The following is a 100948-nucleotide window of genomic DNA, read 5'->3' as shown; positions in this document are numbered from 1 at the left end:
TGTGTAACTTTTCTTTTCGCAATGTGTAGCCAGCTGGGTGTCAGCGTGCGGGCTCGCATACACCCCGCTGCGGAGACAGCTCTGGGATCTTTCACCTTGGGTTAAGTGAACAGCCCGTAGAATAGGATGCCTTGCTTTACGTTATCTTTGGAAAAGCATGTCAAATCTGCCTCGGTCAGCTTTTATGCATAGGGTTATCCCACAAGTCCAAACAGCAGACGTCTTCAGCAGCCACCCAATTAAGAAAAAGCTTTCATATTGGGAGACCCCTCCCTACCCTAAAGAATAAAATGGATTGAATGCTTTAGTTGCTTGTGTATCACTTACGCCCTCTGGTATCCCAACCATTGGTTTAATTAGAAGCTGCCACTTAGTACTGGTTTGTACTGAAATGATAAAGTAGTTTCCCATTAAGAATTACTATTTGAACTTCCAATTCTGACCTGTTTGCTTAAATGCATGTTTGGCCCAATTTTGGCTCATGGTAAACTAGCTTAGTCTTGTGGGTTGCCCTCAACCCTTTAGATATATTAGCCTTCTTAGGTTGATTTATTCAAGTCGAAACAGCTTCTGCCTAACCCGAACCCTTGTGAAGATATATAAGAATGCTGTTTACATCTTTGAGCCACGTGTCCAGATTTTGAGTTCTTGCTTAGGTCCCGATCAAAAGAATCTAGGTTCCACCCAATTCTCTTGGCCATCCCGAATGTTGAATGCTGTTGGAGTTTTAATTAACAAAAAAAAAATTAATTTTTTTATTTTCTAAATTTTAGTTGTTTTAAATATTTTAAAATATTTTTTGTGACGCCTTTTTTTAAAAAAATGCGACTCTTCGAAAGAGAACATTGGTTTCCGAAAAGATTCGGTATTTTCGAAACATTCGAATAGGTATTCTAACCATTTGTTTACGATAAAGGATAACACTGGTTTACTGATACTAAATCATGTATCTGAGAACTATCTTGCTGAAGGATGATACCATTAGATCATGATGCTTCAATTGTTGGTCTTCATTTGGATCAATATGCCATGAAACGTGCGGCGAATCACCCGGTAAACAATCCTTCAAGTTGTCTATACCCCCAAATTAGCATGCAATCCTTTATGATGACGGCGATGTTCATCCCTCTAATGGAAATATAGGCATCGGAGTCTGGACTCTCTCATTTTAAGAAGACATGTAACACGTCATCTCGTTTAATAAGTCTTAACTGCCCATGAATCCAAAAGTAGAAGAAGTAAGGGGTACACAAGTAACTTCTCCATCCCTGTTTAATGACTCTCTTGTCATATTTTGGATTCAAGGAGCAAGGTTTGGCCTTTTCCGCTTATCTTTACATGTGTTCGTCTGTTCCTGAGGCATTCCTCTTTCCTTTCTCGCTTGAAGGCTCTCTCACTTGGTTGGCTCAAGTGGTTCATGGATATTGATCTCTTGTGGGCTCTTGGGGGAGAATTTCAGGTCTTCAGACTGAAATCTCCATGGCAGTTGATCGAAGTCTCAGGAGATCAGATGTGCTGCTCTTCTGGTTCCTCCTCTGCCTCTTTCTGCTCCCCTTGGCTCAGCCAGGAGATCAGCTGAAGATCTCCATGGCTTCTTTCCCCACCCGGCGGCTTCTCTCCCCTCCTGCATCCCAATCCATGAAGCCGCATCCGCAGGACGGCGTCTCGACTTCCCAATTTGAAGACAGCAAGCATGAAGTCCCCAGCGGCCCAAACCCCGTCTCCAATAGGTAGCTCATCGTCGCCATGATCGTTAATACTCGCTTGTCACTAGAAAACAAGTATGTTAATTACCTTTTTGATCACTTGTATTATGGTCGCTAATGAGACTTTACGTGTGTTTGTGTGTGTAATAGTTAGCGTCTCCTTCTTCATCCAACGATGTATACATAAATAATCGGCATACATCCTTTTCTTCTTTCACCGAGAGAGACCTCGTAAGTGCAAAAACCATAAGTCCTTACGATTTTTCTTCTGCACATATTCTGTCTAGAGAGCCATCAGCAGGTCAAGCCTTAAGTTGATAGAAAAAACTAGTTTGAGGGCAAGCAGTGAAACTATAAGAGACCTTCATAAACTCAACATTTTGGTTTCTGGGCATCTTGAGCGATGTAAGCTGTAATCGAGAAAAGGGACTCTTGATGTAAAGTAATCGCCATAGGCTTGGCATCTAGCTAAGCTTATCTCTATAATAAACCAAGTCTAAGCGGGCAGATAGAATCATATTGATGCCTAAGACCACATAATTTTCTCAGAAGAGCAGAATATGCTGCTTGATGTGAGGTTATTTTGGAAAAGGCATGCAGAGGGGGAGAAGTGAAGAAAAAGTGGCTTCCCATGGCCGGTAGTTTTGCAGCATGGGGGTGCCCATCCCTTCTGCATTTGCTTACGTAGGGCCCTACGCTGGCCAACATTGTCCAGGGGTGTCAGATCTGAGCAGCACGACTTCTAGCGAACACTGGGTTTGCTTTTGTCTTCTAGGACATGGGATCCAAGGCACCTGACAGCCATAATTAAGGCTATCATTTGGCAATTATTCATGTATGGAAATTCACAGAACTAAAGACTGATCTACTGGTTTTGTGTTCTTGTTCATGGGAACATGATATGCCAGTTTGATGCGTGGAGCTAACGGCGCATTGTCTTGCTTTCAACAGCCAGATTATATGTTTTAAGGCACAGCCACTTTGGGACAGTATCATTTACCACCGAGTCTCCCAAAATGTTAAAACTTCTATAGACCTGTAAAGAACTTGGAATATGCACAACATTAGCAGTGATGGATAAAGCAAACCTCCATGGATTCTGAACAAGTATTACTTACAGTAAGGTTAGTTGGCGATTTTAGTTGGAAGGTGACCATCCCTTACTCTGCAACATTAGTTCTTCAATGTTAGATGCGAATGATAAGAACATCCTCAAAGCTCGGTAAGCAAGCAAAATGCAGCATGACAGCCAGCTAGTGATCAAGAGAGCTATAATTATAAGTTGGTCTTTAATTGCTCATCCAAATTGACATGGTTAAATTTGTAGCAAGTAAATTTGCTTATTGAAAAAGAATTGCATTGCCAATCAGAGGATGGAAAAAAATCAGGATCGCTACAGATAGACCAAGTCGAAACTAATTAGTTACTGCTAAAGAGTCTGAAAAGTATATGAAAATATTTTGGCCTTCCGAACTTTCAGCACTCTTCTGATGTCCCCCCAGGAAACTTTTAATTGCAAATTTGCTGGGGATTAAGAGAATCACATTATTTGCAGTATATGAGATAAGAAGGGCAATTTATTAGTCTCTGCAATGTTAGACGAGTATGTCAGGATTTTCTGTGGTGAAGATGGGAATAAAAGGAGCCACGCCAGGCTCCTAAGCAAGAGTAAGAGGCATCATCGTCTGATAACTCTGGTTTACATCCATTTACTATTCTCCATATTGTTGGGAGCGCTAAGTAACCACGAAAAGAATTTAACAAAGATCAAATCATTTGCTATCAATGAAGATCCCACCATGGTTTTCCCCAATAGAAATTTTCATGTCTTCAGATGACCACAATGGGCATACTGTCGAATGAAGCTTTTGCCCTCTTCAGTAAGATATGAGAAAGATTCAACAAAATTCAGAGTTCTCCTCCTATATTTGGATGCTAAGTTTAGTTGCTGTTTATCTCTTAAATGTGAAGAGACCACCTTGTGAAGCAGAAAACTGTCTATGGAGAACAAACAAGGCCACTAGAGAATTAGAGTTCTATTTCAGCTAAATCCTTCAGGTACTTTCATTCTGATGCAGTAAACTTAGTGTGCTTTCCCTTGATACGAATAGGCGAGAGGATATAACAATTTTTCACTTTTTTTTTTGAAAAAATATATTTAGATTGAAAAAGATACAAAATCAACTTTGATCTGAAATAAAAGGAAAAGCTGAAAAGCAAAAGAAGGTATTGGATATTATTTTGGGCTAGGCTAGCTTGCACTGGTCATTAAATATAATTTTAGACCCGGTCTTGATTCAAACACCTTCACATGATTTCATGGACAAACTGATTGCAAAGATAACACCAGCGTCTTGAACAAAGAGGGTCAAGCTGCCGCATTCCTTCTTTGAAGAATGATCAGAATAATCTGAAAATGGCAACTGTTTGAATGCTTTATACACTAAAGATCCTGGCAGCATGCTTTGGTAATCTAACAAGAACAAAGGAGTTGCTCGAAAGGTAGTGTTGTTGCATTTGTTTCTAAGCAAACAACTACTTTAAACTTCATTTTTCCGCAGCATTTTTTTCTAATTGAAATAGCTCTTTCAAGGGCAAATTTGTACTCATCAAGGAGTTTATCCAGGACTTTCAGAATTGAATTTATGATCTGGAGAACTACTAAGGAAAAATGCCATCCATAATTAGCTGTGTGGTACAACACTGCTAGTGAGTAGTGGGAATTTTACTTCATCACCAAACCATGTTATGGATTTTCCTCTCTCTTCTTTTTGCCCCATAAATTGCTCTCAATACATGCGTTGCGATTTCAACAAAGAAGAAAGTGAAAGAGCATAGCTCACAGTGTCAAGTGCCAAATGTAAGCCAACCCTAATACAAGATGTCAACAAAGCTTCTTGCTACTCTAGAAGTGACTGATAGCTTGATCTTTGCAAGTTAACTTTTGTGCATGCATTTGATGCAGGAAGGGTTTGGAGCACTGCAATTATTGCAAATGTTTGCAATACTTTAAAACAAGAACGATAATGAAATGTTTGCCTGCTGCAAGCCTGCAGAGTCCAGGGAGTGCCTTCTGCAGTTCTCATTGAGGCAATCTTGTAGGCTTACATGACATATTTCTTGACAGAAGGTTGCATCTTTCGAAATGTTCCCACACCTGTTTCATATAAACTTCATTAGTTTCTTTAACCCTATTTTCCATCGAAACGTCAAAAGTTATTGAAATGGATGGCAGATCGGAACTTACAAATTCATATGTCACCTTTTGCTCAATTGACGCGGGACTATGACAATTTTCCTCACCTAATCTTGTAATATTTTCATCGTGAGTTGGCTCGGTCCTACTAAACTCTCATCGATATGCAAGTTCCACTGGATCCTTGTATCAGGGCTGTGATTCATACTAGATCTGGCTCCGATACCACTTCTCTCACCAGGGCTGTTATAACGGTTGCAACTGTCAATTAATTTAGAATTATCTGGAAAATACTTTTAAATATTATTTACTAAAATGCCACTGTCGGTGCGGAGGCCCACTTTGCATATTTGGAGGCGGAGGCCCAGTCGAAGACCGGCGGTGGATGGTTGGTTTTTGGCGGGCGACGACGTGCCCCTCTCTTTCGCGGTTTCGCCTGCGAGCCCAACTCGTACCTTCTTCTTCTCACTGGAAGAATTAGGGTCTCTCCTCCTCGGATCGATGGCTCGCAGATTGAATCTTTCTTATTCTCACCAGAAGAATTCGGGTTCTCCTCTTGGGATCGATCTCTCACAGATTGAATCGTTTCAGGGGCTTCTCTAAGGGTTCCTTCCGACATGTTCATTCAGGTACTTCTCCGATCCATCCCCATTCTCAGCTCATTCTCTTCTTGATTCAATTCGTTCACGAGTTTAATTTCCAATAGAGATACAATTTTTTCGTCGGATTTAGTTATCGTATTTTCCTACAACGGTGGGATGAATCTTTAAATTCTTCCATCGTCGGAAGAAAGTTCTCACGATCTTGTAGCTGCTTGGAACCCTCTTCTTGATTTCCTTTTTCCCCTCTTTCCTCAAATAATGTATTGTTATTCGAATTTCTGGGTGGAAACCCTGCCATCTCGATCTAGGTGCTGAACACAGAAGCATGGGTTTATCTCCGAAACATCTCGATCCAGTTGTGAATCTGGTGTTTGAAGACTAAATTTTGCTAAATACGGGGCTATTCTTTTCTGGTATTTTTATTCAAGTATTTCCAATCCCATCTACAACGTAGCTCATTTATCTTCTGATTTCTTATGAATATATTTTCCAATAGAGAAACGATTTTCCTTGGGGCGATCATACTTTTTTAAGGAAAAAAACCTTGGGCCGGATTACTTTTTAAAATTGCATTTTTTATGCAAATAAATTTTGTATCTTTGAAGAAAGTTTACCTTTTTTTTCATGGAATGATCTTGATTGTTTTTCTTTTCTTTTCCCTCTTTCTTTAAATGTTGGCTTATTCTTTGAATATCTATATGGGACCATAAAACTCCTGAGAACCAAATTTCACTGAATTCTGCTGTTACTTGTAATGGGTCATGCAGGTTTAATCCGAAATTATTCTGCGAATATCCTTTGTACCTTTAGATGGCTGGGTATTGAGTATGTGCTAATGGTTAAAAGCCATCTGGTATGGCTTTTGTTGTTGGATTTTGTTTTCAAAAACTTTAGTTGTTTAAAATTATTTTTAAATCTTTAGAGCGTCTGGTAGCAAAGATTTATTGCTTTTAGAAAAGATTGCAAATAAAAGCCAGAAACAGCATTAGTTTTGTTCAAAACCAATCAATCTCTATGTCTTATTGGTATTTCACTAATTAATAGATAATCGAAATACCAAAAACAACAAATATACCAAATAGGCCTGTAGATATGAAGATATCTATTGTTAGACTAAATTATATAATATCTCTTTACAAAGTTATATATTCAGTTCCGATTCTGCTGCCTTATTTTCCCAAGCTTGTTATTGTCATTGCCTCCAAGGAATCATTTTGGTCAGCCTTAAACAAGAAAACTAGCCCCTGCCATGCGGGAGACAAGGAATGTCTTATTCTGAGTAGATAGTTATGACAGATTTATTTTGTTCTTTAGGTAGATAATGATGATAATGAAAGCTTTACCAAGATTCGGCTTTTTGGCCCAATGGGGAGGATAGTAGCTTGTGCAAATCAAAGTATCCATTTTGAGTTCAAATTCTATTTTGACTTTTGATTGAGATAGTAGCTTTTAAGGGTTTGTTTGGTTCGGGGTAATATGGCGTGAGAATATAAATTCCATGTCAGATTGTCATGTTTGGTACAAAAAAAAGATGAGAAAGATGGTAAAATAAATGACGAATTCCATATTTGTTTTACTGAAAGAGAAGGTAAAACAAACACTATTAGGGGGTGGTATTTGTTTTAGATTTTTTGCATACACACCCTCCTCAATATTGAAATTTGCATGAATATCCTTCCAAAATTGATATTTGCATGTATACTCTCATCAATCACTTGTTTTATATATATACCTTTTTTTTCTTTGTATATGTACCCATGCTGTATAACACCGTTAAAAAGTTAATAGTTTAAAATTGAAATGATAAAAATATCTTTAATGGATAAACATGCAAAAAGAAACGTTAATAAGGGTATATATGCAAATAGCAATTTTGGAGGATATTCATGCAATTTCATATATTTAGGAGGATATACATGCAAAAAAATTCTTGGATTTTTGCATAAATACTCTTTAAAATATTAAAATTTGCATTAATGCCCTCCAAATTAATATTTATGTGCATGCCCTCACAAAATACTATTTTTTTATGAATACTTTTGACATAGCGATTCAGCTAGCGTAATTAGCCAAAATCATATTTATTTAAATTAAAAAATAATTAAAATTATGAAAGTATCTTTTTATTTTTCAAGTTGGTAATAAGTTAACAGGTCTCACTAGAAACTAAACTACCGCCTTTGAAAAATTTTTGGATCTCTCTCGACCCTCTCTTTTACTTCTCTGTCTAAAATCAAAACCATTCCCTCGACTTTTTTCTCCATCATAGATAGTTCGTCATTGTATCCTTTTTTACATAAAGATGGCTAGGTCATGTTTTAGCTTTCTGAATTATTTAAAAAAAATTATTGTGAGATATTTGCAATATTTATCTTTTAGTATATGAGATTTGCAATGTTTATTTTTTAGAGTCAAAAAATTTTTCATGTGCAAGCTAGTAGCTGATTTAAAATTAATGTGACAAGATGGGCCCCATATGCTAGATCTTTTTTTCTTCTAAAAAATTGAAGCTCCAAAAAAAGTAGCTTAAGGTACACAACATAAGGTGTGGCTTTCTACCATATGGCTGCGGAGGTTGTTAATAAGTCTGAAGGATTCGAAGTCTCTCAATAATTTTGCTTAGGGATGACTGATATTGTTCTTCCACCCATGACTATAGTAGTGGCAAGAAAGCTTGATCATTGTAAACTATCGTATGTTTTTAAGAGATTCTAATTCTTTTCTATATTTTAATACATGCCCTCATATATGCATTTATAGCAATAAATATTATAAGCTATATTTCGATAAAATAAGATATAGTGGTTGTTATAAATGAAGAAGAATAAAATAGAATAATCCCATAATTAGTGAAAGAACTTTCATAACTCTTTTTGTTATCTAATTGTCGAATCAATCTTTTCTTAAGTAATATTTTTTAAAAAATATTGAGGAATAAGCACTGGACAAATCCGAGTATTAAAATAGGTTGAAATCGAAAAAATAAAATTAGATTTTTTTTGCATATAAAGCCTCCTAAATATGTGTAATTATATGAATAATACCCTTGTAAAGTGTTATTTGCATATATATATCCCTATCAATGTTTCTTATTGCATATCTACCTATTAAGTCTAATTTTAAATCACTAATTTCTTAACGATGTTAGATGATGTGGGCACCTTTGCAAAAAAAAATAAAGGATATACACACAAAACAAGTATTTTATAAGGATATACAAATAAATATTAATTTTAGAAGAGAATTTATGCAAATTTTAATATTTAGGAGGATATGTATGCAATTCTTTTTGTTTATACCAAATTATCGAGTGAAGGTAATACAAAGCTTTTTGCGTACATATTTTTTAGATATTGAAATTTGTATGAATATCTTTCCAAAATTAATATTTACATATATATCCTTATAAAATACTTGCTTTGCGTGTATATCCTTTATCTTGGAAAGCCCACTAACTAATCCTTGCTTTGCATATCTTGAAGTCCGTCATGATTCACATGAGCCAATCTAGCATGCCATAAATGAGCAATACTATGCTTAAGAGTCCGATCCATATAAAAATTACCTATAGACATAATACAAAGGTTGTTCACTTTCCTACCTTGATTAATAAGCTTTTTTGTCCATGATTCATGAAATGGAAATCAAATTTTTCTTCATGCCCGACACATGATAAACATTATTCACATAAACAGAAGAACTGTTGATGAGATGAGAGAAAAATCACCAATATTTTTGATAGGATAAAATAAATTACTGACAATTGCAATAGCATCAGATAATCATATAAAAAATCAAATATCTCTCTATGATCAATTAGATGATTAGAACATTCAGAATCAACAATCCAATCATGAATAAAATTAATATCTGGACATGAGAAGAAATAAAACATATGCATGCTGTCTATCAAAACAACTGGAATCAACAGGAATCAACAATAGTAGTAATAAGAGCCCAACTACGAGTTTTCTTCTCTTCCCTATGTCTGAAGTAGAAGATGCAACATTAGATTATTTGAGCTTTACTATGCCATCTTGAATTTTGTAGCCAAATTTTTGACACCTACGATAATATCTCTTGAATTTATAATTTTTTATTAGGATTTTTGTCTTCCTCATATTCTCCAACCGGCCTTTTTTTCTAAATTTTTAAATGCATTGTTCCACTTCTTATGTTTATTTTTACTACCAAAAATAAGACTTATTCATTTTGAGAAAATATAGTGAAATCATGCATTTGAGTATTAAGTGCTTCTTGATTAACAAAGATATTTTAGAACTCTACTAATATAGGTTCTTTAGCCCGTCCAGAAATAGCAAGCATATAACCACTATACTCTTTATTCAAACCACGAATTAACAGACTATATTGTTTATTTTCATCATAACAAGAATTTAGATCGAGCATATCAAGCTTATTAAATAATTTCTTTCCTGTAAGAAAATATTGAAAGATTGTAAGGTTTGAGAGCATTAGTCTCGTTCTTTAAAAATTAAGGCCGAGCCTCGGTAGACTTTCAGTGGGGAACAGTAAAAATATTCTATGCTATTTTATATCTTGAATATATTGGTGATTTTCTTCACTCATATTGGTTATAAGAATATATATAACATATCTAGCTTTGTTCTTCCACTTTTTTCTTGCTTTTACATTGTCATGAGTTTCTGGTGGCTTCGCGATATTTATCCCATTCACAATCTCCTATAAATCTTGCCTAATCAAATAATATTTGATGCAGGCCTTCCAATACACATAATTGGTGTTATTCAATTTTGATACCAATGCTAGAGATGGTGATATCTTGAGCCATATTGATTCATTTCTTGAATCATCAAATCAGAGTCCACACACTATCACCATCGTACAATAAAATACTGGAAGCTTTTCAACTATGCCAAGGTATGAACACACGAACAATTGATCTCCAAGCTTATAGCTCTGATACCATATAAAATGATGCACTATTTGGAGTAGATCAAATATGCCGGCCCAAGATCCAAAATAAACACCAAAGAAAGAAATAATAGAAAAAAAGATGCTAGAAGAAAAGAATAGGAGATAAAAAATATTTTATTAAAAATTAAGTCACATAAGAAGGCCTTTTCTCACATCTCATTAAAGAGGTTATCTCTTACTCTCCTCCTCTTTCTTTTTTTTTTTTTCTTTTTTTATACCACACCAAAGAAGATGCCTAAGGTTCTTTTAAATAAAGCATTATATGAGTGAGTTGTTTGATTTCTATCTAAATTCAAAACTAACAACTATTAAAAAATAAAAATAATTATTTAAAAAAATAGAATAACAAATATTTATTCTAAATGTAATAATTAAAGATAATAAAATTAGAAAAAAATTTAGTATAATCTAGCAATAATTCTCAACGGTCTTCCTCGTTGGGAAGTCTTTGCTAAAGGTTCATATGCAACTACCAGTCAGTCATAAACAATCTAATATTATGGAGATTCCAATCCCTGGTGGTGGGGTCTACAGCTGTTTTGATTGTTGGCATGGTCACGTCCTTTTGTCTCTTGCACCATGTTATAGACAACCTTTGTTTATTGCAGATCTCAGTAGTTTACGGTTAATCCTTCGATCGCTCCAACCACCGACGCTGTTATCGAGGGAGAGGGAAAAGACCAGCCGTTGAACGCCGCTGGCGGCACCCACCGCGAGCGAGCGAGCGAGCGAGCATGTGACGTGCTGCGCCTGCCAGGCTTTCTCCCCCGCGGGAATTTTCATCAGTTGTCTTTTCATATTCTTTTGCCAGAGGCTTCACGGATCGGCTTATATTGTGCTACTTTGAGGCACTTAATTGAGGCCGGTTGGTTGTTGATGTCGATAACAGCCAACGGCAAATTCTTGATGTACCGTGCAGTATGTTTTTACTAGTATTTTTGGTCTCTTTGACCATGCATTCATCACCCTCGCGGGGCAAGAATTCTGCATGCTAAGTCCTGCATGGTGCAGGAGGCGATTTGACATAGACAAGCATCGGATTGATGTGGGCGGTCCACTTGTCATCCCATAGAGAAGGTGGAGGATAGGAATAGTTGGCCAATTATTCTCGCTGATGATTGCAGGAATAGGTGGAGGACGACTGCTAGATTTGTAATCCATTTTTTTTTAAAAAAAAAAAAATCGGCTAAATTAAACCAATATAGAATGAATATAATTGTGGAAATCAGAAAAAGAAAATCCAAAAATTAAGCTGGAAGAACTACCATAGTCTCCTTAGCACGGTGCCGGTATCATTGGTAATCGTCGAATGAAAGATCATTGGTAATCCACCCCACCCCCTGCAGCGCCCAAGGCGGAAGCTTTTTCTCTCCCGCGGAGTGAGGTCTACGGCGTTCTGATTGGCGGCATGGTCACGTCCCCTTGTCTCTTACCACATTTTTTACACAGCTTGCATCCCACCTCTTCTTACTAATCTATTATTTTATTTCCTACGGATCTTATCAGTCTACAATTAATCCTCCTATTGTCAACTCTAAACATGCGCCAAGTACCTCCCTCCACTCTTACCGGGGGAGAGGGGAAAACCAGGAGTTATATTGACCCCGGTAATGTTTGACCCGCTGGCCCCCACCGTGAGCGAGCGAGCATGTGATGCGCTGTCAGGCTCTGCCCCCGCGGGGTGGTGGTGCTCGGTGGTGACTGGACCGCTCGTTCTCGGGTGTTCGAGCCACGACGTGGTTGTCTCTTCGCGCGGGGGAAGAAAAAAAAAAAAAAAAAGACAACGCCTCCCCTTGCGCCCGTCTTCCCATCTGCACAGATGTCAAAGCGGGCGGTGGACTATACGACGGTCGCCGGGCGCGAAGGAAGGCGTGTCCTTCTTTCGCGCGAGGGATATACCTTCCTCCAGCTCCTCCTACGGTATAGGGAAGAGCCGAAGAAATCAACCCGATCCCGTGGGCGCTGGCGGCTGAACATGATACGGAGAGAGACTCTCTCGCTCTCCATTTTCTCCTGCTTGAATCATAATTTTTTTATACATATAATAATATACCAATTAGAACAGTATATTATCGTCATACTGACGTCTAGATTCAAAAAATAAAATTAAAAAAAAAGTCATACTGCTATGTACCAATTATGTGACATATTTTACCAATCGAATTAATTTCGATGTAGTTAACTGTAGCCACCGTGGAGAGGGGAAGAAGCCCAAGCCAGTTTTGCTAGCAATTTAATTACTAGTTGTTATGGGGGAATTGAGCCGCCATGCCCCACGTGATCGGCACGCGTATCCAGGAAAGCTACAGCTGCCCTATGATCCAGCACTCCGACCCCGAGTCGGACCTCCTCGGCTCCGCAGCCCGACCCCGGGTCGGCTGCCCTATGATCCAGCACTCCGACTCCGAGTCGGACCTCCTCGGCTCCGCAGCCCGACCCCGGGTCGGCTGCCCTATGATCCAGCACTCCGACCCCGAGTCGGACCTCCTCGGCTCCGCAGCCCGACCCCGGGTCGGCTGCCCTATGATCCAGCACTCCGACCCCGAGTCGGACCTCCTCGGCTTCGCAGCCCGACCCCGGGTCGGCTGCCCTATGATCCAGCACTCCGACTCCGAGTCGGACCTCCTCGGCTCCGCAGCCCGACCCCGGGTCGGCTGCCCTATGATCCAGCACTCCGACTCCGAGTCGGACCTCCTCGGCTCCGCAGCCCGACCCCGGGTCGGCTGCCCTATGATCCAGCACTCCGACCCCGAGTCGGACCTCCTCGGCTTCGCAGCCCGACCCCGGGTCGGCTGCCCTATGATCCAGCATTCCGACCCCGAGTCGGAGATCTTTTGATAACGACAGGCTATTCTCCAGAGGCACGCCGCGGCCTCCTGCTCCACTACTCCCTGCAACGGCTGTACCCGATGCTGCCCACGATCTCCTGTATCAACCGTACAAAGCGGAGCTCCACTACGCCCTGCCATGACCGTACCCAGCGCTGCTCCACGACGCCCCGTAACGGCCATGTCAGTGGCCATTCTATCGTGCCCCACGACGACAAACCCCCCTGAGAGACCTCCCAGCCAGGTATATATGCGGCTGGGGGGAGAAGGGGGGGTAAGCAATACCTCCCAGAGCACTCTCTCCCACTTGTGATTATCATCTCTCCTCCTCCAATCTCCTCTGACTTGACCGTCGGAGGGCCATCACCACCCTGGTGGTGGTGCAAGGCTTGTTTGCAGGTTCCTTGGCGGAAGGTGGAGCGCAACCAGCACCAACCAAGACAACTCAGGCGGAACCCCCGTTCACACCGTCGTGTCAATCGTTCTCGGTTTGGACCACCAGCAACAGTTGGCGCTAGAGGAAGGGCCGAATCTCAGAACGATCGTAATGGCACGGCGAGGTGGTCGCGGAGCTTCCAATGCTTCCGGTCGCGGAGCCTCTCGCGCCTCTGGCCGGGAGGCTGCTGCGTCCCCAACACACTCTCAGCAGCATTCCACCGCTTCTCCTCCCATTCAGACGGTCGAACCTGCTCAGTTCGACCAGCTAGCCCAGCAGGTTCGCACCCTCGCGGAGGCAGTGCAGAATCTGCAGGGTGTGATCTCTCGGGTGCCGCAGCGGGCTCAGGAGCCGCTGCTCCCCGAGCACTCGCCTCTTCCTCACAACCCGCGCTCCTTCCTCTCCCATGGAGAGGAGCGCCGGCGCGGGGAGGATTCTCGAGTGCGGTCCATTCTGCCAGGACCTTCTCATCGGAGCTGCGCGGGGTACGAGAGGCGGACCCGGGCGCGTTCTCAGACACCCCAGTCCTCGAGGGGCCCGCACTCCAGTCGGTCCCCCTCGCGCCGCTCCTTGTCTCCCACCCACCGGTCGCGCTCCCTGGACCGGCGGATGGACGATCTCCACAGACAGCTCCAGGTCCTGAAGGGCCACTCCAAAGATCCCTTCGCCGACTTGGAAATCTCCTCCCAGCCGGCGCTTGCCTCAAGGATCCTGCGAACCCTAAACCCGCCGGGGTTCAAAATGCCGGCGATCGAACCCTACGACGGGGCGGCGGACCCACGGGACCACGTGGAGAGTTTCAGGACTCTTATGCTCCTCCATGGAGCATCGGATCCTCTCCTCTGCAAAGCCTTCCCGGCGACCCTCCGCGGCCCGGCAAGGGCGTGGTTCGCCGGCCTGGAGGCTAATTCCATCCAGTCCTTCCACCAGTTCACCCGTCTCTTCATCAGCCATTTCGCCGTCAGTAGCCGGCGAAGACTGGTCTCCGACTCCCTCTTCGATGTCCGGCAGAACGAGGGAGAGAGCCTGCGGGATTATCTCACCCGCTTCAACAAGGCAACACTGGAAGTCCGGAATTTGAGCCAGGAGGTGGCTCTCTCAGCCCTGAAGCGAGGCTTCCGGAAGGGCAGACTCACCTTCTCCCTGGACAAACGCCTGCCGCGGAGCTTCCCGGAGCTGTTGTCTCGGGCAAACCAGTATGCAGACGCCGAGGAGGCAGCCTCCCACCGGAACAAGGAGGCCGCCGAGGCCCCTCTAAAGCCCGGGAAGAAAAGGCGAAAAGAGGCACCCCAGAGGAGGAGCCCGACGCCTCAACGCCGGCGCAGAAGCCCGTCACCAGCAAGGAACCACGGCGCCACACGCCCTCGTTCTCCGCACCGACGCTTCAACCGGTACACCCCACTCCTGGCCCCCCGGGCCCAGATCCTCATGGAGGTCAAGGGGCGGGAAAACCTCCCGGTCCCGAGGCAGATGAAGAAGATCCCTGGGAGGAAGCCTTCTCGGGCGTACTGTGAGTACCACCGAGACCACGGCCACGATACCGAAGACTGCTTCCAGCTTCGGGACGAGATCGAGGCTCTCATTCGCCGAGGGCGTCTCGGTCGATATGTAAACGACCGACGTCCCCCCGCAGACCCGCGTCCAGCCGACCCGGCCCCTCAGGAGCCTCGGGAGCAGAATCGACCCGTTGCGGGAGTGATCCACACCATCACTGGGGGCTGCTCTCGGCCCGTGAGGAACGCAGGGGGCTCGGCGGAAGTATCAGGAGTGGCCGTCGCGAAGAGGCAGCGGGTCGGAAATGTAATCACTTTTTGTGATGAAGATGTAAAGGGGGTTCAGACTCCCCACGATGACGCCATGGTGATCTCTCTCACTATGGCGGACTATGATGTAAGGCGTGTTCTTGTGGATAGTGGAAGCTCAGCTGATATTTTGTATTACGAGGCCTTCCAAAAGATGGGCTTTTCCCGACAATTGTTGCACAAAACATCCACCCCCCTCATAGGATTCACTGGAGACGCTATCTCGGCCGAAGGTGTCATCGAGCTGCCTGTGACTGCGGGCATTGCACCCGCAGAAGCCACGGTGCGGCTCGGGTTCTTGGTCGTCCGTGTCCCCTCGGCCTACAACGCTATCCTCGGACGACCCGGACTGAACGCCCTTCGCGCGGTGGTTTCTACCTACCATTTGCTCATGCGGTTCCCCACAGCGGCCGGGATTGGAGAGGTCCGAGGTGACCAGCCGACCGCACGGCAGTGTTTCCTAGCAACTCTCAAAGGGAAGAAGCCCATGGAGGCCCTAAGCGTCGAGTCACTTGACGCCAGAGACGAAGTGGCCTTGCGGCACGGGGAGCCGGCCGAGGGCGTAATCGAAGTTCCCCTCGAAGAAGGCCGCCCGGACCGCACGGTCCGGGTCGGTGCCAACCTCGACTTGGAAGCTCGGCTCCGGTTAGTGGAATTCCTCCGAGCCAATGCAGATGTGTTTGCCTGGTCGGCGGCCGATGTACCTGGGATCGACCCGGAGGTCGTTTCTCACGCCCTCAACGTCGACCCGACCCACCGACCAGTAAAGCAAAAGAAGAGACACTGTGCCCCGGATCGGATCCGGGTGGTCGACCAGGAGGTAGACAAACTCTTGGAGGCAGGTTTCATAAGAGAGGTGAGCTACCCCGAGTGGCTGGCAAACGTCGTACTTGTCCGGAAGGCGAGCGGGAAGTGGAGGATGTGCGTCGACTACACCGACCTGAACAAGGCGTGCCCCAAGGATAGCTTTCCGCTTCCACGGATAGACCAACTGGTCGACGCGACTTCCGGATATCAGCTACTGTCTTTTATGGACGCCTTCTCCGGCTACAACCAAATAATGATGGCTCCACAGGACGAGGAGAAAACTGCCTTCATAACAGACCGGGGGCTGTACTGTTACAAGGTAATGCCCTTCGGTCTGAAGAACGCTGGCGCCACTTACCAGCGCCTCGTCAATAAAATCTTCAAGGAGCAGATCGGCCGGAATATGGAGGTGTACGTGGACGATATGCTGGTAAAAAGCCGCCATGCAGACCAGCACATTGCAGATCTGGAGGAGACTTTCACCACCTTGCGAAAGTTTCGCATGAAGCTAAACCCAGCGAAGTGCGCTTTTGGTGCTTCGGCCGGGAGGTTCCTCGGTTTCATTGTCAACCAGCGCGGGATCGAGGCCAACCCGGACAAGATCAAAGCCATCCAAGATATGTCCCCTCCGACCAAAGTGAAGGAGGTTCAGGAGCTCGCTGGAAGGGTCGCCGCGCTCGGACGATTTGTGGCAAAGTCGGCCGAACGCTGCCAACCATTCTTCAAGGTGTTGAAGCGCCCAAAAGACTTCCTCTGGACGGCCGAATGTCATGCGGCGTTCGACCAGCTCAAGGAGTACATGGCGTCTCCTCCCCTGCTGTCCAAGCCGCAAGAGGGGGAGATGCTCTACCTTTACCTGGCGGTCTCCCCAACCGCAGTCAGCGCAGTACTGGTTCGGGAAGAGGCAAGACTTCAGAAGCCTGTATACTACATCAGCCGAGTCCTCCGGGATGCCGAGACGCGGTACCACGAAGGCTGAGAAGATCGCCTTCGCGCTGCTGACTGCGACCAGGAGGCTTCGCCCCTATTTCCAGGCTCATTCTGTCACCCTTTTGACCGATCAACCACTGCGGCAGATTCTCAGCAATCCAGAGAATGCGGGACGGCTGGTGAAGTGGGCAGTAGAACTTGGTGAGTTCGACATCCGCTACCAGCCCCGACCAGCCATCAAGGCCCAGGTGCTCGCGGACTTTCTCGCTGAGTGCACTGTGCAGGAGGCGGAACCTAAGCCGCCGGAGACACCCAGCCTCGATCTCCCGATCTGGACGCTCCACATTGACGGGTCGTCGAACCCTGAAGGTGGAGGGGCTGGGCTGGTCCTCACCAATCCCGATGGAGTGATAGCCGAGTATGCCTTGAGGTTCGGATTTCCAGTGACCAACAATGAGGCGGAGTACGAGGCCCTAGTCGCGGGACTCAAACTCGCCAAGGAGCTCGGCATCCGGCGTCTGAAAGTCTTCACCGACTCCCAGCTGGTGGTCGGGCAGGTTCGAGGGGAGTTCGAGGCGCGGAGCCCGACCATGCAGAGCTACGTCCGGAAGGTGCAAACACTCATTCCCGACCTCGGCAGTGTTGACATTCAGCAGGTCCCGAGGAGCGAAAATGCCAGGGCCGACAGGTTGTCCCGCCTAGTGGACGCAGACGCGCACAACTTATCGAGGGCAATCTACCTGGAGACCCTAGATGCCCCGAGCATTGACGGGGCTGGAGCGGTGATGGCAATTGATCCGGAGCCGTCTTGGATGGACCCGCTCGTCGCCTACCTCGCCGAAGGAATCCTCCCTGAAGACGAAGATCAGGCCCGGCGGCTTGTAAAGAAGTCCGCCCACTACGTACTTTATGAAGGGAGGCTGTATCGGACCTCGTTTACCGCCCCCCTCTTAAGGTGCCTCCGCCCCGCGGAAGCGGCCTACGCCCTCGGCGAAGTCCACGAAGGCATCTGCGGATCGCACTTGGGGGCTAGGTCCTTGGCGCATAAGATCATGAGGCAAGGCTACTATTGGCCGACCTTGTTGGAGGACTCGAAGGACCACGTGCGGAAATGCGACGCCTGCCAGCGCCACGCCAACGTCCAGAGAGTCCCCTCTGTCCCCTTGGCGCCAATCACCGCGCCCTGGCCCTTCGCACAGTGGGGAATGGATATCCTCGGACCATTCCCCGTCGCTTCGGCCCAGCGGAAATTTTTGATTGTCGCCATCGACTACTTCACCAAGTGGGTGGAGGCAGAGCCACTGGCCACCATCACGGAGGCACAAGTCCGGAAGTTCGTAAAGAAGAACATCATTGTCCGATTTGGAGTACCTCGGGTCCTCATCTCGGATAACGGTCGACAGTTTGATAACAAGCACTTCCGGGACTTCTGCGAGGAATTCGGGATCGAGCATCGGTTCACATCCGTGTCGCATCCCCAAACCAACGGCGAGGCCGAGGTCACAAATCGGACAATCCTCCAAGGTATCAAAGCGCGGATCGGCCGGACGGGGCAAGCTTGGGTCGAGGAACTCGAGAATGTCCTTTGGGCGTATCGGACCACACAACGGACTCCTACTGGAGAGACGCCTTTCAGCCTAACCTATGGCACGGAAGCCGTTGCCCCCGTGGAGCTCGGACTCCCCTCGCCTCGGGTGGCCGCGCACCGACCCGAGGCCAATTCAGAGCAACTCCGAGGGAACTTGGATCTCTTGGAAGAGGCAAGGGAAATGGCTCAGGTACGGATGGCAATGTATCAGCAGAGGGTGGCCCGATATTACAACTCCAAAGTCCGACCGAAGCTTTTCAGAATTGGAGATCTGGTGCTGAGGCGAGCTAAGGCATCTCAACCTACGGAAGGTGGGAAGCTAGCGCCAAATTGGGAAGGCCCGTATAAAGTTCGTTGGGTAAACCGACCTGGCTCCTACCAGTCGGAAGCCCCGACCGGTCGCCTCGGCTTGCACCAGCCTTGGCCGACCAACGAGCGGAATTTCCCTGAGGCTTGACAGCCCTCAGATGCCTGGCTAACCCGATGATCATCCCGGGAGCAGACTAGCCGGAAGCCCCGACCGGTCGCCTCGGCTTGCGCCAGCCTTGGCCGACCAACGAGTGGAATCTCCCGAGGCTCGGCCCTCAGATGCCTGGCTAACCCGATGATCATCCCGGGAGCAGACTAGCCGGAAGCCCCGACCGGTCGCCTCGGCTTGCGCCAGCCTTGGCCGACCAACGAGCGGAATTTCCCTGAGGCTTGACAACCCTCAGATGCCTGGCTAACCCGATGATCATCCCGGGAGCAGACTAGCCGGAAGCCCCGACCGGTCGCCTCGGCTTGCGCCAGCCTAGGCCGACCAACGAGTGGAATCTCCCGAGGCTCGGCCCTCGGATGCCTAGCTAACCCGATGATCATCCCGGGAGCAGACTAGCCGGAAGCCCCGACCGGTCGCCTCGGCTTGCGCCAGCCTTGGCCGACCAACGAGCGGAATTTCCCTGAGGCTTGACAACCCTCAGATGCCTGGCTAACCCGATGATCATCCCGGGAGCAGACTAGCCGGAAGCCCCGACCGGTCGCCTCGGCTTGCGCCAGCCTAGGCCGACCAACGAGTGGAATCTCCCGAGGCTCGGCCCTCAGATGCCTGGCTAACCCGATGATCATCCCGGGAGCAGACTAGCCGGAAGCCCCGACCGGTCGCCTCGGCTTGCGCCAGCCTTGGCCGACCAACGAGCGGAATTTTCCTGAGGCTTGACAACCCTCAGATGCCTGGCTAACCCGATGATCATCCCGGGAGCAGACTAGCCGGAAGCCCCGACCGGTCGCCTCGGCTTGCGCCAGCCTAGGCCGACCAACGAGTGGAATCTCCCGAGGCTCGGCCCTCAGATGCCTGGCTAACCCGATGATCATCCCGGGAGCAGACTAGCCGGAAGCCCCGACCGGTCGCCTCGGCTTGCGCCAGCCTTGGCCGACCAACGAGCGGAATTTCCCTGAGGCTTGACAACCCTCAGATGCCTGGCTAACCCGATGATCATCCCGGGAGCAGACTAGCCGGAAGCCCCGACCGGTCGCCTCGGCTTGCGCCAGCCTAGGCCGACCAACGAGTGGAATCTCCCGAGGCTCGGCCCTCGGATGCCTGGCTAACCCGATGATCATCCCGGGAGCAGACTAGCCGGAAGCCCCGACCGGTCGCCTCGGCTTGCGCCAGCCTTGGCCGACCAACGAGCGGAATTTCCCTGAGGCTTGACAACCCTCAGATGCCTGGCTAACCCGATGATCATCCCGGGAGCAGACTAGCCGGAAGCCCCGACCGGTCGCTTCGGCTTGCGCCAGCCTTGGCCGACCAGCGAGCGGAAGAATTTCCTGAGGCCTAACCCTCGGATGCCTGGCTTAGCGCCGGAAGAATTTCCTGAGGACTAACCCTCGGATGCCTGGCCTAGCGCCGGAAGAGTTGCCTGAGGCCTAACCCTCGGATGCCTGGCTCAGCGCCGGAAGAGTTTCCTGAGGCCTAACCCTCGGATGCCTGGCTTAGCGCCGGAAGAATTTCCTGAGGCCTAACCCTCGGATGCCTGGCTTAGCGCCGGAAGAGTTTCCTGAGGCCTAACCCTCGGATGCCTGGCCTAGCGCCGGAAGAATTTCCTGAGGACTAACCCTCGGATGCCTGGCCTAGCGCCGGAAGAGTTGCCTGAGGCCTAACCCTCGGATGCCTGGCTCAGCGCCGGAAGAGTTTCCTGAGGCCTAACCCTCGGATGCCTGGCTTAGCGCCGGAAGAATTTCCTGAGGCCTAACCCTCGGATGCCTGGCTTAGCGCCGGAAGAGTTTCCTGAGGCCTAACCCTCGGATGCCTGGCCTAGCGCCGGAAGAGTTTCCTGAGGCCTAACCCTCGGATGCCTGGCTCAGCGCCGGAAGAGTTTCCTGAGGCCTAACCCTCGGATGCCTGGCTTAGCGCCGGAAGAATTTCCTGAGGCCTAACCCTCGGATGCCTGGCTTAGCGCCGGAAGAATTTCCTGAGGCCTAACCCTCGGATGCCTGGCTTAGCGCCGGAAGAGTTTCCTGAGGTTTAACCCTCGGATGCCTGGCCTAGCGCCGGAAGAACTTCGGGAATCAAAAGTCAGCAAGAAGCAACCAAGAGCTAAAAAAAAAAAAAAAGAGGACGAGGGCGAGATGAAGAAATATTCAACGTGCATTAATTTTCAGGGCCGAGGCCCATACAATTGGGCAAAACGCCGACATACAAAAATAAAAAAGACAATGAAAGGTACAAGAGGTCAGCTTGGAGGAACTCCCGGGTCGGGAACGCCGGGCTCGTCCGCGGGAGGTAGGGAAGCAGCAGGAGAACCAGCAGGCGATGGCGCCGGAGAGGAGTCCAGGAGGGAGATCTTGCTCAGGTCAACTTCGGGATACTTAGCCGACACCCTTGCCAGGCCCTCCTCGAAGCCCAAGGTGAAGGCTTCGGCCCCCGCGTCCGACGCGTCATGGACAAACTCGTCAGACTGGCGATAGGTCCGCACTGCCTCCGACATATCATGGGCGAACTCGGCGGACTGGCGATAAGCCTCTACCGCCTGACGCCCGATTTCCGCCCTCTTCTCGGCCAGCTCCGCCTCAGCTCGCTCCATAATCTGAGCCTTGGCCTCCAAGACCTTCGCCACAATCCGGCCTTCGGCCTCAGAGGAGACCCTCAGCAGATCAGCCTGAGCCTCTTTATGCTTCGCCTCGGTAGCAACCCGAGCGGCCTCGGCTTCCTTCAGGCGCGAACGGAGCTCTTGGACGTCCGTGCATGACTTCTCCAGGGCCGACTCCAGTTCGCCTAGTTTGGCTTCAAAAGAGCGGATTCGGTCGCAGGCGTTGTCGGCAGACCGCTGGGCCTTCTCCCACCGCTCTCGATAGTCCGCGATCTTCCGGGACTGCTTTTCAGCCCGTTCCTCCGCCTTCTTGACCCTGCTTTCGAGGCCCGAGGCGGCTTTGAGTTGCTCCCGAGCCTCTGACAGTTGCTCCTCCAGGGCGGCGAAGCCGAGTGCCCGCTCTTCGGCCTCCTGGAGCCTCGCCTCGAGGTCCCCGGTCGTCCTGCCTGCCGCAGCCCGGCCTCCCTCTTCCATTGCTTTCAGCCGGTCCTCGGCCTTCGCCAAAAGCCCCGCCTGTTCCTTGTAGCACTCCTCCAGACGGATCATGTACTGGGCGAGCTAAGAAATAGAAAAAATAAGGGAGTCAGGCGGAGAACAACAGAGCCAATAAATGGTGAAAGACGGCCAGAAGAACACTCACCGACATGAGACAGACGCAGCTGGCGGCCCCAACGTCAGAGACATCCAACTCCCGGACCCGCCGACGGTCCTTCTCCAGCAACACTGTTTCGATGAGATTTCGGGCGCCATCGGTAGTGAAGGCAGACCCCGATTTCTCCCCGGAGCCGGATGGTGGTTCTACAGCCTTACCCTTATCCATCGCCTGGGGAAGAGTCCGGCTGATCGCGCTCGGGGCGGGGGTCGCCCCAGGAATTGATAGGGTCCCGCTCGGCCGGGGCCTCGGCGCGTCCCTCCTCGAGTCATCAGGAGCCGACCGAGTCGAAGGCCGGGTCGGGGACCGATCACGTCCGACCCGTCCGTCTTGAGCAGGCTCAGGTGGCACCTCCGGAGTAGCGGCAACCTTACCACCGGAGGGCTGATACAGCGTCAGCTGCCGGTCGGTGCCCACGACATCTCCCTGACCGGTGGGCCCGGACTCGTCGGTCGGCATCGGAGGTATCTCCTTACGGGACTTCTTCGCCGGTGGGGCCCCGCTCGGAAGAGCTCGTTTCCTCCTCCGGACTGCTTCCAGCAGGGACGCCCTACCAACAGCCTTCGACTTCACCGACCGCATGACGTCGTCGACCTCTGCAAGAAGGACGGGATGGTCAGGGACTGAGAAACCGAAAGGAAGAAGGAACGAAAGAGAAGAAAAGAGCTAAAGAAACGATGGCGGACTCACGGTCGGTGGGGACCGAGCTCAAACCGACGTTCACCAAGGTATCCTCAGAAATAAGGCGGCCCACCGGGGGAAGCTGGCCCTCGGCGACCAACCCCTTCAAGGCGGCGACGCCCTCGGATTCCTCCCTCGACAACTTCGACAGGCCAATTGGGGACTTCACCGGCGTCCCCCAGATTGCCCTGATTTCCCAGGAGGGGTCTGCATCAACGAAAAAGAAGCGCTCCTTCCAGTGGTGAATGGAGGTAGGACCCTCCTTGACAAGGCCGCACCCTCGCCGCGCTGCGAAGCACCACCACCCTTTGTCCTGGGGGTGGCCGCTCAGGCCGTAGAGCTCCCAGAAAACGTTCAAGGTGGCGGGAATCGCATGCAAGCGACAGAGAACCTGGAAGACCGTCAGAGCACGCCACGAGTTCGGCACCAGTTGCGTCGGTGCCATTCCTAAACCCCGGAGCACCTGTAAGACTAGGTCTGAAGGGGGAAAGCGGAACCCGGCCTGGAGGATGCCCTCATTGATGGCGATCTTCCCTCGAGGAGGATGAGACATCCTCTCCTCAGGCCCTGGGAGCGTGACATTGCAGGCCTCGGGAAGGTGGTACCGAGCCACAAATCCGTCTAAGTCCTCGGCGACCAGTTTTGACTTGATGCTATCTGCTCCCACTTCGCCCATCCCTAATGGCCAATCTACGGTCAGGACGGGGTCAAGAAGGAGGGAAAGGCCGGAACGACTGGGGTGCACTAGTACAAAAAGAAAAAGTATGAAGAGCTCAAAGTAGAAGAGTGGGAAACTCACTTGAAGAGGAGGAAGAACGGCTCCGAGAGCGTCAAAGGAAAAGCAAGCGAACGTTTCGGCGGCAACAATGGTAGCGCAAAGGAGAAACTCGAAAATGTCCGTAAAGAAGAAGACGGACGGGGGAGGGCCCCCGATTAAATAGGCGAAAGGGCAAGTGACACCTCGATGACGCCAGAAGACGCCTGGCCGCCGAAGGGTCGCTCGCACCCCAAAGGCGAATCGACACCATTAAGGAAGGATGTCCGCCGAAATCCTCAGGTTGCCAGGTCAGCAGCAACCGCCATACGCCATAAAGAAGGCGGGAAGCTTGAAGCACGCGCGCCTCTCCGAAGGATGGCGGCAATCTCGAAGCATCACTCCCTTCACCTGTTCCCCTTCTGGTTCCAGGCTCGGAAGTGGGGGGCTACTGTTATGGGGGAATTGAGCCGCCATGCCCCACGTGATCGGCACGCGTATCCAGGAAAGCTACAGCTGCCCTATGATCCAGCACTCCGACCCCGAGTCGGACCTCCTCGGCTCCGCAGCCCGACCCCGGGTCGGCTGCCCTATGATCCAGCACTCCGACTCCGAGTCGGACCTCCTCGGCTCCGCAGCCCGACCCCGGGTCGGCTGCCCTATGATCCAGCACTCCGACCCCGAGTCGGACCTCCTCGGCTTCGCAGCCCGACCCCGGGTCGGCTGCCCTATGATCCAGCACTCCGACTCCGAGTCGGACCTCCTCGGCTCCGCAGCCCGACCCCGGGTCGGCTGCCCTATGATCCAGCACTCCGACTCCGAGTCGGACCTCCTCGGCTCCGCAGCCCGACCCCGGGTCGGCTGCCCTATGATCCAGCACTCCGACCCCGAGTCGGACCTCCTCGGCTTCGCAGCCCGACCCCGGGTCGGCTGCCCTATGATCCAGCATTCCGACCCCGAGTCGGAGATCTTTTGATAACGACAGGCTATTCTCCAGAGGCACGCCGCGGCCTCCTGCTCCACTACTCCCTGCAACGGCTGTACCCGATGCTGCCCACGATCTCCTGTATCAACCGTACAAAGCGGAGCTCCACTACGCCCTGCCATGACCGTACCCAGCGCTGCTCCACGACGCCCCGTAACGGCCATGTCAGTGGCCATTCTATCGTGCCCCACGACGACAAACCCCCCTGAGAGACCTCCCAGCCAGGTATATATGCGGCTGGGGGGAGAAGGGGGGGGGTAAGCAATACCTCCCAGAGCACTCTCTCCCACTTGTGATTATCATCTCTCCTCCTCCAATCTCCTCTGACTTGACCGTCGGAGGGCCATCACCACCCTGGTGGTGGTGCAAGGCTTGTTTGCAGGTTCCTTGGCGGAAGGTGGAGCGCAACCAGCACCAACCAAGACAACTCAGGCGGAACCCCGTTCACACCGTCGTGTCAATCGTTCTCGGTTTGGACCACCAGCAACACTAGTAATATTAGTAGTGATTCTACTGCACTGGATAGCTACCTAACCTACCTTTTATGCTTCCACATATAGGATGCCATGTTTGTGGGTCGTTTCCTTTTTGTATGTCCCTCCACGCACACACACAATGTGACAAGATTCCTTGATCCAGAAAGTGCCTAAATTTTTTTTTTAATAATCACACTAGAGTTTTTGTATGAAATGGTACAGCCCCCATCTCACAGGTTCTTACTTATATTTTGATGCTTCAGGACGCCCTGGCAATGCATAGTGAGACGCCCGTTTACCAATATATATATATATATATAATTATATATTAAACATTTAACTGGAGCAACGTATAATCCTTTTATCAAAAAGGCCAAAAAAAAAAAAAAACAATAACTGACAATTCTCATTCAATTATGTCTCTTAATGTAAATATCTCGTTCTGAAAATATTTCCGGTTGCTCCCCGTCTTCCCAAAAAATCTCGGATCTCTCGCTGATAAAAAGATGGAAGGGAGCGAGCGACTGCGACGGTGGAAATTAGTCGCGGTCGCCTAAATTTCGCGGGCCCCACCGCCTCTTCATTCCAACTGGCACTCCCAAAACCCCGAGGCACGCGTCCCACCCCCCTCCGGAACCAACTCGATTCCCCGAGAGCCGTTTCCCAGACGCTCTTTTCTACAAAAAGGACTCTCTCGTCGCTCCTCATCAGTCATCTCCTTCCCCCTTCCAAAAACCTAACCCAACCGCTCCATGGAGAACTACTCCTACCCCTCCTACCCGGACTCCGGCGACTGCTCCCCTCGATCCCGCGAGATCGAGTGCGAGAACTCCGTCTCCTGGGACGAGCCCCCACCGCCGTCCGCCGCCGCCCGCATCAAGCTTATGATTAGCTACGGCGGCCGCATCCAGCCCCGTCCCCACGACAACCAGCTATCCTATGTCGGCGGCGACTCCAAGATCCTCACCATCGACCGCTCCATCCGCTTCCCCGCCCTCCTCTCCAAGCTCGCCTCCCTCGCCAACCTCGACGACCACCTCTGTTTCAAGTACCAGCTCCCCGGCGAGGACCTCGACGCCCTCATCTCCGTCACCAACGATGAGGATCTCGACCACATGATGCTCGAGTACGACCGCCTCCACCGCTCCGCCGCTAAACCCACCGCCCGCCTCCGCGTCTTCCTCTTCCCCCTCAATCCCCCGCCCCCCTCCGCCGCCCTTCTCGACCCCAAGCCCGACCGCCAGTGGTTCGTCGATGCCCTCAACTCCGTCCCCGTCCCCCCGCCCCTCGACACGGTCGCCGCCTCTCCCCCGCCCCCCACGACTGCGGTCAAGGCGGCGTTGCCGAGTCCCGATTTCCTCTTCGGCCTCGACAAGGGCTCGGTGCCGCCACCGGCCGTTAAGGTCAAAGATCCGGCCCCGGAGCAGCTCCCGGTTCTTGAAAATGTCCAGGTGGAGGTCCCACCTAGGCCCGATCTCGGGAAGGAGGATCAGAGGCAGATCGGAGGCGGGGAGACGACGCCGGCGGAGATCCAGAGGCAGATCCAGGAGCTCCAGCGCCTCCAGATCGCGGAGAACCAGCAGCAGCAGGCGGCCATCCAGCGGAACAGCAGCGAAGAAACCCTAGCTAGGGTTTACCCCGCGGAGTACTACCACCCGAGAGCCCAGGAGAAGGCACCACCGGCCCCGCCGCCTGTGACGACGCAGGTCCCGGCGGCGTACTGGCCGGAGCAGCGCGGCGTGGCGGCAGCCGGACGGTACTCCTCGGTCGCCGGCGGGGACCAGCCGGTCTACCTGATCTCTAGGGCACCGGGCGTCTACCCAGGGGCCGCGGCGGCGGGGCAGGGGTATTACGCGGCGCCGGTGCCGAGGGTCGTGCCGACGGACGTCTACCGCGACGCGGCGGCGCCTACTCCGGCGGCGGTCTATGCGGTGCCGCCCCAGGCGTCGGCCAAGGTGGTGGGGCAGTACGCTCCGGAGGGAGCGCGGGTTCCGGCGCAGGGTGTGGTGGACTCGACAGCCTATCAGGTGATGTACGATAGCGCGGGGCGGGCGGTTTACTACACGAACGCGGTCCCCACGTATCAGACGGTCACGAGTGTGGCTCATACCCCGGAGGTGAAGCCGGTGAAGCCATCGCCGGCTTCTTAGAGCGAGCGAGCCAAAGACCAAGGACGACGATCTGATGATCTCTGTCCCTTTTTTTTTTCCTTTAATTTTTCCACGCTGCTGCTTATGTTTTCGTTGTTCCTCTAGTTTGTGCGCTTGTTTAGGTGTTCTCTAATGACATCACCGTGGGTGTTTTTTTTTTTTTTTGGTACAAATCACCGTGGTTTTTCGTGGATGTAAATACGTATATATGCATATAATATAATGGGAATGTTACTAGAATATGTCCTGCCGCTGATGTGACCCAATTTGTGCTTGGAATTCAAAGGTCATAATTGATTTTTTTTTTTTTTTTTGGGTGTTCGCACGATCGACTCCTTCTTTTAAGACTTTTAGAAATGGATATTTGTAGGATTATACTCTGATCGTATTGTATGTAGGTCTTTTACGTGCTAAGAATTTGCGGGTGCTCAATTCAATTCTTTAAGCAGGTCTAATGTTGTCATTCTCGTAACTGCTACTAATGTTGTCGCCGTCTCTCCACGCTACCACCATTATTTTTGTCCGTTTGTTTAGGCCACTGCCACATCTTCGCTGCATGTCCTCCGTCACTATTATTATTTAAAAAATAATTAATTAAATCTAAACAAAAATATAATATAAATTTTTATTTTTTATTTTTTAAAATAAAAAAATACAAATGGCCTTTAAGATTTTTTGAATGATACAAAAACTAAGATACCATTGCAGAGATGATTGTAGCTGCGGCATGACCTGAACATATTTTAAGTTATTCTCCTAAGTATGAAGCATTGCATTAAAAATTATTGGCCAAGATCAAAATAATAAGCTCAACTAACAATAAAATGTTTATTTAATTTGAAACCGTTGAAAACATAGCAGCGATTGCCATCTTTTTAAGACTCTGGAGGTGATTGTACATGTGGAAAAAAAAATGTGCAAGCTGCAAACATAGAGAAGAGTTATAGTAAACATTAACTTACATGATTACTGATGTGAATTTTAAAAGATCCTCAGGTTCCTTTTTACATGAAACATAATGATCATTAGCAGTTCCAGTAGCAATGTGATCTCAACATGTTATCATGCATGGAGAGATTCCTAGGCTAAGATAGGTGTGCATAAGTGTTCAGATGAAGATTAACTTACTCAGAAAAATTGTACGGGATGAATATGTACTCCACTATTAAAATTGAAGGACTAGTAATCCACATAATCTTGAGAAATATAATGACCTAAAACAATAGTAATATATTGTGAGGACCTGTGTGGGTGTGTGTTTAGTCCTACATCGGTTATTCGCTGAGTAAATTTTGGGTACTTATATAGGATCAAGAAATCCAAATAATATCTTTTGACTAAACATTTTGGATGAAGTCTTAAATTGTTACAAATGATAATAAAACAGACGAGGCCCATGACTCATTTAGATTAAAGGACGCTACAGCACAAGCTGATCGTGATGCTTGTAATTAAATTTAAATGAATTTGGACTCTTAGTCTAACGAGAACGTCAGGATTTAAACAAAGGGAGCATGTGAGGATCCAAAAAAAATAAGAAAAAAATGCTCTATGAAAAAAAAAGAGAAAAACTTGGAGCAGTTGGAGGTTGACGGATCTTTGACATATCTATGGTATATGCTGAGCTTCGAGCTGCATGAGAGGGGCTCATCTATCAAAGGCACATGGTGGGAGTGGATTACATTATTCTTGAGGGCGACTCGGTCACAATCATTGACTGGATCCGGAGCCGGAGACAGGAAGCCGACTCTAGTCTACTTCTCCATGATATTTGCAGACTTTTAGCTGAGGGTGCTACCCTAAAGACAACACACGTATATAGGGAGGCAAACAACGCTGTTGGTTGGGTAGAAATAATTGACAATTGTCAAATAGAACCTAAATGTATTTAAATAAATCAGTAGTAATGCAAAAAAATAGATGAAACAACAAACAATGCCAAGGTCTTAAAATTGGGTTGGGGTGTGGGAACTCGTAAATTGACAAACAACCATCTGGGCGACTGAATAAAATTTTGTTCTAACTACATACAGTTTTTTGTTGCATGTAATCCTCGAGGTGTGCTGATGTTGCATAAAATTCTAAGTTAGAGACCTTCATACCATTAAGGATCTTTTAAATAATTTTCTATATGCATCAGAAGCCATTTATGCGGGCGACGTCGAGGAGATGAATGAATCTCCATCACGCGCGGCTGCTAAAGCTCGGCCTGGATCGGGATCCTGTCACGGCCACCCAGCTCCTCACCGCGTATGCTAGCCTCCCTTCCCCGGACTCGCTAACCTACGCCCTCCGCCTCTTCGCCCAGGTCCCCTCCCGCTCCCGCGACCCCGTCCTCTGGACCGCTCTCCTCTCCGCCTTCGCCCGCTCCACCCGCCCCGCCGCCGCCCTCCGCCTCTTCTCCCGCCTCCCTTCCCTTCGCTCCAACCCCTTCGCCTTCGCCTCCGCCGCCCGCGCCGCCGCCTACTCCGACCCCCGCCTCGCCCGCGCCCTCCACGCCCAGGCCATACAGCATGGTTTCCACTCCAACGTCGTCGTCGCCACCTCCATCCTCCGCTTGTACTCTAAGATCAACGATGTGGACTCGTCTTGTAAGGTGTTCGGTGGAATGCCTCAGAGAAATGTAATTACTTGGAATTCCATGATCGCTGGTTATACCTCTGCCGGAATGGGTGTCCGAGCGTTGGATCTGTTCTACAGAATGAGATGTACCGAATCTGGGTTGGATGTTGATGAATTCACAGTGGCTAGCGGTTTGACTGCCTGTGCTGCGTTTAGCGATCTGAGATCAGGCACACAGATTCACGGCTTCCTCATCACGCTAGGGCATGAGACAGATACTGCAGTAATAAATGCTTTGGCTAACATGTATTTTAGATGCGGGGAAGTGGAGTGTGCTGAGAGAGCGATGCAGGGGAGAGAAGAGTTTGTAGAGTCTAAGCTTATGATGATCAAAGGTTATGTCTTTAATAAGAGGTATTATCATGCCACTAAGAGCATTCTTGGTCATGGTGGTGGTTTTATGGAACTTGTCATGGTGGATCATAGTGTTATTGTTTCCATGCTTAAAGTGTGTGCCGGTCTTGGATTGCTTAAAACTGGGAGGCAAGTTCATGGTCTTCTCGTTGCTTCGGGTCTTTACGAAAATTGCTGTTCTTCTGATGGCAATGATGCTATTCTTGGGAGTGCTTTGATTGACATGTATTGCAAGTGCTCTAGCATCACAGAAGCTCAACATGTTTTCAGTAGTATGGGGGAAAGGCATGTGCCACACTGGAACTCAATGATCACAGGATGCATATATAATGGTTTGATCAATGAAGCACATCAGCTCTTTAATGCTATGCCTGATAAAAATGTGATCTCATGGACAGCTATGATCTCGGGATATGTACAGCATGGATTACCAAGCGAGGGGCTAAGGTTACTGGCAAGATTGTATGGTGAAAGTGGGTCGATTCGAGGGAACTGCTTCACCTTGGCAAAATCTCTAGATGCTTGTAGCTGTCTAGCAGCACTACATTCCGGCAAAGAGATCCATGCTCAGGCACTAAGAACAATGGCTGGGGATGGAGATGATCATGTGGTCATCAAAACTGCTCTTATTGACATGTATTCAAAGTCAGGCAATTTGAACTATGCAAGGAGAATATTTGATAGAATGGAAATTAAGAATGTAGTATCTTGGACATCGATGATCACTGGTTATGCTGTGCATGGTTTAGGTTTACAAGCTATTGGAGTTTTCGAGCAGATGATAAGAATGGGTTTTGAACCAAATGAGGTTACTTTCATAGCTGTTTTGAGTGCTTGCAGCCATTGCAGTCTAGTTGAGCAAGGCATAAACTACTTCAACTTGATGACGGAGAGGTATGGCATCGCTCCGAGAGTTGATCACTACACTTGCTTGGTTGATATGTTAGGACGAGCTGGCAAGCTTGCAGAAGCTTGGAAGTTGGTAGAAGATGTAAAAGATGCTGAAACAAACTGTAACAAAGACAGAGGCATGGAGAGTGGTGAGGGTGCTTCTATTTGGGGCGCCTTGCTTGGGGGATGTGGGTTGCATGGTAATGTGGAGATTGGAAGTGAGGTGGCTAGAAAGATGCTTGAGAGAAAGCAGCAGATTTCTGATACATATGTTGCATTGTCTAATGTTTATGCAGCTGCTGAGATGTGGGATGAAGTTTACAGAGTTAGAGAAGACTGGAGAAAGCAAGGTGTTTCGAGAGAGGCTGGACATAGCCAAATCCAAATTGGGGCTCTTATATAGGTTTTGAAGGGCTCAAAATTGACAGTTGGTAGTGCAGATGCTGATGCGAATCTCTGTGAAGGTTGGAAAAAATTGACTTATAATTCTGTCACAACCATATCGTTATTGTGATCAGGTTAGAGTGTAACATCCTCTATGACCATATCTTCTTGTTAAAGCTTAGGTCCTTGACATCTGAAAATCACTTCTCATTTCTCCAGCATACGCATAATTTACTTGCTTTATTGAACCCATGCAGGGCTACTACTTTTTGTTAACATATGGCATATAACTGTCAAGAGGTTTTTTAATTCTATCATCTCATATACCTTATCCTAGATTCGTAACCAAATCTGAGAACACAGTAGATGGTAGTGGTTGTTTGTAGGGGGCAATTGTTAGCAGCAATTATGTCTTTAAAATGCTAGGTTGTGGGAGCTAGAATAATTTCAATAATCTAGTTGTTCCCTGTTATCAATTTTAGTATTGCAATATAAATGTCACAAAATTAAAAAGAACAATCTTTTTCAAAGAAAGATTTCATGATTGCACTAGGTAGTGTAAAATGATGCCGCCATGGAAGTAGGAACAATGTTCTCGTCCATACGGCATCCGAGCTGGAAGGTTCTTGAAGTTAGGGTGCTTTCCACAGCCAAGGAATGCTCTTGCTCTGAACTAATTGGAAAATTTAAGTCTCCACTTCTGATCCTTATGTTGAGTTCCTTCAATTTGCTTGGTAATGGTATGACATGATTTAAATGATATGCAGCATTTATTGCTTAGAGGTGTGGATGAAATTTGTAAGACTGTGGAGTCATATTCTGCACATTTCTGTGTGGAAAAATGCACCTAATGCACATTGACTGCCATACTCATAGTGCTATGACATGAAAGAAATATACATGGTAGTGGTCCTTTTTCGTGTGTTTTTTCTCATCCCATTTTCCAAATGCAAACTTAAAATAGGTATTTGTGTTGCTTTTCTCTTATGATAGTAGTTGGCTCAATTAAGCAACATATTTCATAGAGTTCTATTCTGATGTTCAGGTTGTCATAAAACATGTCATATACAGATTGTGCTGGGTCATTGTATTATTCCATAATTGAGATCAGCTCTGGCAGCTCATCATTCTTCTAATCGTAAGTAGTTATTTGTAAGTTTAGCACCAGGTATTTTCATATGGTTGATTGCTGCTGACATGCTTATTTTCATCTAAAGTTAATCAAAATTTGTATTATTCAATTTATATCTGTGCATCAAAGAGATTATAAATTGATATAGGTTGATGCACAAAATACAGGCTGGCGCATATGGTACAGTGACATGCATCCTTGTATCATTTTCATGACCTGCTTGCATGACATGCATCATTGGTTACGATACTGTGCGGACTGTTTCTTTAGTCCTTTATGACTTGTCTGATAATGGCATAGTATACATATATGATGCAAACCATAATTGTTTTGAAAATGAGGATTACATTGGTAAGGCTTGAAAGCTTGCTTTTGGTATCTTTTTAAGCCCTGAATATATGTGAAAGGAAAATTACAATATACGAAGCTAAGCTCCAAAAGGCTCGTTGGTTATGGTTATGGTATAATATTTCAAGTACAGGCCTTCTTAAATTTAATATTAAATATCATCGCTCGCTTTTTGCAAACAAGAATAATTTTGATATTCTCTCTTCCTATTACTTGCATTCTTCGTCGTTAGATAATTTAAAATTTGTTGACTTTAATATCATTGGGTAACTTAGGTGAGCTACTCTACTGGCAAGGAACTCAGCAGGTGGAAGGATCTTTTGAAGCATTACCTCAAAACTATTGATGAAGAGGTATTTCTGGGTAGATTTTGTAATTAGCATCCTTTTAATTATTACTCTTCTGTCATTGCTACAGTTTGGAGTACTGAACCGAAGATCAATGTTGGTTGCATTTTGTTTTATACAGTAGCTTTATTTGATTGCTTATTAGTAAGCTGTATTAAAGCATACTTTCTACCACCCAACTATATCACTGGTATTGATCACAACCTCAATATTGGATCTTCTCTATAACTTTATTTTTTTTGGCTCAACAATCTTCTCCATAAGTTTGATTCTGTATTTAAGTCATGACTACATCATTTTTCTCTTTGAGAGTGTTGATTGGGAGCCTCTCCTCCTCCTCTCATTTCTTGAGCATCCGCTAGCATCTGTGCGTATTCCAAATTAGATCATGGAAAGGGGCTTGGACAGGTGCATCAAAGTGTATGTCATCATGGCTAGCTCCAAAGTTCACAAGCCGATAGGCGCATGGTCCTTTGGTTAGATATGGCTGGTTATGCATGTCTTCTTTAGTAGATTGCAAATTCATCTCAGATTGGCAAAGATTTATGGTACTGATTGCCAATGGAGGCGCTATGTATATGGCTAGATTTGTCTTGTAAGATGGTATACAGATGGCTTATGCAATATGCATGTAATCATGGCAGCTATAAGGAATCACTTCAACCCAAGCTTCCCTTCTAGTCTACTAATTTCTCCCAAGCAAATCATTTGGCCATCCACCCTTCTATCATGTTAGTTCAGTTAAGTTTTTGTAACCTCAATTGTCTGGTTGAATCAATGTTGGCATAACTATGAAATATTCCTCATTTGGTGATGCTAACTCCTACAACAGCTTAGGCGATGGTTGCCCTTGCTCATGCACATGGATGCCCAAACAGTACGACAGAGTCCATTATGTTATCATCATCCATCCTTTTGTTGCATCTTAGATGGACATACATTTGCGGATGATTTTGTTTTATTCATGCATTTGCTTCTTTATTTGTGATTATGGAAGGAGTGTCTTCTTCTCAATGTCCTATTATTTTTCATATAAATTAGAAATAGATGGTCAGTTCATAAGCAACCACTTTATGATTGCTGACATTTTAACGTATATCATAACATTATAATTAATGAACGTATACATACTCAAGTAAAATTTTCCACCTGCATCAATAACCAAAAATATTTTTTAGATGTCATATTTCTTGTCTTGAAATTTGATGTGATGATGACACATCAGTGGTTTTTGCTCTCGCTTTAAATGCATTACTCACAGCTTTCGGTGACATCACCTACCCTGTAGTTATTGCAGTTAAATTGCCATTACTAAATGTGCTGGTAAGCGAACCTGTCTCAACCTGGACCCATTTAGCCTGCCTGATTCACCCTGGACCCGACCCATCTAACCGGAACCGTTGGATTTGCAGGTTGAGTATGTGTAAAAATGTCCCCAACCTGCCAGCTGGTTGGGTCAGGTTTGGATCAAAGCCTCTGAAGCAGTCGGGTCAGAACAGTTGAAGCCTTTAGCTGGGTACTTGGGTAAAAGTAGATACATAACCAAAAAATTTAAGCATACTGGATAATATGAACCATTTGAAATGTGTTGCTATTGGGTAGTTGTTACTTGTCACAAGAAACAGGCGGTTCTTAATGTATGCCCAATGTACAGTTTAAAGCAGCCCAAAAAAGTGCAAAATGAACCTTCAAAACTTGTTCATTTTTGGGTGCCTAAACAATAAAAAGCCCCAAAATCAAATGTGCCTGAGACTTTGGCAGATCAGCTTGTTAGGTCTTTGGCTAAGCCTGGTTGACTTGGGTTGGGTGTGACCCCTATGGACGATATAAGGCATTGGCCTGACCTGAACACAAGGCAAGCCAACCCATTGCCACTCCTAGTTATTGCAATTTCTGATGAGCAGATGTTTTCTTTGAATATCAAAAATCAAATTATAGTTGTTTTTGATAATTGTTGTTCCCTCATTTTCATTATGTCTGTGCTCTGTTTAGTTAAGCAAGCCTCACACCATGTCTCACTGTGTACTTTAAATCTTAGAACAAATTAGACACTAGCAGGCCAATTGGTGGATCAGTGCTTGTTCGTGTTTGCAGATGTGCTTTATCCTCATCAGCCATTCCCTCATTTCATAGGATCATAAGGTATTGAGCAATAATTTTTGTGTCCTGTATCTCTCCTTCACAGGTGCTGTTGCAGTTTGTCATGTCAGAAGCAGTTTGTCAAAAAATTTCTCAAGATGCCACAGCACCAATCATTGTTACCATGATGGTGGTGCTAATGTCTTCATCAATAATATTCTTCCATTCCTTGGCATAAGACAAGTTGATAAAATAGAAGCAACAGGATTGTTGGTTGACATGTAATTGGTTTCTGATGTTGTAATATCCTTCCATAGTCTTCATTTTCTGCTATCATAAGATATCCATTCATATTATATGCTTTTTCTGCCAGCTCTCTCTGCTCTCACAGTCAATGAATTTTGATGGATCTGTAAATCTGGTGCAATGGCTAAGAAAGGCTTCGGAAGATGATGAAGATGACTGAGGTGGCGGCTTTGTGCGTCCAAAACATTAGTGCAGGATCCCATCAATTTAGTATGGTTATTTGTGTCCCTACTGTGGGAATGGTTAGTTGTACGCTAGTTGTAAGCCAAGGAGTAAATTGGAGTGCGTGTCCCTTCCTTTTTTAAGATAAGGGGGGTCAAATTAAGTTGTGCAATTTCTTTGCAGTGAGTATAAAAAGCATCAGAGTAGAAGAAATTAGTGGATGTCATGAAATAGCTAATTATACCATTCTGTAATTTCATTTTCTTTGCTGTGGAACTACAACCTTAAGCAACACCCTCCCCCTTCTCATTTCTTCGGTGATGGATTTTGCAGGTTGTGCTCATGATCGGATTAATCTTTTAAGTTGCAGAGTGGAAATATGCTAGAGGCGATACATTCTGTATTCCTTTGATTTTCTTTCAATTATTAATTGGAGCAGCAGTAGATGACGGATATCAGATGTCCCAAGACTAAAGGAATTTTACAGGAGGAAGAACCCCAAAAAGTGATGATCAGAATACAAGTTTGCTGATGGATGGCATGATTTTTTTTTTATTTATTTAAACTTGTTATTATTGTTGCCATCCGTTTCATTGACTTAATTCTAAGTTGCTGTTGTCATCATCATTATTGTCAATTTTGTGTTCTAAGGTGGGCCATTGCCTCAGTGCAGCTTATTAGTGCAAATTGACACAAATTGTCAATTTTGCGTATTGTGTGAACATCAGAGGTGCAGCCTAGGGTTTCGCCACACGCTGGAAAGCTTGCGTTTGGCGGATTCTGGCAATTCCTGAAGATGTTAAGAGTGCTTCAAATAAAATGAAGTTGCATTGTTGATCACACTTTTATACACAGATGATGCAAAGTGCTTGGATGATGGACATTTTGAGAGTATAACGCTGATGAGCGATTATTTATTTTTGAATATTACTTTTCAGAAACCTATCTTGCTATTTAAAGAAAGGAAATCTATATCATTAGTGGAGCCAGGCTCTATATTACTATGATGAACCTGCATCAAGGAGTGTATATCCGACTATATGCAAATCCACTAAATCTGCCATTCACTTCTGAGTCATCGAAGCTACTTTCATATTTCGAATCGATATTTAGATCATAATGAAGTAACTTTGTCAAGATGTATCGTCACAACTTGGTCTATAATATAGTTTGGATACTCTTTTGGTGAAGCTCTTCTGTTATCTTTCAAGCTTCTACTTAGAGATGTCGACATCTTATCTTTCTAGTTGTTGATGGATCCATAGATTAATTATTTTTCTATCCCAATCGTACAATTTGATTTCTCTATGGTCGTTCATTTAAGAGATGGACGATTATTGTTTATTATAGAAATTCTATGGCATGCCTCAATCCGATGACACGCCACCTATCAAGGTGGCACGGCACTATGTCAAAGGCGGTAGGAGTTGCATATTTCGCATGAAAAAAAAAAATTCATCTTTCTTCGCACGTGTCCACCAACGAATGATGCAAATGTTGCTTTGAGAGCCGTGCAAGTTGAAGAACGAGGGCGTTTGGGCGCCGCGAAAGAACATCATTCGTTCGACGCGAACACATGATACATACAATCCCTTTTTCTCTGTACGGAAAGCGAGAACCAGAAGGGGGGGAAAAAAAGCCGATCGAACTAAGCGAAAGCGAGAGATGGAAACGGGTGGCGGCGATATCTCCAGCCTGCCGGAAGAGTGCCTCTCGCACGTAATCTCCCAGACGTCGCCGCTCGATTCGTGCCGGTCGTCGGCGGTCTCCACCACCTTCTGCTCAGCCGCCTCTTCCGACACCGTGTGGGAGCACTTCCTGCCGTCCGATTACAAGTCGATCCTTTCTAGGGCCGTCCATCCGGTGGAGTACGCGTCCAAGAGGGAGCTCTTTTTCCGCCTCTGCGATCCCATCCTCATAGACGACGGCAAAATAGTACTTTATTGCCATTGCTCCGACTCTTCCCTCCACCCTTTTTCCGTTCCTAATCCTGATTTGTGCCCGAATTTAGGGCTTTTTTTTAATGGTATTCATCGGTCATTTTTTTTTCTATCAAAAAATTATAGAAATCTGTGGAATAAATATAATTGGGGTTGGCGTGCCGCGATTTGGTTTAGCCTGGATGTGTTCTTAGATCTGCACCATCAATTTGATGGGCTTCAGCTGCTATGAACCGGTAGATTGATGGATTCTTTCTTTGCCCTTTGTGGAACCCAGTAGTATTCTCTTGGAGCCAAGCCATTGGTGTGATGTGACGGATTGTTTGCCTTTCGCGTGGTTCTTTTTCTTTTTCGTCCCTTTTTTCCTTCTTTGTTACAGCCTTTGCCAACGATCGTGGGAATGCCCAAATTGATAGCTTTTCTCAAAACTTAATTTTGGTTTGCAGAGTTTCTCACTGGAGAAATCGAGCGGTGCGAAGTGCTACATGCTGTCTGCCAGACAGCTGTTTATTGTATGGGGGGATACTCCCCATTATTGGAGGTGGCTTTCTCTACCCGATTCCAGGTTTGTGCCTTCTTTCTCCGATCCTTTTTTATTCATTGGTTAGTTCATTGGCTATTCCTATCATTTGTACCAACTTAATGTATTATTGGATCTTTTTTTTTTCTTTCTTTCTCCAGGTTGGTTGTTTGTTTGTTTGCTTGGTAGATAACTTATAAATTGTGTCTGAGCTTGATGGTCATTGGAATAACCATTTGGTCTGCCTCATTTGTTGCTATATTTTCCCAATCTTGGAGTCAATTATAATTTGGTAGTGCGTGAAGCTAAACTGACAAGTGCGAGGTGTTAATAATAAAGTACTCCCCTTTCATTTTAACTTGAATCTTTTATGCACAAAGATTTAGTGGTTTGAATCCCTTTTTTTTGTTATGTATTTTTTGTTCATAAATAAGATTAGAGTGATTAGAGAACTGCAGATTGGTCGGAATTATACCTTTCTAATGTAATATTATGATATATGTGACTAAAAAAAAGAACAACCTTTCTCTTTTGTTATAAAAGTACAAGTGGCACCTCCAATTCAATCAGAAAAAGGAGAGAGAAAAGTTCTAGTGGTGTCTCCACATTAACGCCATTTGATTGCTAGGATAACAAACGGCCAGTCCTCTTTTTGATTGGAGTCTAGATCTGATTCAACTAGATATGGACTAATGTCCCTTGATGGCTGGTAACTAAAGTATAGTGAAGTTGTAGAGGTAATCATACACCTAGTCTATTTCATAAATATGCAAGAATTGATGTACTAGCTGAGGTGAATAATTTTACTATGTGCCACTGAGAATGAGGATGCATCTCAAGCCCAATTGTATGAGCACTTGATAGAACAACTAAGGGATAACTGACTAAATTGGGCATCCTATCGGCATTCCTTTTCAGGTTCATTGGGCCTGCACACCAGCAAAGCCTGTAGGTCTTCTTCCTTGTGAAGGGATGATCTGCCCAGCTAGGGAGCAGACTTCACCATACAGCAGTGTTATCAGGGCTTGCTGCTTTAAAAATCATAACTGTTATGGTCTCAGACGAGCTATTTGGCATGGTTGGTAACTAAGAATTGCTCTTGACCTATTTAGGCTATACCACCAGTCCTTTCAAACAACTTGCTCTCCAATCCAACTTGAGCTCGCATCTACTTTCAATTGCAGAGATGCAATTGAAATCCCCTCAATATCTGTGCAATTTGCACGTGTTGCTGCTTTAACCAAATTTTGTGTTGGAACTTGTTCGGATGTTACAACAAGTTATCGTTACTATGCTTTCCATTTTTAATTTTTCTGAGAACATAGTAATTTAATGGTCTTGATCATATCTTGTTCTGTTCTCCATACTGTTGTACCTTTGCCTGTTGCTACCCTGGTGTCCGTTGTACATCTTAGATGAGAGCACAGGGTGAATAGATGGGCTAATGTTGGAAACTTTGCACTAGGTGTCGGTAAACTTTGCACCGGCAAACTTTTATAGGAAGCTTGAATATACAGCAACTTCCTGTCCTAAATCTTGGACTATGAGCGACCTACCATTTCGATTATTTTCATGGAATAAGACGGTCTTTCTTCCAAAATTAATATGTAAGTTCTGCAACAGCCAGCTTCTGGGCATGAAGAACTAGGCAATTTGTAAATCAGCTTACACATTAGAGAGCGGAGTGAATGGAATGCTTTTCATGGAACAGATTTACAATGTGTTTTACAATTAGTTTATTGAAAACTCTCAACACATACTGGTACTGTCAAAAAAATATGACTCTGCTTCTCTTGTTTAGCCTTAAAGAATTTGGTACTTCCTTAATGTCAGCTTTGCCTTTTGCTCCTGAACTGCCAGTACTGTTCTTTTGTGACAACATGTAGGATTTCGCCCTAGTGGTACCAAGAATAAACAAACCTTTTCTTTTCTGTACTGTTGAAATTGTTCAAATCATCTTTTACTATTGGATATTATCATGCTGCATTCCTGACCAGGAAGTGACTTTCTCCTCTAAAAGGTTTTCGGAGGTTGCTCAGCTGTTAATAGTTTGGTGGTTGGAGATTCGAGGCAAAATTGAAAGCAGAGAGCTTACTCCTGAAACAACTTATGCCGCCTATCTCATCTTCAAAGTAGATCAGGCCGCATCACAAGGTCTTGGCTTTCCAAATCAGGAAACAACAGTGAAACTGGGAGCCCAGGTGTCCAAAAATACTGTGAAAATAAGCCCTGATGATGCTGAGACACAGAGGAACAGACATATGTTTAGGCGTTTCCTGAACTGGCGTGGCATGATGGTGCTTCCACTAGCTCAAGATGCAGAGGAAAACAGCAATGCAGCTAGAGCCCCTCGGGCAAGGGCCGATGGCTGGATGGAGATGGAGATGGGGGAATTTTACAATGATAAGGGTGAGGATGGGGAAGTGGAAATGAGTTTGATGGAAGTGGAAGGAGGGAATTGCAAGTCTGGACTCATCATCCAGGGTATTGAGATAAGGCCTAAAAAGTAGGCAAAAGAGCTTTTATGTGACGACGTTTGGATTGTCATTGTACAGGTATTTGAGTTCTAAGCTGAAGTAGATGAGTAATTATAAATAAACCAAAAATATGGTATGCTTTCTATAGCTTTGCATGTGAACAGGTAAGTGATGGAAACTTTTTGATTCCTTTTACCTTATTAAATGTCTTCTGGTCATTACAGTGGAGAAGAGATGATTTCTGTTTTCTTTTTTAAATTTCTCACTATGCGAGGGCATCGATAAATTAACCCTCGTCTAACAAGGTCAGAGATGTTTATTCTGTTTAATTAGGCCAACTTGCAGATTGGTTAGAAACTGGGTTGCATCAGGTTGGATAATTCGAAAGATTCTAATTAAACCTATGTTGAACTGCTAGAGCTCCAAGCTTTTTAACATTGATGTATCCATGTATAAATTTAAGTTAGTTGTGACATCAAATTTTACTTTAGCAGGGAGAGCTAGGACTGAATGGTTGCACCCTTGCTCTATTCTCCATTTAAAGGGGTTGTGTTTTAAAATCTTGGGGTATTTCCTTGAGTATATTGATTGGGGATTGTTCTTACTTGAAATGGTTGGTGAAACTCCAAGAATCATTCTCCCAGATGTCTTGTTTTTTTTAAAAAAGCTTATGTGAAGCTTGAAATTCAGGGTCTTGCAAATAATTAAAAGGCTCAATTAAGAACTCAGAATTAGTTTTTCCAGAACATATTTTATGTGAAAACTCCGCAATGTGGAGAAGTCTTTTGCATTTATGGTTGTTCTTTTGAGCCTTGCAGGGCAGGAAGACAAGTCTTCGGGCATAAATGATGGTGCTGCGGTAATTCAAACGTACACCCATGAGATTTGAAATTTTTTAAATTTTACCATCCTTCTCCTGCAAGGGAGTTCAAACGATTTGGATAGGACTCTAATATTTTTTTTCTCAATAACGTGTCATGTTTGGATGTATTCGTACATATAATATATGAATTATCTGCTTTAGTAAAATAATAATAATAATAATAAAAGTGTCGTGCAACATAATTGTGATGGGAAACGCCGCGCAAATTTAATTTTGATTCGTATGGTGCAATTTTTTTTGGTGTGCTTGACGCCTAATCAAAACATAATTGACCTCAAATGCTTTTTAACGAATAGACCAGCCGGGGCCGGACAAATTAAATCTTTTTCTTTCCGGGCCCGGTCCCGGGCGACCTCATCAGGTCAAATGGCCCGCGAGGATATAAAAAGACGGACCTCGGATCACTTCCCGCCCTCTCTATCCAATTCGCTTCTGGAAAATTTCAAATCCGTCGCAGCACCCTGATTCTCACAGTTGTCGCAATATTAGCGAACTAGTCCAGCCGGTCCATGACGTCCATCATCAGTCCCGATCAGACGGCTATCGTGAATACGAGCATCGTGTACTCGATCGGCTGGGGGAGGTTTCTTTTTCTCTTGGATATACGATAATTGGATGAGGGAATGGAAGAAGGGAAGGTTAGAGAAGGAGGCAAGAGCAACTCAGAGGAGCAGCTCCATTCCTTGTAAATTATGGGTGCTGGGCTTCTTCTGTGGTGCCTGCAACGCCTATTTATTTCTGGTCGCACTAACTTGTTTTTAGATCAGTGCAGTTTGGATTGGTTTTTTCGAGTTGATCAGGAGCAGCTTCTCAGAATCCAAGCATGATAGATTCTGGTGAGGGCCGTCTATGAGCCTAATTAATTAATTGGTTTCTTGCTTTATAATGATATCCTCTTTTTTCTTCCTATATGAACATTATAATTTGAATTTGAATAACCAACAGGGCTCTTTTTTTAAAAAAAATATTTCGTTAATGAAATCTATAGTTCTGGTATGAATTGTGATTAGTTTAGACAGTTGAAATTTCAAAGCAAATTATCAGAGGAAAGCCTGGAATGTTGATTCTGCAGGCCTTGTTATCTAGAGAGCACATTTGATAGTTTTAGGTTTATTTTGTGTTTTTTTTTGTTTGTGATTATGGATGCTGGTGAAAGTGTGAACTACAATTCTGTACCAAATGTTCCTCAAAAAATTTACGTTTATGTACCAAAAGAAAAGGGAACTTTAGAGGATTCTCAACGAACTGAAACATTGAGCAATGAAGAGAGGGTCCTGATGCTGTACTCGGCTTGGAGTTCTATACTGGATGGATCAAAAGATGGCGAGGGTAAAATATTTGTTGGAGGACTGCAGAGATCAAATGTGCCTCGAGCTCCTCATTTAGAGAACTGCAGATCAAGTGTGGAAGCAAATGAGCATTTTGACAACCATGGTGAAAATGGAGGTTTTCCTCCTTTGGACGCTGTGGAGAGGATTGTTAGGATTAGATTTACTTCAGCCAGACATTGTCGAAAGGTCCATACCAGACGCATGTTGCACGCAGGGCAAAGTTTGAAAGTGCTCATCCTCCTTGGGTATGTGTTTTTGTTAATCGTCTTATTTAATATTCGTAGCATTTTTCAAAAAGTGTTGTCTATTTGTGCACTGATTTATTGAATGCTTTCTGCATTGGCTTACATGAATTTAGTACGAAAGAAAGAAACATTCTGATGCTCATGCTTTTCTTTGAGATTCGGTGTAAGATTGATTTGCCCCATCTTTATATTTTTTTTTACCTTGGAATTCATATATAGAAGAATGCATCAATCTCTTTATGCAAGCATGACATATATCTTATGTTACTTCTATTCACTTGCGTTTATCTCTCACAGTTGATTCTCGTTGCAACTTGTTTAGTTACAAATACTTGTAGCAGAGATATTTTACAAATCCATTCGGGCCCTTGGACGGGCATAAAAGATATTCTGTGGATAAAATTCCTCCAAACCAATTCCAAGAGAGGTGTCAGGAAGAGGAATATGATGAAAAAATAGGGCATATGTATCTGTTTTAAAGGGTGATTTATACATACTCTTTTTTTCAAGATTCATCAATCCTTAATCGGCCCCGTAATTGAAATTCTCATTCTCCACACTGTTTGCATTTCTCTCATCGCCTCCTATATTACATTAATCCTGTGGATAACTTGAGTGGCCAAACAAGCTCCTATTGTTTTGAGAGTGCAATACTTGTTACACCATTGATAGATTGTGATAATGAAACATGAACTTGAAATATTCAGAATAAATTTGTGAACTAGTTTGGTGAGAAAGAAACTAAATTGAAAATGCAACGGATACCATGGCATAAGAGATAAAATTTGAACTACTCGTCTCTCCAGTCTCCACTAGATGCATAAATAAAAGAAGAGTACAGATAAGATTCTAATTAATTGGTGGGAAATGAACATATAATTTGCTTGCTAGTGTATTCCATAATTTGTCTACTTTCATTCGCCTCCTCTTAAGAAAGGAGGCAAATGAAAGTAGGCATTCACTTACTTTTGGTAGAGCTGTCCTGATCCTCCACATCTATTCTCAAACTTATTTGATTTTTCATTGTGTGCAATATTTCAGATCGTAGGATCTGATGAAGACAACTTCTCGCTTACTAGGCAAGTACAGAGAGATATATGGATTCACCAGCACCCAAAAAACTGCAAAGATCCTGACCTGCAGTTTCTAGTTGCTGACTGGGAGAGGCTACCAGGATTTGGAATGGGGGCCCAAATAGCTGGAATGGCAGGGCTGCTTGCCATTGCAGTCAATGAGAGACTGATTCTTGTTACAAATTACTACAATTGAGCAGATCACAGTGGCTGTCAAGGTGGCATTTCTATTTATGAAAAAAGAGATGCTTTATCTTTTACTTGCTTAATTCTGAAGTCTGGAGTTAAAATACTGTTTTTTTTTATATCAGAATCTAGCTAATTTAAAAATCTTATCCCTGTCTTCATCTTTACTTGAATTAAAAACTTCTCTCTACAAAATAAGTGAATTGACATGAAATAATAGATGTTGCTTGACAGGTCCATCACGGTCCCCTTGGTCTTGCTACTTTTTCCCGGAGACATCTCTTGAGTGTCAAAGACGTGCCTTTGACCTCATGAGGAGTCAGGAAGCTTGGAAAAATGGATTTATAACAGTGAAGGAAAACTACACATCAAAGGAAATATGGGCTGGAAGTATACCAAGGTATAATATTACTCGGATTGATTTCTATTACTTCGTAATGAAAGATTGAATTATATTGACTTGATTTTTTTCTTCTTAAAACGAGAAATGACATGCTTTGAGAATTAATTTTCACATACAGAATATGGGGTGATCCATGGAGTTATTTGCAACCCACAACTGAGATAGGTGGAGATTTACTTTTGCATCATTGTAAAATGGATAGGAGGCGGTGAAGAGCACAGTTACTGAAGATCTAGATCTGTTCTTTTTATATGATAAAGTTTGTTGCAATAAAGGATAATCTTGTACTCTCTTAAGATCTTGGATGATTTTTCTTTTTTTCTTGGTACATCATGGGGAAGAACTTCCCAGTAATAAGTTTCAATATCATTGTTTTCTAATATATCAGTTACCTAGTCCATATCTTCGATTTTCATATTATCAAATCCACCAAGTGACCTTTGCTCCTTGAGATCTCAGCACGCTTGTCATCGCTAAAGTTTCAAGCAGTGTGGGGATCGTCAATGTGGATGGTCATAAATGTGGCAATCTTCTATTCACTGAATACTCTGTCAATAGGTTCCCAATGTTTTCCCAGATTTGCTGTGAATTTACTGCATATGCAGTATGAGGTGATGTATGACTCATTGCGTACACAAAGCTTCCACCAATCTAAACATCTCGAATAAATTTTCTTGTTTCCTGTATTAGGTATCAAAACAATATTCTGATTTCTGACCATACAGCATGCACTTGCTTTACCAGCAACATGATCTACTGATTTGGGAATCTTGTCAACATAATTAGATGACATTATTATTTGTTTTGAGCTCGTGGTTTAGATTTCCTAAATCTTTCTGTAAGGCATGAGGCAGCTTAATCTAATGCCAGATTGGGTTATAGCAAACAGTACCATCAGGGAAAACCTATGTAGTGTCATAGCACATTATACTAAACCCCTGCAAGTTAAAAGGGATTGGAAGTTGTGGCATTATTTGGAGAACTGCAATGTGTGCTATCAGTTCGCAACCATCAAAAATCATTATGAGTTAGAGAAAATACATACAGATTACTGTGAGATGGCATAAATGAAAAAAGAAAGGGCTTATGGAGTTGAGATTAAATTGGATTTTGCTGGTGAGGATGTGCACCAACACCTACATATATATGTATATATATGCATATGTATGTGTATGTATGTACGTATATATGTGTGTGTGTGTGTGTGTGTGTACACACAAACATACATACATATTTTTTTTCTTTATTTTGTGCCCTGTCAGGATCGGTAGGATTCCTAATAAACTGTGCTTGTGCTTGCCTTTTTTTGGAAAAAAATCTAAAACAAGATTCTTAAAATGCCTTTGCCTCTAAAGAGGACCTGAAATTTATATCCTTTGTATGCTAGAGATATTGGCCTAATATATATATATATATATATCTAGGTCTCTCTAAAAAGAAGTCAAGGCTACTGAAGTTCACTGAGACCTTGAATCATGGCGAAGGCAGATCTTGAACCCCAGACAATAATACCCAACCCAAGTGACTTTACCAACTAAATTCGTTGGCATATATATGCTTCTCTTTTATAAATGGAAAATTTAAAGATATGCATAATGTTGCTGCTAGTCAATTAAGTCGCTGAGATAATATTTTAGATGTAGCAGTTTGATTGTTATTATTCTTGTTATTCATCTCTGAATTTCAATGTTTGTGTATTAAAAGATGGCATTCTTTGTCTGCACTTAATGATTAAGGGGGCCATGCTGTTTACTTTCAGTTGCTTGGTTTATTTCTTAGTATCCTTTTCTCTTATCCTCTTCAATTCTCTTCTTTCTTCTACAGTGGAAATGGTGTTATCTGAGAATAAAACTCTAGACACTGCATGTTGTTTACCAATTGTTTCCTTTTATTTCCTGCTCTGATCTCTGGCACCTTCAACTATCCAATTCCAATAATTCCTGAATCTCCTGTTAAAAAAAATATCTCTGAATTTTACTATATTTACATTTTTTTTTTCATTCTTAGGCTGTTTGATATTTATTGAGTTTTCAAAGTGAATATATATGCAATCTACTAAACTTGGCTCAGCATAAAGCATTTGGTTTGCAAGCATCTAAAATGGTTGTTGGAACTCCTCCTGCCACTTGACCAAAGGTGCAATGGTTATAATCCTTTGCATTTGTAGGTTTCCCTTTCTACATGATTTTAGTACATTGTTATTTTGTTTTAGTTGTCTAGCAAAGCTTGAAGCTTGCATTTGAAATGTTGCAATTACCTTTGTTCAGATAGAATACTGACTATCTAGTATGATTAAGTAAATCTCTGTACTGCACTTAGATTGTTTGAAAATTTGTGAAAGTTGAAATTTATGTCAAACCAAGGAACATGAAAATTTGTTTTTCCACTTTAAAGGAAATAAATGGGCCAGTAGGAGAATGGTCGTTAAAAACAAATGAAAATAATTTATTGATGGCTTAAACATTCACATGTTATAGGGGGAAGTGGGTCAGATATATAAATCAAACATTTGGCATGGGCACTTAAGTATGTGCAAGTCAAAGAATAGAGATAAATGATTGAATTCTGTATTAATGACTTAAAGTATTCAACTCCGAGAATGCTCCAAGGTGTTCTATGTTTTTAGTCATATAATGGCCAAAGAGGGGGTAAGCTTCTGAACATGGAAGCACATGGTTATCGTTTTTAGTATTATTAGCACATCTTGTTCACTTTTTGGAGTCAAAAGTAAGAGAAATGACACGTTTTACTTGATTAAAGAGAGTGTTGAGCTTACATTTTGCCTCTGAAAGAAGTTTAACTTCCTCGACTAAACCTTTACAATAATCATCCAGGGTATGGGTTGGTGAGTGTATGCTTAAATGCCAACCAGATGGCTTTTCTAAACTATAGCGGTATCACTTATCTGTATGATCAGAGAGATTAGTTCATCAAAAGATGAATGTAATGTGTAAAATGCAAGTTCAGTTTTATGTATCTATTATTCAAGTTTATCCAATATCTCCTCTGATACATAAAATATTTACAAGCTTTTGTTTGTGTTTATTCATTCCCTAGTTTCTCTGTACGGGAAATGCGAATCCATAATGCTAAGTTCTCAGTATGGATCAAGATTTTTGCAATCTTTCTTCTATTCTTACCCATTAATGGAAGCCTCATGGCTGGATGGCTTGAGTTTTACCCTTGACAGGATCAAGTGACCCTATGTATAAGATTTCCTCGACCGTCCAAGATATGTTCAGAGAGGTTGTTTTATCTGCTATCATTCATTTTATTGCTTTGATTGTATATTGAGACCATCATATGGATTGAATTGAAGAATCTGGTGCAACTTCATGAACACTTATCGAGGTGTGATAATATCATTCTTCTTGTTTATTCACTAGGGATCCTATGATGGACGTAATACACACACAATACTCGAACTTCTGTTATCTGAGAGACATAAATAACAGACATAAGATTTAGTTTTTTCAGGTATAAGAGAAATGACTATGATAATTCTATATTTCAGGTAGTCAATAACAGATCTCAGGCTGACATTGAGCAGTTTGTGTGGTCTAACCATAAACCGTGATTTCCAAGGCCACCTCTAAGTATGCAAGGATGGGAGACAAATCTTGCGAAATGAAGGTTGTTGGATTTGAAAACTGCATGCAACTGGCAGACCGCATCCAAGAGTGCTTTCCAGACCTTAATAGCATATGGCTTTCCACAACCATGCAGGCATCTTATTCTCACTCGACCTCTGTAAACCTTCGTGCTTATTCACATGAATTTCTGAATTGATAAGAGAAGACTATATCCTCATTGGAACTTTTACTACGCAAATGTAACGCGCCAAGTTGGGAATATGACAATGGCCACATATGAGGCAAGTCTTGGCAGAGAAACCAGCACAAATTATCCCCTCGTTAATTTTATAACAGCAACTGAAGCAGATTTCTTCATTGGTGCCTTGTGATCAACATGGTGTTACCTCATAGAGGGCATGCGGAGCACTGGAGGGAAAGTTATGGCTGGTTGTCTGAGTGTCAACAAGGATCGGTTTTGGTAGCTCAAGCAAATTAAGAATGTGGATACGTAAAGTGTATGATATCTTTGGTTCCTTTTCTTTTGTTGTGAATAGAACTTTTCTTTTTGGTCCACATCATTTGCTATTGTACAGAAAGAGCAGACTATGGAGCTTAGTAAAATCTATAAATATGTTGAGACTTCTCATGAATCTACTTCATGCGTTCCTTCTCTTTCTTTTGCTCTATCAAAGCATGGCAAATCGGAAAGTCAAATTTTATGATTCTGTGGCTCCTATGAACAAGGGTGAGTCACAATTCTATAGTTGATGGTTATGCTCATCTCTAGAACTAATTTATTTTTCATAGGGTTCTGATTAGGTTTAAAAAAGAACTGATAATTAGTGTAAAACACTTGTTAAACTCAGACCAGGCGGCTGTTGGCTGCAAAACCATTACCTTCTCGATGAGTGCTCCCAACGTTGGATGGGCCCATGCTGAGTGGCTTCATGGTGGCTTAAATACTATGGAAGCACTCAAGGGAGGTTCCACTAGAGTCGTAGTAGTGGTCATGAAATCACTGCATTTCAGCTTGTTCCCCACTCAAGGGAGTGGCCTTAGGTGATCGCATCCTTCCATGGTGGAAGCCCTTTAATTCCAGAGGCAAGTAGGAGAGGTAGTGCTTTCCAGCCTATGAGTTCAGGCCAAATTGAGAAGAAGAGAAATTCCTCGGATTTGGCATTGCTCAGGGACCGGCAAATTCTGGCCTCGGCCACCCCTGCCACTGACTTCGACCATGATGCCCCATGATCTAGGCTTACGACTCAAATACGAATACCAAATGAACCTTCTGACGCTTTGAAGGTTGCCTTTATAATGCAACTGTTGGAGTAGATGCCCGCACAGGGACAGTAGAGTTGGTGTTTTCCGGCAAAGCTAACTGTGTCATTCGTTTGCTTGCTTCAGATTCAGGTTCGTAACTTGCGAGTTGGACAAATCCAGGAGAAACTTCTTGTCGTTGATAGAATTGAATAATTGTGTGTTTTAAATTTCTTTTTTTCTGATATGCAGGATTGCTTATGGTCAATCATCCAATTTGTCAAGCCATTTGATTTCTCAATTGAACAGTCAAGATTGTGAAAAACCTATCAGTTCTTGGCATCATTATTGGTTGCCAAACCAGAAACCTAAACTCGTAGAGAAAATAAGAAAAGGAATTCAAGAGAAGCATCTAATGAAAACTTAATAAATTACAATGAGCTTGGAAAGAATAGAGGGCTGGAGTCGTGCAACGTGACATACATGCTCCCCATGCTGCCGAGGCAAATTGGCCAGGCCTCGACTTTTCCCACAGTACTAACTTTGCACCCTTCATAAAATGGGTGAAAGCCGGCGGCATATAATGTTGGATTATTAGTCTTTATGTGGCCCGCTGCATATTTTAGTTGGATAATTTTGGGTGGTAGGTAACTACCCACTATCTCTATTTATGCCTAAGATAGTTTTCTTGATGGAAGAAAAATGACGAGCTTTTAGTTATCTGATAAGGTCCCTAGCTTAGCCTATTTTAAGCCTATGATATCCATCGGTCTTATGGCTTTTACGGAGGCATAGATTAGAAAACTCCTTCTTGAAGCCTTTTGTGGATAGACTCTAATCAAATACTTAAACAATTATAGCTAGAGGTATGTATCACTAATATTATTGCTGCATAAAATTATTTTGCATGAGATAATTTCTGACATTGTGGTATCAAAGCCATTATCTAGCTTTATTGTTTAGTATTTATATCTAAATCGTATGTGATCTTGATATTACATGGTTAGTTTTATATGTCATACTTGTATGTTTATTCTGGCATAGCAGAAATTTTACAAAGAATGTTGTGGGAATTTACTGACCATGTCATAGAGAAACATTTTAGATGTTATTTTTGTCTAAATTCTTAACACATTATTTGCAGTCTGGAGAAATGATGGTGCTTGTGTTTAATAAGGAAGATGCCTATTAATCAATCAAAATAATTGAGGACATGCCAGCTTTTAGGTAACAGGGTTCACGAAATAGACCCGTATGTGTGCCATGTGAGTGAAATTTTTTTTTTTTAAAAAAATTCCTGACTGTTGAATTAAATGATTGAACCAAAGTAGATTGAGTTAATTCTTTTGTGGTTTAGTGTGGTTCACTTGGAATTGGTCAAACCGGATTTAATTAATTAGTCCAATCACTACAAGAAACTTGGACATTAGCGACGCTTTTTTTGGCTATTAGCGTCGGTAAAGCGTCGCCTATGCTACAGTGGAAAAAATATTTCCCGACGCTTTTAAAAGCGTCGCTAATTCCAAAGCGTCGCTCTTTCACGACGCTTTAAAGCGTCGCGAACTCCCGACGCTTTAAAGCGTCGCGAATTCCCATTTGCCAAAAAAATTACCATTTGCGGTCTGCATCTTCTCCTCCATTCAGAAATACAAACAACCTCCCCGATCAGTACCTTTATTCCATCCGCGCAGTGTGGTTGGGTTTGGCTATATAAACAGTTTTTTTTTTTTCAGATCTACCGATGTGGGACTAAGATGAGGTGATTTTTTGGCTTCTGACGACGCTTTTAACGACGCTTTTAAGCGGCGTTATTTAACAACGCTAAAACGCGTCGTTAAAAGTTGCGACGACGCTTTTAAGCGTCGGCAAATGTTGACGGAAAAAGTTTTTTGCCGACGCTTGGAATAAGCGTCGGCAAATAAGAGTCGGTAATGTTCTTTTTTTGTGTAGTGAATTTATGACTTCATTATGGTTTAATTTGTGCCTTTTTGCATAATACCTGATTAATTTCATCTGATTAAACTGAGATAGACACGTTATTGATTTAATTTGACTGTCGTTCGTGTGAACCAATCTGGCTTGGGTTCATCCAAACCATAAAGGATCAATCTGTACAAGTAAAGAACACAGGGACCTGTGAATAATTTCTGCGGATCTGTTTATAAATATTATTTTACTGTTAAGGACGGTAGGGACCTACATATAACAGCATGTTTGTTTTGCACATTACATGATTAATTTGTTTATTTTATTTTATCAATATCTGGACAGGTTGATAATTTATTTATAATATAACATTTTGAGATATCATAATCTTATGAGTAGCCATAGTATCTTAAGTCATTATGATATATAATGAATTTAGTCACATATAGATAAGTAATTATTTAATAGCATGGTCACTCGACTCTCCAGGGAGGTAGCCATTTTGGTGCAACTTACAGCGACGCTTAAAAAGCGTCGTCGATTCTAAAGATGTACCGATGCTTTTTAAAAGCGTCAGTAAAATTTGGCGCTGATCAAAACTATCCCGACGCTTTTTCCTAGCGTCGGAAAATCTACCTTTTTCTGTAGTGGTAAATCCTAAACCTTCCTATGCGTAGAGGTTGCAAACCTGCATAGAATTTATTTAATTCTTCATTAATAACAGAAGCAAACACAAACACCAAAATGAAATATTCCATACCTGTCGGCCTAAAAAAATTCCGATTTTGATGTCTAGTTTACTGTCCTATTCCAATTAATGCACCAAAATGGCTACCTCCCTGAAGAGTCGGGTGACCATGCTATTAATGCACCAAGCGTCGGTAAAATTTGGCGCTTATCAAAACTATCCCGACGCTTACATTTATGTGCTATGAATCTTATTTTAATGAAGCTCCTAATAATACTACTTGGTGGATTGATTTAGCTACTACAATTCGCATTGCTAATAATGTACAGGATTTTCAAAACTGGAGGAAACCAGTAGAAAGTGAAAAAGGCATCTATTCAAAAAACTATATGCATTCACATATAGAAGCAGTGGGGACTTATAGATTAGTTTTAAAATCTGGTTTTCAATTAGACCTTGTAAACATCTTTTATGTTTCATTATTTTTGAAATTTGGTTTCTATTTCAAGATTGACTTGTATGAGATTTGAATTTAATTTTCATAGTTTAGTTATGAATCTTTTAAAAGACAAAAAAATTGTTGGTTTTGAAATTTTAGTTGATAATTTATTTAAATTTGAATTAGACCTCACTTGTGAGTTTAGTCTTTTAACCCTGCACGGCAATAAAGTTGGCGTTAAGTGTGATATTATTAATGAATGCTCCTCTAAGCTTTGGCATAGGAGATTGGGACAAATCTCCATAAAAAGAACTGAAAAGTTAGTAAACAATGGAGTCCTAAAGATTTTTGACTTTACGGACTTTGGTACTTGTGTAGACTGCATAAAGAAAAAAACAAACCAACAAGACCACTAAAGGTGCCAAAAGGAGTACTAAGCTTCTAGAGATCATGCACACAGATATCTGTGGACCATTTCCTACCCTATGTCTAAATGGTCAGAAATATTTTATTTCACTTAGTGATGACTATTCAAGATATATGTATCTCTATCTCCTATTTGATAAAGCAAAAGCATTTGATGCATTTGAGATTTTCAAAGTAGAGGTAGAGAAACAAAAGAAAAAGAAAATTATAATTATAATATTAGATATGGGTGGAGAATATTATGGAAGGTACGTAGAAAAGAGACAAATGCTAGGTCCATTTGCAAAGTTTTTTGAAGAATAGGGCATTATTGTCCAATACTCAATGCCAGATACACTACAACAAAATGGTATTGCGGAAAGAAGGAACCACACACTTATTGGCATAGTTAGAAGCATTGCAAGCAATTCGAGTTTACCTTTATCCTTATAGAGTGAAGCCTTAAAAACTATAGTATATATCTTAAATAGGGTTTCATCTAAGATTGTTCCTACAACACCTTTTGAAATATAGAATAGATGGAAACCAAGTTTAAGATATTTACACATATGGGGTTGTCTAGTTGAAGTGAGAGTTTATAATCCACAACTAAAAAAACTGGATGCAAGAATAATAAGTAATTTTTTATTGGCCATGCAATTAATTTCAAAGGATAATTTCAAAGTAATCCTTTAGATGGTTACCATTGTAGCATAAAGCAAATTATTATTGCATCATCCATTATGGAGACAAAATTCATCGCATGCTATGAAGCAACATCACAAGCACTATGGTTAAAGAATTTTATATCTGGCCTAAAGGTTGTCGATTCTATTGTTAGGCCATTGTAGATTTTTTGTGAAATTTCGGCTGTAGTTTTTTCTCTAAAAATAATAAAAGTGGAAGCTGAAGTAAGCACATCGATATAAAGTATTTAATTGTCAGAAAAATATTAAGAAGCAAAAAGTAGTTATTAAGCACATAAATATTGAGTTAATGATCGCTGACCTCACTAAAGGTTTGCCGGCTAAGTTGTTCAGGGATCATGTATGTCATATGAAACTTGTTGGCTCATTTTGAATTATTGCTTTTAATTACCTAATTATTATGTATATCTGTAAACATATTTGGTTAATTAATGACATGATGTCCATTGTGCACATTAAGTAATTCGTCATTTACAAGGTCATGATCTATTTTGATCAATAAAGTTGGACTGAATGATTTATAAGAAGATCATTTATAAAGTATCATGAGGTACTCAATTAAAAAGTATCATACATTGTAATACATGGAAGGAACTGCTAACCTAGAGCGAATGACAGAATTACTATTTGAATAATAGTTACATAACTGGCTGATTAGTTGAGTGACAATAAAGTGATTGTGACCATACTATTATGTTAAGGATTGTCTGACTACGTCATGTGGGCCAAGTGAGAGAATGTTAAATTAGTCTTTATGTAGGCCCACGTACATGGTTTAGTTGGATAACTTTGGATGATAGATAACTATTTACTATCTCTAGTTATGCCTAAGGTAGTTTTTTCGATGGAAGGAAACTAACGAGATTTTAGTTATCTCATAAGGGTCCCAATCTTGCCTATTTTAAGCCTGTGATATCCTTCAGTTTTATGGCTTTTACGGAGGCATAGGTTAGAAGACTCCTTCTTCAAGTCTCTTGTGGATAGACTCTAATCAAATACTTGAATAATTATGGTTGAAAGTACGTATCACTAATATTATCGTTGCATAAAATTATTTTGTATGAGATACTTTCTCACATAGAATTCAAGGGGTCAGCATCATGTTGAAGAGGACATCATTCTTTCCCGTATCATCAGCTAATCCGAACAGTAGAAATGTTCGTGGATCATTTGGAAGGAAGCAAGGGAGAGCAGACAACCTAGTAATGGGCATAAAGCTCTTGTCCAACTCACTCGACTACCCACTATTACAAGAGCACAGCATGTCACTCTGGGCGTGCAAGTTGAATACTTCTATATCTGCTCAAGGAAACTGTTGTGCTTGCTAGTAGTGTAAAGATGGGGTTCTCTACATGATAAATATAATTGCATAGAGACAAATTTAAAACCTGGGCAGTGAATAGTGATATATGGCGCCTTTGCATTTTCCTGATTGGTTGCCATTGAGAAAATCTAGATGAATTTTTTCTATGATCACTTATGCTGCCTTGAGCTGTGGAGCTATTGCAGTCTTTCATCCACTTTGAACTTTCCTGCAGCTTCTTCCTTTTAGCTACAATAGAATGTACAAAGCAGTATATTTGACAAATGACGTCCTATTGCCTGGCCTTGAGTTCCCATGAACGACATCAACTTCTTGTCATGCCTACTGTAAGGGGTACTCCCCTTCTAGTTTCAAAAGGATGAACTTAACTTCCAGTGGCGTATATCCTTAAAAATTATAAAATGGTAAAAGCAAAATAGAGGAGGTGGTGTTGGGCATCGGATCACCCTGATTATGTCATCACTAATCATACTATTAATGAGGGATTAAAGATAATATAATCAAATAGATAGTTATGCACAACGGCAAGATTTCCCACTCAACAAGTATCTCTGCATGAAATCAGATCAAATGCATATCCTAGACATCAAGGCATGTCATCGCACTAATATCGATTAAATTTACACACCACTAAAGATCTGCTTGCTTAATTTAGGCTAGCTGATTTGTGCTTATGGAGATGACTTGCCACGTATAAACCCACCTACTAATTAACGATTATCGCCAAATGCTGCAAAGCTGCATCATGTCTCTATGATCTTCTCTTTAGGTTTTCTCATGCTCTACAGCATGAACCTTCTCCTAAAAAAGAAACATATGTTACTTGATATGGTCACATGGTGGACAGACATGCATGTGCACCGATAACTAGAACACGGCGATACATCGGATGTTAGCTGAAGGCTATGCCGTCCCTAATGTTTTGATGCCAATATACCTTAATTATTTTTTTTTTAAGGAAGCTTAATTTTATCGGCTCATTGCACACAGTCATTCTGAAATGATGTCTTGAAGTTCAAAGCCACTAAATATACATGCATACATACATGCGTACATGCATATGGACATATGCATATATGTGTGTGTGTGTGTGTGTGTGTAAATGGCAGAATGTATAGTCATTAAGACATTGAGCAACGTATATAAATTGAATGCAAGCAAAGGTAACATCGACATTTATATGATTCGGATCAACATTAGAGAAAGGTGATTTGTCGACTTTATATCTTAATCACATCTAAAGGCATAAGGATGAAAGGATTTGGATGAAACCAAAGCCACCAATTTTATGTTTGGCAGATAGGATTTGCATCAATGCGTGTTTGTTGTATCATTTCTGAAGAAACGTACCAAAGTTGTATCCAAGCTTAGCATTGGCAATAGAATCATCTGGTAAACCTGACAGAAGGATGGTTCTTAATTAAGAGCACGAAAAGATGGTTCTTACGAACTTCATTCGGTTAAGCATAACAAATTAGCAATATCAAATTACAAACAGGCTGGCTGATAGTTCTTGTGTATGCCAAAAGGGAATCTTCACGTACGTGCACTAATGAACAATGTTTTGTTAAGAAGAGAATACAACCCTGCAACAAGAATGTAGTGCAATATTAACCAACCCACTTTCTATCCAAAGAACGCTAAAAGCCTCATGATCATACCTGGATTGCAATATGAGAACTTGTTTGGATCAAACAAGCAAAAGAAATTGCTCAACTGAACAATAGCCTAGCATCATTAAACAATCATATAAAAATGGATTACACTCCACTAATCTTGTATTATAATAGCCAAGAGACACAGAGTCAAGATAGGCCTTATCTGCAGCAAGCCACACCAAGAAATGGTGTGATAGAGCAAATAGGCTACAAGGAAGTCATAGTGGAGCTTTTCTAAAAGCAGTAGTAGCCAATGAGCGATGGCTTATGAAAAGGATGACCGATTTCCATCCTGTACAAAAAAACTATTTACAGTGGACATTCATCAGAGGGCAACAAGGGAATGTTTTCTTAGGTTCCCTGAGAAAAGGAGTTGTGAGCCAGTATCTTACCTCTTTTGTAGAATCTTTCACATTTTATGATATATGATCTCGTTTCAAAGCTTTCGATGTTTAGCCTATTACCCTTAAACCGTCCCTAAAACTCGAAGCTTCTCCATTGGAGGCCATAAGCTTTCCTGAACCACGGTCCACAGCTTTGGTGCCCCACACCGTGTCCAGCTAGCTACTGGATTCGAGATCCCACTGACGCACAGAGCATCCCCTTAATCCATTGGTGATTAGAGCGTTTGATGTAGTGGCGGCAGAGGCGTACACGTAGGCGTTGTCACTTAACTGGCCTTTTCACGTCACTTCGACACAATTAAGAATGGCGACCAGGAAAGCTTTGCGTTAGTTTAATATAAAAGGCAGCAGATAACGCATGCTTTGGCGTAGTGGGAGAGGTGAGGCTGAATCAGCCATTAGTTCTCGAATTTCACAAATGGAATCCTCGTAATTACTAGAGCCCTGTTGCGACGATTCTTGTGGGCTGTGCAGGAGGAAAAGAAAACAAAAGAAAATAAAAAAAAGTAGTGCACTGCGGACAAAAAATATTATTCAGCCATACCTTAGTTTGATGAAGGTTTCCACTGATAGTACTAGAGGGACCTTGCAGCGCATGTTCAGCGTGCTATATATGAACCTGCTTTCACGAGTCACGTACTCCTTTTCTTTTTGTCAAACAGAATGATGATCACTAAATAGAGTGGCTACTGATCGATAGATTGTTAGAACATGTGATTCACGATTAGAGCAAGGTAGAACCACTAGCCCAAGACTTAATTTATGACTATGCACTAAATATGGCTACTAATGATCGTTATCGAGAATATTTTAGGCAGGACCCAGTTACGTTAATTGTGATCGGTTCCAATATCGGAAGCCTTTTTTTAAAAAGGCACTTGTGCAAGCATGCGGAACGTTTCTAATGTTGGGTGCTGAGTCTAGTTTCATGCCCTTTCAAATATAAAATTATTGGTTGCACCAGTTCCACTAGCTCAACAATGGACCACTCTAACCACATAGGAATACGGATCCAACCAATAGTTTCTTCTTTCAAACTAAGTGATGATTAGAGACGTGACCCATGCATCTATCTTACAACCTTGGGACCTTCGAAGTTTCTTGCACGGGTGCATGTGATCGACAGAGGTTATCAACTTGATGTTAGTGTGGTACAGCTAGAGTGTAAGATTCATGTGAAGAGCTTGATGCAGAATCTAATACGTTGGGTGACATAAGATGTAATTTGTATGGTTTTCGTTGTGAAATTTATTTGGATGGACCTGCTTGGACTGGGATGACCCTACCACTTCATTAGAATAAATCTCAGCTCTTTCTCCACCCCTAGCTATAGGTAAATAAAACTGGACTAATCTGCTCTAATGGCCAATAAGCTATTGTTTTAGTAGAAGGTGGGACCCACATGCATTTCTCGCAAAACCTATTCTCTTTACCAATGTGTGACCTCTCCATATAATAAAGTCATATTGAAGATGAATGCTATATATTCAGCAACTTGTGGGCTGATATCTGCACAGGTATGGACCAAAGGCATGGACCAAAGGCTTGTGCATGGAGTGAAGCTCATGAGGATTTTCTTTTTTTTTGAGAGAGAGAGAGACAGAGAGAAGGTTATGAAGATTTCCCAAAATATAAAATGCAAAAAGAGACATCAAAGATCCAAGACAAGAGTTTAGTCGCAAAAAACTTTCACATAATTTGTTAGTAGGAAGAGGCCATTTATCCTTTCAAACATAGTGATTGCCAAGTCATGTTTATCAACTTTTAGCTAGTTTTTGTTTTCTCAACCACTCGTCTTCTAGTAATTGCCTACATTTAAGTGGATTGCAAAATCAACATCTTCATAGTTACGCAATAGTCTATTTCTTTGATAGTTTAAAAGTGATTGTCCTTCACTTTAAAACTCTATCTTTCGCAAAAAAATATTATAATTTTCAACTAATACGCTCGATAACTTATACCCAAATGAAATCCATAAAACATGACTGACGCTGAATGGAAGATACAATCGCAATTCCTATTAAAAGTTTCATAGTGAGACATGGATAGGATATATAATCAATCCAATAAAAATTATCCTACAAATAAAATTAACATACAAATCAAGATTCTCACCTAGAGGAAGAAGATAGTATCCAATGGCACACACCCTGTGCCATGTACATGACTCATCAATGAGCATGCCTTGAAGATTCTCTTCCATGCCTTGTGCATTGTGCATTTTGCTCCTTGCCCACCAAATAGTCATGATCAGGTGCATAAATCATCTAGTTGGCAAATCATATGGTGTCTGTCGCACACATCTTTCCCCGTTAACTAAATCTTATTAGCAAATTTTATACATGCACCTTGCTCCTTCAACACATTTTTAACATATTCATTAGAACCAAAGTGTTACTGGGAATTTATGCACTTTTATTTAAGATCAAGACTGTATTATCATCAGCTTATTAAATATAATATAAATGCTGCTCTACAAAATTATGCATCAGACCTCTTACACTTTCTTCTTTAAATGGACAAATCTCTCTTGAGTTTCCTTCTACCAGAATTAGTTTCACACAGATTAAGATTGTTGATACGTACAACTCTTTTTTGGCATAACATTTCCTTTTATCTATCTTAATGAAAATTTATTTTTTTTGTTTAAAAAATGCGCATATAACATTACGAAAGGTGTCTCGCGAGTCCGTTTGAGGAGTTCCGGACGCCTTTTCCATCAAAAAAAAAACAAGAAAAAGAAAAAATCCGGTCGCCGCCCTATTTATCAAAACTTTCATTAAGACATAAACTATACTTATTTCCAAATAACACAGTGGCATCACGGCCATCCCTCTCCTCACCGCTGCTCTCGGTCTCGCTCTCTATATATAACACCCTCCACCCCTCTTGCCCTCTCCGTCTCCTCTTAAACCCCATCTCTCTCTCACTCTCTCTCGATCGGAGCAAGCCGTCGATTTTGAGAGGGGGAAGAGAGAGAGAGATTGGAAAAAGAAATGGTGAAGTTTTCGAGGGAGCTGGAGGCCCAGCTGATCCCGGAGTGGAAGGACGCTTTCGTCAACTATCGCCAGCTCAAGAAATACGTCAAGAAGATCAAGCTCTCCCTCCTCCGCTCCTCCCCGCCCCCCTCCGAAGGCGGCGCCGCCGCCGCCCACCACCGCTACGGCTTCTCTCTTCTTGATCCCCTCCGCGCCCTCGGCGCCCGCTTCTCCGCCCTCCGCGATCAGCCCCTCGAGGTACCAGATCCGGTGATCCATTCGTCTCTGCTTCCGCGAATAGAGTTTCGATGTTTTTTCCAATTTTTTTTGAAATAAAGCATGATTTTTCTTTATTTTTTTTGTATATTTCTTTCTTCCTAACGAACATTCTCGAGATTTCGTCAAATTTTTCAGTTATTTTCGGGGATTTATTTTTATTTTCGATTTTTCAAGATTCGGCAAAATGTCGAAAGGGTCCGTCGGGCGAGTGAAGTCCGTCGGAACGGCCAGGAAGCGCGAGAGCGCGGCGAGCTCCGACGTCTTCTGCGGGACGCGGCCTCGCTGTTTCGTTTCATTTCCCGCTCTATCTTCTGCGTTTCAGTTTAGAAAACCGGTCAAAGCTGTCCAGTTAGAAATATTTTTATTACTTTCGTTCGTACCAAACTTTTTTATATATATAAAAAAAAAAAAAAACTCTATTGCTAATGAAACAGCTGACCCGAAATCTTATTCCCGTTATCATTTATTTTGGCACTTATTTATCTAATTAATCACTTAATGTTTTTGTAGGCGGATGAGGAAAATTTGTACGAGATAGAACTCGTTCGATCAAGAGATGATGAGGTAATTATTAATATTATTTTAGTACTTTTTATTTGAACATTAATATTTTTAAAAAATTTAAATATACATAATTGAATGAATAAAGGTGAAGGAGTTTCTCGAGAAATTGGACGAGGAGCTCGATAAGGTGGAGAATTTCTACAGGACGAAAGAGAACGAGTTTTGCGAGCGAGGCGAGATTTTAGAAAAGCAGCTCCAGATCCTTGTGGACCTGAAGCAGATCCTCCACGAGCGCCGCCGCCGCCGCCGCCGTAGCTCCTCCTCTCCGAGTCCGACCTCCATTGCCGGGAGCCTCAATTCTCCCTCCTCCTTCTCCGGTGGGATTTGTCGTCGCTCGTCGTGATCGCCATCCATTTAAATAGGCCTGGATGGCTTATGGTTTCTGATTTGGTGGTGTTGGCAGAGAGCGCCGGAGAGACAGATCCGTCGTTGGAGGGGTCGCTGGTGGCGGACGAGGTGATTGCGGCGCTGGAGAGAAATGGGGTGAGCTTCATCGGGTCTGCGCGGACCAAGGCGAAGAAGGGTGAGAAGCCGAGGGCGGGTGCGATGAGGATCGACATCCCGGCGACGACCCCGGGGCGAACGATCTTGGCTGTCACCTCAATCATCTGGGAGGACCTCGTGAACGGCGCCAGAAGGGATGGATCGGGCGGCGGAGATCACATCAACCGGAAAAAGATCCAGTGCGCCGAGAAAATGATCCGGGGGGCCTTTGTGGAGCTCTACCGAGGCCTGGGACTCCTCAAGACTTACAGGTTCGTACACAAGAAAGGCCGATTCGCGCAACCGGCTCATTACTACGTCCCCGAGGGATAAATTGGTCATTTTACTCTCTGCATGCATGGAGCGTGACCTGACGTGGTACCATGCGTGCTTGAACATTTTCCCTTTCGCATTCTTTGTTGTTAGTTTATATAATTTTTTATCATTGTTATTTTTATTTATTTTCTCACGGCCGTTTTGATTCTCTTCTTACGGTTTCGCTATTTTGTGGCAGCTCGTTGAACATGACGGCCTTCGGGAAGATACTGAAGAAATTCGGCAAGGTAAGGACATGGCAGTCCGCCGCAACGGAAAATGATGACACCTATTAGAATCAATCATGAAAAAAAACTCGATTCATAATTTTGACGGCCACGATCCGTACGAATATTTTTTTTTTTTTAATAATAAGATAGCGGTGGAGGAGAACTACCACCTCCAAAAGCAGCTCATGAATGGCAGAATCTCGAATAACATTTCTGGATGATGACATGACATGCTAATTGATTTATTCGATCGGTTTAGAATGAGGGAATAAGGGTCCTGAGACCATTGGCCAGGGCGACGGACAACCTATCAGGTGATGAGACAGGAGCCGTCAGATCAAGCCACGTCCCATTTCGCACACCACCCTAAGTCCAAAGGCATATCCCAGTAATCTGGGACGAGCGCGTTTGAGTCTGTTGATACAAAGCTCAGATGCTGCCAGAAGGGACAGCAGATACCCTCTTCCACAAATCAGCTGGGGACACATCGCCAATTCATGTTATGGGCCCCACTCAAACACGTAGTGGGAGTGGCTGTCCGCTGTCCCTCTTTAAGTTGCCCGTCTTTCACGTGAGGAGCATGAAAATGGTCAGTTCGTTCGATAGGAATGATAGAAACGGACAAGCCCGTAAGGGAGGCCGAAAGTATAGCCGGGTGAGGGAGAGAAAGGGGTCCTCGTTTCGCGTCGTCTATATATATACTTTCTCTTTCTTTTGATTTGCTAGCCGTCAGCTGGCAATGCTCTTTGATTTGTTTGTATGATGGCAAACTGATGTATTGGAACTGAATTCAGCTACTTGTGATGTCAAGGTATCGAATCAACAAGAAGCGTCGGAGAGGTTCTTAAAGAAGGTGAAGGGATCACACTTTGTCAGCTCCGACAAGGTACGCAGGCATCTCGGCATCCCTTCTATGTGTATCTTCCTTCACGCCTTTATCATCTCTCTCTTTCATCATTTTCGTCCTTCCCGTGCCAAAACCTCGCCTACCTAACAATCTGGTCTCATACTCTAAATATCTAGTTAGTTGTATTTGCACAGGGTCCTCCCTATCTAGCTAGCTAGGCTCACGCCTACAAAGTAGTAAAGCCAACAGAAAAGGCATCGGCTATTCTTCAGGAGAGTTATGCTAAGATGAGACAAAAATATAACAAGAAAACGTAGCAAGAAAGCCATTTTTGTCGTAGATGATGTTTCAAGTGGGTCTCGGCTCAGAACCTCGAGCTTGATAAAATAGCTCTGCTACTTATTTTTCAGTGGAGCGCAAACCCGTCCAGCGCGCAATGGCGCATAATGGCATCTTTGGACGTTTCATCAGATGTCGTACTATAAGATATAACAATTAAAGAGGAGGTGTTATTAATTACTAATTAACTTTATTTACCAAAAGAATTACTAATTAACTTTGGCTTGCTTTATCGGTTTTCTGGTTGTTTTTGTTTGCATTATACATGGACGGATTCCCGAATAACTAAGTAAACTTTTGGAATAGGTGGTAAAGCTGGCGGACGAGGTGGAGTCCATTTTCACAAAACAATTTGCAAGCAATGACAGGAAAAAGACGATGAAGTTCCTGAGACCTCAACAGCCCAAAGACTCCCACATGATTACCTTCCTCGTAGGTATGCTTTTTGCTCTGACCCTTACGCAATATACTAATCTTAGCATCAATGTCCGAAATTAACATTTACAATTGCTTTAAATAAATAAATTAAAGACATAAGTCTCTCAATATTGTTAGTAACAACACCGCCACGATTAATTGCCATCATGGCTGCTAAGTGTGGAAGGCTTTGTGCATTATACACGCATAAGCAGGACGAAATCTAGATCCCGTACATGCTATCAGTGGTCACCTTGTCTTAACAATAAAAAAGAAATTATCCCTTCAATGATACCTCGTCTTTCATGACCCATGTTGATAAAAATTGTATATAAACTTTCATATGCTAAAGTTTAAAGATCATGAACAGTTCTAACAAAATTACATGATAGTAGTTACAAGAAACTGAGATACAATATGCATAAAAAGAAAATTAAACCTCTGTCGGCCATTCCTTCAGTGGGCCAGCTATTTGACTCCCGTTGGGTGAGTGACATGAATCCCAGCCACGTTCTTAGTGCTCGGCCGGAATTGGAAGCAAATTACTTAGTTGTGTGACGTATCGCATAACAATTCATACGTGGAATTGCACGTTATGCGGACATTACCCTCCGCGAGAAAGTGCCTTGGACGTCCCAGAAAGTGCCCAAAAAAGACATCCCACTCAGTGGAAATGGATTCCACCCTCGCTGATACTAAAAATGATCGAACCTGAATCGATCCTGAGTAGTTGAAAGGGACCATAACATTAACTACGTATGATGGGTACCACGTCTCACCTATTATTAGATGATGCCGCTGGCACAAAACCTGTGCGAGCTTCTAACTCATACTATACAGTTCAACTATTTTTATATGGCATTTCTTCAAGTATAAGACACGCAAAATTTTATTAATAGACGAAATGAAAAAAATTAATAAATGGATGAGATGAGCTGGGTATTTTCAGGAATATCCGTGGAGAGAAATTTTTAGAATAAACCGATCTAAGGTTGGGCAAGGTTTCTCTGTTGGGTTTGTTTCTCCTCTGATGTAGTCATGAGACAATCTTCCTCACGTCTCTTCACATAAAAAAAAAAAAACGAAAAAAATCTTCCTCACACGTCTCAAACTTTCCATATCCCTCATGTCCGTGATGAGTTTTTCTGTTGCAGGTTTGTTTACCGGCAGCTTTGTAACTTTGTTCAGCGTGTACGCCATCTTGGCTCACTTGAGCGGCATCTTCTCTTCAACAACTGAAGCTGGTTACGTGGAAACCGTCTACCCTGTTTTCAGGTACTTCCACGCAAGATTTCTGTAAATTTATTAAAGAAAATTTTTCCAGAAGTTTTGTGTCTTCTTTACTGTTAGTTGTCTCTCCACCATCATGTTTTTTTTATTTTCTGAGAAATGTTTGTCCACTAGCATTGTCAAAAAAGAATTTCACGAGAAAACAATATGATATCTATATTAAGAGCTAAGTTGCCTCCACCCGAAAATGAGCCCATTAAGCAGATCATTTTGTTCACCTCATAACCTGTGGATCATTGGTTGCCAGTTCATAACCCACGTGGCAATATTTGTTGGCAAGTTGAGCTATATATATTATGCTACGGTTGCTAAACCACAAAATAAGGTATATAATATCTCTTCACGAATTGTTAGAGGAATCACATAACATTGACCTTTGCATTCAAAACGAGAGCTAGATTTGGGTTGCGATGATAGTTACATGAGCTATCTTTCCAGGTTAATTCTCACGTTAGGATGATAAAACCCTAGTTCACCTTTTCGTTTTTTTTAATCCTATACTTTACCTTTTCGTTCACAAACAAAGCTTTTCTTCTTGTTACATTTTGCGTGCCTTCACATCATCTGGTCGTAAATATGAAAACTCATAAAATATATGGTTGAAATAAGTTTATAGTTATCTCTTAGGTTGCCTGGTGAAATAAACTAGTACGGTCCTCTCCTTGTTTCTAATTGTCATTCTTCAGCTATCACAGTCACATTTTAAATGACAGCTGACTAAAGGATAATGGTCGGATAAATATGAACCCCTCTTTTCCAAGTGACCCTAAACCCACTAACATCATGAGTAAGATTCTGTTGAAATACAGTAATGACCAGATTTAATAATGAGACAGACACTTCCACTACTCAGTTCGCACATTTTCCTGCAATTCACATTTCAACGACCAAGAGCCGACCAAAGGAATATTAGTTGAACATAATCACTTTCCTGTAAAGCATACTGTGCTGTTTGCCCGTCACTATTCCTCAACAATCCTATAGTAGAATGATTTGTATCTTTCTTGGAAACGGAACCACAGACACCTTGGCTTCGTGCGGCTTATCTAGCATTTTAGAGGAAAACTACGAGTTGGCTTAGTTAAGTATATAAAAATTTTCCAGCATAGTCGATATAAGTAATATTTAACCAGCATACATCCATCAAGTTGGATAATTATGCTTGTTTATCTATATATGTTTTCATGTGGACAATTGTACATGTAATATAACCAATAAGTGCATGCATCTGTGATCATGACGCTTCAGTTGAAATTAAATCAGGCTTCTGGTTCTCTTTTGCAGTATGTTTGCGCTTCTTAGCTTGCATATTTTCTTGTATGGGTGCAACCTATTCCTGTGGAGAGGCACCAGAATAAACCACAACTTTATATTTGAATTCAATCCAAGAACAGCTCTGAAGCACAGGGATGCTTTCCTCATCTGTACCTCCTTCATGACCGCAGTTGTAGGGGCTATGGTCATCCACTTATTGCTTCGATCTGCTGGGGTCCCCTCACGGCATGTCGAGTCCATACCAGGAGTTCTCTTGCTGGTAGCACATCTCAGACACAATTCCTGACATTGCCTGTCATAGAAAATATTCCAGCTTACATACACTCTTACCGACCACCTTAACAATCTGTCCGATGAGTTAGAACTTCTACTCTCTTTTTTTTTCAGCTGTTCACAGGATTACTCATTTGCCCTTTCAATATATTCTACCGCCCAACTCGCTCCAGCTTCCTGCGAGTAATCCGCAACATCATTTTCTCACCATTTTACAGAGTAAGCATCATCTACGGTTATCGTTTGCTGTTTGGTTATGATCCTATCACATGATCTGGTATATATGGTGCTTAAAAGCTCTTGGAATCGTTGTGATACGCTGCAGGTGTTGATGGTGGACTTCTTCATGGCTGACCAGCTAACCAGCCAGGTGAATTCCTTTCCATATAAAAATAAAGCCAAAAGCATATAAACCTAATGAATCTAAAACATTAGCACTAGTTATACTTGGTAATGCAGAACTTTGTTGCTTCTATATGCAGTTTCTCATGCTAATTACTTGTTATAACAGATCCCACTTCTGAGGCACATGGAGTTCACAGCATGCTACTTCATGGCCGGAGGCTTTAGAACACGTCCCTATGAGACTTGTACCCGTAGCCAGCAGTATAAGCTGTTGGCTTATGTCATCTCTTTCCTTCCTTACTACTGGCGGGCCATGCAGGTGAACTTGCTCTACTTAATCTGTGCCACTCCTAAATCTACGTACCATCGTCCTGATCTTAGAAAGCATGAGGATTTTGTTTTTCTGTTTTTCTCATAAAATGATCTAATTATTCTCCAATTCAAGACTTCAATCTTTGAGAACATGTATCTATCTACTGGCGTTGCATATAGCTCCAATTTTCGTACATCAATCTATTGCTGGAGCCAATTAGGCAGCTGACACTTGGCACCCGACAATTCTCCCTAGTGTGCCAGGAGATATATCGAGGAGGGGTACGATGCCAACCAATTGGCAAATGCTGGGAAGTACGTGTCGGCCATGCTGGCAGCTGCCGCCAGGTGGAAGTATGCAGTGGAGCCCACTCCGCTGTGGCTGGCTGTTGCCATTATCTCTTCCACTGCTGCAACCTTCTATCAGTTGTACTGGGACTTCGTTAAGGATTGGGGGTTTTTCGATCCAAACTCAAAGAACCCATGGCTGAGGGATGAGCTCATTTTAAAGAACAAGCGCATATATTATGCCTCAATTGTAAGTGCAACAATCCTGCTTCTACTCTCATCATGCAAAACAATAGTTCATCCCACTCTATAACGAGGCCTTCTAACTGGTTTGCAATATATGCATGCAGGCACTCAACTTCGTACTTAGACTTGCATGGATTGAAAGCGTGATGCGCCTCAAGCTGGGGCTGGTCGAGAACCGGCTGGTTGAATTCTTGTTGGCATCATTGGAGATCATTCGACGAGGACACTGGAATTTTTACAGGTAATTTACTCTTCATCATGGATTAATTCCGGATGTACGTAAGATGAGTCTAGTAATTATCTGAGCTGAAATGTGTTTCTGATCTTTGGTTCAATTGTTCCAAGATTGGAGAATGAGCATCTGAACAACGTGGGCAAGTTCAGGGCAGTGAAGGCCGTCCCCCTACCATTCCGCGAGTTGGACTCGGATGGATGAAGGGAAGTCGCCCGACAAGTGTACATAAATTATGGGCTTCGGAGGAGGTGGGGCTTGCCGAGGACCTGGAGTGGATTGCTTTTCCCATTAACCGTTGCTTGAGGTAGCTAGGAACTGATATAGAGTAGAGGATGTGGCACCACCCCGATGCAGTGAAGAACAGGGGATTCCTGATCGGAGGCGGGAATCGGGTCCGGTGGAGTAAAACATGGCTAACTTCACCCCAACCCATCCAACAATAAGAAGAAGAAGAAGAAGAAGAAGAAGCAGCAATGCTTGCTTGCTTGCTTTCTCTTAGCCCCAATATGAGGTGATTATTGAACACCACGTCGAATAGAGAGAGAAGGGGGGGGGGAAGAGAAGATCAGCGATATGCATTTGTATAGTGCCACGTGGAAATAAAAACTTTCATCATTCCAATTGAATTCAGACCAATCAATGAACGAGATCAAGTGATGGCACTCATTAAGCTTTGGTTCAATAAGCACTGCACAAATAATTTTTGTACGCCCGTATCAATTTCTGTTTATATAAGAAGATTTTGACTGAAGGAAGTGCATGCGTGCGTGGAGCTTCATTTCCCTGGGCACGTGCATCGCACGTACCTTGTTCTGGTTTTAACGAACGAAGGGCCGTTAATGGGCCAGGGTCGTCGCATGAGGACTACCTTTGCTTGTGCCTGTTTCAAAGAAGGCCCATTCCAAACTACCTGGGCCTGAATGTCCATTAGCTTGTCTGAATGGGCTCGGTTGTGCACCTATTAACGAACAAAAAGGCTGTTAATGGGCCAGGGGTGTCGCAAGAGGACTATTCGATTCCAGTCCTTTGCTTGGGCTTGTTTCAAATAAGGCTCATTCCCAACTACCAAGGCCTGAATGTCCCTTAGTTCGTCTGAATGGGCTCAACAACCGAGCTAGCCATCCAATAAGCAGATAAGAAGCATATCAAGATAACAATCGGACTAATTCCCCCTTTTTGTGTGGACATGCACGGCCAAGATGGTATGACAATTCGAATCATGAAGTTCATCAGGATGCAGATTTCCGACCCAAGTGGTAGTGCCAAGGCTCTGCCCCATTCCTGGAAAGACATAAGCTAAAAAAAAAAAGCTCGGAAGCATGCTCTTTTAGCAACCTCATAGTTGAGCAGTGCATCACTAACTTGAAAAAGTCCTCAAGGGGGGCAACGAATTAGATCGGTTATAGTGTCAGCAGCCTAAATCCACTGCGGGCTCCATTGGTTATTCGCCTGATAAATACTGGTGGTAATGCTGTGGTGTTCTTAATTCCTGTGAAATGCGCAAGCACCGAATCTAAGATCTCCTTTTCATCTGTCATGACTAAACTAGGATCGAGAACTAGCAGGAATTGCTTGGAGATGAGTTCTTGTTTCTTCTGAAGAGGTTGAGACAAGTCATGAAATAAAATATGCTTATTGTAGCCGAGTTTCAAGGGTAACAGCCACATGATGTAATCGATCTTTTTTGGCTGGTTATTTGGTTTCATTTTGACTCTGGACAGGCAGAGATCCAGTCCCATTCAAATGCTAATCTAAGATCTCCTTTCCATCTGTCATGACTAAACTAGGATCGAGAACTAGCAGGAATTGCTTGGAGATGAGTTCTTGTTTCTTCTGAAGAGGTTGAGGCAAGTCATGAAATAAAATATGCTTATTGTAGCCGAGTTTCAAGGGTAACAGCCACATGAAGTAATCGATCTTTTTTGGCTGGTTATTTGGTTTCATTTTGACTCTGGACAGGCAGAGATCCAGTCCCATTCAAATGCTAATCTAAGATCTTCTTTCCATCTGTCATGACTAAACTAGGATCGAGAACTAGCAGGAATTGCTTGGAGATGAGTTCTTGTTTCTTCTGAAGAGGTTGAGGCAAGTCATGAAATAAAATATGCTTATTGTAGCCGAGTTTCAAGGGTAACAGCCACATGATGTAATCGATCTTTTTGGCTGGTTATTTGGTTTCATTTTGACTCTGGACAGGCAGAGATCCAGTCCCATTCAAATGCTAATCTTGCCATGTTTACTGGTATCATAAATAATCCGTATGTGTCCAGCTAATTACCCAACTTTCTTAATGTAAATTCATATCCTGAAAGCCAGCTTCATAAGCTAAAGCGAGAAAATATTAGACCCTGAGCGCGTATGTTTACTGCTATAAGAAAATTCTAGTTAGCCAACCCATTACACCAGGGAAAACATTCTCAACCCAACCATTAACCCTGCTATTTAGAAAGTGTAGGCGCGCTTTTGATATAGCATAGTTGTTCAGAGAGATTTAGTCACAACCGTGCATGCTTCAAGCTTGGTTGGCGTGCCACCTATATTGTAGCCCACCAGCAACTGGGTTGACCTATAAGAATGGTGTAAGATAAGGGTGTGTTTGGTTTGCGATCGGAGTCTGAATAAATTGGAATAAAACTCGGAATAGATATATCTCCCAAAACATTTGGTTCATTATTGAAATCGAAATCGAAATCAAAAATGAAATTTGAGTACTAGAGAAAAGTAGGAATTAGGTTTTGAGGGATTGGAGCATTCTCATTTCTCCAAAAATCGGAATGGAAACATAAGCCCCTCCACCCAACGGTTGGAGTGGGTGTCACTCATTTTCATTTCCATTATAAAGTCCAACTCCCCCAACCAAACATGTCCTAAAAATCATAATAAAATTAAAATTAGTAATTGATAGAGAAAGCATATATGCGCAACATTCAGTTTGTTTCAAAAGCGACTCTTTGATTGAAGCTCTATGGTTCATTAGAACTGCAAGATAGAGCGCTTAAGAAAATAAGTTGTCCTACCTTTAAGCAGGCTAAGGTGGCCAGATCATGCAAAGCAACTTCTAATTCTAAAGTTGGACGTTGGACACCCAATAAAATCAAATTAGGTAACAGATCAAAGGTGCAGATCTAGGTGGAATCAAATTTTACAAGCACGCCACCCTTTCTAACACTAGTCCTCTAATCCTACTCACCTAGTGGCCTTCTTGTAGGTTTGCACCACTACATTACATCACTGCAGTGTGATGTCCATAAGCAATAAACCTATCGCTTTAATTAGGTTTTCCACGCATGGTCACGTCGGATTAGATTAGTATCTTGGTATATGCCCACCATAAACAAACAACAATGGGCTAATATTTTGGTCCCCACGTCATGATGGAAACCAAGCCATTGTGCTGACTTTCTACTTGGAGATTGGATCTTTCAGAGTTGTCTCAAATTAATTTGCCATTAATTCTTAAGTTAGACCTCAGATTGAGAAGGCTCAAGTTCATAGTTGCAGTATCCCAGAATTTCATGAGGAACTTGATCACCATCATGTGACCGAATATATTGAGTCAGCAGAGCCATAGGCCTACATCCTATAATTTCCACCCTTTACCCCCAAAACTAAACCTTATAGTTTTCATTTGAAAAAGATCTCAAAATGGAGGCTGTGAAAACATGGAAAGAGAATTTCGGAGAAACATTCATATATTTTTATTGTTTATCAAAAGGGACCATTCCTGCAGAACAAAATGGTGGGAAAACAAGCTGAGTGCTCACTAATTTTGATTTTTTATATCTTTTCCCGCGAATTTGTCTTCTATATGACTAGGAACTAGCAGACATAGCATGCATCTTACCTTACCGTATACAATAGTCAAATTAAAGTTCGAAAATAAAATATTGATTCATATTATAGCATCACATGCATTTGCATGCATGCTTCTGAATGTTATCATTATTCAATTTCCTTTTCATTAAAGAATGGGCTAACCTTCGTTTCACTTCGATACTTGAACATTGCCCTTCCAGCCTCTGGACCCAATCTTGGATTTTAATACTGCACCGCATGCATTATTCTCATCCTTGGACATTTTTGTAGATATCTTTTTGTTGCTGCTGCTGTTGTTAATCACTATGACAACTCTTTCTCTTCACCCTTACTGACTGACGGCTTGACCTGGCCATGATTCGCAGTAGAAGGGACTTGTATCCAATCATAGTAGGATAACTTAAAGGCCAAATATAAAATTCAACACAACAGAGAACCCCACTCCCCTCTAGTTTCCTATAAATGCAGCTCTTGGAGCATGATGCTTCTCGCATTGAAGGAGAAGCCTCAGCTTTCACTCTCAACTCTCTTGCTACCAAGACACAAAGTCGACCCACTCGAGAGAATGGCCATGGGAAGAGGCAGCTGCACCATAGCCGTGTTCCTTGCCCTGTTCCTCATCCTGTGCGCGCCGTTCCACACTCTCGCGGCCACCCACGTCGTTGGGGATTCGCAGGGATGGGGCTTCTCAATGTCGTACACCGACTGGGCCAATGAAAAAACCTTCGCTGCAGGAGACACCCTTGGTCTCTCGCTCTCTCTCTCTCACATGCACTCACCATTTTTTTTTTTTCCTTTCAATGACATAAACCATGGCCCGAAAAGTTATGGAAATGGCAACGGCGATTACACTGAAACCTGACGTGCCAAATCTGACAACTGATTCTGCCATGCGCCTTCTTAGGAAGGGTTCGGATTGCATCTTTCATGCTAAAGAATGGTTGTTTTTTCTTTCTTGATATGGATTATTAGATCGCACTCTGCACAAACCTTAAAGCACTCCAAATTTCTTCATTCATTCACTTGCGCAAATTTTAAAATAATCATTGCACAATCCTGCAGAAGATTTGATCTCCTCTCTTGTATTGCCGACGTTTGTTTATTTATTTATGAATCTTATTTTCGAGCACTAATTAGTAGTTGGATTTCAAAATATCAGCTTTCTCGTTTGTTTTCTTTTTTTTTTTTCAAATTTTATGATGGATTTGTTGTTGTTATTTTGACTGGGGCAGTTTTCAATTACCAAGCCGGTGCACACAACGTGGTGCCGGTGAGTGCTGCGGGCTACAAGACTTGCAAGGCATCAGGCAGCTCCAAGGCAGCGACGACGGGCGATGACCAGTTCACTCTGAAGAAAGGGGCCAACTACTTCATTTGCAGCTTCCCTGGCCACTGCGCCGCAGGCATGAGGCTCCAAGTCATCGCGGACTGAAACAGGGGGCCCTGGCTTGCTCATTGGAGCTTGAAGCGTTCAGCATCTAGTACTATCATGTGTGGGTACGTAAAGGGGCGGTCTCTCTTCTGGCTTCTTAGCTAGCTTAAATAATGACCGCAGTATCGTTATGAACTTGTGAGTCTTTTCAGAGTGTGCATGGTGTGTGAATGTATGACTAGTGGTTCCTATGAATAACAATGCTGAACAAAACCAACTTGTGTCGGAAATATGCACATGCATGCATGCATGCAGGCACGCACACGCAGACAGGTAGGCAGAATGTTCTTAAAAAAAATCAGAAAAATGAGGAATTATTCTAATAAATAGCAATACATTAATAAGCAATTAAATTATAAAATCATAACAATTCACTCAAAAAAAAATCACAACAATTGTGGGGAGCAAATTGGAATTATAGATGTTACGAGCCTTGTATGGTAAGTATGCCGCCAAACCTATCTTTTGCCCCTGAGAAACAAACTAAAGAGCCATAATCAAACACTATGAGAAGTAATGTTGACGATGGGAGGATAAATGCCAGCCGATCTATAATAGTCTAAAACATGGAAGGTGGGAGACCGAACGTATTTGGTCTCTTCGCCTCTGAAAATTGATGAGGAGAGAATACCGAGATTTTTTATTGAGTCTAACATTATCCAATAACAAGGTAAACATTAAAGGGAAAATGTCCAAACATGAGGTCATGTTTTAAACCATAAATTACTTCGATAAATTAACATTATGAGAAATCTTATGCAGGGACATTCATCATGAACCATCACAGTGAAATGCAGAAGAGCATAAGAGAAAAACAATGAAAAAGGAGAGAAGCAACTTGCAACCACCACATCATAATATGCTCCCAATATGCTTAGAACCATAACAGAGAATATCTTGATTCCATATTTCTACAGCTATAATTAAAAGTGTTATGCTTACATCAACCCAAAATTACATGAGACAACTGATAAAGCAACATTACTAAATAACATTACAGGATAACAAGTTTTCTTGTGCATGCATATAGCTATAATAGATACCTCCAAAAAGCAGGGCGGTCTCTTGATATAACAAGAACCCGGGATCCCAAATAATCAAATGTAGGGCAATATAGATCATCAGGACCGATGATTTCTTTTGCTCCTATGTTCCCCTGATCCATGCTAAAGGCTTGCAATCCTTCATCCTTGAGGGCATCAAATACAGACAATCCCATCCCACAGATGCCCATGACAAGATTGGTGTTCCCCCACACCTGAGTTATAGAAGTGTGGTGAAAGTGGGAATTGAATTCTGGGAATTCATATGTTGCCGCTAGCTTCCCTTTGCGCAGCGAGTACTGCTGCACCCGCGAGCGTGGGCCACCCTTTATTGGCAATCGTCCTTCAGTGCTCCCAATAAATATGGAGTCCCCACGCGAGAAGATTGAGTGGCCAATTGCACCATGCCTGGGTATTTTGAGGCCAATACCATTTGGGAGGCGGAAGTCAAACACATTCACACTTTCTTGTGTGCAAAAGACACCGTCATTGCCCTCCACTTCAGCTGAACTCACTCTGCATTTGAAAAACAAGCAACACATTGGACCAAAAAAAAAGAAAAAGAAAAACAACATAATATAATGAACATAAAAATAATAGCAGCAAGCAGTTGTATATATTTCAGGTTTCTTTTCATGGTGAAGAAGTAATGCCAAATATCCTTCCCACCCCATCTCTCTAGTCAGCATTCACAGACGCATCACTAAAGCTAGTGCTGCATGGTAGTAAGACTGGATCAAACTAATTCATGTTAGTCATACATCATGGGTAAAAACTCCAAATGACTCTCAAGTTTCTTTAGTTTGTTTCAGGGTTTTAGTATCAATCCACATATGAAATTTAGAGATTAGTATTGAAGATCAGGCATAAAGGAAAAAATCATATAATCACTGGAAGAACCACCATATACAGCAGAATCATATATCTCAAGAAGAAATATCTAAAAGCCAGACCACTTGACGCACTATAGATGGGATTCTGTCATGCTATGATGAGCATGACTAAATAAATAACTAGAATGTAAGAAACAAGAAAAACATCAACTCAATAGACACAAGGGCTCACCTCTGGCGAACACCACCACCCCAATTCAGCATCAGTGTTATTAACATGAAGGGAATAAACTCTTTTACCAGCAGAAGCAACAGACAACAGAGGCTGTGGATTGAGTGAATTCACATCCCAAAGACTAATGGCATCTGTTCCTGCTATGATCACCTTCCCCCTACTTCTCCATTGTAGAGGGCACGAGAACTCCATCCCCAACACTGGACTGTTCGCCTCCCACATCATTACTAGATCCCCATCGCGGATATCATAGGCAGCAACAGCCTTTTGCCTGCTGGCACAAGAAATCAAAAGGGGCCCACATGGCCTGTACCACCATTGCTGTCTTTCAACAGAAGGCATTGCACATGAAGCGCTTCTACTGAATAAACCTATGTTGGATCGAGGGCCAACAACCATCCTAGATGATGATGTTGCAGAAGAATTGGGTGTTTCATCCTCGACCCGAAATGCTTTAACATCTCTTGTGTAAAAATCCCATGAACAAAATCCAGAGTCCAAAGAATTCCCAGCTGATGCTGCAACAACATACCTTCCAGAACATCCATCTGCACCAGGGGCACGAACTAACCAACAATCGCCCCATAAGCTATTCGATACTCCTGTTGGAGGCTTATATTCAGCTTTGACCTGCAAAAGATACCTAAGAATCACCATTTCATAATAGTATGATTCGTGCTTCCATATCCACAAGTAAAAGCCTCCCAAGGGCATCCTATGAATGCTACTAGGAAATATAAATAACACAAAAAGAAAGAACACAGAAACGCATGTTCATGGGAATGCAGCATATGAAAGCATATTTATGCATGTCATCAACAACAATAATTAACACATACCATAGCTTATGATTATCAAGAGATAGAACATAGCCTTTGTTAGAGAGAGAGAGAGAGGGAGGGGGAGGGAGAACATAGCAAAGAATATATGGAAGTCTGTCAGATATTAATGCTTATATCATACAGGTATAACAACCGAAGTAGAAGACATGAGGTGGAAAAAATCTTAAAACAAGAATGAAGCAAATCGAGCATCAATTGGTGGGACCAACAAAAATGGCACTGGTAGAATCCAAGTATTGGGTACCTCATAGTTAGCAATGTCATAGTAGGAACAAGAGCCATCATCATGCGCTAGAAGAACGGCTTCTCCTTCTGAAACAAACCATCCACCAGTTGAAGGCTTGCTTCCTATCTCACATAACTGATCCCTACAAACTTCCTCAGTCTCTTCATGTACCGTCATTGCAGGTCTGTTCTCCTGGTCATCAAACTCTTCAAGCTTCTCACTCGCCAGAAGTCCAATTTCCTCCTTGTGATAACCACTGGTTACCTTCTTCGAAGCACATTGTGCTGCTGAGTTACCTTCCATCCCCATTCCCTGAACTGCAGCAAGCACGATTCTATCTTCGTCAAGACCAAATTGTTCTGCATTTAGAGAAGCCAAAAACTCCAAGGCAATTGGATTTTCATCAATGGGGCTAAGTGACCCATCTTGCATCTCTCGATCACCACCATTTTTCAACAATACTTGTTCTCCAGAAGCATCAGATGATCTTCGGTTTCTTAATAACTTCTGATGAGGAAAGAATCTAGCCTCCAATTCTTCGTGATTCAATCCTTTCGCTGAATGTTTTGAGTCAACAAGCTTCCCAGATTGACAGGTTACTGCATTTATACTTTGCAAGCTATCACCTGTTCTGATTTCAGATGGACCCAACTGACCTTTAGTCCCATCCATCACATGACCCACAACCTTCTCAATCCCAGATATCTTGTTCTGAATATCGGAAAGAATGAGCTTTGAATCATCTGGGTTGTTGACATCCAACATTTCTTTTGTGTGTTTGATCTCTGAGGCAATTTTTTGAACTCTACTTTCCAATAATGCCAGCTTCTCATGCAGCTTGCTCGGATACTTATTAATAACATGAACACTTTTTGTATCCCCAGTAATCTTCTCAAAAACCTTAATATTATCTGATGGTTTCTCAACCACTTCCCCATCCTGATCCAAACAAACACGACCATTACTTGCTCCTTTTTCTATGTCCAGAATCAGGCAATCTTTCTTCTTATGATTCACCAAAATATCAGCACCAACGTCCCTGCCGGTCTCATCCTGAACTTTTCCATTATAAGCAAACGAACTTTTGTCCTTTGGATCATCCAGACTCCTAACACCACCCAAAGCTTTCCCATCCATGGATACCGAACTCGAAGCCAAGACATCTTTATCTTCACAAATCTCTGTTGCAACATTTCTGTTTCCATTTATCTCGCTCTGTTTCAAAGCTACTAGATGACTGCCATCTTGTTGATCTTCAGTGCTTCGTACACCATCAGTCCCCTTCTCATCTACTGGATTCAGCTGCGACCCAAGATCATCTTTCTCGCTGCAAACTTCAGAGTCCGTGGCAAAGTTTGCAGCTTTACTACTGTTTTTTCCAGAGTTTGTATCCGAAACACTCGAATTATTCTTCACTACTTGCAAGCCTAAAAACCCACTGGACGTGCGATTCTCCAAAACCTTAACCCCACTGACGAATCTCTCATCCTTCCTCTTCGAATTCGAATCCGGAACCCCCTTCCGCTGCTGACACTTCTCTAAAACCCTAAGCCCGCCCACGCTCCTCCTCCCACCGACCTCGGCCACCGGATCTCTCCCTAAATCTCTCCCCATCCGATCGGAGCCCGAAGCCCTAGAAACGCGGCGGTCGCCCCGAAGGTCAGCGATCAACCTCGGAAAATCCGACGGGGTTGGGGCCTTACCTCGCGGCATCGACGACGTGGACCACCGGACTCCGGCGGCAGCGGCAGCCGGCTTCTCGACCAGCTTCGGCACCAGGCTCGGACGACCTGCGGAGATCCTCCCGCCGGAGAGGGTTCTGGGGTTCTCCTTCCCGGCGGCGGCGGGTGTTCTTCGGGTGGCGCTTCCTTTCACTCGGGCGTGGACTCCGCTTGGGCTTTGTGGGGCTTCGACGGCATGATCTTTCCCCCACCGCCGCCTCGCTCCTTGAGCCTCGACGACATTTTCTACTAGGATTAGGGTTTGATTTTACCGACGGATCGGAAAGGAGAGGAGAAGAGAAACGAGAAACAAAATGGAAAGAAAGACGGGATTTTTGTAGAGCAAAAGGAGGAATGAGAGAGAGTATGGGGATTTTTCTTTTTTTAAGTGCGTCGTTTTCCTTCGGGTTTCGGGAGAGAATTTTGCCGGGAAAAGAACTTGGTATTTGAATTTGAATTTTGGTTTTGGAGGCAAGAAGAAGGAACCTTTTGCACGTTTCAGAAGCTTGTTTGTGAATGTTGCTGTATGGGACAGAGAAATGAGCAGATTGATCGAGACTTGGTTGGGTTACATGGGTATCACTCCAAGGCGCGGGAAATCTGAATGAGCGACCGAGATTGATGGGGGACACCGATCTGGATCTGTGCCCGGTGTAAATTTATGCCAGCTCGGATGCCACTGCACCAGATTGGATTTGAATCCGATGAATCTGATATATTATAAAGGCTTGCTTAAACCATGAAAAACGAAGAGAATTTGGCACGTGGAAGCTCTGTCGGACATTAGATTTTACAGTTGACTTCTTTCACTCTCCTTTTGGGAAGAAAGATCGCATGACGTATCTTGTCCAGACAAGGAAACTAATGAGGGCTATAAACATAAAATTGGATAAGAAAGATCTCATCTTGAAGCTGGCGCTCTGGTCTTAGTGTTTCGCCACATCATAGGGGAAAGGTATGAAGATTCAAGTGATAGAAGATGGGTGTCGTAGGCTTTACCATGGCAGAGCTGAGAACAACACTGATACACCCATCATTCTCTTTCAAATTCAAAAGACTGAAGTAGATAATTGAATCGCTTCTGCTGTAATCTTATATAAGATTAATTAATAAAAATAAATCAATAAACAAGCTGAATGAATTGGTGCCCATTAAAGAAGAAAAATACATCACATGAATCGGACATATGCTCTCCACTAACCATTACATATTTCTCTTTCTTTTTCTTTTCTTGGATGACAGTATATTGCATGCGTGGAGCAATCGGGCACGCCCTCAACCAGGATACAAACCAGAGACAACTGATTTCTCTCAAAATACACAAGGAAAAACTCAAATTACAAAGGTGTAGGATCAAGGATATAATGAACTTGTCACTGAATTTCGAAATAAACATGGAGCTCTCAAATACATATTGATCCCGTATTAGTCACTTCTTCCCCTAAGATTTCAAACGCAATTAAATGGTGTTATACTATGTTTTACTCCTCAAAACCATCCATCGGCTGCTGGCCATCTGAACTTTTGGATGTTTGCTTCTTGCTACTACCTCGCTTATTCTTAACCTTCTTGGCCTTCATTCGGCGCTTCTTTTCATTTGCATCAACCCAAGTGTAGTCTGTAGGTATATGGAAAGGATCAATGTCATCTTTCCAGCTTCGGCCTTCACTGCTAACACTAGAATGCCCCCCCCAGCTTCCCCTCATCCATGAATACCATGAACCTGGTGATTCTGTTTCTTTGGTTTTGCTTTCCTGGAAATTTGTCGGGCTGGAAAGTGGGGTTGCAAATTCATCAGATGGCTGTAGCTCTTCGAACTTTGTGAATGTGACAAGAACTCGAATTGTTGGAACAATTGGGATGGCTACCTGAAATTGATGACAAAGAAAGCTTCAGTTCAATGCTTGGTAAGTAAGTGAAATATTTAATATACACAGCATGAAGTAGTATCTTAAAGATCATAAGATTTGCTGCTTCAATCCTTGGAAACACATATGAAGCAACTGACTGGTAAAACCATAACAAACACAACACTGAGATACAAATGGTTCTAACTTTTTGCTGCCGAGAAGAGAATTAATTCATGCTGTATGATTCTTACTGCTGAGTGCTAATGTTCAGGTGGAGATGCTAAGCCATGTTAGATGCAAACAACGCAGGGCAGATTAATGAGATAAAGGCTCTTTTTTTCCATTTTTATGTGTGCGTGTGCGTGTGCGTGTGCGTGTGCGTGCGCGAGAGAGAGAGAGAGAGAGAGAGAGAGAGAGATGGTTAGGTTAGACAATGAAAATATGGATAGAAGCTCAGGCAAATAAGAAGCAATTTTTCTAATAAAATCCAGTTCCTAAAAACATGCCCATTTTGTAATAAAATCCTGTTTCTGAAAACAAGACAAGTAGTCGACTGCCATGAAGAGAGGTCAAGAATGAAATCGGAAAGAAACGGGAATGCTCCCCTTGGTGGTCAGGAAGATGGGGAGCCTTGCAAATACTCTATTACAGAAGATAACAAGGAAGAATTAGCTCAAGGCAAGTGAAAAGATCATGGTATTACTGCCAGATGGAATACCAACCGTCTTCTGAAAACTGATTGAAGCCAAGTAGATGTTTTTTGATACATAAAGCTAAGTAGATGTTTCCTATCTTATTCAATATAGAAAGATCTTGGAAAGAACGAAACTGTCAGATGTTTGGAGAACACTTTGTAGTAGCCCTTCATGACAGATTTCTTTGAGCTACTCTTAAGGAAAATGCACTCAAGTATCTTTGCATAGGTCGAGCTCAGACTTAAATAATTAGACCCAATGTGGCGTCAGGCCAAGCTCAGGACACCAAATTTGGAGTAGATGTTGAACTGTGGCCTGACCCGGTTGATGTCCACCTCTATCACTGCCTGATAATCCATCTGTTGCCATATTCATGTTTGTATTTTGCCCTTTTTTTGAGAGAGAGATGCCCAGGATTTGACCTGGACTTCCATCAAGGAAAAGCCCATCAGGAGAGGTGCCAACCAACTGAGCTGACAGTTGTTCGGCCTATATTTCATTACTCCAAAGCAATGAAAATTAAATCATTATTCCCTCTTTGTTAGGTGAGGTAGGATGAATTGATCTAGAAAAGGCATTTCCCCTTACACCTAATTACAAATGATAAACTAGCAGCAGAACAATATTCACCTCTTATAAAGTAGTAGCTCGCGTAATTTACCATATGACAATTTTTTTTTGATTGATGTATTTTATGACAAAGTTAGTACCACAGTCATATATCTTACACCATTCAGTAGTTGACATGTTGAAGTTTATGTTCCATGAGGCCACAATAACAAGATTAAACAGCCAATGTCCTATCATTTTTGTAACACTGTATAAAAAAACAATGAAAGAAAATTACCTAGAAAGAGCATTTCATATTTTTTGCACATCTAATTATCAGGATAACAAATTTCATATCTCAGGAGTGAAGACACATACTTTTATATCACAAAGTTATTCAACTATGGTAGAGGTCAGGCACCTCTATCACCAGGTCGCCAATCCAAAAACGGGACTACAATAAGGTAGCTAAAGTGATTGCTTTCCTTGTTGATCATGGTATTGGTTTTCATGTCTTTCACTAAAGATGAATAGTCTTTCCGAGCCCCTCCACCTAGTAAAATCTTTACATGGAGTAGATTAATTGTCGCTCATATTCATCCACATCATTCAGATCACAGCCACAGTATTTTTCTTATGTCCTGAATATAAAACTGACTAAACGATTTATTTGGAAGATCAAGCTCATCATTCTCAAGTAAGTAATTTCCCTTCAAAAACCAAGCTTCTATTCACACTAGTACATAAACCAACAATTCCAACCATTTCTTTATGGTTGTTCTCATTAAAGCCAAAAATCAGCAACCTATATAGGATCATCAAGAGATATCATTCCCTCATAAGACCATTCTACCTGCCATTTGGATAATTGAAATTTTGATAGTGCAGACTATCAAAGCAGAGGAGAATGTTTAAAAGGATATCTAGAATTGCATGTTCAGAAAAAACCAAGTAGAATGGAGGAAAACATAAGCATAATTTATGATGGTCAACAGCTGTATGAAATAATAATATTGGAAATGGACTAGGATTTTTATAAGATCAAGATACAAAATCGTAGATGTGAAAAGAATTAGAAGTAAACTAACACCTATTATGTTGATGTTGGGTGGAAAATCATTATCATAACAAGTGCTTGTATGCCACATATAGCACCAGAGAAACCAAACAAAGAAATAACTTCAACCAAATGTAGATAGATTGACGCAAAGAATTCTAGGAGGGGAAAAAATTAAATATGGTAAAGAGCTTCATGATCATGCAAGTAGTAGTAGAATATATGGCAGAGCAAATGGAAGATAAAAGAAAAGGTAGCCATTCATATGACTGGGGAATTAGGATTTATTGTTTGCTTGAAGGTGATTTCTTGGAATTAAAATTGGCAAACAAATACTTTTTTTATATATCTTTCCCATTTATAGACTCCAAGTCGGTAAGTTAATGAAGTTATTTAATGAAAAGAAATCAAATTCACTGGGTTGCAGGACACTACTTTAATGCTGAACTATGAACTATCACAGTTTAACAATTCTCTTCTTATAGAATGATGGGTGAACAGATAACAACTATGCAGCCAGACCTTCAAATGCATCTAAAGATTAGCATGTATCTTGAAGCATTTGTCACCTTCAATTCTGGAATCAATATCAATCAGAGAAAGAAGTGAAAATCTCTGAATGTACTGAAGCAGAAGTACTTTCTACACAGCAGCGATGCACATGATATAATAAGCACATAGTAGATTGAGTCAGGATCCTCTCGAGTTCTCGACTGAACTGGAGTCTCTCAGTTGTCAATTACTAACAGAGGACATGAAGATTAAGCCCGTATCGCTTGATGGCCCATGATTGAGCAGGGCCCAAAGGACAGAGGACCAGGGATGAACACATCCTGCCCTGTCCTGGGCTCCACTCAATCATGGTTGTCATGCAAATTGAGAATTGCACCTCTTCAGTTCAGCCACAAATGGAGACGATCCAAAATCTAGTAGGTTTCTTGAAACTTTATAAAGACAATTTTTTCAGGGAGAAAAAGAAAACCATCAAATCCTGTATAGAAAAAAGGAAAAACCACCTTCAGAGTAGACAGGAGCTCCTATCATGAACCAGTATAAGGTGCACAGGACTTTTCCTAAAGTAATTTCCTGACACAAAAAAGAGATGGGAAAAGAAATTTATTCATTAAGTAAAGAACGGGCGGGGGAGATCAAGTAGAGTTCCTTCTCAAATTTAGACTCCAAAACACTGCTAAAACAATCCTCTGTTTATCAAGCAAATAATGTAAAGCTATAAATACTATTCCAGATAAACCTTCTAAACAGAAGTGTTGAAACTGTTGAAATTGAGATTACAGCTTCATTGTCCAACAAATGGTCATCAAGTTAGAATGATAACATATGCATTTCACTTTGATACCAAGAGCATTTTCAAATTTAGGGACCTATAGCTTAATCAAGAAAAATACAGAAAGATAAGACGGTCAACTTTAATACTAAATGAAATGGGTACTGAGATTACATAAGCATTGCAAATAATACTTAGTAGAGAACTCCACACATAGGGAGCTGACAAAGAAAAAGGAAGTGGATGAATAAGAATATTATTTGAAAGCTAAACATCTACAACATTGACAAGCATGTGGGAGTTCCTAATTTACAGCAGAGACCCGCAACCTATATCTGCGGATCAAGGTTTCTAAATAAATGAGCAGTGATTTTCAACCACTATTTTTTGTCATAAAACTCAGAAATTAACGACTATCAATTATTAGAGTAATAACCATAATTGTGTGAGAGAGAACTTTCATCAATCCAAAATCACATAAAAAGGCTTTGAGTTAGAGGACTAAGAGAAAAATGGTAAAGAACATCATAAATGCATAAATTACCTTGACGGGAAAGGTGCCCTGAGGCAGCTTAGTAGTCAAAAGCTCCCTGAGCCTCCTAACGGCCTTGACCTTGTTTGCTAAGACATCAAGCAAGGGAAGAAGCTCATCAGTTTTCAAAGGAAAGTCTGGTGTTAACCACAAAACCGGCCTCAACCCCTTCTTGTACTCACTCTCGTGCCTATTAAAGTCGCCCGTGGATTCACTCCTCTTCTTTCTGCCTTTCTCCTTCCCCTTCTTAGTATCTCCAGACTCCTCCTTTGTGAGCTCTGTTTTCTGATTTCCATTCTCCAGGGCCAACTTTGACAACTTCTTTTGGTTGTTTGGGTCCTCCATGTCCCCACCTCCACTGCTCTTGGAAGCTCTTTTATTGCCCCAACCGAACCAGCTCTTTCTGTCCTCGGTAACACCATTGGATTCAGAATTCTCAACATTGTCCAATCCCCCACCGTTCCCATCATACTCATCAAAACCCTCTGAGTTACCCATCCGAAGAGCTGAATCTAGTTGCATTCTCTCCTCAGCCGTCAGGACATCATCCAATTCCCCTTCAAGCTCTCCGCCATTTGCCGTCCTTTCATCGTTGTCCATTGTAAATAACTCCTCATCAGTCATTGCTCCAGGGACCCTCCTCGACTTCACGCTCACCATCACATGAAGCATGTCATAGACCTTGGCCTTCCAATTTCCGACCATCTCCGTCCTCTCCTGACGCCGCCAGTTCAAGTGCGAGACTAGCTCCGCCTGAGTGACGTCAATCCCCGGCCGGTACATGTTAGTTTGCGACATCAAGGCTACCTCGTGAGCCACCTCCGCCTCCGTGGGCTTGGCACCAGCTCCTTCGAGGGCATTGGTGATCTCTTTCTCCTTATGGGCAAGCACGATCAACGACCCAGGGGGCAACGACGGGCTCCCGTCCTCTGACGTCACGCCCTCGCCAAGGAAAAGGAACGTCTGGTCTGAGCGCTGGATCCGGAACCCATCGAAGCCGGCGAGGGTCATGTCGGCCCTGAGGTTCGGCCCCCGCTTCCATATCCGGTAGGTGTCGGACGGCGCAATCCGGCCGATGAAAGGGATCACCGAGCTCTCGAAGTGGAAGGAGATCTCCATGTAGAAGTCCCTGATCCGGGCGATGGACGAGACGATGCGAGGGAGGCGGCGGCACCACTTGGCCCACGCCAGGGGCTGGTAGTGGCGAGCTATGATCATGGCGATGGTGTCCTCCCGGGTGCACACGGCCTCCTGGAGGGCGGACCAGCCGTGTTCGTTCTGGAGGGACCAGTCGGCGCCGGTCGACATGAGGATCTCCGCCGAGATCGGATCGCCAAGCCGGACGGCGAGGTGGAGGGGGGTCTCGCGGTGGGGGACGTCGCGGCGGTCGATGATGGCGGAGACGGCGTCGGCGGTGATCTCGGCGAGGAGGGACTCCTCCTCGGTGGTGACGTCCCCGGCCTTCGGGAGGCGGGAGAGGGCCGCCACGATCCGCCGGAGAGCCACGTGGTCTCGCCGCGCCACAGCGAGGTGGACCGGGCTGTGAGCATACTTCGAGATATCCTCCATCCAATTCCTCGATCAGGGTCTCTCTTTCTAAGCCCTAACTGCCTTCATCTAGCAGCCAAAGACTAACCGAAGAAAGAAAAAAATAATAACCATGAAAATTGTTCTAGCTTCATATCAGTATGGAAAACCCAGATTGGAGTGTTTTCGTGGCAACTGAGCGGCATAAACCATGGCCGAAGCTGGAATAGGAAATTAGACTAGTAAACCCGTATAAAAATTCGAACTTTTTGCTGTAACCTTCTCCAAGATCCAACTCCATCACCGGACCTTGGATCGGCTTCCACAACAGTCCAAGATTCAGCTTTTCGATATCACCTGGAACGCCAGAAATAGAGGTAGATCTAGCGACGAACCCTAAATTAGCTTCTAACACTTAGATCTAGAAAAAATAAAATTCTAAAAGAACAACTCAAACACACGATAGACAGGAATTATGAAGCGAAAAAGATTTCTAGGAAAACAAAAAAACATATCGAGAAGATCAGGGGAGAGGATTCGATTGGATCTGAGATTTTGCGAATGGAAACAGCGTCCTCCGGCAAGACGGATTCGATCTTCACGAAGTTCCGATGCCGATGGATTGTCGATCAATCTTCACGCGGTTCCGGTGCTGATACAGCGAGACGGCATATGAAACCGAGGGGGAATGTGTCCCACTCTCTCCCTAGTCCCTAGTCTCGGTCTGTCTCTCGGGGTTCCGTTGCTCGAACAGAGAGAGAGAGAGAGAGAGAGAGAGAGAGCATATGGGCTAATTGTTTCGTTTGAATTACGGAAATGGTACAATGCTCGTGCCGTAGTGGGCCATCTTGTCTCGCAGGCTTTTTCCGACCATTACGTTCGATTCGGTGGATTGTGCCACTTACTTTCTATGAAATTACGAACGTGCCATTCCTGATCACTTGCATTCACGTGACTTGCGGTGTTTGTTGAAAATGTGGAGATTGAAAATATTAACTGCTTCCTTAGAATTTTAAACGTTTAGAAATTAATTTTGCCCATGTTGCACATACCTCCCCGTCCTTTAAAAAATAACGCTACATTCTTTGAGGATTTTGTTTTAATTTTTGTATCTTACACAATAATGGTATGTGATGGGGGGCAAAATGGGTCGTTCTGTTCACAACATGGGAACACTCAATTTCAACCAAGTAGACATCAGCACCGAGCAGGCCAGACCTCAGTCTTGCTGAACATCAGTCCGACCTCGGACCCTACAAAAGGCCGAGCATACCTCGCCCAGACCTCTCCACTCGGAGCGCCCTGCAGGATGGATTAAGAGCCGAAAAGGCTCCGTCGACCGCAGGTATCTACAATGATACCCCTCGAGCTGGCCTCAGAGCGTCCTACAGGATCGATCGAGAGCCGAAGAGGCTCCGTCGACCGTAGGTATCCGTAACAACGCTCCAGACCGAGCTCGGGGCTCCCTACCAAGCTGACTTCAGACCGGAGGAGGCTGGGTTGACCTCAAAGTCCGCCGAGTCGACTTCACAAAACAACGCGGCCCCTAAGTCGGCCCGACCTTAGTACTCATCGAGCTAACTTCGTCAAGCATATGCTGCGGCCTTCAAACGAGCCCGACCTCGCCAACAGTCGCACCTACATGCGCACTTACGCGCGTCCCTATGCCCGCATACGTGGTCGTACATTACAGCCTCACCGCGCCATTCTTTGTTTGCTGGCCACTCCACAACATGTCAACCAAGAGCCATACCCTGCCACCTCTGTCGACACCATGCTGTTCACAAGGACGGCCTACACCGTATGCCTCAAGCAAATCCTGGCTGCACGCCACCTGGGCACCTCTGTCAAAATATAAATAGCCTCATCAGGTAATGCCTAACGACTTTTGGGCTGGACCACCAAAAATCTACTCTAATTTCATCATCGGAAGGCCCTCACCGGAACTCCACCGGTGAAGCTTTATGCAAGTCCACCGACACGCAGGAGGCGACTCTTTTCTTCGTCCCATCCGGCTGCTTCCTCGGCTCCTCCGATATGGTCACCCTTGGATCTAATTTGAACCACAACAGTACACTTCCTTACTGAACTCTACATAACTCTTTTAGATCTTCATTGTTCTTCCCAAATTTGGCTTTGCCAGCTCATCCAACTATATTAGATTAGATTTTGCAGGCAATATCTAGTTTACATTTAATTTGCACTGGCTCTTAAAATGATGTGAGCTTATTTTTTTATATATATGATTGGCCTGCTTTTCTATTATTCTAAGATCTTCATGTTGAAATTATGATACAACACTGGTATCCGGGGATTCAAATCTCGCGTCAGATCTGAATTTGAACTATCCATGACTTTGCATCTGTTAAAAGCAACTGTTTGGAAGACCGGTGCAAACCAGCTGGAAGAAAAAAAAGGTAGTCGGTATTTTGCGTGCACAATGTAATATCCCAAAGTTTGACGTCAGCTTCAGGCTCGGGTCTTTGGGCGTCCACGTGTTGATTGCCCAGCTACGCCACCATAGCTAGAATCCTAAATGAGTCGGATAAGCTCTCGCTAGATTCCAATCTTCCATCCCATTTATCTCAAAAAAAAAAAAAAAAAAAATCCATCCCTCCAATATGGGGCTAGGGCACGGAGATTAAATTGAAGCTTGGAAAACCATGGCGTCTCCTCTTCTTGGATCCGTTTCATCTCCCCTCTGCTACTTGTCGCGGCCTTCTGCTCCGAGTCTTCCCTGCTTCAACCCCAACAGAGGAACTCTGCATCTCGAGCGCCTCCAATCAGAATCGAGGGAGCTTAAGAATAGAGTTTTTGTTCGGCGAGCGACGCTCGATGAATCCCCCGTCCTCGACCCCCCGCCCAGATTCGAAGAGCCGGACCCCGAGGTCGTCGCTTCTTTGAAGCTAAAGTTGCTGGTTAGTAAGTCTGCCCGCCCAATTTCTTCTAGCTAGCACTTCACTATTCATCCAATATGAAATGCTTGTGCTGTAAGGCTAGTGCTTTTAATTTGGAATTTGGATTCGGTGGTGAGGCTAGTGCTTCTTCTCTGTTTATATTAGCTTGGTATCGGATGATGAACTGTTACATGGGTATGTTGTTCTCTATGCTTTGCTTCCCTTTCAACCAAAAGATCATGAGTTGGAAGAATTCGAATGATCTCATATTGGATAGACATGGATCTAGTTGACGCAAAGACTGAAGAACTAACAATCTCCTGAGCGAATGTTTTCTGTTATATCTCAAAGAATAGCAATATATTAAGTCTTCGGCCCAACACATTTCAGTCCACACCCCAACCCCATCCACAAAAAAAAAAGGCTCTCGGAGATCGGACTACAGATGAAGGTGCAATTTGATTTCAAGGATGCACTTTCATTTAAATAAAATTTAAAGCATTTCTAGTACATCTGCAATGAGAAGGTAATGATTTATAAATAGGCCCAAAAGTTCTAATTTCTCCATATGTGATTAGTTCGCCTGCTTCTACTCCTCTGAAAACATCTGTTACAGTGTCTCCATGAACATCTGAGTTCCGACACACATTTGTTCCTGTCTACCTATTTAAGTTCTGCTTGGCGTTTTCATTTTTACATTCGAAATACACTAATCAGTGGATACTTTATATAGGTCTTTCCTCTTCACTCTAGATTCTTCCAACAATCTCCAAATTAAGTTCTCTTGGTTATGAGATCTGCCGAAATTCATAAAATCTGTATGCAGCTTTCTCAGAAATAAACCTATATGCATGTTGCTCTAAATTTTCCATTAGTTTTTTTGACTAAGATGTCCTGGTTCTAGTTGGAACATGAAGCATTTGGTTTGCTGAAACCTCAGATGCCGATCTCTCTCTCTCTTTATTGGACTACCATCTCCTCTGGTTTCATGGTATTAACTCATGTTATTCTTTGTCTTGTTGCTTCCTGTCTGCGCAAATATGTTTATCCTTTTTACTTGCAGCTTTTTACAGTCTTTAAGATTTTCTAAACAGATTTTTGAACAAACTGAACGCAGGTTTTTCACTTCCTCCTTATTCCATCAGTTTCTTAGCTATACTTGTCTTTGTCAACTCCTTTCCGAACTCTTTGGCTTAGCTGGTGAAGCCTTGTTTGCTTCCCTAGAATTTCTGATATTCCTTACCTTAAAACGCTAGGAAGTAGCTCTCCTATGTTACCAACATACATTAACCGTCCTCATCTAATATGAATGTGATATGATTGAACAACTTATCTTTTCCTCATCTTTTCTATCTTATTATGAACTGTTGCAATCTATATTAGTCTCACATATGGATATGTAAGAAAAAAATAGTCTGTTATTTAGTCTATGTACTTTTTCCATGTACATAGATGTAGAGAATCGTAATCTTCTTATATGCTGTTTAGTCAGTCATATTCCGTGACAAAATTTGCTTAGTGAAGATGCTTATTTTCTGACTCCAGAATGAGAATGTCTGTTTCCATTATCCTCATGGATTGCAAAGATTTCGGTCTATATATCTTAAGCTTGTTTAAAGCAAATTATGTTCAGTAGCAACATCAACTTAACTTTTTCTTTCTTTTTGAGGAAAAATTAACCTCTTGCCACTAATATATGCCTCAGCATCTAGAGACTGTACCCCACTGACCTTGGAGGAAATATCCTAACTGTGATTTTCAGTAAAGTTCAGAAATACAAAAAGAAATAACTTCACTTTAAAACTCAAATCCAAGCATTATACAAACATCACTAGTGAAATTCATTATTTTGAACCCACTTGACTTTTAAGTGTTTTCCCTCCCTAACATGCAGAAGGGAATACAAAGACTAGAACAACATGATTATCCCACAATCAGAAGCCTCTTTTTGGAAGCCTAAGCTATTTTCATTCCTGCCTTTGATGTCAGACTGTTGATTCATATCTCGTGAGCCATGTCCCTGCCACTCTGGGCTGATCTTTGGAAGGTTAACTCAATGAGGCACAAGAAAGATCAACTCCTGAAAATCACAAAGCTGTAATATCTGCTATCCGTGATGTTGAACAACCATGTCAGACTGTTGCATATTCCAGCTGACACTCATAGAATGCAATGGACTTACCCAATAGTGCAGAAAAATTATTCCTAAAAAAAAGAGAAAAAGAAAAGAACAGAAAAGAAAAGTGGAAGTCATTTTCTTTCAGGCAGCTAATCAGAGTAAGCGATAGGCTTGACTACTAAGAGTAGGATCTTATTAGCTGCCAGTCTATTTGAGCTCTTTATTGTCTATTTGAGTGTGCATACATATGAACTTGCAATAGCCACTTTCAGATTCTATGGTTATGTTGACCATAGTAAAGCTTCTTCATCCCTCAATAAGTGTAAAGTGATTGGATGCAGGGTGCTGTTTCTGGGTTGAACAGAGGCCTTGCAGCTAATGAAGAAGATCTAAGAAGGGCAGACTCTGCAGCCAAGGAACTTGAGGCTTTGGGAGGTGTTGATCTTACCAAAGACCTGGATAAACTCCAAGGGAGGTGGAAGCTGATTTATAGCAGTGCTTTCTCCTCTCGTACATTAGGTGGAAGCCGTCCCGGACCTCCAACAGGCCGTCTGCTTCCAATTACTCTTGGACAGGTGCATTTAGATGGAAGAAGTGGACCGATTTTTTTAATTTTTTGTATTTTTTAACACAGGCTGCTGAAGGAGGACCCTAGTCAATATCAGCAACAGATTTCATAATTAGTAGAATGCCATTAACCTATCTAATTGCTTTTAACCAGGTTTTCCAGCGGATAGATATCCTCAGCAAAGATTTTGCTAACATAGCGGAGATTCAGTTTGGCGCTCCATGGCCACTTCCACCACTTGAGGCGACTGCTACGTTAGCTCATAAGTTCGAGCTTATTGGTCAGTTTCCTCCCACCAATCTCGAACCGTTCCATAGTCATAGTGAGATGTTAGATGCTTGTGTTCTTTCATTTCTGTATTCAATTTAGTGTTCAAGCAAGCGAATAAATTATCAAATGTCAGCCCTTTTTGACAAAATGACAAGAAGCAAACCGATGATCTACAATACAATCTCCTTGTCAGAGTATGCTGATACAGAAAATGCCATGTCATTTTTGTAGGAAGCTCAAGCATAAAAATAATATTTGAGAAAACTACAGTCAAGCCTACTGGAAGCTTCTCGCAGCTTCCTCCTTTCGAAGTTCCCAGGCTTCCAGATGCACTAAGACCTCCTTCAGACTCAAGGAGTGGTGACTTTGAAGTGACTTACCTTGATGCCGATACTCGCATTACCCGAGGTGACAGAGGGGAGCTCAGGGTGTTTGTGATCTCATAAAGCCTGCGAGCCATTTCACTTGTTCAAAAATTCTTTCATCCAAAGGACATGCAGTGGTGCTGTATTTTATGCAGGGTGTTTCTTCATGATTTGTGAAGTCTAAACATTTACTCTTACGAAATACAGCTTTTACAGCTTAATGGCTCTTCGGTCTGCTGAGTATGGTTTTTGGTTGATAGTTTTTTTTTTAAAAAAAATGGCCTCTACATTATTGAGGCCTTTGTTTCTTATTTTTATTTCATTACTAGAAATGGGGTGGTAGTCCACTTTCTTTCCCTGGAAATACTTTATACAACTTATCACATTAATGCGAAGTGAACTGGTCTAATGGTGATATTGCTTCTCTATGGTTTATGATCTATTGTGTGTATGCCCCTTTGTCACAGAACAAGGCAGAGGTGCCTGCTGCTTGGAGCAATGCTAATGGAGCTCTTGCAGCTGGCCAGCTGCAGAGGAGGCCAGTCTTGTTCTGGTGTTCCTCAGGGGCAGTCGGGCTATCGACTAACCGCTGGATGAATCATGAATGGACCATTTTCTAGTCTGCATATTTTTGTCTTTATGGAAGGAACAGTTTAACTCGCAGTTCCGGAGTTACAACTGCCACCAGATCCGCGAGAAGGGCAAATCGGAGAATTCACTGTCATGGAAGTCATATCCGTCAATTTAAAAAAGTTCGCGCGATTTAATAGAGCGCGGATATAATGGACAGCGGAATTGGTAGGATTACCAGTTCGACGCGTGTGCTTGGAAAAAAGAGATGGACCAAATTGGTTGGCTCATCTGCCCTATTTACGGATGCGTCTCCATCGCTTGATCGAATTACAAGCGTCCACTCTCCTTCGTAGGGGATTCGATCCTCGCTCGGAAAGTTGACGAACCTCCACGATGCGGCGGCAACCCCTTTGTGGCCCATACAAATTTCTATGCGGACACCGGGTCTGTCGACCGTGATGTCTGCGCGCCTTCACGGAAACCTTATGCGGATGAGTTGATCTTCCGGAAAATAGTCGTTAGTACTCTAACGGCTCTATTGCATTCAAATCCTAAACATCTGCCGTCTCTCTTTCTTTTTTTTTTTTGTCGATAAACCCCGTCTCGCTGGCTCTAAGAGTTCTCTCCATTTCTTTCCAATGAAAGCAGAGAAGCCTTAGCAGAGCGACTCGATTTTTTTACTTTCAGGAGTAGAGAAGTTCAAATCTTAGACCTATCTCTTGCTCTCCCGAATTTGTTCTCTACCCTAATCACAACTCCAAAACGTTTATTGGATTTTCCCCCAATGGCTCCAACACCCTTTCCAAGAACCCCCTCAAGAACTCCGCAATCCAAGCAGCGTCTCCATTTCCGTAATACAAAGAACGGAGTGCACACCTTTCCAAATCCTCTGTCAGCTATCAAAGAAACGGTTCCTACAGAGCACCCGGTTGAAGTCGTTGGCCGGATCCGTGACTACCCAGAACGGAAGGTCAAGCCCCCATCGGCTCTTGTGATCTCTCAGGCTGGTCGCTCTGTTCGTGTCTGGACCGACATCGGGTACCGAGAATTCAGCCTTGATGGGGTATCGGTTTCTGAGGACGAAGATCTTGAGGGATTTTACAAGAAGTTCGTGAAGTCAAGGATCGAGAGTGTGCGGCTGGGTGCCAAGTGCACGATTATGATGTATGGGCCAACAGGGTCAGGGAAAAGCCATACGATGTTCGGGTGTTCGAAGCACCCCGGCATTGTGTACAGAGCATTAAGGGATATTTTAGGAGAGGAAGATGGAGAGAACGGTCTGGATGAAGTGGGGTTTGGGCTTGGTGTGTTTGTCCGAGTTGCTGTTTTGGAGATATACAATGAAGAGATCTATGATCTTCTTTCAGGACATTCAAATGGAGGAGGAGCAGCTATCGGGCTTCCAAAAGGCAACACTCCCAAGGTTAGCCAACTTTTTTTTCTCTACCTTCTTGATTACTGGATGCCATCATCTGCCTTGATTTCTTGAAATTTAGGGTTCATGTTGTGGTAGCGTTGATGGGTTTATGGGTTCTTGTCAGTTCATATGTGATAGTGAAGCCTTTATATGATATTTGCTTAGTCTCTTATTAGCTTATTCGGTTCTCCAAGTTGAGTATCTTAAAAGGATTTTACAGTTTGGCAGCATTGCTCATGAAAAACATGACCCTGCATCTTAATTTGCCAGTTGGACTTTCAAGTACTGTCAGGACCTAAAGCTCCCTGACAAGTTTTGATTGAATTACAGCCTTCATCTTTGTTGATGTGCAGCTAAGCTTTTTCCTCTGATAAAGAAACTATTGCTTAAATTAGAAGCCTCTGACAAATTGATCTAAGGTCATCTTCTTTTATTAGACTTTTTTTTTTTCAAAATTTAAGGCATTAATTTGATTTTTCCCCCTTTTTTTAGAGAGAGAAATCATGAGTACATGACAATTCAACCTGTTTCATTCTATGAAGACTGAAGGAAACAAAGATGAAGCCTGGGGGTCATTCATCCTTGAGACCTCTTTATCAGTCATAAGAATGTTGTGCAAAGTTTCTTATCTACTTGCAAGTAAAAATATTGCTTATAAATTTTCCCTTTTCTGTGCATAATAGGCTCGATTAGAAGTGATGGGAAAGAAGGCCAGGAATGCGACGTATATATCTGGAAATGAAGCTGGAAAGATATCAAGAGAAGTTGCCAGAGTGGAAAAGCGGAGGATTGTTAAAAGCACTCTTTGCAATGAAAGAAGCTCGCGGAGTCATTGCATGGTTTGTTGCTTTCCCTTAATGTTCTCTGGATTTTCTGTATCATGCTTTTGCAATCTATATTGACTTCCCTGCAAATATCTACAGATAATCTTTGATGTTCCATCAGTAGGTGGAAGGCTAATGCTGGTTGACATGGCTGGTTCTGAAAACATAGAAGCAGCTGGTCAAACTGGATTTGAGGCAAAAATGCAGGTATCATTTTCCATTCCTATCTTGTAGTTAATAAGTAATACCTCCATACACAAGCATACTTAAAACTGCATGAACTTCCAGTTTTACATGCAGATTCTTTTATTGGATTGTTATTTTTTCAACCTGCTTTCCTATATCATCCTGCATGCCAACTTCGACTATTTTCTTTTTTCTTTATCACATTTATCGCTGCATGCTAACTTCTTAAACCTTTCTTTTTTCTTTACTGCAATATTTTTGTGCTTATTCTGGCCCAGTAACTGCGCATATAGCTTATTGCAGTCATGTTTTTCAGCATTATCCATCTGAATTTATGTTTCTTTTTCTGGTTGTCATTGGAAATAGCTTAACAGATCTGCTAAGGTAGCAAATTATATCTGCTTAAGTAGAACTGGGAATTCACACTATTGATTCTCGATGCATCTTTTGCAGACAGCCAAAATTAATCAAGGAAACATAGCACTAAAAAGAGTGGTTGAATCCATTGCTAGTGGTGATTCTCATGTTCCATTCAGAGATAGCAAACTTACAATGCTTTTGCAGGTAAAATTTGTCATTTTCTAGAGCTTATGTTCTTTTGTGACTGCTATTTATTTTTCTCTAAGAATGGTTGTTACTCTTTCTAGGATTCCTTTGAGGATGATAAATCAAAAATTTTGATGATTCTTTGTGCAAGTCCTGACCCGAAAGAAATGCACAAGACCATTGCTACTCTTGAGTATGGGGCTAAAGCAAAGTGCATTGTCCGTGCTGCTCATATCCCAACTCCTAAGGATAAAGTGAACTCTGAGGAGTCACCTGTACATCTGAGATCTAGAATTGTAGCAATGAACCAAATCATATATAAGCTACAAATGGATAACAAGCTTAAAGAGAAAGAGTGTGATGAAGCCCAGAAAGAGCTATTGCAGAAAGAGGAAGAAGTAGCACAGTTAAGAGCTGAGCTCAAACAGATTGAAGGAAGGGGGGAAACAGTAAAGGAAAAAGAGATAAACTCAAAGGTGGATGAGAGAACCCAGAGTTTGAGGCTTGAGTTAATGAAGATGAAAGAGAAGATGTTACAACAACAAGAGGAGCTCAATATGCTGAGGCGGCGATTGGAGGAAGTGGAATATGAAAGGGGCAAAGTTGCTGAGGATGCATTGCAAGACATAGTTGGAGGTAGACTTGAGAAAAGATTCTCTGAAATTTATGCAGGAGACCAAGGAATGGAGAAATCTATGGAGTTAGATATGGGGGATCAACCAGCAATATATGATGTGAAAGAGATAAAGGAAGACCCACACCAGTCAGAAAATTATTCGAATCGCTCTCTGCTGTATTCTTCTCCTTTGAGTATTGAAGAGGAAGTTGATCCTAACATGCTGAGATTCCCAGATAAGATGTGCTTGAGCACTGTTTTTGAGGGGGATGAAGAAGGAGAAAACAAAGATAGTGCAGAGGAAAGTGAAGTGGAAAAGGAGGTGGTAGATGAAAACACGGGACACCTGAGGAGGATTGATGGCTTGGGTTCTTTGGGTGCTGAAGATCAAAGGGATGCAATGGAAAAGCAACATGGTCTTGTGGAAATTGCAAAAGATGCAGCCTCTGCTAGGAGAACCAGAATTCAAAATATTTTTAGGCTTTGCGGTAGCCACAGAGAGTCAGCTCAACAAGTTAATGTTTCAACTCCTTTCGAGAAAATACCTGAAGAGGCGAATTTCCTATCCTCTCCCTTGGCACTAGGCAAGGATAAAAGCAAAAATGAAGGCTTAGAAGCAGAAAGTCATCTTCAGCCTTTACTTAGACTAAATAAGAACTATAAATCTGATTTGCAAGCAACTGAAAGCCCAATTTCTTCATTGGTTATGTCATTTGCATTAATTCACCTCACAGATGAGCAGAAATCAGCAGAACCACAATCAAGATGTCTTCCTTTTGAAACGCCACGAAACTCAAAAGAGAACCACAGACCAGGAGAGGAGGGGGAAGATGGATTGATGGAAGTTTATGTAAAATGGGAGGCAAAAAAAGAATCCGCAGGAAATGTAATTATGAAGTTGAAGGTGTTGAAGAACTCAAACCTCTCAGATTTACGAAAATTTATTGAAATCCATCTTGATGAAAACAACAGCAAACAGCCCTTCTTCTTTCTCCTGCTTGGGGTATGCTGCTCTCCTGATTATGTTTATTATATCATATCACTACTTTTTATGTTAGTGCTGCTGCAGTCTAGTCTTTATAAAATACATATTGGTTAGAATCTGAATTTCCATAACCAAGACATTTATTTTACCTTTCTAATCTTGAAATTACAAGGACCAGTTGGAAAACCTAAGTTGCTACATTTCTGAATTTATAGCTGTGATTAGCTCATCTCTTTTGAATTGTCAAGTTGTCAATGATGGAAATATAGTTTACCTCAAAAGAACTCAAATAATCCACAAATAATTTAATTTCACTGAAACAACCGGTTCCGATGCGTACCTCTTTGATGTCGTTTCTTTTCGATCCAAAATAAAATAAATAATACCTGTAGATTGGTCCGAGGCGTATAGTCATTGTCTTTGAAAGAGATTCGCCTCCTTACATGCACTGGATTCTGGCGATCCCTTCCCAAGATACAACGGACCGTTGATTTTGTAGACGTACACAGTACTACAAAATCTCTTGAACTCAGCTGGGATTTTCTGTATGCTCGTACACAATTGATTCAGAGCCAAAGGACCAAGAGAGATCGTCTAAGAGAAGACCAAAAACTGACAACCTCTCTTGTGTTCTCCCTTTTACAACTCGGAAGAAAAACCAAAGGAGGAGAAAAATATAAGAGGATATAAAGAATCATAAAAGATAAGAAATAAAAAAGGGAAAAGACACCCTTTCTCTCCCATCTGGAGAGACTTTGGAGCCCAACGTCTCCCTCTTCAAGACCACCTTAAATGAGTTGTCCGTTGAGTTCTTCAACGGACAGCTCTTCAAAGATTAGCTTAAATGGAGGGACGGGTTTGATAACCGTTCAGAATGAGGAGGACGTTTCAAATTTCAAAACCTCTTACAGTCAGTGCAGTATTTGCGCCTATTACTTTCATTTCTTCTATGATGACATTGCTCTTATTAGAATCATAAAAGATAAGAAATAAAAAAGGGAAAAGACACCCTTTTCTCTCCCATCTGGAGAGACGTTGGAGCCCAACGTCTCCCTCTTCAAGACCACCTTAAATGAGTTGTCCGTTGAGTTCTTCAACGGACAGCTCTTCAAAGATTAGCTTAAATGGAGGGACGGGTTTGATAACCGTTCAGAATGAGGAGGACGTTTCAAATTTCAAAACCTCTTACAGTCAGTGCAGTATTTGCGCCTATTACTTTCATTTCTTCTATGATGACATTGCTCTTATTTATGGCTCTGGCACCTGAATCCATCTTCTTTCTGAAAGATTTTTTAAGATTATAGAGCATCAAGCACCTGAATGCACAAGATGGAATACTGATAATAATTCAAAAGGTTAATTTACAGATAGTCTTAAATTAAATGCCTATATGCAGTCATAGATGCCCACTAAACTTCCATGCTGTAGATTCTTACTCAATTTGATCTAATGTCTTTTTTCTAGTTATTTTTCTATATAAATCTTATAACTGTGCATTTCTAATGCCAGCTAAAAAGATTCTTGTCAACAAGGTGTGTTAATTTTTGTACAGGATCCTTCTGGAGCTCCTGTCAGTAAGGAAAAGGAAGCAGCAACTCCGGTTGGCAAATTGCCTATTTGCAACAACCAGCTGAACTGTCACCTTGCCTGCTTACGTCTGATCAAGAAGATAACTCAGCAGCCAAATCACATTCCGTTTAGTTCACTGGAGAATATGCTCCCTGCTAATAAGAGTTCATAGCATCCAGAATATTTTTCACCTAAAGTTAGGGGAATGCAAACCATCTCACAGGACTAAGGGTATAGGTTGAAGCCTGTCTGAGCTTGCTATGATTGTACTTCTTTTTCTTATTCATATGTTAACGCCATATACCTTTGCATGTATTTCTGAGTACCCACACAATTACATGCTCATGTATGTGTAGCAACTGATACAAAGTATGCATTCTGCTTCCTGCAGAGTGCGTCAAATATGTGTTCAGTATTTCTAGTGCATCTAATTTGTCTCAATCTAGCTTCCATGTTTTCAGCATTTCTAGTGCAAGGCCTGCTATTTATCTGTTTTATGTATTAAATGTTCTTGATGGCCTTTGTTGTCTGAGGTGGTTGGGATGTCGGTGGTTGAGGCACTCTAATTGACAGGTCTGAAAGTCGAAAGATGGGAGTCCCCTACAAAAATGAGAATTTGGAGGTTTCTTTTTCGTTTGTTCCAGATGTTTATGCTTGCCATGGAAGGAGAATGGGGGAAAAAGAATGCAGTCATTTGAGGTCTGCATACTTTTGATGCAAATTTTTCATGCTTGCCAATAGCTTTCCCTAAATATTAGAAGCTTAGAATATTTAAAATTGTAGAGGTGTTCGTTTTTAAGCTAACCTAACTTACTGCGATTTCATCAAGTCTAGTTTGCAGGTGTACTTGATCCAGAAGTGGTTGGTGTTGGTTTCAGCATTCTACCAACATTGCATGAAGGTAGGTTCGGAAAGCTTGATCAGAGGCAGTCTGCCCCATTTAATTCTCCAGAATCTGAGGAAGATTAGACTAAGCCTCTATCCCCTTCTGCACCAGCATTTATCCTCGTAGATAATAGTCATAATCTAAAGTCTCCTGACCAGATGCTAATCTCCCTAGTACTGAAAGGAGTAGGGGTGGGTTTGATCCGACTTGAGGGAACAATACTAGCTAAGTTCATGTGCACTGCAGTCTCTGAATGCGACCTTAAGTCTCATCCATGGATGGCAAGAAACATGAGGCATTTTCATCACATATACAGGGTGTATATATTATGTTATACAACTGCAAACTAATATGCTGTTGTACAGATGCCATGATTGCCGCAAAGTCATATGTTCGAGAAATAAAATATCTAGAGCAGTAATTTTTGTCTAGTCATTATTTTAAAAAAAACTCTAGTAAAATATGTCATTTTAGCCAATAGTGCTATGGTTGCATATAGTCCTTGTCTAATTCGAGGAATGGCACCATCATTGATGATTTAACTGAGAGTGCATGCTCACATACTTGAAGAAGGCTACTGTAAAGTTTCAACTAGTCTCAGCATGCTGCATGCGGGATGCTGGGACTAACTTTAACTTAACACAAACCTTTCTATAAGAAGACCCATATATTATGAGTCTACGACTATTGCACAAATGGGTCTTAGTGAATGAAAAGACTAATAAGATTCAACCAGTCCCGGCATGCCGTGTGCTGGGACTAGATCTAATTTTAAGGGAAGTCTTTTTCATATTTAACAGCTACCTATAAATACGGCAAGCCTGTTGCAGAACCTGCAGATAATTACATTTGTTGCTGGAAATTGGACCCGGGGGCGGCCGCGAACCGAGGAGGAGGAGCTCCGGTGAGAGAATCGGCGGACGGCGGTTCGTCGTCTGGCGGCGTCCTCCGGGAGGTGGCCTGTGAGCGAGAACGGCAGGCGGTGGATCGTCGGCGTGCGGCTCCTTCCGGGGGAAACCTGCAAGAAGCCGGTGGCCGGGCTTTCCGGCGCCGGCCCTCCGATGCCTAAGTCAGAGGGGGGCTTA

General features: G+C 42.9%; 9 protein-coding genes, 1 long non-coding RNA gene and 1 pseudogene across 17 annotated transcripts; 9 read left to right on the top strand and 2 right to left on the bottom strand.

The window, feature by feature from the left end:
• Window positions 1-4675: 4675 nt before the first annotated feature.
• Window positions 4676-11426, top strand: LOC108511311. The gene is made up of 3 exons (XR_001879443.3): window positions 4676-5531; window positions 10246-10406; window positions 11072-11426. It is a non-coding gene; the product is annotated as an uncharacterized LOC108511311 (long non-coding RNA).
• A 14680-nt stretch (window positions 11427-26106) lies between these two features.
• Window positions 26107-27859, top strand: LOC103706935 (fibrous sheath CABYR-binding protein-like). The gene has a single exon (XM_008791211.4). It carries the CDS (start codon window positions 26220-26222, stop codon window positions 27615-27617), a length of 1398 nt encoding a protein of 465 aa, XP_008789433.2. The 5' UTR covers window positions 26107-26219; the 3' UTR covers window positions 27618-27859.
• A 1779-nt stretch (window positions 27860-29638) lies between these two features.
• On the top strand, window positions 29639-37082 carry LOC103707022 (pentatricopeptide repeat-containing protein At2g13600-like). Of its 7 annotated transcripts, XM_026804585.2 has the most exons (5): window positions 29639-32002; window positions 32914-33006; window positions 33624-33701; window positions 35881-36055; window positions 36148-37082. In XM_026804585.2, exon 1 carries the CDS (start codon window positions 29791-29793, stop codon window positions 31885-31887), a length of 2097 nt encoding a protein of 698 aa, XP_026660386.2. In that variant the 5' UTR covers window positions 29639-29790; the 3' UTR covers window positions 31888-32002; window positions 32914-33006; window positions 33624-33701; window positions 35881-36055; window positions 36148-37082. The 7 variants fall into 7 exon arrangements, with proteins under 7 accessions (XP_026660386.2, XP_026660387.2, XP_026660388.2 ...); XM_026804586.2 differs by lacking the exon at window positions 35881-36055 and having other exon boundaries at window positions 36576-37082; XM_026804587.2 differs by lacking the exon at window positions 35881-36055.
• Window positions 37083-37763: 681 nt separating this feature from the next.
• LOC103706934 (putative F-box protein PP2-B12) lies at window positions 37764-41397 on the top strand. Its single transcript, XM_008791210.4, has 3 exons — window positions 37764-38177; window positions 38629-38747; window positions 40723-41397. The coding sequence occupies exons 1-3, from the start codon at window positions 37908-37910 to the stop codon at window positions 41210-41212; spliced, it is 879 nt and encodes a 292-aa protein (XP_008789432.1). The 5' UTR covers window positions 37764-37907; the 3' UTR covers window positions 41213-41397.
• A 1676-nt stretch (window positions 41398-43073) lies between these two features.
• On the top strand, window positions 43074-49050 carry LOC103707021 (annotated as a pseudogene).
• Window positions 49051-60578: 11528 nt separating this feature from the next.
• LOC103706932 (phosphate transporter PHO1-2-like) lies at window positions 60579-69081 on the top strand. Its single transcript, XM_008791209.3, has 15 exons — window positions 60579-60919; window positions 61451-61504; window positions 61590-61821; window positions 61908-62259; window positions 62502-62550; window positions 63344-63418; window positions 64025-64154; window positions 65290-65410; window positions 66710-66959; window positions 67088-67192; window positions 67299-67343; window positions 67485-67637; window positions 67887-68168; window positions 68269-68405; window positions 68510-69081. The coding sequence occupies exons 1-15, from the start codon at window positions 60680-60682 to the stop codon at window positions 68598-68600; spliced, it is 2316 nt and encodes a 771-aa protein (XP_008789431.2). The 5' UTR covers window positions 60579-60679; the 3' UTR covers window positions 68601-69081.
• Window positions 69082-72683: 3602 nt separating this feature from the next.
• Window positions 72684-73877, top strand: LOC103706931 (basic blue protein-like). Its single transcript, XM_008791208.4, has 2 exons — window positions 72684-72961; window positions 73448-73877. The coding sequence occupies exons 1-2, from the start codon at window positions 72694-72696 to the stop codon at window positions 73645-73647; spliced, it is 468 nt and encodes a 155-aa protein (XP_008789430.2). The 5' UTR covers window positions 72684-72693; the 3' UTR covers window positions 73648-73877.
• A 641-nt stretch (window positions 73878-74518) lies between these two features.
• On the bottom strand, window positions 74519-79477 carry LOC103706930 (KIN14B-interacting protein At4g14310-like). Its single transcript, XM_008791207.4, is given in 4 exon segments — window positions 74519-75206; window positions 75756-75775; window positions 75777-76388; window positions 76845-79477. Coding segments are annotated over 4 exon segments (2856 nt in total). The 5' UTR covers window positions 78540-79477; the 3' UTR covers window positions 74519-74677.
• Window positions 79478-79671: 194 nt separating this feature from the next.
• Window positions 79672-86816, bottom strand: LOC103706929. 2 transcript variants are annotated; one of them, XM_039115301.1, is made up of 3 exons: window positions 84528-86816; window positions 83715-83784; window positions 79677-80415 (listed from the first exon to the last, which is right to left on the bottom strand). In XM_039115301.1, exons 1-3 carry the CDS (start codon window positions 86082-86084, stop codon window positions 80342-80344), a joined length of 1701 nt encoding a protein of 566 aa, XP_038971229.1. In that variant the 5' UTR covers window positions 86085-86816; the 3' UTR covers window positions 79677-80341. The 2 variants fall into 2 exon arrangements, with proteins under 2 accessions (XP_008789428.1, XP_038971229.1); XM_008791206.3 differs by lacking the exon at window positions 83715-83784 and having other exon boundaries at window positions 79672-80415; window positions 84528-86812.
• Window positions 86817-88620: 1804 nt separating this feature from the next.
• Window positions 88621-92617, top strand: LOC103706928 (plastid-lipid-associated protein 6, chloroplastic). Its single transcript, XM_008791205.4, has 4 exons — window positions 88621-88960; window positions 91400-91633; window positions 91780-91906; window positions 92128-92617. The coding sequence occupies exons 1-4, from the start codon at window positions 88706-88708 to the stop codon at window positions 92340-92342; spliced, it is 831 nt and encodes a 276-aa protein (XP_008789427.1). The 5' UTR covers window positions 88621-88705; the 3' UTR covers window positions 92343-92617.
• A 608-nt stretch (window positions 92618-93225) lies between these two features.
• LOC103707020 (kinesin-like protein KIN-10A) lies at window positions 93226-99667 on the top strand. The gene is made up of 6 exons (XM_039115300.1): window positions 93226-94257; window positions 94935-95090; window positions 95175-95282; window positions 95715-95825; window positions 95909-97426; window positions 98961-99667. The coding sequence occupies exons 1-6, from the start codon at window positions 93619-93621 to the stop codon at window positions 99147-99149; spliced, it is 2721 nt and encodes a 906-aa protein (XP_038971228.1). The 5' UTR covers window positions 93226-93618; the 3' UTR covers window positions 99150-99667.
• The last annotated feature ends 1281 nt before the right edge of the window (window positions 99668-100948 follow it).

Source organism: Phoenix dactylifera, chromosome 18 (genome assembly GCF_009389715.1).
Source record: "Phoenix dactylifera cultivar Barhee BC4 chromosome 18, palm_55x_up_171113_PBpolish2nd_filt_p, whole genome shotgun sequence".
Lineage (NCBI taxonomy): Eukaryota > Viridiplantae > Streptophyta > Magnoliopsida > Arecales > Arecaceae > Phoenix > Phoenix dactylifera.
Note: the sequence above shows the minus strand (reverse complement) of the source record. Positions and strands in the feature narration are given on the sequence as shown.

What these genes read in the sequence shown, in the direction of transcription:
- LOC103706935 (XM_008791211.4), top strand. Translation starts at nt 26,220, where the DNA reads ATGGAGAACTACTCCTACCCCTCCTACCCGGACTCCGGCGACTGCTCC.
- LOC103707022 (XM_026804586.2), top strand. Translation starts at nt 29,791, where the DNA reads ATGAATCTCCATCACGCGCGGCTGCTAAAGCTCGGCCTGGATCGGGAT.
- LOC103706934 (XM_008791210.4), top strand. Translation starts at nt 37,908, where the DNA reads ATGGAAACGGGTGGCGGCGATATCTCCAGCCTGCCGGAAGAGTGCCTC. An exon ending in TCATAGACGACGGCAAAATA is followed by an intron (nt 38,178 to 38,628) that starts GTACTTTATTGC and finishes TTTGGTTTGCAG; the next exon opens with AGTTTCTCACTGGAGAAATC. An exon ending in CTTTCTCTACCCGATTCCAG is followed by an intron (nt 38,748 to 40,722) that starts GTTTGTGCCTTC and finishes CTCCTCTAAAAG; the next exon opens with GTTTTCGGAGGTTGCTCAGC.
- LOC103706932 (XM_008791209.3), top strand. Translation starts at nt 60,680, where the DNA reads ATGGTGAAGTTTTCGAGGGAGCTGGAGGCCCAGCTGATCCCGGAGTGG. An exon ending in TACTGAAGAAATTCGGCAAG is followed by an intron (nt 62,551 to 63,343) that starts GTAAGGACATGG and finishes TGTGATGTCAAG; the next exon opens with GTATCGAATCAACAAGAAGC. An exon ending in TACCAGGAGTTCTCTTGCTG is followed by an intron (nt 66,960 to 67,087) that starts GTAGCACATCTC and finishes TTTTTTTTTCAG; the next exon opens with CTGTTCACAGGATTACTCAT.
- LOC103706931 (XM_008791208.4), top strand. Translation starts at nt 72,694, where the DNA reads ATGATGCTTCTCGCATTGAAGGAGAAGCCTCAGCTTTCACTCTCAACT. An exon ending in CGCTGCAGGAGACACCCTTG is followed by an intron (nt 72,962 to 73,447) that starts GTCTCTCGCTCT and finishes TGACTGGGGCAG; the next exon opens with TTTTCAATTACCAAGCCGGT.
- LOC103706929 (XM_008791206.3), bottom strand. Translation starts at nt 86,084, where the DNA reads ATGGAGGATATCTCGAAGTATGCTCACAGCCCGGTCCACCTCGCTGTG. An exon ending in AGGGCACCTTTCCCGTCAAG is followed by an intron (nt 80,416 to 84,527) that starts GTAATTTATGCA and finishes CATCAATTTCAG; the next exon opens with GTAGCCATCCCAATTGTTCC.
- LOC103706928 (XM_008791205.4), top strand. Translation starts at nt 88,706, where the DNA reads ATGGCGTCTCCTCTTCTTGGATCCGTTTCATCTCCCCTCTGCTACTTG. An exon ending in CTTTGAAGCTAAAGTTGCTG is followed by an intron (nt 88,961 to 91,399) that starts GTTAGTAAGTCT and finishes GATTGGATGCAG; the next exon opens with GGTGCTGTTTCTGGGTTGAA. An exon ending in TTCCAATTACTCTTGGACAG is followed by an intron (nt 91,634 to 91,779) that starts GTGCATTTAGAT and finishes GCTTTTAACCAG; the next exon opens with GTTTTCCAGCGGATAGATAT.
- LOC103707020 (XM_039115300.1), top strand. Translation starts at nt 93,619, where the DNA reads ATGGCTCCAACACCCTTTCCAAGAACCCCCTCAAGAACTCCGCAATCC. An exon ending in CAAAAGGCAACACTCCCAAG is followed by an intron (nt 94,258 to 94,934) that starts GTTAGCCAACTT and finishes TGTGCATAATAG; the next exon opens with GCTCGATTAGAAGTGATGGG. An exon ending in TCTTCTTTCTCCTGCTTGGG is followed by an intron (nt 97,427 to 98,960) that starts GTATGCTGCTCT and finishes ATTTTTGTACAG; the next exon opens with GATCCTTCTGGAGCTCCTGT.